Genomic DNA, 136411 nt, shown 5'->3' with positions numbered 1-136411 from the left:
CATTAGCTAATATAGGTAGATGTAAATGTAAATGTAAGCATGTGGTTTGAGATGGGAAGTGGTGTTCAAGCATTTTATGTACACGTAATATCAGCCATAAGTCCTATGATGGCTTCTAGAGGCCACCTAAGTTGACACTTCTGCTAGCTAAAAACTGGGTAACTTAATGTAGGAAATGCATAATGAAAGGATGAAAGCACTGGGAACATTTTTCTCAGACATATTATTACCATCCGCCTTGTCATGTTTAAAAACACCAGCAGACAACTCATGGACCCTAACTTTTCTGAGGTTATAACAGAGACTGCTCAGCACGCTGCAGCTCGAGAAAACACGCACAAATAGACAAAAAACAATCAAATCAATAAAACTTTTTCATCCATTTGACAACAGGTGCATTACTCACAACACAACCGAAAACAAAAACACTTTAAAGCTTTATGATTTTTGGAGTTGTTGACGTTTGCAACCGGTGAGTGGAAAAGAGCAGAAACACAAGTTGTTTTTCTGCTGCCAAAGCTAATTTAGACAAAAAAGTATTTATTTTTTTTTGTCGTGACAACAGCTCTGCTAGCCAACTGCTAGCTAACAAGTTGTTAAGCTAACGGGCTAACATTAGGGCTTCCTCTGTTACAAAACTACATTGCAATATATCAACCTGCAAATTAACCTCCATGATATCCAGCATTTCTAAAAAATATCAGCATAAACATCACAACTCATGAAGTCTCCAGAAAATTTCCACTTTTGAGTTTGTGATTACACATTTTTCTTGTATAAAGAGACATCAGTTTTAGGCACTAAACCAAAGTGCCTGATGTAAAAATAAGAATTTAGTTAATGTGTCTATAGCTTCACAAAGCTGCTAGCATGACTAAACGCTAAATACCAACTGTTTTCCTCAAACCTTTAATTTTAATTAATAATGTAATGGTCTGTATAGTAGAACTAAACTGAAATCCCACATCAATAATCAAAAACGCACAGGGCAATATAGATTGTCTATCATCTTGTTCAGTGTTCCCCAGGTGAAATAAGATAATAAAGAACTGAATAAATCCATTTACAGTATGGAGATGCGCTGCTTAACATTTAATGAATTGCAAATTGTCCAAAGTGAAAAGCTTCTCGCAGATGTTTAGAGATTAACAATGTTCTTAGCGCGGAGCAGCTAAAAGGCGTTGGCTCTTAGCAAATAGCTCTGGGAAACAAAGCGGCACGTACGCCTTCCTGATGAAAACCTCACATAGAATGACACGTAGACCTAATGGGAGAGCATGGATAGAGATATTGCTGAAGGTAGAACGTACTAATGGCTTTTGGAGATTAGTGGGTCCAGAAGGTGACTTTAATCTGTTGAGATGACAATCCATTTTCTCTTTACCCACAGGACACAGATTTAATATATAGTTAGTGTGGTGCACATTTATTATGACACTCACTAATCACTTGTAATATCAGTTCATTACTTCTGATACCATTGCAGAGTTGGTAGGAAATACAATATTTATCTTATTTTTACGCTTTAAATTCGATTATTTTTAAATTTTCCTAATTGGTATGTCAAATTTATTTTACAATATGTTCCTTTTCTTAAAATCACATCACCGAATTCGTCACATATTCATCTTCGTCCTCCCACCTACAGCCCAACTCTGTCAGCCTGTCTGCTCCAGGTCTGTACCCCCAGACTGTCAGAGGGCTGACAAGCTGAAAAACATAACCTGCTGTCGTCTTTCACACAGAAACATATAGAATTTATTTGACAGAACTGCTGTATCCAAAAAAAAAATAAAAAGTTCAACATTTATGGAAACAGCAGAGGAATAATGACGTGAAGGTAAATTTATAATATCAGGGACACCTGAGTTTGCATTGCTAATGTATACTGCCCGTCACTTTATTTAAAAGAAAATTATATGTAAAAATGTAACACACTTCTCTATTAAATCAACTGGAATTGCCAAAGTGTATTGCCATCCAGTGTATTATCATAAATGGAGGCAACAATCTTGATTTTTGAAGCAGCTTATTGTGTCAAATAATGCGACAAATAAAAATGGCATGGAGGAAAACATTAACCTAATATTCTGTTGCACCTTACACCTTTCTGAGTAAATCTGCAAGCTCTGCAGTCAAGTGCTTGTCTTTGCTCTCAGTGAGATTTCTACCCAGCTGGCAGTCGAAACCTGCTCTTCTGCTTCAGCTCTACCAGATCTGATTGATGCTCGTTTGGGTTGCTAGTTTCAGCTGCTCAATTGGATTGAATAGTGGACCGGGGATCATTGCACCACACTCGAAAGTAGTCAGATTCTTTCTTCTCAGATTCTACCACAGTTCAGTCATAAATGTAAACTATTACAAGAATCACGCTCCGGTCTGGAAGATTTTTAGGCACATCACTAACCACATAATTTACATATCCCTAATATGATATGGATGCGATGTAAGTATACAGATATTGAAACATACCCTCAAAAGACCTCTTCGAAGAAGGACTTTTCCTCCTATCCCTTGTTACCCATCAGTCTTTCAGGTCATAGCGTTCAAGCAGCATAGCAGGTATCTCTTTGTAATTGTCACTTTCAACTTCTGTGACAGCGCTGTGGCTGAACTACCCAGATAATGGGCTGCTAAACAATGTTTTTCTTTCGGGCCTGCTTCAAACAGGGAGTGCACCTGAATGCAGAGGTTTTTTTTTTGTTTTTTTTATATATCTGAAGCATTAAAAGTTTACTTTCTTCTCAGAGCTTTCCATCATAGGCACAAAATAGTTTCTTTCTAGGGCGTTAAAGAAAATATAACATATCAATTGCACCAAAACGGCTTTTTATGTAATGTCAACAACGATCCAAATTGTTCTCAAGATGCTTTACAGAACCCATAGCCTGAACTAGTGCAGAAAATTAATAAATTCACATTATTAAATTGTCAGTATAATGCAATTATTCAAGGAAATTCTAGTCATAACCTACATGGTTTATAGAATTATTGACAGGAATTAAATTTGTATTGGATACTCGCTGCTGTGCAAATGTTAAATGCAAATCTCGAAGCGAATCAAGTGTGAATGCAAGGTGGCGTCATTTGTGCTGCCAGCCCAACGCAAGGCACAGACGGAGGAGCGGCGTCGCTCATCTAATTCAGGCTGTCCATCATGGCTGTCATCTGCACCGCATTGTTGTGTTAATTAATGGGCGTCTTGAGGTGCTCGCTGTAAAGACCACGGCTCGTTTCGAAGATGATCTCTTCTTGTTCTGATTCATGTTCCTCAAATGAGTTTGAAACCTGTATTTTACGACCAATATTTCCATTTATCAAGACATCACTATTGTATAGTGATGTCTTGACGAACTACAGATAAAATATGGATAGTCAAAGGGAATTCTGTGGGGCTTTCCAAAGTGTACAACTAAAAACAATTCATTTCTAATTTGCCTTAAATGAAAGCGGCACAGGACACAGATGTACATTTCAAATTCAAGCAAAAAATAGCAGTTATTGTGTTTATTAAGTATTGTGTGTGTGGAATAATGATTACAGACTGGCATTCAGGTCTTAGAGTGTCTGATTTTTATTTTTCAGTAACAAAAGCTCACACTAGCAATGCAACATACGAACGGGCCAAAACAACAAGTTGGAATATAGTTTACATTTTAAAGACGTACATTTAAATCTGTGAAGACTAATCACAGAAAATGCTACCATATCTTGACATATCATGACTGCATCTTCCAACTTTTATCCTCAAAGGGACATTTTTTTTGTGTACGTTGCTTTACATCCATCTTTGCGATAAGAAACAACCTTGTGAAATCTTCTATGTGTGTGTATCAGCTAACAACACTGACAACAATTTTTTTTAAATAAAAAAAAAAATAGACCAAGGATGTAACGTCCAATGCTGCATACACTTCACTGAGGTATTCTTCTTCTTCAGTCCCTGAGGCTGGTTATTTGGCTGATATCTGTAGCGCCTTTGAAAGCATTTTTATGACCATCGCACGTGCACAATCTAGCAAAATGGTTAGAGAAAGCATGCACAGCAATCAAGACACCAGTAACATGGCTCACACCTTCACTTATGATGCATTTCATACCACAATACTTAATTAGCAGCAGGTCGTTAAAGAGAGAAATTATAACATAATGTGTCAAATTATTCAAATGCCTTGAGGGCATGCATTTCCATCCAAGAACATGTGTAAATCCTACATTTTTAAATATTTTAAACCACGATTATTATTATTTTACATCCATGTTTACCATGATTACATGTGTATCCTCGTGCGTGACACAAACTGAACATATGTTCACTCTTAAAACATTGCTCAATAGCACCCCCAGTGGTCAAAAACTCAACAGGATACCTTTAATATTTTGACATAAACAAACCATGTTCTGCAGCTTACAATCATTTATATGATAATATTAGCACAAAATAGCAACAAATAAAATTATCCCGTAATTATCGCACAAGAGTTTTAACCGAATATGTTTTTCTATACAGACAAAATGAATATCTGTCAAATGTAAACACAGTTATTCTATAGTCTAATAGTACAGAATGTATGTTGTCAACATGTAGTATATTCTCAAGAAGTAAAGGTTAGAGGAAGATGTGGCCATGGTCTAGAGGTTAGAGAAGCAGTTGAAATCCCTGGAGTGACGGGCAGAAATGCACATCTAGGATTGAAGCGCCCTTGAGCAAGGTGCCCAGCCCCCAACATGCTTCCTGGACTCTGCAGGTGGCTGCCCCCTGCAGCTGCTCCTAGCCTGTGCGGATGCGTGGGCTATGGATGGGTTGAATGCAGAATAATTCATAATCGTGTGAAAGTGGTTCCGAAAAAGCTACCTTCATGCTAAGTGTCCCCACTTATAAATCAACACATCATGTGCATGTGCGTTCACTTATGGCCCCGTACAATTTTGTAACCTGATTTCATTTTTTTCTTGCTAAATCCTGCTACTGACAATAAATATAACTTTCAGAGTTCAAATCTCAGAGCACCCCGTGTGGGGCAGAGAACAGGAGGCACGTGGATGCTTTCCAAATGAGCCCGCGATCCGTGTCCCCTGCCACCGAGCTCTGTCTCCGCTATCAGTCCAGTGCCAACTGCCTCGGGGCAATGGAGCGCGCACTTTGACTGGAGGTAGCTGGCAAATTCCCATCACCCTGCCTTTGCACTTCAACCTTGAATAATATGCTACTCTAATGTCTCATTCTAAATGTCACTTCAAGTGCCAAGGGTACACTGCAGGTCTTCGATCTGCCAGGAACATTAAAAAAGTTCCAGGAGTGAGAGTGGAGTTTAGTGCACTTCTGAATGAAAGCCTGACAGAACTGCACCACTGTACAATTCACTGATTCTCACAGGTATTGCATCACTTGCAAAGAGAATTTCTAATAGGAATGCAGACAGCTGGAGTTTATGCTATGATAACAAGGACACTACTGAGGCATTTAACACAAAAAATCTCATGTAATCCACATAAATATGAATATCTTTCTTATCTTGATGGCCATTTTAGTGTTTGCATGCTACACACAGCTTTTTGAAGAGATTTCTTTTTCTGTTTGTTTTCAACTCTTAACTGTGCTGGTTTTTTTTTTTTTTTTTTTTGGTTAGCAGAGTCTGGAGGTCAGTTATAAAAAGGTAATTTAACACTGTCCATCTGCCAAGATCTGAGCAGCATTTGAACCAAAATCTCTCTCTATATATGCTAGTGAGTGTGTTTATGTGTTTTTTACACATAAGCAACATCATGGTTGCACGTGTCTCCGTCAGAAGTAAGTGGCAATCATTTTGCCGGCCTCTTTTGAAATGAAATCAGCCGCCATTTAAGAAAAGAATAAATGTTTCAGCTGTTCTCCGTTTGCTGTTTTGAGACTGGTGGCACTGTCTCCCTCTCCAGTGATCGTTTTGTGAACCCGTTAGCCTGTCATTGGTTTAGAGACTCCAAATGACCCCGTGTTTCTGCAGAAGACTAATTCATCCAATCTATATAATCACCTTTTCAACACGTTAAGTCTTTAATTGCCTATCTTTGTGCTCTATCGATCATTTATCAAAAATTCATCAACAAAACAACAGGATTTTGTCTTTTTCTTCTTCTTTTTTCAGCATTTTATTATTTTTTTTATTTTTTTTTTAAGGAAGTAATGAAACAATAATGAGCACCAACATCACCAGAGAACCACCTACTGCCGTTTGGAAACTACAGACACGGCGTGAAATATGAAATCAGACTGAAATCAGAAGGATTTTTATTTATTTTTTTTATCTTTGGGCCGTGCTGTAAACACTCTCATCATTTGTTCTGCTTTCGCATTCATCTGCTCGGGGAGCGCCTGCTGTTACCATGGTTACGGATGTCAACCACCAAATCACTGCACTGTGTGATATTAAGGACGTTTTATATATTTCATTTAAACTCTCCCTCTGTTTATATCCTTTTTTTTTTTTTGCTATTTACACCATGAAAAAACATTCACAAGCGATTTTCAAAATGACATCTTGAAAGTACATTCATCTGCAACAAATACACATGCAGTTCAGTCCTGTTTTTCTGTTTTTCATAGTCCAACGAATGCAACACACGATTCTCCAGAAGCCTCTGCGTTCGTGAAAGTGTCCCTGAGCGCTGCACATTCTCGGCCAGTCTAAATGTGGGACACTTTTTCCAAGTCCTCCATGATCAGGTCTTGTTCTTTAACGTCGTTTTTACCAGCCGTGCAATCCCCTTCCTGACATGAGCACTTGCCATTTCCCACTACCACTGACCCGACCCTGGAGGGTGACCTGCTGAGGGCGGCAGGCTGCACCGGGAGCACGGCGTTCCCCCTGATCCGGTGCGAGTAGGTCCTCTGCCGCACGATGTCGAGGGAGCACAGCTGGAATTTGAACGCCGCCTGGAAGCCTCTGCGGAAGTTCTCGTTGAAGAACCCGTAGATGATGGGGTTGACGCTGCTGTTGAAGAAGGCCAACCAGTGCGCCAAGGGGTAGACGTAGATGTTGATGACGCGATACTGGTGCTCCGTCAGGCTGGCGTAGTCGCTCAGCATCATCAGCGCCCACAGCGGCAGCCAGGACAAGATGAAGAGCAGAGCCACGATCAGCAGCATCATTATCACTCGCTTCTTCTTCCTCGAAATCGTGTGACGGCCCTCCATGCTAAGTTTGTTGTTGCCACTGCCTTCTCCGGGCGCACCTCCGCTGCACCCCAATGGAGGAATACTGGTCTTAAAGAGGGTGAAACCGATGCGGGCGTACATGACGACGATAAGGCTGAGAGGAGCGAGGTAGATGTTAGCAAAGAGGACGGTGGTGTAGATTTTCCTCATCTCTTGATTGGGCCAATTTTCCCGGCACCAGTAAAAGGGACGGGTGTCGTTGTCGCGGCCAAGGACTATCCGCACACTCTGCTCCTTTGTGACCTGGAGCATGACCCCCGAAGGGCACATGATGGACACCGCCAGCACCCATATGATGACAATAATTAGCTTTGAAGTGGTGATGGTCAGCTTTTGCTTGAAAGGGTAGACGATGCAGCGGAACCTGGCACAAAGGAAACGAAGAAGTCCTTTAGAATAAAAAAATACACATCTGAACAAGCACACAATTAGCAGTGATTGCATGATGGCTCTTACCGGTCAACAGCTATGGCCACTAGAGTGAACACAGAGGCTGATACGGATATCCCTTGAACCATCCCGCTTAGCTTACACACCACACTACCAAATGGCCATCCTGCACAAAAGGGAAAACATTAAAACATTGGAACCACCTTTTTTTGTACTTTCGGGCTGAATCTTTCAGAGTAAATTCTAATTTCACAAGCTAATTCTCCTCCAACGAGGAAGTCCCCACCTGTTATGATGTTGTCCACGAGCGTTGTCGGCATGCAAAAGATGCCAACCAGCAGGTCGCTGATGGCGAGGTTGAGAATGAACAGGTTGGTGACCGAGCGCATGTTCTTGCTGCGCAGCACGATGAAGCACACCACCCCGTTCCCCACCATGCACACCAGGAAGATGAGCAGGTAGGAGACGGTGAAGACCGCGGCCACGGAGGGCTTGTGCAGGTAGAAGTCGACGTAAGTGATGTTCGGATCCGTCGCAGGGCTTTCCTGCAAACTCGAGGAATTCGAAGGTTTCCCGTCCTCCCAGGTGGCGTTCAGACCTAGATTCTGGGTCATGTTGAAACCTGGGCGAGAGAGAGAGAGAAAGATAGGGTTAGCTGTAATGTATGGAGCACTGTTATGTGCTTGGCATGTCAGTGCATGTGTTAAATATCCTATATCTTCAGTTAAAACATAATTACACGATCTTCAACGTGGGAGTTCAACCCTGCAGACCAGAAGAAGGAATTGAATGGTGATTACATAAAACAACAGAACCTCCCCAGAAATCAATAATCCAATTCTTGTGTCTTTCCATCAGTGCAGGTGGCTTGATTCAGTCAAGCGCATGCTCGCTCACACTCGCTAATGAGATTAAGATGACCGAATTGTGAGAGCAGGGGTGCACCTGATGGACGAATCAGTCATCGAAAATACAGCATTCTGGGAACGAATGATTTTACCGCTGCTGTTTTTTATCAGCACAAAGAATTGAAGTTAAAGTTGACAACTACTGTGCAGCTGTTTAAATTGGAAAATAAATAAATAAATAGTCTTTTCTTGTGCAATAATAGACAGCATTCCAAAGTAGGCCACTTTTAGTGATGAATATTTTATCAATCATATGGCATTTATCAATTGTTAGCATATTAATAAGTAATTACATGCAAAATAATGTAATTTACCATCTAATTGAATATTTTACAAAAACAATAACCCCCGAATAAACTAAACTTAAATGAGCTTGACAGTTTAAAATGAAACTCAATTCATTTCTTTGGAAAAAAAGAAAAAGCAAAGATTGATTCAGTAGATTTAAACTCTTCTATTGTTCTATTGTTCTTGTAACAATAACACGGACGGCCGAAAAGAAGCTGAAGCCCATTTCAGAAATGTGATAAATTGGAAAATTGGAGGAAAAAAAATCAATGCCCGCAGTTCCACTGTCAAAGAGTCAGCCAGTGTTATCTCTCTGGGGTTTAAGAAATTAAACCTTTGTACCAATTATTCTTTCAAAACTCAACTCAACTAATAAAAAAAAGTCCTTCTCCATTTTTTCTCATTCACAGACTTCTGTTTCACCCCTAAAAAATATCAGTTTACGCATGCAGAACAGATATCAGGCGTCAAAGTTTTCCAAATATTCCTAATCCAGCCGCTTGTTTTCTTACCGTAGTTTAGTTTCACTCCTTTCTTCCGTCCTTTCAGATGCTATATATGTATAAATATATATCCAGGTGACAGAAATCCCACTCATTCAGAGGAAACAGCTCTCATCCTTACGTGAGACCCTGTGCATCTGACAGGCGGAGGCTGCTGTAGCCCTTATACATGAGAGAGAGGGAGGAGAGGAGATTCACTTGGGAGGGATGAGCCGGGAGGCGCAGCGGCTGCGAGCGATGCACGTTTCGGAGGGCGTCGTGTGAGCTGAATGTCATATGTATAGCCGAGACAACATGCATGAACTGACACCTGTTTTCTTTGGCATCAACCGAATGGCACTGCTTGTCTTGGATCAACCATATAGTTATCAGTCCTCCTCCTCCTCCTCCTCCTCCTACTCCCCAGTGATCTCTGTACTTCTCAGGTCTGCCTGCGTAAGTCAGATCTCACCTTTTGCTACCCCCTCTTCACACCATTAAATGGAGAAAATGGGATGTGGGCCACGGGAGCTAGTGCAAACTTAAAGCAGCGTTTTCAAATGGGTTTACTGCACATGCACATGTCGTGCAGGAAGCCCTAACAAAGCACACCATACTGCAAGACGTCCAAGAGGGAAGACGCGAGGTGCAAGGTGAGACCTCGCCAGTGTGTGGCAAGTTGAAGAGGAAGATGAGACGCTTCACGTGATTGAATGCCGACTTTGAATTGAGGAGAGGTTGAGAGAGAAGGGAGAAGGCAACAAGCAGTCATTACTGTGAGCGTTGGAGAAACCCTTCAAGCTGCTTTCAGTGTGCTTAATTAACACATGGAGTAAAACGCCGTTAGCGCTAATCCTGTCAAAACTGTGGCTATTCTCAGGTTTGAGACGGGTGAGAGACAGGAAACATACGGTTCATCGGGGCAGCACTTTCAGGGTTGTTTGATGTCAAGATTGAGTGAGCGGTTTGAAACCATTGAAATTTAAGGACAAATTATCCGTTAAGTGATCCAATAATGATATATTGCTTCTCTTCCTGCCCGAGGCTTTCTGCCATTGACGAGCGCTCCCTTTTTCTTCCACGGCCGCCTTCACTCGTCCTTCCAGGCTACATTTCTGCTTCATTTACTACGTTAACGTCTCCTTCGGTTAAAACTACTGCAGACAAAATCGGAATTCCCATAAAGTCATCAATTCCCTTTCACGTGACTGACCTCTGCAGGAGCGGTGATCGATGCTGGACCTCTAAATTTTTAAGGAAGTAAATATATTGGTATGGTGTGATAATCTTGGAGGTATATTATGTGACTGTTTTCTCCTTATCCTTGTATTTGTTGTTTATATAGTCCCTTATGTCAGTTCGTCTGTCGTGCATATACCTGTGGTGAGATGTTTACTCATCTGTGTTCCCTGTGTCTGAGTTTTTGGTTTATCTTTCATTGGATTAATTAGATTTAAACACTTCGGCTTCTACTTTGTTGGATCGTCTTTTGTTTCACTTAATTTGGATTCATTCTGCTCTATCCGGACCCCGTCCTTGTGTGTGTCCTGCATTTAGGTCCCACTCTTCGCCCCTGTCCATTAGACCTTCCCGGGTTTCTCTCATCCATTCATCCTCCTACCTTTACACTCACCCTCCTCCTCTCATCCATTTATTTATTTATCCTCTTACCCTACCTTTATCCACTCTCTTTCCGCATCCATTCATCCTATCTCCCCTCTTTCCCCTTTCTTCTTAATTCAAGCACCATCTGGGGACCATAGTCTGCTCGGCCAGCTACCACCTGGGACAGAACCCCCGCCAACCTCAAGGATTCTGGACGAGCCTGAGACCTTCATGTCCAGCCTCTCCCTCATTCCCATTCTTCATCCATCTACTCGTTCTCTTTCCATGAAGCTTGCTAATGGTCATTGTTATGGCGCTGTCGTGTCTTTCTCTTTGCAGGAACACGTGGGCGATTCCAGGTTTCACCAGTCCTCCCTGCTGGTGAAAGGAAAACACATGCATTAGCCTATCAGTGTTTCTGGGGTGAAGGACAGCTGTTTTGTTTGTGCTTCTAAAAGGCCTTTTCAAATTTAACCTCAGAGTCAAAACCCTGAAACCAATCCCACAGTCATTATCCGTCCATTTGTGCACCTCTTAAAAGGCACAGCCTTGTATCACAGCGAGAACAGCTGCAGCCTAGAACCAATGAGAACTTCTTGGAACACAAAATATTGTGCTTACATTTTGTGTGAACTGCTGAATATATACAGTATATACCTATATCTTGCATGCAGGTAAGTTATATATACATACATATATACCTAATTAACTGTCTCAGAGATTACCTCTGTTGGGGGTCGACACGCAATTCTATATATGCCTTAATACCACCCATCATCTATTGTCTATATGGTTCCCCACTGCTTTTTTTTTCAAATATTACAGACAGTAAGAGAAAGATGGTAAACAGCGATTGAAAAAAAAATGAAAATATGGATATTCAGGAAGAAGAGACATACCGTCTCACAGTATGCATTGCAGATTGATTTTTAAAAACATCCGCAGCCTTGATCAATGACTGTGGACACAAAAGTTGTCCAACTTTTGCTTTCACTCAGTGAAGATGACCTTTCATAGATTGCCAATATGTGAGAGTGCTTCCACGCAAAGTGAAGTACTGTATGCACAAGAGCGTTACTTAAACTAACTCAAACCGAAGCAACACAAATGGAAAGTGGAAGTTGGCGACGTCAGCAATGCAAGCAAAAAGCTAGGGTGTGTCATGTGTGCTGTGAATGTGCAAAAACAAATATTTGATATGTGACAGAGATATTGAACACATGCCAGCTTTTATAGCCTGGACAACCCAGGTAAGCTGCGTAAGCTGACAACTCCCCATTTCAGATAATTACAAGTAAGTCCTGGACATACTGTGAGATAAAGTTGGACCAACCTCCAAGACAGTGGGACAAGAAACAGTTATCTCTTATTGTCAGACAGTATTTGGGGAATAATAATTACAGTTGTGCTCATAAGTTTACATACTCTCAAAGAATGTGTTTTTAATTTCATTTATTTTAAATGTGATTCAGACTAAACTACATGGTATCTAAAAAAAATAAGCACTATCAGTGAATAAAGAATAACAACAGAGAAAATACTGACATGGTCCCATGCATACCCTTAAGTGTGGTTTATACCTCTGTGGGACTAGACACCGTAACCTACGTACGCACAGGTGTGAGGCATTTATACTTGCGCAGTCAAAACGCCACCCTAACGCTAGTCGACACTGTGTCTGTTTTGTCAGTCGGGTTAATTTTGTTTCCACTTCCTGGTTCACTTTCTACTTCCTGGAAGTCCTTTAGAATGAAAACACACATCTGAACAAGCTCACAGTTAGCAGTAATTGCATAATGGCCCTTAAGCCGGGCATACACGGGCGATTGTCGGCTCATTTTGAGACGATTTGCCACTCGTGCGACTATTTTTTGAATCGGGCCGAATTTCGGCTCAATGGCGTGTCGTGCTTCGTGCAGTGACATGGGGTAACAAGGAGAGATTAACACCTCACAACGAGCTCCCGATCACAAATCGTGTGCTCGCAAGAAAATCAAACTTGTTTGAAATCCTGGTCGCTCCTCGTGAAGGTATCGCACAGTAGAAGCGGTGCCACGAGCCGATTTGCCTCAACCTCTTGCACAGAGCATGTGCGATCGCTGAAGTTACGTCAAAACAACTTCATTGTTCGTCTCCCACTTCGGGGTTCCTCTTCTTCGTCTACTTCTTTTTGACGTTGCAGTTCCGGATACGAAAGTCCAACATGTGGTATATGGACGTACAGTGTGAGCAGTCAAGTCGCATCAGAGCATCAGGCCGTGCAGTGTGAGAACATGATTCGTAAGCTGTGAACTTTTGAACTCAGCGATCTAGTCGTGCAGTTTGAGATGGAGCTGAATCAAAGGATTTAAAATATCTTACAGTGTATGCCCGGCCTTACCAGTCAACAGCTATGGCCACTAGAGTGAACACAGAGGCTGATACAGATATCCCTTGAACCATCCCGCTTAGCTTACACACAACACTACCAAATGGCCTCTGCGGGACTAGACGCCGTAACCTACGTACGCAGCCTATGCCGGTGCGAGGCATTTATACTTGCGCAGTCCTGCTCACTCTGTAAAAACGCCACCCAAACAATGGCGACTGAAACATTCACTGAAATTTCGCAGAAGACAAGTCGTGCAAATGTTTGTACCTTCGAGGCTCCTCAGTTAACCTTCCATCGATGTGTTTTCCATCTTTATTGATCCAAAACGATCAATTCGAAAACTGCAGAGATGGAGAAGCAGCCGGATAATACGCTATTACCAAGTGGTCCAATCACAGCTTTTGTGTCGCCGTGAAGCATGGTTACATTTATGAGGAGGTGCACGTCAGGCTACAGAGTTAGGGTCTGCAAAGGGTCTTGTGCTGTCGCCGTAGCTGCAGCGCCAAATTGGCGCAGAAGCATAACCTACAGATTAGTTCTTAATTTTGTGTATTGCCTCCTTTAGCATCAATGACGGCTTGCAGTCTTTTGCGATACTGTTGTGGATGAGGCACTTTATTTTCTCAGATGGTAAAGCTACCCATTCTTCTCACCAAAAAGCTTCACATTGCTGCACATTTGAGATCTCCCCAGAGTGGCTCAATGATCTTAAAGTCAGTTGACTTGGCCTTGTGTTTTGGATCCTCGTCATGTTGGAAAGCCCAAGTGCGTCCCATGTGCAGCTTTTGGGCTGATGAGTGCAAATCGTCCTCCAGTATTTCATCTTGCCATTAATTTTGACCGAATTCCCCAACCCTCAAAACATCAGTGACCCACTTTCATGCTTCGCAGTGGAGATAGTGTACGTTTCATGATTACGTAAACTTATGTAACGAGACCATAAAGTTCAATATTAGTCTCATCACTCCAAATGATTTTGTTCCAGAAGCTCTGAGTCTTGTCCAGCATATTGTGGACAGGCTGTTTTGTGGCACTGGTGTGGTAATGACTTTCTTCTGGAAACTTGGCCATGAAGTTCTTAATGTGTATCTTGAAACAGCCACACCATTTTTCTTTAAAGAAGCCTAATCTGTGTATACTGTTCGTGGCAGTTGTGGCTGAACTTTTTGTTCATCTACCTGACCGTGGCTTGGTAGCAAAAGAACCTCTTATTTTCCACTTCTTCATCAGAGTTGGAACACTACTGATTGGCATTCTCAAACATTTGGCTATCTTTTTATATCCCCTTTTCTGCTTTTTAAAGTTCATCTACCTCTTCTCACAAGTCTTTTGACAGTTCTTGTGCTTTTCCCCCCACAGCTCAGGATCCAGCAAAGTCACTGCAGCACTAGATGAAATGTGCAGGCGTCTGTCAAGACTCACTGACATTTTATACACACAGACACTAATTACATGCAAACAGGTGACAGGTGTGGACATTCAGTCATTCATTTGCTGTAAGCGCTTGTCCTCTGGAGGGTTGCGGGGAGGCTGGAGCCTATCCCAGCTGTCATTGGATGAGAGGCGGGATACACCCAGGTCAACCATTCACACTCACACCTACGGCCAATTTAGAATCACCAATGAACCTAACCAGCATGTCTTTGGACGGTGGGAGGAAGCTGGAGTACCTGGAGAGAACCCACGCAAACACAGGGAGAACATGCAACACAGAAAGACCCCAACTGGCCAATGGATTCAAACCCAGAACCTTCTTGCCGTGAGGCATCAGTGCTAACCACCCCACCACTGTGCCACCCCAGGCCAAAACACCAAGGGTGCTTTTGATCAGGGCCGCTTAGGTGGTTCAACTTGTCATTAGAATTTAAAAAGACCACTAACCCTGAATGAAAGAAAGGTTTTGCAACATATTTCACAAAGTACGCAAACTTATGAGCATGTAGGCATGCGTGGCGAGCAAGCTTTCTATGCAGGTAAATGTTTTGACCTTGACATATTTAGATTTTTGTTTTTTGACTTTCAAATGGATTAAAATTTCAAATGGAGTGTGGTTGTGACTGACAATGAACGTCTGGCTGTTGTGGACCGGTGTTGCATTTTATTATTACTGAATAACGTAATTTATGAGCTGACCATCTGTTTGAAAATGTTTAACTTCTAACTAGTAGCTGTGGATGTTAAATGAATATGAATATTTCTATCTGAAATGTTGAGGAAGAAATTTGAACGAAAATACTAGGCAAGTACTGCAAATTCATACTTTCTACAGCTGTATTTGAATCTAAAATCAACCTCTAGTCTACACCTATCAGGCATATCATTATGACCACCTTCCTAATATTGTGTAGGTCTCCCTTGTGCCTCCAAAACAGTTGTGACTCATCAGAGAATGGACATGGGCCTTCTGAGGGTGTCCTGTGGTGTCTGGTAACTGAATGTTGTTAGTGAGGGCCTTTGGGTCCTATGGGTTGAGGGGAGGGGCCTCTGTGGATCAGGCCAGGTCAACACCTTGTGCTGTTCTTCATGTTTTTTTGTTCCTAAAGCATTTTTGAGTGTGTGCGTCTGTGTCAGGCTGCATCCTGCTGGGGATGGCTGCTGCCATCAAGGAGTGTCATTGCTATGGGGTGGGGGTGCCTGGTTTGGTCTAGGTGAGTGCTACATGTCTAAGTAACATCCACACCAATGAATCCCAGGTCCAAAAGTTTCCCAGCAGAACACTGAATTGTCACAAGATGGTCAGTGTTATTCACTTGTCCTGTCAGTGGTTTTAATGCTGTGGCTGATCGGTGTATAATGACCTCAGTTTGTTTTCTCAAGATCCTACAACTGGAAATTACTATCAACATCTGGGTTAACAACTTGCTCCATTGTGAGTTTAAATAGAACAATAATTACAGGCTTCACGTGTCAGAAATAAAGAAAATCTGCTGCAGCGGTGTTTCCTGCTCTGTTTGCCGTATTATTAAACTGTCGCCCCAAAAGTCCCTCTCCTCGTTTTATGAGGACTAATTGTAACATGCTTCTTTCACACGTTACATTTGGCTTTAACTTGTCCCGGCAATGCGTTTGTTTTCCTTTACACGTTGTAATGGTGGCATAATTGCATGGCGCTCTTGTTGTCAACAGATCACACAGTGAGACGGAGAAGAGTTAAGCTACTTGAGCCCGTTCTGCACACTTTGTTCTGTGGACCAGCGTCGCGCCGCCTGCTGCTGCTGCTGCAACACTTGAGAGTTAGAACAGAGGATTATTAATTAGCAGGCGCAACGTGACGTGAATAAATCCATCAGTTTAATCATATAGCGAGTATAGATTTTATTAAGTGAGAGGCTGCTAATAAAATAAATATAATTCTTGACCCTATTGGACCTGATACATTATATTCAAGGGTGGGGAGAAAACGGCTCCTCTTGACTGAGAAATGACACGGAGATCAAAGTCTGGACAAGCAATCACAGGACATTGTTAGGAACCTCTGAGGCCGTGTCATGGGAGGGATGTACAGCGTGTGCCGAGAGCCAGCGGGTGTACTGTCAGTTCATTAAGAGAGCTGAAACTGTCAGTGTGAGAAACCAGACGTAGAATCTCTCTTTAAATCCTCGTCTGAACTGCAGGTTTTAACATCGTCAACTTTGTACTTTTCATGAGGCCGCAACTGCTGATCTGACCAGACTACCCTGCAGGTGTGGTTGCACGTCACGCTTATATGCCTGAAACCTGACCTCCTATTCCATTAGCAGCTAATTAGCATTTAAAACTGCAGACCTGCTCAATTACAAATGAACACTATCCCTATACTGTGTAACTTTAGATTAAGGGCCTCATTAGAAAGTTGCAAACCAATTAGTGTGCTTAAAAAGGGCAGCACATTTTCCATCAGTTACATTTTTTAGTTTCATTTATTCATATGGCGTTAAAAAAAAAACTGAAAATTAAAAACGGAGGGAGACGTTGCTAAATAAACGTCCCTGTCAACCCTCGCCCGCCCCGGGACGACCGGGTAGAGAGACAGAACGAAAGCAGATGAAACACAGTTAGAGACGAGAGAATAAAAAGCTAATTTATTAGACATACAAATGTGATGACATGATACTAATGCTGGCAGCTGATCAATAAGCGTTTTATAAGTTTAGATCACTAGAGGTGCAGATGGTGGCCCCCATGCACACGTATTTTTGCTGAGAATGCAAACCCCAAACATGAATCACAAACACTCTAATGCAGACATATTTTAGCCTTGACAGTCTCTGTATAATCGACTCAGTTTTGAGCTGATCCTCATATTTTCCTGTTTGGGTTTGTCTTTTCCACCTCCAAGGCACTACTGCCCCCTTGAGCCACAGCATGGCTCCGATTTAACACCATAAATATTTATGTGTATTTGCTGAAGCCGTTTAATAAAATGCTGCGTATCCTGTAATCACAATGAGACAGCTGAGAGAACAATTGTGCCGCAGCGTTAAGTTCCAGGTTGTTTTTCCCCGGACGCTGTGCCACGTTCTTCGTCTGATAATCCAGCTTTGATGATGAGGATCACTCACATTCAGCTCATCCAGTAACCAGAGCAGAAAAAACAAAAAAAAAATAGATGTTCTCTCCAGCACCAGAGCAGGACTTAATTATTACACATCTTTCCTCTTGGCAATGAAAAGAGCACAGTGAACTCATGGTAATGAGCCAATTTGTGTCATTACAGTCGAACCAAGTCCTATGATCGCGGAAAATATGCAGCTTTCCCGTTTTATCTGTGCTGTCAGGCTGAGCACTGATGCGATGTGGTATCTGCAGCTTAGCTCTGACCCTAAACTCAGTGCATCCCTTTCAAAATGCTCCATGCCATGCATTAAATTTACTGTATAACGCCGTATAGGCTCTCTGTGAACACTTTGAAATCCCTTAATTGTCCTTTCTGTTGTACAGTATGCATATCCAGTCGGTCAACACTCATAGGTCTTAGCGTTATTACATTAAAGTTCATGTTTTCTTCATTTTTATTCCAACTCCTGCAGCAAGAAGACATCATTAGTCTTGCTGCAGGTAAATGGTATAAAAATGACACAAGGAAATTAGTATTTCTTTCAATTTTGTGATGTTTAAAAGCTTGTCATGGATTTTATTAACTTGTTTGACCTTAACTGGCTCGTCAGGAGGAACTTTCAGCTGGTGACGGAGGATATAAAGTGATCAAACTTTGTGGTAATCCTCATTATCTGAAGACTGTGGATAATACAGCGGAGTCACGATGGAAATGTTGCGGACAAAGAAAAAGCAGAGCTCTTTGGTTGGAAAAGACATATTTTAAGTAAAACACAACATTTCTGCAGACTTTTATAGTAATAAAAAAAAAAAACGACACCACAGCAATCATATTTAAGAATCATTTTTGGTTTTATTGCTCATTTAAAACACTACTTCATAAAAAAAAAAAGAAAAAAAAACACTGACATTTTCTTCCTTCTGAGTAACCGACGGTTATTTGAGCACATAAGATGATTGTATAAAATTGGTGTCAGAGTTTTGAACATCAAAAATATTACACTGATTGCGGAATCACAAACCCGAGAGTCAAACAAAAAAAAAAAAAAAAAAAGGTCAAGATATACAGACATCACAGAAGAGAGTGGAAGACAACGAGGCTTCTGAATCAACCTTAACAGTCTTGTGCTTCACATTATGACAGCGTATCGGCTCGATTGAGAAAGCGTGAACTAAAGCCCCCTATTTGCTCTACGAGACGGCCCGTGCGTGTCCTTTTCCGGATTTTTCAAATGATTGAGATTCACTACACTCAGATATGCACAATATATTAGATTGTATAATTCAATCGGCAAAAAGAAACACCATGATCATGTCATTCGACTACAGATTCTTGCATTTACTTCACCATCAAACCGTGTTTGAATGCAGTTTATAATAATGCATTTCGTCTCAGAAAAAGCAGTAGTTCCTCCCAGACAGGAAGTCACGATATCGTTTCTCTCACAGTGATTAAATTGTTGATTTGCATTGACAAAAAACAAAACAAAACACAAAATGTATTCGAAGACTGAGAATTTATCACATTAATAGCTTTTGAATATGATCACATTTTAAATACATAGTTTTTCGGGGTCGAGTGACACTGAACTGCGTTCGTGAGGTTAAAATACTTCTCGGCCCTCAGGCGTCGGCATTTGAAAACACCAAGATGTTTTTAAAAGACAACACCAAATTCTGGTCGTTGAAATAAAAAGCTTTTCGCATTGGAGTAGCCCTTTGAAACATTGCAAAACGATTTCGCTGCGGCGACGAACAAACAAAACACGAGAAAGGAAAGCAAGGCGCCAGAGATCTCACGCAGTGCCAGTTTAAAAAATAAAATCAGTGTTTGATCACGAATCATTGCACGATAGATGTTATTCATATATATGTGTATATACATTTATAATGCCTGGCACCTACAGAAAATAAGAGGTAGAGCTACATACAGGTATAAAACATCTATAACTCCTTAAAACAGGGAAAAGACAGCCGAGTGGAAACAGAACCACAGAAAGCATACCTCAGATTTTCCACAGACACGGGGCGGCGTTAAAATGGTGAAGCCGTACTTAAAATTCAACCAGCAAGTTATTTTGCCGTGCGTTTAAATATAATAAATACAGAAAAAAGGGGGCGGATGGGGTTACAAAGAAACCCGGAACAAACATGATCTTCTGGATGTGTTTGTGAACACGCAGTCCTTACACGGATGCATGATAAATAATTAATACGTCCATAAATACGAGATTAAGGTCCGCTCGTGACTGTGCATAGATGACCTTTTGTAGCCCTTTTGTTCACTACAAGTAAAGGAGGGCGCCCCTTTGTTCGCCCCCAAATGCAAGTACCTCCACTCCGGCTGAATCTCAAGATTCCAGTAGTTATGACTTAAAACCTTAGAAATAAAAACTGTACTAAAAGAAATCTATGAAAACAGCGGGAAAGTCCTCCAAATATGTGCTATAGTATAAAGCTATGTTTATTCTACAATCTTTTTTTTTTTTTTTTTTTTTTAAATCTTTCTATTAGCATACACATGATGTCCCATAAAAACTGCATTCAGATGAGCTTGTGTAGCCCTTTTTTGGTTTTCTGCTAGGTGAACATTCAAATCTTAAAATTCAGTACCATCAAAAGTGTTTCACTGTTAAGTACTTCCAGCAATTGGGATTTAAATCCTCACATGAGGAACATTTAAAAAAAAAAAAAAAAGAAAAAGAAAAAAGCATACAGTCATGAAGTGGCGCTATAGCACAAAAGAGGATGGCTATGTTTGCATGTGTCGTGCTTCATCTTTGGACAAGTCTTTCACAGATCAGTTTCAGAGCCCTTCTTCCAGTAGAAACCGTTATCCTCAGAGCCCAGGCCTATTCGAATCTGAGGCAAACCTTTAAAGTACGAGCCTTTGTCAAGACTGAATGGGCGAGAGACACAAAGGAAACGCGAGTCAAAAAATAAAGAAAAAAGAAAAAAAAAAAATCATACGGCATTAATTACTTGTGCAGAAGATGATGAAGAAGAAGCAGTAGGTGATGAGAATGCCAGCTGGCACGCGTGCTACTTACTCGGCCACAGTGGGCGGCTCAAAGTAGTGCTCAGCACGGTGAATGCGGGTTAAGGAAAGTTTGCGAATGTCCTGGAAGAAAAAGCAAAAACAAAACAAACATTAGAAACGTACTTCAAACACTACTCATACATTTTAAATAGGAGCAGCAGGAAAAACGTAAAAGAAAGCAAGCACATCAGAGCTGCCTTTAGTACTAAGAACTGATAAAAAAAAAAAGAAAACAGATATTTGGAGGTATGAATGTTCTAAAAGGTACATGTAAAAGGGATAGTGTAGGAGGAAAAGTGTGAGTATCAAGTTTCGAAGGAAAGTTCAAGCAGCTGTTGCAGCTACAGCAAAGCAGACCCTGGCTAGTACTCACTATCCAAAGATTTATCCCCCAACATGGGCTCCTGTTCCATCATATCCATAGAGATTTTTATAGTGGGGACATTTTCATGGTAGGGGTAGTCAGACTGTGGGAGGACGGAGGGAGAACATTAACATGGAGAGTTTTTTTTATTTTTTTAAGGTGAGGATCTACTCCAGGAACAATGGACACGTGACAAAGTACCACGGCAACCGTTGTTTACTCACAAAGTCGATTTCACTGTCGATGCTTCCCTTCTTCTTGTTTTTCTTCTTCTTCTCATCCTCCTTCTTCTTCTTGTCTTTCTCCGGGATGACGTCGTCCAGGTAGCTGAGGTCGTGCTGGGAGAACACGTAGTCCATGGCCTTGCGGACAGCGACCAAAGCCAAAATCTATAAAAAGCAGAAAAGCTATTTATTTTTCTTGCCCCAAATATCGACGTCTGCGCTTTTTCTGTTAAGAAACATTGGCTGTTTCTCTCACCATGACAGGGAAAATGATGGCAGCCACGGTGGACTTAAGGATCCAGAGGAGGGCCAAGCACAGGACCTGGATGAAGGTGAAGAGGTGGATGCGTCTCTGGGGGACGTGCCGCAGGTAGATCAGGTCGGGCTGGTGCTTGGCGGGCATTAAGAGTAGCTGCAGGCGATCCATAAACTGACAAAACAGACAGGAAGGTCAAGAGACGATGCAGCCATGTTCAGTTTCATACGAGTTATTATCTTTATGGTCAATATAGTGAGAGGCACGTACAGATCAGTTATGAATCACAGCAGTGTGGTTACTTTTTGGTACCAGTACTTAATGCTAATATGCTACCAATTGCAAAATAAACTTCAACAAGTCTGCTTGTTTGCAATCTTAGCAGCTCGTTAGTGGTTTTATTTCAGTTTTGTGTTTCTGCTTTTGAAGCATAAATTCACAAGACACACAGGATAGAAGTGTGGGGAGACGTTTAACCTCCAACAGTAGCTACAAATATCTTTTTGTTTAAGCTGCTAGCTAGCCACCAGTAGCTTTGTTTACATGTTATATACAAACTACCAGTGGCTAACTAATGATTAACACAGCCTCTACATTTTGTGTCCTAGCTGCTAGCTAGCCACCAGTAGCTTTGTTTACATGTTGTACTACCAGTGACGAGCTAATGTTTAACACAGCCTCTACATTTTGTGTCCTGCTAGCTACCTATAGGTAGTTTTGCTGACATACTTTGTATTAGCTTCTTGCTAGCCATTGATTGCTGTGCTGCTAGCAAGCCGTTGGTTTCCCTCACACTGTTTGTCTCAGCCACTGGCTAACCACACTTTGTGTTTGACCTGCTAGCTAGCCACAATTAGCTTCACTCATATGTTGCGGAGGATGTGTCACCACAGCTAGTTTTGGATAGATTTAGCATCTGAGCAAAACTGGCAATAGTTCGCAGTTTACATTGTTTGTCATGGTCACTGGCTAGCCATCGGTAGCTTTGTAGCTATGCATTTTGTATAAATTGCTAGCTACCTGCTGCTTGTTTTGCCCACATAATTTGTCTTAGTTTCTAACAAGCCAGTGGAAGCTTTCCGTGCATTTTTGTGCATTAGCTGCTAGCTAGACACCAGCAGCTTTGTTTACATGTTGTGAAAGGTCACCAGACATGGTTAAGCCAACATTAGCATCCCCATTCATGTGCTGTTCATCAGGTGTTCGGAATTTTAATTTTTAATCGCATTTGATTTGTTGGCAGTTTAATGCACCTTGAAAAATAGTTTCTACACATACTCATCAGTTGTCCAGTTCGGCACTGCAATAATAAATGTATTTCATGCTCCAGTTAGCAGACAATTAGCAGACAGGCCAGACTGACTCACCTGGACACCATTGAGTGACGCTACACCCATGTAGAGGAACACACCATAGAGCACTGGCATGGGAATGAACTGAAAGACAGAGAGTACAATAAAAAGGTATTAATATATCACGTTATTTCCTCAGTTAAGTTCAAAAGAAAACTTATAACAAGGACAATTAAAGGTACTTAAATGTGTTGGAACTCCTTAGGAGTAACGAGAATGGATATCTACTGAGATTAGTTTAAAATAGCCCACAAGCTGCTTTTCTAAGAAGGTATTTTTAGCGGACACATCAATGTGACCAAGTGACCTGGCTGCTGTTGATGACGGTGTTAGTATTAACCAGTGTCCTACATTAGCTTTAAAGCAGTGGTGAACTACACCGTGGTAAGGCAGGACAGAATCTAAATGAATATTCAATATTTGAGCCATGAATACATGTGAAATATGAGAAGGCAACTGAGGCAGGATCGGCGTTTATTCATGTCATTATAGTATAAGTTGGTTGAAAAGGAAAATGTATTGAGGCAAAGATGAACAATATAGAAAGTGTCCACAAGAGGGAGTAGCAGCTCAAACCATCTCCACTTGTCCACTCAGTGATTTTACTTTTTTCTTTTTTTTCTTTTTCTTGTTTGGCAGCTTAATGAGGGAATGGAAACTGAAGAAGGGGCTCCGCGGCAATTGGAGCTTAAGCCCCGATCGAACATGCTTATTTCACATCGTATTACTTCGGCAAGGGGAGTTCCTAATCGGATGAGTAAAAGATTTGAAATTATTTCAAATTTGAGAGGGCTGACAGCAGTTTGTCCTAAAAGAAGCGGACAGTAATCCACATTTCCACGGAAGAATTAGCAGGTTGGAGCACTACCTTCAGGATAGGGGCCATGAAGACGGAGAGTCCCGTCAGGAGGAACACAAAGATACCGGTGACTCTTTGTTCCCTGGATTGGAGGACAAAAGGAAGTACGCATGATTAATTTTCCATTAGACAGCACGGCATCTTCAACAAAACTTCTTAAAAACACTGAATCTTGAGTAACCACAGCCACATTTGTAATGTTTGCATATGCACAAAAGAGGGTGTGAAAGGCGCAAATGTTTATAAAAACAATGAGCATAATACATGAATGATTCACAACCGAAACATCAAGGAAATCATTGTCATCAGCTATACAAATCCATGATGCACAATCTTTACAGACTTGCTAACCATAATAGCTTTTTTCCACAGCGCTGACATATCTATTTCCTTTTCATTCTCAGTTCAGTTATTCTATTTACACATCCACACATAGTCGTTTCAAAGGAGAGAAAGGGGACAAGCCTGTTTTCTCTCTTTTTTTTTACGTTCTTTCCTTCCTGATCGCCAAATTTTGGATTATTTAAGTGAGACTTAAGCCTGTCCGCTTGCACATATTTTCAAACTGTGACTTATAATAGGGGAAAAGTGCATACGGGGTGCAGGTAATCTTATTTTTTGGCATGTGTAATTTTGCCTTTTGTTTGCATATGAAACTTTTGGCACGCCTTCTACGCACAGGGTCACGATTCTAAAAAGTGTTAATCTGCCTCATAACCCCCTGCAAGGAGATGTATTTATACCTGGGTATATAAAATGAAATGAACACAACCAAATATTAACACTGAACAAAAAAAAACCTCTCTGGACCAATAATGTTAAAAATGGTTTAACGTTTGAATGATGGCAACAGCAGCTGCGTCAACTCACCGGACACCCAGGAATTTGGGCTGCTCCCCGGGGGCTGACGTCTTGGTCTCCATTTTCAGAGAATCAATGTGGGCGATGGAGATGACGGTGGCGGCCACGTACCACGGCAGGCCCATGAAAGAGCAGATTATCATCAAGACGGCCACCCAGAACAGGTCCAAGTGGTAGCCTGCCCCTTTCTACGAGGAGAGTACAGAAGGCGGAAGAGCGCACGGGGAAATTAGTTTAAAACACGAGAGAAGAGATCATCACAGAGAACCAGTATATTCGGCTGATGAATGCATCAAAAGGACATTGTTGGAAGATGATTTTTCCAGGCATGGAAGTGATTTTATGATCTCGTGGTACTGTAGTAGTGAGCTGTAGAGAACTGGTGAGCATGGCTGTGGATACAACGGAGAACAGTGAGGTTACACCGATCAGGCATAACATTATAACCACCTTCCTATTACTGGGTAGGTCTCCCTTGTGCCTCCAAAACATTTGTGACTCCTGAGAGAATGGACATGGGCCTTCTGAGGGTGTCCTGTGGTGTCTGGTAACAGGATGTTATTAGTGGGGGGCCTTTGGGTCCTATGGGTTGAGGGGAGGGGCCTCTGCGGATCATCCCACAGATCAATGTGGGATCGAGGGAACACATTGTGGTGTTCTTTGTGCTTTTTTTGAGTTGTTCCTAAAGTGTTTTTGTGCGTGTGTCTTTGTCAGGCTGCATCCTGCTGCTGCCATCAAGGAGTGTTATTGCTAAGGGGTGGGGGTGCCTGGTCTGGTCTAGGTGGGTGCTACATGTCTAAGTAACGTCCACATGAATGAATGCCAGGTCCAAAAGTTTCCCAGCAGAACATTGAATCGTCACAAGATGGTCAATGTTATTTACTTCTCCTGTCAGTGGTTATAATGTTGTGGCTGATAGGTATACATTGTGAATGAAGATTTAGGTTTTCCATTTGCAGATTTCCAGCCATTCCTGGTCTGGTCTGGTTTTTAGATAAAGAAAAAGACAAATTTAGACTTCAAATTTCTTTTGAATCCTAGTTACGACCCATTATTTTCTTATTTCTTATCTTAAAGAATCCTTGAGCTGCAGCACCAACCTTGAGTTTGTGTTCTTTCCTGTTGACGATCACAGCGGTGATCTGCTGGTCCATAAATATCAGGATGGTGACCAGCAGAGCAGGAAGTGCAGCCGCCAGGTACACCCACCAAGGGTTTCCTCCAAAAGGAGGAATAAACCAGCCCCTCAGTGGACTCGTGGGCTAGACAAAATTAGAAGGAAGAAGACCGTTAAATATACACAGATACGCCGTTTCTGAATGCGCGCAGTCCAGATTCCTGCACGTGGACGACATCTTAAATATAGAACAGCAAAAAGTACCCGCTAAAATAAGCCAAAATACCCAATTTGAAGCGGTTGCCTCAGTCTCGAGCAGAAATGACTGGTGCAGTATTACACGACAGAATCTTGTGAATTAAGACTTTGTGGTCAGACAATGCTGGCTCTGTACTTGAAGCCATAAGGCCGTGTTCTCACATCACCTATAATCAAGTTGTACCAGCTCCTACTCCACTACCGAGGGTTGGATGTCGGGGGTTTGCCAGCTGAGGAACACTTAAGCCTAGCAATCTCCAAGAATGACTGCATCTTAGTTTCAAGTAATATGTATCAGAGCGGGGCAGGTTACAAAGGAAGCTTTATGCTCGGATGTTAAAGAATTAAGAGGCTTTCTTGCAGAAACATGCATCATTATCTGTGTAATCAGAGGAAACTGCACCTGGCTGACCAGTGCCACTCAGTGCAGAGAGGTTTTTTAAAAATATGTACCTTGAATTCACTTGGCACTATGAGCTTCGGAGTGTCCACACCGATAAAGGCGTCCACGCCGCAGAACAGGAAGATGGTCAGGATGATTGCAAAGTCGCTGATAAGCTTCCTCACCTACAAGGAAGACACAGGCGGAGCAGGTTTGACGGTGTCTTTGACAACTTACTTTGTGTGTTTGACAAAAAAGAAATCCTGTTAAACAGCATATTGATAGGGGGGGGGGAACAAAACAACGGAAGGCATTATCTTGCCAAGTTTGCGCTTTCACTTATACATTTGTTATATGTAAACAGTCACTGGTGGCACCTAACCAGTTTAAGCAGAGTTAAAAATCACTGGATATTCATGACAATAGAAAATGTCGGTAGCTAACCACAACATTCAGATGAATTCTAATAACTCTGAGGAGCCCTTAGCTTTCCATCCAGTGTCTAGATTCGCCATGCCATGATTTTCCGTGCATGACTCCCATTTTATGTTGGGAGTGTTGCTCTGTATATATCCGCACCACTTATCTACACACACTCCCCAATGTCTGCTAGCTAGTGTGATGTCTTTATCTCAACCAACATCTGTTGCGTGGCCCCCCGTCTGCACATTCTTCTCAATCTAGCTCGCAAAACCATCAGCTTAAGTGTGTTTATGTTTGCTTCCTATTTGTGTTACAGAACAACCGGAGAGGGAACATTTGCTCGCAAGAGTTCGTCCTCGGGACCCTCGCCCCAGCAGAGCAGAGCAGAGCAGAGCAGGAAGCGCTGCAACGCTCTGCAGTGGCTTTAAAAGCCACAGATTACATAAAAGAGCACGATCGGCTGCAGGCTTACTCTGCAAGTCGATCGTGCATTGATAGGCATCTGTGGCAATATGCAAATAAGGTGTATATCACACCACATCCCTGCCCATATTGCAAGCAAAGCAACACTTCTGTAGAAAAGGGGAAAAGGAGTAGTTTCAGAATCTGAGATTGAGCCCCGTGACTTCTTTGCTCTACATGGCGCTGGCTCTAATTTTGAAACTGTCGATAAAGCCGCAAACATGTGCCGTGCCGTCACTCACTGTGGTGGGGAAGAAGCGACTGGTCTTGAACTTCTTCAGACCCATGGAGCAGGTGTAGGTCCCGAAGAACAAGATGAAGGACATCAGGGTGATGTCAGGCACGTAGCCGCAGTTCTCTCCGACGAGCTGCCCCTCGAACTTTGCGCACTGCTTCTTGGTCAGGGACGCCCAGGTAGCATTCTCTGGCTGGAGAGCAAACAAACAAGTGGCTTTCACATTTAGCAACAACGTTTGGAGAAAATAAAATTAATTAATGAAGACAAGGACGCTACGTACCATGTCCGTACTGTTTGTCCAAGCAGTGATATCAAGGACTTCTGACGAGTTAACTCCTAAAGAGAAACAATGGAATCTAATCAACCAGATGAGAATACTGCTGATACTTGCAGTATCAAAGAAGCCATTTGAAATCTGTGTCAAGTCACACCACACACACACAAACAGAAAGCCCTGCTGAGAAAGTAAACAGCAGTATCTACAGGCTTAAACGTAACTGTATCATTTATTATTTCCAGTGCAAACACGACCCAAGCATGTAGCCTTGTCAGCAGCCTTGTACGTCAGCTCTCGGCATCACCAAAATCTCAATTCCCCGTAATCTGGCGCGGCAAAAGCGGAAAAAGGCCGCGGCACGTACCGGGCACGCAGCGGCAGTCGTACTGAGTGACGAAGTTGGGGTCGTAGTCGGAGTTGATGGGGTTGTAGTGGGCCAGCTTGATCATCTTCTTGAAGGCGTCGTAGATGAAGATGAAGCTGATGAGCGCGGAGAAGCCCTCCTCGGTGAAGCGCGTGAAGTACTGCACCAGGAAGCTGGCGTCGGTGGCGACCAGCAGCAGGCAGAACACGCCCGACCACAGGCCGATCCACAGCCGGAACTCGAGGTAGTCGAAGCCGTTGTCTCTGAGGGAAGAGGGTAAACGTTGGGACGCCGTGAACAAGTATGTTCCTTCCAACGTGAAGGCTCACTACATGTTCAGTGACTCCTGTCTAACCTGATCCTATTTTTTTTTCGTTTAAATGTCAATATTAGTTATGTTCTGGGATCTTTTTTTTTTTTGAGTCGATATTGATTTTGAAGGCGTTTTCTCCAGACGGCTGGTTGTTATAGTATAGACAGTTTATTCAGCAGCAGCTGCATGTAGACTCTCTTTGACAACCGTTTACTTGACGCGTGGAAACATTTGCAGGGGACAGACGCCACAAAATACTTCACTCACAGTGTAAAATTAAATGAGAATTAATTATTAATAACGGAACACAGTCAGCGTGGTGTTTGGTAACGCTAGAAGACTCTGGGTGACGGAGGGGAGCGCAGTAGGAGGAGGAGGGTGGAGTAAGCATTTAATACCCTTCAGCTGTTGTTTAAAGACATGTTTAATATGCACACATCTATCCACCCCCCCCCCCACTTATAGTACTAATGTACACCGATCAGGCATAACATTATGACCACCTTCCTAACATTGCGTAGGTCTCCCTTGTGCCTCCAAAACAGTTGCGACCCATCAGAGAATGGGCATGGGCCTTCTGAGGGTGTCCTGTGGTGTCTGGCAACAGAATGTTGTTAGTGGGGGGCGGGATTTGGGTCTTATGGGTGGAGGGGAGGGGCCTCTATTGTGGATCATCACACAGATGCTTGATCAGTTTGGGATCTAGTGAATTTGGAGGCCAGGTCAACATCTTGAGATGTTGTTCCATAACTGTTTTTGTGTGTGTGCCTGCATCCTGCTTTGGATGGCAGCTGCTACCAAGGAGTGGGGCTTGCCTGATCTGGTCTCGGTGGGTGCTACATGTCTAAGTAACATCCACATGAATGAATGAATGAATGCCAGCAGAACACTGAATTGTGACAAGATTGTCAATGTTATTCACTTCTCCCGTCAGTGTTCATAATGCTGTGGCTGATCTGTGTTTATTTTCTCCTGCATCTGGTTCTCGAGCAGCATGTATGTGCTGCCGCTGCCGCTCCTGTCCCCAAGTCAATCAGGACAGGAAGCCGGTGGCAGAAACACGAGGGAAATTAAGCTGGCGACAGCACCCTGAACAAAGTGTTACTGCCAAGGGATTTACAGTACAGCACAAAAAGTTCCTGTCAGGTATTGTTCAAATAAACAACTTCTCATTCAAAATTGCCATCCTACTACTAAATCCCAATTATCTATTTTAATTTTTTGCAGTTTCATTTTCTTTTTTCCTTTTAGGGCGGGGGGGGGGGGGGGGGGGGGGGGGGGGCGCAAGAATGGTGTCTCTGTAAACACAAAAACAGCATCTGTCCTTTGGGGATAAATATCTCCCAGGCTACTGCTTCATGAACTCAGTTTCACCCTCGCTTTTTTTATTCATTCACTTGAGCACGGCTCATCAGCGGCAGCTACTCACTTGCTGAAGGTGAAGAGGAGCCTTTCGAAGACCAGCACCGGGCCCGTGCTGCTGAGGATGGTCAGGGGCTGACCGGACAGCAGGCAGAACACTGCTCCCGTCAGGGCCGTACCCAGGAAACTTTCCAGCACTCCCTGCAACGCACAGAACAAACGACTTACTGCACCGCTTACAAAGCAATTAAGTCCTAGAAGGCGTGCAAATACACAATAAGAAAGCACGTTCGTATGGTGACTCATCTCAGATATGAATCAGTTCTCGCTTCTCCACGACCCAATTCCCGTAACTCTTCTCACTCGGATTAAAATACAGTTTTGCTCATGCAGCTACAGTTCTGGCCCATCAGGACAAGCAGGCTGGACAGACCGGTTTCCAGTCATGCCTACATTTGCATAAACCGAATGCATTGTGATCGGCTGACAATAGAGCTGCAGTCCTGACACATGCCCCGAGAAAGGTTAAGAGAGGGCAGGGATTCCCTCTGCTGTGCTCAAGAGTGGAAAATGGGACAGATACGGGATTGAGAAGCACCAGTGGCGGGGGGTGGGGTAATTGGTAACGCAGCCATGACAAGGCTGCAGTGGCTGAGTAATCTGGATCTGCGGTTATTTACAGCCTGGGCAAATCCCTGAGTCGGGTGCTCTGCAGGTCTCTCTGTCACTACAGACGCCAAAGCAGGTACCTTCATCACCGGACAAGCCTTCTGCACTCAGCTGACATCCAGGATGGATGCTGCGAGCGGTTCGCAATATTACATCACTGTTGTACGACTCAATCACGTAAAACCCCGCCAACAGCAGGTAGAACAGATGGATGTATCATGAGCCTCCGAGCTCAAAATTAACATAGATTATCAGCTGAAGTGTATTAGTTTACCACGAGGAGCTGTGAAGGAGGTGAAAACGACAAACGTCTTGAAACTAATACAATCTCTCTGAGCGCCGAGCTCGAGGGAGGGAGGGAGGCATAATTCTGTTTCGGTTGACAATGTGCCATGTGAGAAACAGGGATGGCAGGTAAACATACGGTCAGTCTAGCAATGATTATCCCCTCTGTAATCTAGTTAGTTTCAGGGACTTGAATAAATCGAAGAGAAACGACGGTAGAACTCAGGGCTATGTTTAATAGTGAAAGTAAGAGCATTTCATGAAGGGAACTCAAGGGATTGGGACTGAACAGCTGTGTAGCCTTAAGAAAACCGCTAATCAGTGAGGCTAACTGGAAAAAAAAAGGCTTCAGTTTGCTAGGGAGCATAAAGATTGGACTCTGGAGCAATGGAAGAAGGTCATGTGGTCTGATGAGTCCAGATTTACCCTGTTCCAGAGTGATGGGGGCATCAGGGTAAGAAGAGAGGCAGATGAAGTGATGCACCCATCATGCCTAGTGTCTACTGTACAAGCCTGTGGGGGGCAGTGCTATGATCTAGGGTTGCTGCAGTTGCTCAGGTCTAGGTTCAGCAACATTATGTTGCCCAAAGAATGAGGTCAGCTGACTACCTGAATATACTGAATGACCAGGTTATTCCATCCATGGATTTTTTCTTCCCTGATGTTCATGAGCATATTCCAAGATGACAATGTCAGGATTCATGGGGCTCAGATTGTGAAAGAGTGGTTCAGGGAGACATGAGGCATCATTGTCACACATGGATTGGCCACCACAGAGTCCAGACCTTAACCCCATTGAGAATCTTTGGGATGTGCTGGAGAAGGCTTTGCTCAGCGGTCAGACTCTCCCATCATCAATACAAGATCTTGGTGAAAAATGAATGCAACACTGGATGGAAACAAATCTGGTGACATTGGAGAAGATTATGGAAACAATGATGCAGTGAATGCGTGCTGTAATCAAAGCTAAAGGCGGACCAATGAAATGTTAGAGTGTGTGACCTTGTTTTTTGGTGGCGGCCAAAAAAATTCCAAGTAGGAAATTTCCAAATGGAAGAATTTAACATGAGTACACCAGTGTGATCCTGTGTTAATTATTGATGTGGTTGTTTTGATAAGGAGCTGTGTGTTGTTAAGTTATGAATTTCCTCAATCACCCGTGTCTTTATTTACCTTTATTACCGGAGATTATGGTACATATGGAAACTTCCACGGCTGGAGTTATAATCTGAACACTGTCCTAACATGTGAAGCCAAAGTTGTGACTCACACACATAAAACGGCGTCGTTCTCGGCTCTGGACCAGCGGTAGAGATCCACTGAAGCCGTTGAAATATTCTACTGCGCCTCAGAGTCGGGGTTTATTTGCATGCAAAAACAGATCGGATCTGGAAACCCCGGTCACTTGAGATCGGACAGCCCAGATCGGATTGGAACGCAAGGTCTGAACAGGACCTTTGGCAAATCAGTTGTCGCTTTCATTGCGCACCAATATTTCCACTGCAGTTTAAGTCAAATACCACAATGAACCAGGCCGAGGGATGCGCTCACCTGCATGTTTTCCGTGGCGTCTCCAAGCAGGCCTCCGAACGTGATCGCATTGGTGACCGTACCCAGGTAGATGAACAAGATGGCGGACAGAGACTGGATATGCAGCGCGTCGTAGAAGTCACTGGCGAAAAATGGCAGCTTCCGCTTGATATCCAGGATGAGACCCCCGCAAAACCTTAAAGACGGGCAGAAACATTCAAGTTAGGGATTTCAGTCATATCTACACAAACGAGACATGACGTGCATATGGACCGCCAATTTAAAATATCTGTGTCAAGGTTTTAGAGAAGGGTTTCAAATGAAGGAAAAAAGATATTTAATACATAAACGCGCTCATTGTTCTTTGTTTCTGCACGGAACATTTCCTCATTGGAAACTTACTGGACGTTTAAAAGCTAGGATTTTTAGACTGACAAGAGTCAAATGTGATTAAGATCAGAATCAGGACGATAAGGCCCTCACCTCTTCACCCGACAGCATTTTTACATGACAAGATGGCATGAAATCATTGTCAAGCCCCCATTTTCGAAGATTTGTTTTACTGATTTTGTCTTTTATTTTACCGTCTCTACAACCATTTTTAAAGATGAAAAGTGAAATTCCAATTTACTTTCTCGTGCGCTGGAGCTCCTCTCCAACTTCGTGACCTCCGCCTCCTCCGTGCCCCGTGTCGTGGGGAGTGTCGCCGTTCATCTGAGGCGCCTCTAATCCGGCGTACATGTTCTTCCTATTTTAAAAAAATAAATAAATAAATAAAATAAAATGAGACCACAAACGCATAACACAAACCTTCAATAAACTTAAAGCACAAAGAGAAGATTGAATTTTCAGTTGAAATGATTATTGCATGTCGGCCGCAGCTTGAAATAGTAAAAACTCTCGTGAAAATTTATGTTGCATAAAATCCATTTAGGCTGAAAACAACAAACCATTATGTGTCTATTCAGGAAGGATCAGCCATATCCAATTATATTCTGTACACAGGCATCTAACATGAATTCCAGTGCAGCGTGGAAGGTTTTTGTCTTGTGCTTGGTCTGCAAATACAGCCAATAATGCATGTAGTAGCTGCGGTAATTCCACATTTTATTTTTAGTCGTTCCTCATATTAGCTTTAGATATTGGTGAAATTAAATAGAAAATAAAGCCATAACAAATGGGGCACTCGTTCCTCCTCTGTGTAGCTTATGTTAGCAACCTTTAGGTAAATATTACACTATAATACTGAGTCAATTTGCTCTTCTTCACTTAAAAGGGGAACGACTGTTTTTTACAACCTGGACCTTATTTCTGGCATAAAATACGTCATTTATTCACCCATATAACTTTTGTGTCATTTGTAGTCGTTCGGGAGATAATTAAATCAGCGTATATCCATATAGTGGGAGTGAATGGGGCACCGAAATGCAGCCTCTAAAGAACGCATTATCTGCAGCGAAACTCGTTCATTTCACCTGTAATTTGCTACTGCTATAGTTCGTCCGCAACCTCAGAATGGAAGAATATTCAGCCATGTTGCAAAAAACTAGCAGTAGCAAATTACAGGTAAACAAGCCGACCGTCACGGGTGCGCGATGACATCCAGGTCAGAAGACATAATCTGGGGTCTGTAGGTCAATCTACAGACCCCGGATGATGATAACAGGTAACTCCGGACTCAATGGGGAACAGCACTAGCGTATCATAACAAAATATTGGTGAAATGAACGAGTTTCGTGTCAGATAATGCGTTATTTAGAGGCTGCGTTTCGGTGCCCCAGTCACTCCCATTATATGGATATACACTGATCTAATTATCTCCCGAACAACTTTAAATTACACAAAAGTTATATGGGTGAGTAAACGATCGTATTCTATGCCAGAAATACATCCAGGTCCAGGTTGTAAAAAACAGTAGGTCCCCTGTAATAGATTAACATTTTAACTCTGCACAATTCAATATTTGTCAGAGAAGTTGCCGTCTTTCAGCGAAAAACAATGACACGCCATGTGCACGTGTCACATGACATAAGATTTAATAGATTTATATGGCTTCATTAATGTGGATTAGGTTGCGCGGATTAGAGCGGACCTCTTGTCCGAGGAGGGCAGCGACTTGGGCGGCTCTATCCTGATGTCAGGGTCCCACTCGCCGGGCGGCAGGACGATGACCTCATCCAGGAATTCCTCGATGCCGGCCAGCAGGTCCTGCCTGCTCTTTGCCTTGTAGGCGATATCATGGAAAACCTGTCGGCAAACAAGAAGAGCCGCGTCATTAGGGGTCGATGATGTGGGTCGGCTTTAAAGTTACACATTCGGACGAGTAAACACAACAACTAAGAAGTCTCTTGCACAATGTGCACAAATAATGAGGCAATATCTGGACCCCTGGAACAGGTGGAGCATTGTTCGGCAGCATGTGACTCAAAAACATCTGATGAGCCTGTGACACGGCTGTCACTGGGAGGGAGGGAGGGAGGGAGGGATAGGGTGGAGGGAGCTGAGGGGGTAAAGTTTAACTCGCGGAAATCCTGGAAAAACACTTCCTACGTGTCCTATGTTGACACACGAGATACGCAGGGAAGAGCCGAGGCCTGTGGGAAACAGCGGGCCAGGTGCTCTCAGGATTAAGAGTGTTATGAGCTATCTGTTAACATTCCTGACAACACCGAGAGGGAGTAGAGGTGAAGATATAGAGCAGAGACGCTGAGCTGAGCGAGCCGAAAACATGTGAAGGAAAAAGAAAAAGTCAGTATGAAGAAAAATTAAGGACATTTCTTTTTTGTATAGATTCTGCTAATGCCAACGAAACTAATTTGTCACCCAGGACTTCAACACACAGCTTAAAAACTAAGCCATAAATTGGCCAACAGGACTGGACAAGCCAACCACTGAGATGATTAATGCAGGAATATCCAGGGAGCTGTGATTTGGCTGCAGGCTCCAGGTGGCAAGGAGAAGGAGGGGGTTTAAGAGAGCAGCCGCCGACTTAACGAACCGGACAATTTAAAACCTTAATGGGAGGCGAGTGGACGGCTGGAGATGCCCATTACCTTCAGTTCACCACTAATCATGGCTTGATTAGAACTTAAGAATTAGACTGATTGCATTAGAACATCCACTGAAAATCCACCTATTGCACAAAGAGCTCTCGCCAATTGTTGTAACGACAAATTTTGGGCTGTAACTTGCTGTCAAGATCCTGTAATGCACAGGCGTCAAACATACGGCCCGCGGGCCAAAAGCGGCCCGTCAGAGGGTCTAATCTGGCCAGGATTGCAGCATGAATTTGCAAAAAGAAAAGTGCAAAAATTACCTGCTATTCCTAATTTGTCCACTGTTTTCGACCCAGGACTAAACAGCAGACAGCAATGTGCCCAAATTGCACTAAAGGATAATTCTAATTTACTTGTTTTTCTTGGCACTAAAACAAATGGAAAAGGTCTGGAGTTGTTAGCATTCTGTTGTGTTGGGCTGTATGTGGCCCCCAAACTAAAATGAGTTCGCCACCCCTGCTGTGATAAGTAATCAGGATCAGTGGTACCTCATCTGACATCAAGGTGGCAATGGCTCTTCCGATCTCGTGATAGGACTTCGCTTTGCCTTTGGGGCCCAACAGGACGAAGAGAAACCTGAGCAACGGTGAGAAAATGAGAAGATGTTTTTAAGTCAGAATCCGACGGTTTTTACGTCTTCAACGTTGACGACAATGCCGCGCGCTGTACCTCGTGGGCACGGGGACCTCGGTGAGCGCGCCCAGCATGACGGCCTGCTGCAGGCGCACAAACGCCACGAAGGGGGTCTCCAGGAAGTCCACCTCGCCGACCAGCACGTTCGACGCCTCGGCGTCGCGGGGCAGTTTTTTCATGAACTTATTCTTCAGCTGAGAGAGAGAGAGAGAGAGAGTGAGAAAGAGAGGGAAAGTGAATGCAATGAAATAACAGGAAGCAGTATAACAATAAATGAGATAACAGCGCTGGCTCGCAGGCCACATTATGATCAATGGAAAAATGTGAGATTTAAAAAAAAAATAAACTAATAAACGCTGCGTTTTTACCGTCCTCATAAGCATTGAGGAACAGGTAGTAACTGGCCTTTCCTACAATTATGTCCCACACATCAGCTTGACTTTATGCCATCTAATAAAACACACTTTACAATGGTGTCTTTCCGAAGGCTATAATGATATTTAAACAGAAAAAGTAATCAACCAAACCATGGCCTTGGTGTTGAAGTTAAAGGCCAGAACATTTTCACATATTAACACATGTTGGAGCGTAATCCCACTTGTTACTCTTTAACCGCGCCTGTGATCTCTTTGTATCTGCGTGCAGCACACCCGCCACCAAACCACGCAGCCGATTCAGAGTCAGCTACTCCATCATGAGTCATGACAGCGAGGGAAACCACACAGCAGATGACAGAAACTTGCACAACAAAGACAAGGGGAGCTGTTGTTGCCGCGATCACACAGAGAGAGAGAGAGAGAGAGAGAGGGAGCGCCAGAGGTCTTATCTATCTCTGCGAGAGGCTCACAAGCTCGAGCACGCACACACGCCGAAACCCTGCACAGTGCCGCTTTGTGAGCGGAGGCCTCGAGTACAACCGTTATTATCTGACAAACGCATTACCTGATCCTTCTCTGGTTTGTCGGAGAAGTCGCTCAGGCTGTTGGAGGTGAGGTTTCTGTGGGATGTGGTCGGGCTACCTGCAGAGAGACACACGGATTAAAAAATTAGAGGCCTGTGCGGCGGGGGGGAAACACTGCAAAGCTACTTTTAGCCAAAGAGGATGGTGAGAAAAGCGTGGGGGAAAAAGCACAAGGGGAGAAACAGAAACATCAGGAGCTAGCTAAATGTGGCTAAGCTAAAGCCTCAGGACGACAAAGCCAGATGGTCATTCATTCATTCAAGCGCCCCGCAGGGAGAGGGGAGGCGGGATACGCGGCCGTCTTGGGCCCGCTGCTCGTACGTGTCGGCAGAAACGCGCTTAGGCAGCGGCCGGCAAATGAGCAAGAATGTAAACTTTGGGATCTCAATTTGATACGGCCCATTTCCACACTCACTCCTACTGACAGCGTTAAGTGAACACAGTGTAGAACAATCCGGCTCTCTGCTGCCAAATATATCTTTAGTTGAATGCTTGGAATACTGATTTACGGCGCACTGAACGAAAGTTCAACAGCATTTTTTTGACATTACTCATACTTGTGGATCTCCAGGCTAGTAGGCTAGCGCTAGTTTTTTTTTTCTCTCTCTCTACAGTACTGGTCTACGTCCCAACAACGCTGCTTTCAGCTGGAGGGCTGCGACCTCACTCACAGAGGTATCCCATGCTGGAGCTCCTCATGACCTCACATGGTTCCTCTGAGTCTTGTGGAGTTAAAAAAGGCACAGGGTGCTCAGGGGGGTTGCGCGCTGTGACGCCCCAGATGCAGGAAGTCAAAGAAAGACCCCAAGAGGAAAAGAGAAAAAGAGAGAGAGAGAGAGAGAGAGGAAAAAGAGAAAGAAAACAAGGTTGGAGAAAAGAAGTGAAAGGTTTTAATATGAAAAAGAAAAATCTACAAAAAGCAGTGTTAGGATAGGATATTCAGAGGAGAACTGTGTTTGTGTTAAGAAGGATATAAAAAGGTTTTTCCATTACCATTCTCCTGGCTAGTGAACAGCCTACTCGCACTAGAGACGCTCTTGCCAATGTCGGCGAGGGAGCGCAAGTTGGACTTCTTGGTCTGGTGGCGATGCTTCCGCAGCAGCGTGTACATGATCTTCTCCTTCAAGTCGGCCTTCAGTTGACCGGTCTCGATCTGGCTGTCGGTGATCATCTCTGTGTGAGGGGGTTACGTCGGGAGGTTAGAGTCGGGTTCGATTCAATTCAAGTCAATGAATAGACACAAAAAGACGTAAAACAGCACACACAGTACGGCACACAACTTAAAATGCATCCACGCCTAAAGCGGGACTCTCTGCACCGAGCAGTGACCCCGGAAGTTCTTCAAGACCTTCGAGGCTGCGCGCCGAAATTCTGAATTCGGCCTCACTTACCGACAACCTGCGGCAGCGTGGTGGCCTCCAGGTCCAGCATGATCGTGCCCTTTTCGATGCACGTCTTCAGCTCCATCAAGCTGTGCAGGGACAGCGTGGCCACGTGAGGCTTGCTCCAGCGCTCGCCCCCCTTCTCCACCTTCTCCTCAAACTTGATCCACCTGCGGACAACAAGGGAAAAAAAAAACCACAGGGATGCATTTGAAATGTTTTTTTGCCGCCCTAGCCCCGGGCGCCCATACATTTAAAAAGGTCACTGCAGAATATAAATACAAGCGCTCAACTGAGGCTTCGATCAAATACGGGCTTCGAGGCAAACGGCGACAAGATCGATTCTCTTCTCTTTACACAACAGGCGCGAGGTGTTTTGAATCGGTCACAGTTCACGACGCGAGAATAGGGGATGCAAAACGGCACGGGAATAAATAAATAAATAAATAATAAAGCACCAGACTTAAGAAAGTGCACAGAGCACGGGTGCGGCGGCCAGACCACACACGGCTCAGTCGGAGAAGCCAGACTTTGTTATAACCAAGGACAAACTCAGGACAAGGATTCTTTTTTTTTTTTTTTTTAATGATAACGCTTCGCATGTCACCGCTACAAAGAGCCATTCTCCTGAGCCCTGCAGGATGGGGTTTCCTCTGGGGGATAGAGTATCCCTCCGTCTGTGCTCCACCCGCCTGTGACCGGCCACGGAGACGCTGTAGACCTTAAGGAGTTCATTCACATTCCCTTTCGTGTAACCTCAAGCTTTCCCTTCCAGAAACAGGACAAAGAATCAAAAGTAGTCCTCTCTGCAACTTCTCTCCACTTTTACTAAAGTACTCCTAGGAATGGACTTTGACTTTTCAGTAATACTTTCAACTTTCAAGATGCTTCTCTGGAAAATTTGATAACTGCTTCCTCTATAAGGATGAAAAAAAGAGAAGACACGTCACAGTGGACTTGCATTCCACATACTGATGCAAAAAAATAAATAAATAATTGTTCCAGCACAAACATTAAGTCTTGTTCTGATCATGTGGGAGTTTCTGCCTTTTCCCGGTCTCACATAGCAGGTACTACAGATCATAATCAAACAAGAATAGACTGGGAGTTCACCGTAGTACGGCCTATTTCCCTACACATACAAAACGTGACTACTCATAAGGGATTGTTCTCCTGGCGGGATTGTGAAGCAGGAAATTACAATGCCCGTGGCTGTTAATGTAAAAGAAAAAAAAAAAAAGGGTGGTGACATTTGGCTCGGTGGCTCACCTGGCAGTCTCCTTCCACTCCATCTCCTGCCCGTCCACGGACAGCAGCTCGTCCAGCTCGGTGAAGAGCTGAGGAGGCGGCGGGCCATCGTCCTCCTCTCCCAGCATAAACCGGATCCTCTCGGCTGGAGAAACTGCAACGGGGAGAAAGAACTTTGCTGAATCTCAAACATAAATGAGGCTGCACCACGTTAAAAACTATGGTGCAGCAAGGGAGAGTCCAGAAAGGAGATGGTGCATGTAAGAGTCACTTCCTGTATCTGTGTCACATGGTTTTCACCACCGTCTTGCACTTTTAGGAAACTATTTGCAACCCATTCTCTCAACCCATAGCCCCCGAACTACATGCTGAATGAATTTATTCCCACAGGCCACAAATATTCTTGAAATTCAGACACAATAACGGTATTTTTCAGACACATTGGGAGAAAATTAACAAATGAAAACACAGCTCTCTGTTCTTAAAACCTGTGCGCCTCCATTTCTTTTTTTTTTTTTTTTTTTTTTTTTACTTAAATATATTCTGGATTAACACTATTTATTCAGCACACTCCTTGTTCTAAAACATGGATTTACCCAAGCAAAATTATGTTAAAAAATTAGCTGTGCAAATATCCAAAGTTGGCATAAGACAACCTAAATCTTTCACGAGGTTAAAGATTCCCAAGAAACGCTCGCTTCTTAGGAATTGAGCTGATGCAAGGAGCAGCAGCTGCAGAGTCGTGACTACACAACACAGAGTTCAAACAGCTGTCCGCGAGGTCACATCAAACTTTCCCTGATTAGTTTCGAATCTGTCTGGATCAATCAAACACAGGCGATGAGCATGGATGCAATAGTCTCAACAATGCAGAGGTCAGTAGGGGTGAACTATCCGGAGAGCAGAGGTGCGTGGACCCTGCGTTAACATACAAACGCCCAGTAAACATTTAAAGCCTCGCAAATCACTTAAGAGATAAGAGAAGTAAGAGATTCACTGATAAAAAGTGTTGCTTTAGAAAAACATTGACGCGGAAATATAAGAGGTAATGAAGGTATGTTGACAAGGAAAGTAAAACAGGCCTTCTATCGTTTCCTGGATGGGACGAGGAAAATAACTGTGGTATCTGAGCGGAAAGACAACCCTCACGAGGAAGAAGTCTTTCACTTCCTTCTGAGAAACGAAGGTTCCCGTGATCCGCCCTAACGATATCGATGACTTCGGTCAAACGTTTATGTCTTGCCCGATCTTCCTTTTTTTTTTTTTTTTTTTTTTTTTTTTTTAAATTATACACAAAAACCTCCATCTTTGGTAGAAACTCAACGAAGACAACCCAACATTGACCATCTTGTGACGATTCAATGTTCTGCTGGGAAACATTTGGACCTGGCATTCATTGGTGTGGATGTTACTTAGATGTGTAGCACCCACCTAGACCAAACCAGGCACCCCCACTCCATAGCAATGACACTCCTTGATGTGTCATGAAGAACAGCACAAGGTGTTGACCTGGCCTCAAAATTCACTAGATCCCAAACTGATCAAGTATCTGTGGGATGATCCACAGAGGCCCCCCACATTTTGTTGCCACAGGACACCCTCAGAAGGCCCATGTCCATTCTCTGATGAGTCCCAACTGTTTTAAAGGGTAGACCTACACAATATTAGAAAGGTGGTCATAATGTTATGCCTGATCAATGTATAATAGGTTATCCATCATGAAGGGAACTACTTATTCTTGCCATCACTTAACTTTCCAAGAACTGTTAAGACGCTAGACGCTATTTGCGGTACCTTGATATACTGGACAGGTTGATACCTTGACAACGTAACAGTGCCGGTTAACTTTTAATCCCGAAGCTCACCTAAGCCCAATTTAGAACGGTTGTCTTTAAAATAGTACAGTTGGAACTCTTCTACGGTTCTAATATTAAGCTGAAGGTCAAGATCGGTGCCTTGGAGACGGCTCTAGGATCCCATGTCGTACGCCGGCGTCTTTTTCCCCACCTTCCTGCTGCCCTTTTCCCCGGCGTGCCAACTTGACGCGGGGCGGTGTACACAACACCGCTCACCTCTCGCCGTCTCACAACCGGTGTTATCAATGGAAACGGCGGCTTTGTTGTGGTTACACACAATTTTTGGAGTGGTTTGGCCGCAATCAAGGGGATTACGGGGATTTAGACAGAGGGCAAAACAGAAAAGCCAACAAGTGGAGGAGTCTGTGTGCACCGTCTCCCAGTCTGTGTGTGTGTGTGTGTGTGTTTTGGGTATTTTTTGTCGTCGGCCACTCGTCCGCCACCCAACACATAATATCCTACGGTATAGCTCGCAGCCACGCCTCCACTTTGACATTCTCACACGCGGTGCCGACATAAAAGTCGTCGCATGGGGACTCTGGAGTGGTTTTCTACTCAACAGGAGAAGTGTGTTTATCCCAACAGTAGGCCCATCGTACAGTAGGCTCTGCCCTCTCGCTCAACCTTACAGGGCTGTTTACAGTTCAGATCTCCAGCAGAGATACAGAAGGATGAGAGAGAGAGAAGCCTGTGTGTGTTTGTTTGTTGGCATTTAAAGTGGACGACGGTTTAAAACCTGCGTCTGTGTTTAGTTTGGTTCCACTTGTTTCCTTCAGCCGCCCCTGCCGCCCCGCAACACGGCTTGCCTTTACATAGTGGCTATCAATTTTAAACCACAACAGGTTGGTTTGAGGGCAAAGATTTGGATATTTCTTTAGAGGACAGAGCGTGTCGGAAACACTGATGACTACTCAGAAATTTAAGCGGTAGCCCGTACGAAGAATTCGACTGATAATGCTTTATTGAGCAAAGAATACTTACAGTTCTTATCAATTCAACAAACACTAAACCCATTTGCTTTATACAGATAGATATACTCATTCCATTACCTCGTCTGCAAGCGTTGGGACAGCGCTTACCCAGGTTCTGCGGCCATGCAACCGAACTTTGTATGACGCGGTTATCGGGTGCAAGATCTAGATAGCACGATTAGCGTTATCATATCATGGCACCAATGGATGACTAAGCACACAAGCATGTGTACACCCCGAGCATGAGGTGCAACAGAGGATTACGGCGTCAGAGGAGAGGGGATTAGTCGAGTGCTCGCCTGCTGCGGGGCCTGTGAAGCGACAGCTTGACAGAGACTGGCGCCGTAGGTGCTAAGCAAATCTGAGGGGGATGTAGCACCTAAACGTAGCAGTCATGCTACCAGATGACAAACGGACGTGAATTCCTCCTGACGCAGTCCCAACCTGACTAATGCGTCTGTTTTCTAATCATTTTGGATCATCTAGTATTCAGGAAAGTATATCACCCTCCTAGTAGGACCCAAGTTTGCATCTTGTATCAGTATCTGAGCAAGAGGAAGGGAGAAACTTTCACCTAGCTAGTGATTGTGGTTTTAAGGAGGCGAGGCGACAAATCAGGGGAGACAATGCTTCATTTTCTTTTATCTTCCACTGTCCTTGCATTGCTGTGCAAACAATTTTAGAGAAAACTCTTGCAGTTTCCTGCTGCATCTTTCTGACCAGCTCAGCTTAGCTTATCTTAGGGTGTTACTCAAAGTCAAACTTCCACAGAAGCCTATTGTTTAGTGCACGCTCGTCACCCACGTTGCAAGCAAAGACAAACAATTCTGCACTTCATTACGAAGGAAGAGTTGCGCCTCATCTCCACTCCAGATCACAGTGGAATCCATCGGTGGAATTACCAGTCCACCTTGATCCGAGCGGCCGAGATAACATCCTCCCTTTTCTGTGCCAGTTTCCAGGCCGCACCGCTCTAAAAGGTGAATTCCACTACTTTGAATGGTAATTGCATGTTTTGGAAATACCAGTTGCAAAGTTTGGGGATCTTAAAAAGAAAAAAGAAAAAAAGAAAATTCCAGGAGGTTTGCGTGGTGGTGCAGAGCCTTCATTAAGGCTTAGAGCAACACCACAGGGCTCCCCGCACGATTATATGGCTCATTTGCAGTACAATGATGCTAAATCCTCATGTTGCCTCAGAGGGAATTCTTTCCCACCTGTGTTGCCACATTGAATTCATACATCTCCTCTTATTCATTGAACGTGGAGGTCAACACTGATCTCTATTTTAAGTGTTCCTCGACAAACACTCATGGGATTAATGGATCTAAGGCGCAACTTTTCTAAGCTTCTATACGAGGAAAGACATGTGGTGCGCTTCCATGCAGGGAGGAAAACTCCTGATACCGACAACAATGCGCCTTTAGCACTGACAATCGCTTCGTGGACGCACGTTTTATTTAGTGCTGTCGGACCAGATCTCTTTAGAGAACAGTTTGACGTTGGCATGTGTGCTAATGTTTCACCACTTCTTCCTCCCCGGCTTCTGAGAGTCCTTTCTCACAAATCCCACAGAGTACTGCGTTAATCACGGAATTGGAAGGTAATACCCCTCTTTGTGTTTACTTTACACACTTAAAGCCAAACCGGTGTCATTTTCAGATTAGTTTTCAGCATGTTCCCATTCCCTCGCTCCCTTAATTCAACTGAGTGAAGGTTTCGCCTTGATTTTTTTTTTCTTCCTTGGCTTTCCCGGCTGGCACCCCACCCAGTCCTCCCAGCCCTCCCAGCTCGGCCTCCTTCCACAGAAGCACTGATATCCTGTATGCTCTAATTTACAAAGTGCTGCTGGACGTCACCCAACAGACGTCACCAGCATCTCAGGAGTGATTTATGCATTAACAGCGTGTATTCAATGAGTTGTACCGTGCACAGTGCATGGTTAAACTTTGGGCAAAACTCACTGAGAGGTTTGAGGATGTTCGCAGCGGGGTCATCTACGTTCTCCCCGTCGGACTTGTACCCTTCCGTACTGTGCTCGCTTCGCTCCCGCTTCTCCTTGTGGCCAGACTTGCGTCTGTGGCGCCTCCTCCGGTGGTAGCTCTTGGGAACGTGCACGCCAATGTACACAGTGTGGTGACCTGTCACGGAACAACACGGAGAATGCAGATTACATTCACAGTGGGGAAAAAGGAAATGACATTAATCCCGAACGCCGCTAATCCATATCTTCCTCCGGCCCGAGCAGAAACAGGGGAGGCCGGCCGATCTGGTTTGGAGGCGCAGAAACTAGTCGGTGGTGATTTGTGGGTTTGTTGAGAGAAAAATATGCTGTCAGTTGGTCACAAAGCAAAATTAAATAAATACCAACTACTTCCTCCAGAGCAGCTCATGCAGGAAATGATGACTCAATGTCTCCAGGAAGTAATTGGAGGGAAGGAGCGGGTGAGAAAGAAAAACAAAGAAAAGCACTGACCAAGCTGAAGCAACTCTGTATTTTTTCCCATTCAACCCATGCGTTCTATAAACACGTCTTGTGTCTTTTAATCATAACGTTCACACTTCAGGGTGGTGAGATTTCCTCCGTCGTGGAAACCAAAGCACACCTGAGGTTCACACAGAGCGACACACTTCCACCAGACTCCCGTGCAGGGAAAGCAAAGCGTCTCGCCAGTGCCCCGCACGAGCGCATATACAGCTTGACCTAATGCCAAGAGCACTGACGTGGTTCTCTTTGTGTGCGAGCCTAAGTGGTTTGCGAAATATGTGTCCGTCTAGTAAACTCATGTGGGCGTCTCCAGATAAGTTCTTTTGTGACGTTAGCCGGCGGGATTAGCGCACTCGTAGAAAACGCCTTCCTGCACAGAAGTGGACGTTATATATCATGTGTGGCTCATTCTGGGGTGGTGCAGGGCTGCAAGCGGTGTGGACGGAAAGGCCGGGGTGGGTTACAGCTCGTGATCCGAGAGATATCGCGGTCCACAATTCATGAGCTTACCTTCCACCTCCTCTTCGTCGCAGACATGTTTGACAAAGGACGCTCCTCTGTCCAGGACTGCTTCATCCTCCATTCTACGAGGCAGAAGAGAAAAAGCATTAAAGACCAAAAAAAAAAAAAAAACATAAAGAACAGCACAAGGTGTTGACCTGGCCTCCAAATTCACTAGATCCCAAACTGATCAAGCATCTGTGGGATGATCCACAGAGGGCCCTCCCTTCAAAGTTTCCCACTAACAAGATTCTGTTGCTAGACACCACAGGACACCCTCAGAAGTTAGCCAATATTAGTCATAATGTTATGCCTGATCAGTGTAATGATTCTCATTCCTATTATGCAACTTCAGCAATATAATTTTGCTAAATATTAGCCACTCTATTACACAAGCAGACAGTTCTCAGGCCATCCTCCCATCCACCTACACAGCTATTGTGTAAAATGCAAAAACAGAACCCTTCTCGGAGTAAGATGGACCGGCATAAAAAAGTCATTTGATAAAGTCACAGTCACTGTGCATCTACTGCTCATGGAAGACGCTGGGTTAACTTCCAAGTCACGAGCATTAATTTCCTTCATGCAGTCTCAATCTTGTCCCGAGCTTGGAGGGAATGTGGTTCCCGGTCCAAAAAAGTGTGGAACAAATCAATTTATGAATCGGACAGTGGACTTAAGACTTTATTTCTAACAATACCAGCATTCGTCCAATCCACATTCGTTTGCTCCTATTTGTCTGTTTAATTCCTGCAGACTGTTTTGGGACTGTTTCTGAGAAGCGTGTCAGCATCAAATTAAGGGTCCTTCCACTGCTAAATCTGACCGACCGCTTTATCAGAATAATTCCGCTCAACGGCAAAACTAAATATTTGATTTAGGATGCGTATCAAGAATGTCAATAAACACATGTACAGTTTCCACTCGGCGCTGGAGCGCTCCTCAGCCGAGGATAACACGGCTCAGAAAATGAGGGGATGGGAGCAGCGGACGAAACCGCTAAATAAACAAAGTCAGGAAGGATACAAGTTGTTCCTCCGATAACACCGAGAGCTCGTCCGGATCTCCCCAGTGCACATATCTGGCCTCGAGTGCGATTGGAGGTATGCTGCAGATAGCGGGCGCAACGCTGGGGCCACCGGCTCCGAGATCAAACGAGCGATGAGGAGCGGCCCGGGTTCGGTGCCAAGTTTACATGCAATACTAATGCCGTGATTAGCCTCTCTACCCTTCTTTTGTTGCCCATTGTTGGGCCAAAAAACGGGGAGGTTGAGTTCCCACAGAGTGCAGGGTGGAGAGGGTCAGTGCAATCGTTTTAGCTCCAGATTTCTTTCCACATTCTGTTCTGACTGTACTCTATCTTTCTAATCTCCAGGACAGAGAGTACAGGAAATATCACCAGCTTCAAGGAGCTGTGAAGAAACTGCATGCATAGTAACTTAAGTGCCACTGAGAATATGGCCAGCGGTCATAAACACAAAAGGGGTGGGGGCGTTTTTTTAACTCATTCTTGCACAAACTCATTGCAGCATCACAGCTCGGCCTCGTCACATTTGCCTCCACAAAGCAAAGGGCATCAAAGCGCGTGCACGGTGGCAGGTCGTATGACACAGAGAAAGGGCCTTCAGAATAACCGCCGGCCGCGCAGGAGAGCGAGGGGAGCTCAAGTTTCAGGTTTACTGCTGGTCCACGGAGCCACGCTAATCACTCCACGCTGCAGCCTCAGACGGGGGGGCCTTAACGATGAGGAGCACACCACAGGTGGTGCACAGACATCCGGGATGCAGGAGAAGAGCCCGGCATTCCTGCTCTGGACGGGGTTTCTCTGAATGAGAGAGAGTGTGACTGGTGTGTAACGTGGAGTGTTGGTGGAGGGAACAGTGAGGCATTACTCAGGTAAAACTGAGACCCACTGGAGTTCAATCAGGCAGCTCATAGCAAAATTAAATGCATGTATGAAAACGAAAGCCACATAATCCGATCCTATATCTCTCTGTTAACGTCATTGTAAAGAAAGTCTTCTTGATCTCTTTTTTTTTTTTTTTTTCATTTCCTGCCGTGGCTTCCTCTGTCTGATTAATTTAAAAAGAAAAAAAAGAAATCACAAGCGGGCTGCAGGTTAGAGCAGCCAGCTGCGTGCATCTCAAGCTGGTGAACCTAGTTCTTTTGCAACGGTTCTCGGTGACCTTACGAAGCTGGATAAACCTGTCGGTGCGTGAGGAGCCGGGGAGGAGGAGGAGGTGGTGGGGGGGGGGATCAGCTGCTCGGGATCAGGGATCATCCCCATCTCTTTACAGAGTGACGCACCCGGTCCCACCAGCCACGTTTGCCGTGGCGATGGGTGCCCCCAGCACTGTCGGGCGCATAAAACAAGTTGAAAATTCATGAGGTTTAAAAGCGATACTCCTCTTAAGAACTCGAAACACACCAAACCTGAAAGTTTGACCAACACTCTCGGTTATCTCTGTGCAGATTCAGATTGTTGCATTCAATTTTTTTTATGCTGCAAAGTTAATTTTTTGTGTGAAAGGCACTTTTGAGGGCAGAGGAAATCTGCAGTCTGCACACTGAAGAGGCCGACACTAAAGTAGGTGCACTTGGTGCAATTTAAAAACATAAAATGGAAAGTTACAAGTGTACTCAGGTGATTATGCAACTTTTTACACAGCTTGTTCTTAACCTACACTTTACCCCGGGTCTGCCCCGACTTCTGGAATTTCCTCTAAAAGACATGAATGAACAAGGAAGAGAACAGATACACTCAGCATTGCACAAAAGAGGATTCCTGCTCCAAAGGAAGAGCCACATGAGAGACGCAAAAAAGAAGAGCTGGAAAAACATTTCCCGGTTGCAAACCAGATGTCACAACCCGAGGAGGAAGAATCAGGAATAAGTTGTGGGTTATTGTTGTTTTTGCAGTAACTGCTGCAGACGGAGGGCAGGGCACTGTCCCAAGTGTCACTCCTGGTTTCACTCCTTGTTTTTCACTGAGAGAGAAAAGGGGGTGGGGGGGTGGAGGGGTCAAGCTGATACTGCAAGAGCAGATACCCACACGCTCACACTGCCTGCAGATGAGCAACCAGATGCTAAATTTCAAAGCGCATGGAAACTGAAGCCTGGCTTGTTGCGGTTTTTTGGCATCTGCGTTATTGCGCAATGTAGACGCACACGCTGGCCCACGCTGAATGTGGATTTTTTTTTTTTTTTTTTTTTTTTTTAAAGGGGAGGAGAGTGGGGGTGTCAGCTCTTCGACCACATGGTGTATGATATGAGACATGCACACACGGGTTTATTCATAAAATAAACTGGAGACGATATCTCCGCCGCTTGCCGTGCGTACGCAGCCTCTCGCTCCCCGTCTCTCTCTAATTGATAGTGACAAGCTCCTGGAAAATAGATTACCTTCCGTTCACAGCTACAGCGGCGCGGCAACAGTGGCTTATCCAGTCAAGGTTGCATCATTAAGAAAACAATAATAGTTTAAAAAGAACATACCCAAGTTGCCTAATAAAAAGTCTGCACGTGTTTTCTTAAAGACAAACTTAACCCGAGTGGATTTACGCACAGAACAGCCTCGTAAACATGTGAATGTGTCCAATTTCTAATCAGTTGGACACATGAACGTGATGTCCAATTTATAACCCCTTCACCTGGCCAGGAAAAGCCCCAAAGCTACGGAGCGCACACCACAAATTTAAGTCCCAGCTTGCCTTGCAGTTTCACAGGCAAACAGGAGCGAGCTCAAACTTACTTGGTCTTCTCGGAACTCATGGTGACAAACCACGATCACAGTCAGGTGTCCAGCAAGCCGCCCCCGTCGCTTTCAAGCGGTGCTAACTCGCAGAGTGTTTGGAAATCTTCACCTACGCTAAAGCTGACGCGCTTTCCAGGTGAGCCACAAAAAAAAAAAGGTAAAGAAGAAGCCTCAGAGCCTTTGGGTTATCTCGCCAGGACGATGTCTTCGACTCTACAGATCAAACTCAAGTCGATCCTCATATCTAGCTGGACTTCTTCATCTGTCCGAGCCCTGGCAACATCTTGGGAGAGAAAGGCCACCGCTTTGTGTCTCGCTGGGAGCGTGTGGAGAGCGTCTGAGCGCAGCGTGTCTTTTTCCATATTTAAAGTGCCATCCCTCCTCCTGCGTGACGCCACCGGGGGCGGGAGGAGGTGGGGGTGGTGGAGGTCAGAAAGTTACTGCCTGGTGGCGCACCGCAGCCTCTAAACTTGACAAATGGGTTCTCCATTGTTCAGGAAAAGAGATCCGAGCAGGTTCAGTTTGAGATTGCGTTCATTTCTTATGCAGCCAATTAGAATTGCGCACTTTATCCATTAGAGGTCTTTGTAAAGCTTTGATTTTGGACATTAAGTGTTAATATTTAACTGATCTCCAAACTTAATTCACTGCAGATTTATAAGGACTTTCATTTAGCTCTGCAGCACACCAAGTGCTCTGGGAATTTGTATTTATTCTGATGTCTAATTATAAAGGCAAAATTAAAGCAGCTATTTAAGGTAGCTTTACACAAATCCTATTGGAGCTACCTGGTAAAGGCAAGCTCAGCAGTCAAAAATAGCTGAAAGGTTTGCTGATATGGGGAGTGGCGACATCTGCTGGTAGAGTTGCGGAAAATAAGGTATGGCAGATTTATTTGAAGCAATAAAAAAATGAATACAAGACACTCATTTCAGTCATTTCAGGTTCAAGTTTATTGTCTTTATTCAGTGGACACACAGAACAAGTGCACGCAGCAACATAGATAAATACACAACTATAAAAATTTAAAAAACAAAAAGACTGTAGTTTTAAGAGCTGATCATTTTCAATCACTGTACAAAAAGCATTTCATGGAAGCCGTAAAAGTCGCGGTCGCCCCAGGCGGGAGTTCACAACGTGCTCAGGAACTCTTTCACCTGAAAATGAAACACAAACAGACGAGCCGTTAGCAACACAAGTGAGCACATGGGTTGGCGCTTTCAGTCAGTTCCTTTTTTTTTTTTTATTTTAATTCGTCCCTTTTCAAGACACTAACTGGATGATATGCAAAGCATTGTGTGCGTTTGTGAGCGCAGGACCGGTTCCGTTCCCTCCTCGTTGAGAGTTTAAAATCCCACAAAAGTTCCGGTGTTTACCATCAACATGAAACTGGCTCGGTAAGCAGCTCTCGGGGGCCGCGTTTTGCATGCGTGAGCAGCGGGTGTGTGAATGTGAATGTGTGTCTCTGTATCGGCGCCTTCCAGCTTGATATTAAGAGTCCTGCAGCCACAGACCATTCTCCTAAAACGGGTGAAAACACCTGCAGAGAACTGTTTTTTTTTAAAGGACCTGGACCTTATTTCTGGCATAAAATACAGTCGTTTACTCACCCATATAACTTTTGTGCAATTTGTATTCCTTCGGGAGATAATTAGATCCGTGTATATCCATATAGTGGGAGTGAATGGGGCACCGAAACGCAGCCTCTAATCAACACATTATCTTCCTTGAAACTCGTTCATTTCACCAATATTTTGTTATCGTATGCTAGTACTATTCCCTGTTGAGTCCGGAGTTACCTGCTATCTTCTGACCTGGATGATATCATCTCTAGTTTACCTGTAATTTGCTACTGCTATGGTTCATCCACAACCTCAGAATCGGAAAAATTAGGTCTACTAGAAAAAAATCTAAGTCTACTAGGTCTGTAGATTGACCTACAGACCCCGGATGATGATAACAGGTAACTACAGACGGGGAATAGCACAACGGGGAATAGCACTAGCGTACGATAACAAAATATTGATGAAATTAACAAGTTTTGCGGCAGATAATGTGTTATTTAGAGGCTGCATTTGGGTGCCCCAGTCACTCCCACTATATGGATATACGCTGATCTAAATCGCCCGAACAACTACAAATTACACAAAAGTTATATGGGTGAGTAAACGACCGTACTTAATACCAGAAATAAGGTCCAGGTTGTAAAAAAACGTAGTTCCCTTTAAGAACGTCGTGCAGAATCACGTCTTAAACAACTGGCATCCGTTTATAGACGTTGAAGCTACTTCTCTGCATCGCACATATTTTATGTAGCCGTTTCTTGGCTCTTATTTGAAGACGACAAGACCATCGGGGCTCATTAATACACATTAGAATCGCTTTAATTGGGGATTTTCCATATTAAATGATGTCAACTTGTTTTTGCCAGTGGTTTAACACGGTTTAAACTTTAATGACTTTGTCGGTTTGAATTTACAGCAAGTTTTATGTTTGCAATGTTTTATTTGAAACACTAGTAACAAAAAGTAAATAAAGAGTTAAAATTAGAAAGAAATGTGGGCACTTCAGGGGCCTTCTTTGAAATCCTGGATACCGGGGTGTCCCTGAATGCATCAGTTGCAGGGATACAACGTTTTTCTGATCGAGAGTTGATAGAGTTGCGATTATTATTTTGTGAGGCAAACGCTCCAATCAAGAGGTCTTTGATGATTTGAGAACCTCTGAAGTCCCTTTATTTAAATAAAAAAGCGTTAATCCGGACGTTTCCCCCCCTCCATTCACCGGAATAAATTGCGTTTATGGACGTCGACGGGATGATTCACTGCAGTCGGTTTCAGCTCCTTTTTGAAATTTGGACACAAACAAAAAAAAAAAAAGGAAATTTTAAAATCTCCACTCACCTTTTCGATCATGTCAGCACTCTTGATAGCGCTTCGCTTAAAGTCGTCGTTCACGTCTATGGTCAGCACCGGCACGTCACTGAGATACTCAAATTCCATGCTGCGGGCACAGAGGACACGGCACCGGTGCATTAGTGATGCTCAACAGTTCACGTGCACGGACCGTTTTAATTTATTAACTTTCAAGGAGTTGAATTTTGTGCACAGGGTGGATCAGTCAGATTTCTGCTCTGGGGGCAACCGAGATGTAAACAGTCTGATCACATGCATCAAACCATTCAAGCCTTTGTTGCCCCCAGGCTGCAGCATGAATGGGGTCTTTTTTTTCCTCCTCCAAACAAATATATCTGTTGTTTTCACATAAATGAATTAAAGTTTATGGTGCAAACATGCCACATGTGATTGTGTGTGTGTGTGCGCGCTCACGTCATGGTCTTGTGCATCAGCCAGCTCTCGTGCTTAAAGTGAAGCTTCTCCAAGTACTCCAGGGGGATGTCTTGCTCCTCCTCTCGGCCTCTCAAGTGTAATCTCTCTAAGCATTTCTGCGCGCAGAGAAACAAAGAAAAACAAGGAAATCGTCAATCAACTGTCGACATTTCTCAGTTTTCCATGACACAGCCCTTCCATTCAGATGCATTTGGATAATACAGAACGTATAGCAACCGGGGGAAACTCGGGAATGTACCTCAGGCGATGCTCTGAGGTAGACGATACCGTCCAGCTTGATGTGCTTGCCAAACTGGTTGTGCAGCCAGCCATGCCAGTCCTGGTAGATGGCCCATTCGGTCTCATTCAGGCATTCGCTCTCGTACAGGTTGGCTGCGAAAATATACCTGAGGAATGAGGAATACACAAGAGGAAACGGACACAGGAGTTTAAAAACAAGGAGAGACTGAAGTTCAGTGATTTTGTGAATAAAATGAGGCTTATGCAACATATCAGTTTCAACCAAAATCCCCAAATATTCCATTTATAAAAACTGCAAGATGAACAACGTTTAAATCTTAATGTGGCTCCGTCTCCTCTACCTGTCGCTGTAGATGGAGCGCTTGAAGAACTGCACGGGATTCTCGGCCTCTCGCAGCTTCCCGTTGGCCGACCTGATCTGGGCGCGCACCCGGCTGAGGCAGGCGTAGCTCTGGAAGGTGTACGCCCACCTCTCCGGCTTCTGGTACATCATCTGCAGCACGTTGCCCCCGCTCCTCTGAGAAGTGGTCAGCTCCTGCGACGTCAGATTTAAAAAAAAAAAAAAAAAAAAAAAAAAAAGTTTCATTTCCCCATTTCTCTTTTTATGGATGAACAAATCTGATAAATCGCACGCGTGACGTTGTGTCAACATGCTCAACAAATACAACATTTTAGATTCCTGTTTTGAGTTCACACTTCACAAAATGACATGACCAGCACGTTAAAATTGGCTGCTTGATACAGACAAAGCTGCATGGACACTTAAGTACCCCGCCTTTCGCCCAATTACAGCTGGGATTGGCTCCAGCCCCTCGGTGACTCTCCAAAGGACAAGCAGTTACAGAAATTGAATGATTAAAGAATTAGAACAATTAGTGGGGGCTTTTGGATCCTATGAGTTGAGGGGAAGGGGCCTCTGTGGATCATCCCACAGATACTTGATCAGTCTGGGATCTAGTGAATTTGGAGGCCAGGTCAACATCTTGTGCTGTTCTTCATGTTTATTTTTTTTTAGTTGTTCCTAAAGCGTTTTTGTGTCTGTGTCAGGCTGCATCCTGCTGGGGATGGCTGCTGAACATCAAGGAGTGTCATTGCTATGGGGTGGGGGTGCCTGGTCTGGTCTAGGTGGGTGCTACATGTCTAAGTAACATCCACACCAGTGAATGCCAGGTCCAGAAGTTTCCCAGCAGAATACTGAATTGTCACAAGATGGTCAGTGGTATTTACTTCTCCTGTCAGTGGGCATAATGTTGTGGCTGATCAGTGTATATACCACTTTCATCAGCACTTCTAAGCTGTAGTTAAGAGGTTCTGGTGATAACATTAATAAATTAACATGAACTGGAGGCAGTCAACTGGAAGAAAATTGATGTCTAATAATGTAGTTACTGGAGTCGATGGTCTGGATTGAAACGACAGCTAAAAAAAAAATTAAATAAAACTCTTACAAGCACAAATAATTGTCTAATTTCTTGGTGAGGGATTTTTATTTTAAATAAATAGTTTTGGGTAATGAAATTCAAGACGTTTCACTTCATTTTTATGCTTTTTCTGAGATAGACGCCACTCATGCCATTTTTGTTGCTATGACAGTATATTTTTTTCTACGTACTATGCATAGTTCAACTTCTGCCTTTAGCCAAATTAATCTCTGAAGCAAATTTTCCTAAAATTGAGTTCCTTATTTCCAGTGTATGGTGGCTGAGAGAGCTCAATGCACTGAAACTCAAAAAACAATTTTTGTACATTTGATCCTGATGACATAAATCTTTAGGAGCCTTCTGCTTTTCATTAGCTTGTCAGTTTAACATAATTAGATGAAATACACAATACACAGATTCATGGTATTAATAATACTGAACCGTTCATCACTTTTTGAGGTCCCTTGAAAATATCACCGTTGTCACTGGTGATGCATGCAGTGCACGTCTGTATTTGCATCGCACTCGTCGTCAAACTGATGAGGAAATTCTCTCAATTTGCTTCCGTTCCACCCGTTTGCACGGATTTGAAGCTGTGGTGCCCTCAACAAAGTGGCTCCTCCCTTCTCCCACGGCCCCCCGTCCACCGACCGACAGAGGGAGGCCTCGCCGGCTACAGCTGTGAGCTGCGGAGCAGTTGTGGAGCCTGGCTGGAGGACTCAGCCGAATGGCTCGGCTGCAGCAGTGCATTCTGATGATGCCTCTGCGCTATCGCTTTACACCGCGCCAGCACCATTTGGCACAGTTTACAGTTTTACTGGCGAAGAGAAGGATGTTTGCGAGACGGTGTGGTGTGTTTATGTCTATAATGCCATAATACGTAGACGATTTAATGATTTTATTGCCATAAAGCAACCAGTCATCCCTAAGATGATTAAATATGGAGGCTGCAGCTCTCCACACATTCATTTAGTGGTTCTCTCAGGCACACAACGCCTCAAAATACCACCTTAAATTTCTCGCATGGCTGCACACATCTCTCTGTATGTAAACAAACTCACTTGCCAGTTCATTAGGTACACTTGTGAAAACAAATGCACTCCGATATAACGGTCCTGCATTAAATCCAGCTCAGATTGTGCTGAAATCATTTTTGTAGGATGTATTTTGGCCCATAAACAGTAGAACTGGGTTGCCAAAATAATGGAAACATGCCTCGATAGAACAAAACTCAGCAAATCAGCAGCTCCTGTTTGCACAAATGCCAAATACCACAGCCTTCACGGAGCTAGGACTTAGTCCAGGGCTGCTATTACATCAGAATGCGTTCGCTGTCGCCAGTGCACCTCATGAACTTGTGTGTTGCCGTGCCAATCGGGCCACAGGCAGCTGTGAGGGAGGTTAGAGATGTCTGCCCTGATGATGACATGTTCATCTGTCCACGGTGGCACCATCTGTTGCTCTGGGTGTGTGAGCTAGCTGATGGTATAAAACCGCAACCAGTGCAGATACATGAACAGATGGCAGCTGCACTCTAAATACAGATGGAGGCTCTGCCGGGTTATCTTAACATGTCCCTCTCTCTCCTCTGAGCAGAGAGCGCTCCCCCCTGAAGGAGAAGTTGATTTTATGTTTCTCTTTTGTGCATAGGTTCCCATCTTTAAACTGCAGTAATACTGTGTCTTAATACCTCAAAGTCGCTCCCTGTTGTTTGGACATTGCACCACCTGGCGATCGGTTCCGGCACCACCTCCCAGTCTGCGCTCTCCTGCTCCAAGAGGCGCACAAACGTAGATTTCCCCGCAGCTGAGCGCACAAAAGAAAAAGGAGAACACATTCCCGTCACGTCCCGATGTCGTGGCAGGTTATGTGTTTACACGATGTGCATGTTTCTTACCAAATGCATCGATTTTCCTTTTGTTTACATGAGTCAGCAGGGTGGAAATTGGCAGCAAAAACGGATCGATTAGGATTAGAGCCCCGAGTGAAGCCGTCTGACAAACACACGCGCCTCAAACGGACACAGGTGGCACACACGCACCTGAGGATAAAGCTTCTAAAGTGACTACTTGTGTGATATATTATCTCACCGATGTTGCCCTCGATCGAAACGCGCTTTATCCTCTTCTCCATGGAGTCGTTCATGGAGTCGTTCATGGAGTCGTCCATCGGGTGCGGGCAGGGTCTCTTCGGAGTGATAGGCATCTTTAGCTAATAAATAATAAAACGTGTTCCTAATAGGGAATTAATCAGAGCGCGCTCTGCTGCAGCCTGCAGCTGCTGCCGGCGGAGAGAGGATGAGGTTTGAAGTTTGGCGGTAACGCGCGCGTCAGGAAGCGGAACAGCTGTCTCCGCCCAGGAAGCAGATGCCGGTTCTCACGCGTCTCCATCCGTTCATCCGCCCATCTAAACAAACCACGCACCCACGCATGCACACATTGAGGAAATTAACGCTTATAAGTCTTGCGTAAAAGGTTTATTTACAGATATAGTAATGTTGAAAGCACAGCCGTTGTTGCACTGTTATAAGTCCATGAACATGTAAACACAACTTAAATTTAACTTTATTTGCATTCTTCTCAGCAGTATCCAACAAAGCAATATATTTCAGTCGATTACATTGTGTTTTCATTTATTTATTTTTATTTGAAGTTCCCTTAAATGCTTGTTAAAGGGTAAATTTCCTTCTAAATGTCGACGAGTACACTAGCAAAGAGTGGAAATATTTAAGTGCAAGTACCTCTTTTATTTGAGATAATGGACCAACTGTGCAAAATAAAAAAGTTTGAGGTTATTTTAGCTTTGTGACACGGTGCGTTGTCGTGCTGGAAGCAGCCATCAGGAGATGGGGTGCACCGTGGTCACGGATGCATGGACATGGACAGCAACAGCACTCTGCAGGGGTGGGGTGTGTGTAAACGACATTCGCTTCATTAAAAAAAAGAAATATATATAGTTTGCAAGTACGCCACTCAGGTATAAAATTATGACCACCTTCCTAATATTGTGTAGGTCTCCCTTGTGCCTCCAAGTGCCTCATCAGAGAATGGACATGGGCCTTCTGAGGGTGTCCTGTGGTGTCGGGCAACAGAATGTCGTTAGTGGGGGCCTTTTAGGAGAGGGGCCTCTGTGGATCATCCCACAGATACTTGATCAGTTTGGGATCTAGTGAATTTGGAGGCCAGGTCAACACCTTGTCTGGTCTAGGTGGGTGCTACATGTCTAAGTAACATCCACATGAATGAATGTCAGGTCCAAAAGTTTCTCAGCAGAACATTGAATTGTCACAAGATGGTCATAATGTTATTTACTTCTCCTGTCAGTGGTTTTAATGTTGTGGCTGATCGGTGTAGAATCTTAAAGTCAAATGCAAATACCTCTGAAAAGTAAAGGCAGCCATTACTTCCCTATGCAATATAAAAGAACATTTGAGGGAAGTTTCTCAAATAAATTAATGTACCAGGCAGCTCTGAGCTCACAATGACCAGACAACTCATTCAAAGAGTCAAGACCACCTTTATTCGTCTTGTAGACAGCATAAATCAATTCAGTAGCATTGAAAACCCCCTACCGAGCCATTATTTACAAATGTTTCATCAATTCTTACAGTCGAGGAGGAAAGAAAACTGTAGGCAAAAGGCTGAGTTACGGGCATTTCATGAGGATGAGACGCTTTCAGGGCGACCAGACTTTCTATTACATTTGCAGACACCTGGTGAGCAGTAACATTCATAACAGTTAGCTAAGGGGGAGGGGGGGGGGGGGGGGGGGGAGAAAAAAATAATAAAATAACGACCGATTCAAACGCTTTAATATCCAAAACAAGGGAGGGGGAGCAGCCTCTAAAAAGACTCGATGCGTTCGTTAAACCAAAAAGCCACCGCTCCACGCTCGCTGCGAGATTTACTTTCAAGGCTCAGTATTTACACAAAGTGTTACGCCTCTCGGACAAATTTCAGATATAAAACGTTTATTTTTCTTTTACACCCGAATTTGAGCACTATAAAGGAAGGTTCACGTTGGATATATAAAGTAGGAGTGGTAATTAGTGTCGTGTCAGTTATTGCATAGTAACACTACACTTTGAGATTAGGGGGAGGGGCACACATGCACCTGGCGTTTGAAGCGACGCACAACTCCGACCGTATAAAAGCATAAGAAATCTCACTTGTGCCTTACAGCTGATCTCAAAGGAGGTTAAGCCATTCAACATTCATTTGGAGAGGGGGAGGGAAATATGACGGGAGCAGGGCTGGGGTTTAAAAACCGATCTCGATGCGAAAGATCCGATAATCGAACGGTATCGGATCGAATCGATTCGACGGTGCGACACCCCGGGCCCCGCGAGGGAGGATTGGTCGCGCGGCGCCGGCTTCTCGCAAAAAAGCGCGGCGGCCCGTGCGGAATAAAACATTCAGGCAAGAGAGGTCAGGAAAATTGTTTCAAAGTGCTTCACGGCTAGCGGGATGGGTAACAAGGGATGTAGCGTCACCCGGTTCGAAGCGGTGGAGTTCAAGCTTCGTGTTCTACGTCTATTCGCGGATATTTATGTACAATTTAAGGTTTTAGATCCCTTGTGGACATTTCTACTATTTAAAGTTGTTTCAGGACAAAAAAAAAGAAAAACATTAGAGAACTAGAAAAAAGCTAAAGGTTTAATTTTAAGTCCCTGCTACGACATGACGATACTCTAGCCTCACTTCTTCTATGTCCTTCAACACATTCATTTTTTTATTTCTAGCTAAATAAAGTCGATATGACATTAAGAGAAAATCCTATTTTAACCAAGGTACAGTACAAAGAGGAGAGAGTAAGGGATTTAGAAGCACGTACAAGTAAAGAAAAGAAGAAAATTTTAGTGTTGAGCGTCAATTACGTGTTATATGGCCTTTTATCTTCTTACAGTCCTCGCTGCTGATATAGGGCAATTACGAGCCGTGCTAGGCACTTAGGATTCCTTTGTATTGACAGATATCCACTATTAGATATGTGAACATTAGCAAACCAAGACCCAAATCCTTCCAAGCGTGGATTAATTAATAAAATAACTACCTGGCTTAAATGCTGTCTTATATTCTTGCAACCGACCCTCTACGATAGAGCAACTCTTTATCACACACTATTCTCCCCCCGCCCGCTGTGAGTGAGCTGGAAATAGACATGAATGTGTTGCCATGAGTGAAAAATATCTAATAGAAAACTAATATCCCTAAATGTAAGCCGTGACTGAATGCCGGGCATTTTTTCTTCTTTCTCTCTCTCTCTCTCTCCTTCCATACAGCTAAAAACCATTTCCTCTAACGTTAATCTGTGGTTTGTTCAATTAAGTGTGTAATCCCTGATTGCATTAGTCCTGGTGCCTTAAACCTATCAAGACCCTTCCTTCTTCCTGGCCTTATTAAAAACATTTCCCCAAATGGAAATATAGTATATACTGCATACATACAGCCAGGGTGGGGTGGGTATCTGTGCAAAAACTAGAAGAACAATAAAATAAGGGTTACATCGCTGTTTATCTATCCTTGGTTGTCAGTTTTTCGATCAGCTCCTGTAGTGGGACGAGCTCTTTCCTGTCAATGAGGTTGAACTCCTGAGGAAGAAAAAGAGACATAGAGAAAGGAAAAATAGTCAGATTATATGTTTTTTTTTTTTTACAGTTAATAATTAAGTCAAATGTCAAGAGGTGGCTGCTTTACCTGAACAAAAAAGATGAAGTGTTTGAACGACGTGTTGAGGTGGGCCTCCTCTTGCAGCTGCATGACGGAGTCAAAGTGCTGGTGGTAGATGTGGGCGTAGACCCTGAACAGGCGCTTCAGGATGGTCTTGGCCACCGACATAAAGTTACGCTTGAAGGGGACGCCTTGGGGACGAGACGGAGTGAATAGTTGATTAGATTAATGAGATCAAATCAAGAATACGAGCAAAGACACAGAATAAAAAGGTCAGGGGATAGGGTTTTCTCTGCCTTCTCTTGCATCCTGGGTAATAAGAATAATTAGCATGTGCTTCCAGTGGCTGAGAGAGACTTTACAGCTCAATATGGTTCCCGTTTCATATCATATCACCGTGCACATGCAAAAACCACCGATTGTTTCGAGACAGCAGCTCTTTGTACCATCTTTTACTGCGCCCCAGTATTTGCAGACGAGCGTGCAGAACTGTGATCCAATCACAAGTGGCCGTCCAAGACCGTTGAAGCAAGTGTGACTGTAATCGTGACCTCAATTATGCTGTTTACTGCTTTAACACCATAATAAAATAAAATAAACTTCCCTGTATCATTGAACATTATTTTCTTTTCAGAGTGAAGCTGCAGCTGCACTGCGCTCTGCGTGTTCTCCTGGGCTGCAAATGTCTCCAACAGGCAGGCCACGGCACGATTCAAAGGGAAGTGCAAACAATCATGACAGCAACACAGAACCACCTCACGCCAACAAAGAATTCACGCGCAGGAAGGAACGCTCCGCTCTCCAAGCCTTGATTCACCGAACAGCTGTGAAGCACATAGCCGAGGTAGAGGGCGCTTGGCCGGAGCTCAAAGGGAGTAGAGGGAGGCACCGGCAGGACAACTCGGTGTTTATTATTTAAAAAGAAGGCAGCGACCGACAGGACAGGGAGTCCCAGGACAGGGAGATGTGTGTGTGTGGCCATCTAAATGTTTAAGCAGTCCGTTTTCACACCTTAAACTCGGAGCATTAAATATTTATACGTAAGATGCTCCTGACGGGGTAAAAAGTTTAATCACGTGCAACAGGTATTTTTGTTGCTTTGCTTGCAAATACTTGATTTCGAAGGTCGATTCTGTCACTCCGGGGCAGCACATTTAGTCCTTCCACTGACATGTACCAAATAAATGAGGGCTGCACCTCAGACAGCACAAGCCTCAGCTAGTTGTGCGGCTGAGACTGCGTCGGTATGTATGTCAGTTCTCCCTCTAGTCAATGATCCCACACAACGGTAACCGCAGCTAGAGCTTCAAGCGTTATTTTTTTTGATTTAAGAGAGAGATCTGGAAAACAATGGACTGTTATTATCTTCTGGAACATAAGCAATACTGTCATATGATCTCGCCAAAGGCATTTACCAATAATTCATTCATTAAAACTTCTTCCATGTCGTTACAGCCTCCAAGGAAAAAACCACTTGTCCAGAGTTTCAAGCAAAACTACAAGTTAAAAATAAAACCTCTGGCACATGACAAACCAGCAAGACAGGTCAAATCGCCGCCGAGTTATACACTGTGCGACTCATCCTGTGCGGCAGCTGAAAGCGGCGATAATCCCGATAGTGTAATCTCACTGAGCAAGTGCATTCTTTTTTTCTTTAGAGGTGAGCACTAGTAGACGAACAGAGACTAAATCCTACCGATCTTTGAAGGAAAAAGCGTCTCGTCGTCGAGCTGGTCCTGGACCCAAGTCATGAGGTAATCGATATACTTGGGAGCGGAGCACTTGATGGGCTTCTTGATGTTGGTTCCATCGGCCCAGTGGTACTCGTACCTGCAGGAAATACAGATGAGAATAAGAATGGTCGACGGCTCTGTTAAAAGCGGCACGTGAAACGTCCGCTGGAAATCTTCCGAGCTTGGCAGCAGGAGGCCAGGCAGCGAGATCTGCGTCCCAGGTTATGAAGCGGGACATCAAACGCGCCGACTTCTAAATAGCCGAGCTTCCGGCAAGAGAGACTGCAATTCTTTTCTCCACATGACAGCCTGCACAGCCATGCTGTGGTTGACTGACAAATACAGGCGTTCCTGTCTGGTTGCAGATGAAAGCATAGTGGGAGTCAGATGTCACTATGACAATCAGCTAAAAATCACTCTTATATAGATATAGAGCAGTGTTTCCCATACGACGTTAATGCTATCCTACATTCATTTGCCCATTAAATGCCACATCTCAACAGCTTCCATACATGTTTGGTATTCCTGTAGATCACAGGTGTCAAACATGCGGCCCGTGGGCCAAAAGCGGCCCGCCAGAAGGTCTAAAATGGCCCACAGCATGAATTTGCAAAGTTACATAGAAGACTGCAATTTTTTTTAATGAAAATAACTGTTTTAGTAAGAGAAGTGGACAGAACACAACACGGAGACCCAGGACTAAACAGCAGACCACAGTGTGCTCAATTTGCACTTATTTTTTCGCGCAAAATTGAATTTTTTTTGAAGGGTAGTTCATGAAATGTAAACATTCTCCTAATTTACTTGACCTTCTTTGCATTAAAACAAATGGACTCATAGGTTGTTATGCTATTATCTTACAGGACCGGCCCGCTTTAGATCAAACTGGGCTGTATGTGGCCCCCGAACTAAAATGAGTTCGACATCCCTGCTGTAGATGAACGGCACAGGCTGCTACTATTTGTCTCTAAATCCAGTATAATAGTAATTTAAAGGCTGCAGGACATAGAGGCCGTAACCTACGCTGGTGCGATCCATTTCTACTTGTGCGCTCGTCAGTCTGGCTCGCTCTGTAACAGCGCCACCCAAACGCTAGTCGACGCTTTGTCTTTTTTGCCAGTCGGGTTCATTTTTGTTTCTACTTCCTGCTTCACGTTTCGCCGAAGACGACTCGTGCAAATGTTTGTATCTCCGAACCTCCTCAGTTAACCTTTTCTCGACGCGTCCCATCTTCATCGATCCAAAACAATCAATTTGAAAATTGCAGAGATGGAGAAGCAGCTGAAAATACTGAAGACCGGCGCGGAGTTACATTTCTGGGGAGGTGCGCGTCAGCTACGGCGGCGCTAGGGTCTGCGCTGACGCTGGCTGCAGCTTCTGTGTCATAAACCGACTATAAGACGGACTGCAGACTGTGATAACAACAAGTGTGCTGCCTTTTGCAAACCTGACTCCAAGCCAATCCATAAATCCTGTTCAACCTTGTCAAATCACAAAGAATAAAGAAAGGAGTAGTTTTATTGCTCCTTCTACGTTCTGCTTACTTAGGACCGGCAGACATGACCGGGCAACTTTCCTCCGTGCAAAAGTCTGTGATGGTGCCATACAGCATGTTGATCTGGTTGAAGAAGTCCACGGCTGGAAAAAAAACAAGAAGCAGAATCATATTAATTCAAGTACATACAAGACAAATAAAGTGTGCCAGCAAAAAATAGTTGGCATCTACTCCCTCCACCACCACCACCACCACCACACACAGCCACTTCACTGCCTAATCCAAACTTGATACCAGTGTACACTCCAGCAAGCTATCTGGCACACGCTGTTTTACCACGCATTCCCAGAGGCACACCGCCAACTTTGCCTTTCCCTCAGTTGGAGAGATCCATTTTAAGAGCTGGCAGCATTCGAGTTGGTGCTCCATTTGCTACTCATGCTGAAAAAATACATATTGAACAGCTGATCGGCATATGTGTTGCGTGAGCTTCTCTTTGCAAAGGGACATAGATCTCTTTTAAAAGACTTGTCCAAAAATGTTTGTATTCATAACCGAGGCGCCATCTAATAGTTATTGATTCTAAACATTCACATGGTGACGACAAGTTATTAACCATCAACAAGCGACAGCCCGCACTATTGTTTCTGTTGTTGCAGCCTGAAATGAGATGGCATCTGCTGATTAACACACTGAGAAAAAGGAGAAGTCAAGGTACTTTCCAAAACATGGACCAATGTGTATTTTAAAACAACACCCAGCAAATGTTCTTAAACTAACATTATAACAATTAACAGAGCAAAACGTCAGATGATTCATAAAGTGACACACTACATCTGGCTGGGAAAATGGAAAGAAAAAACATACAGCAAGTACATCAGATAAATCGTTACTCAGCTGCTCCGTATGTTAAGTTTGCCATCACGGTGGCAGTGTCCCAGGCTTCAACAAAGACTCTCAGGTCACCCTACTTCCCCTGCTTAATTCTGGTTGTTTCTCCTCTATATTCACTATCTATCTTGAGCATAAACAAACTAAAATAATAAAGTGAAGTGCTTCTCGTGAACAGAGATCATGTGAAAAGTCATTTCTATTGCGTGGTAGGAGAAGTTACTGCTCGCAGCACTTTTATTCCGACTTCCCTTTATTGTGCAAGTTAAAACAGCTTGTGCAATTATGACCAAAGCTCCTGCTAACCTTCCACAAACCTGGAGAGTACAATTATTGTGCCACAGCAGCGGCAGCGCCGAGGCACCGCTCACAAAGTAGAAAAAACCTCCCTGCTAGAGGTGCGTAAAAACAGAGGACAAATAATGGTTTGTTAACGTGCTGGGCCGCTGAACAACTTAAACCCTAAAGGCAGAGGGAAATCAAGCTCCTGCTGACCGACCATTTGTCTCAATTTAGAGGAAAGCAAACAGGGCTCTCACAGTACGGACAATAAAGTCTATTTAACATTCACAGTGGTTTGTCTGGCATGAATGCACATGGCCTTTAGAGTGAATGCCAAGATCTTACACGGTGATAGCTCGCTCTCAAATGATTCATGATGTGGGCTAATTGAGATTTCGGGACTAATGAGAAGCACACAGATGTAAAGAGGAGATTGATAGGAATGTAAAGGCGTCGGGGATAAAGTAGTTCTTCCAGGGACCCTGAACCAAAAAGAAAAAAGGGTTGTAACAAGTGAGGGGAGGAAAAAAAAAAAAAAGATAAACGTAGCGCTTACTGTTGACTGCGACCCACTCGTTTAAGTCTTCGCCCTCGGGCAACATGACTGCCATGCGCAGGTTCCCACTTCCCAGCGTGGCCTCGGCGTGTTTCAACAGCTCGTACTGATGAGAACCCTCGGGGATATTCTTCTTGGGCTTGAACGTTTTGGACGAACGGTTTCCACTGTGAGTCACGTTTGAAAACAGGAAGACAAAAGGTGTGATGAATGAGGAGGCAGACAGGTGTGGATGAGCAATTGTGCGCTCATATAACCCCAAGACAACACAAATACAAGATTTGTTTTCATTGTTTTGGCTATAGTCGCCTGGGGTTTAGTAGAATCGGAGCGCGGACCAGAACAGTGTGCCTCTCTGTGTATAATGAGGCCATTTTGGAGACCCACCGTATTCAATTCACCTCGCTGCCCCATTAAACAAGAATTTCACAGCATGGTGGGCTGGACGCAAAACAAGATTTCCATTTAATTAGAGCGCCTGTTTTATCAAAATGTCCTATATCGTTTGTATAATGCGTCAATTAGACAGAAAGTGCTATTATTAAAGTAACCGGCCTTTACTTTTACAACTTCTACTTCAAACCTTTAAAGATCAGCTGTACCTTTGGTTATTACCATATGATGGAAAGAGGCTCTGATATTAAACAGAGGGGCTTTATGGTGACAATTATGTGAGGAAGGGGAATACCAAAAAAAACTAATCTGAGTCAGTTAACTACTAGTTGAAAACTGGTGACTTAAAGGGCGTTTGTTTGTTGGCTTGTCCGGTAGATTTGTAACACTCCTTCCAGTGACTAACATCCCCACAAGAGGAAGCATTTAATGTGCGTGCAGACACCTAAATACCGCCAGCAGACCTTAACAGATCAGAGATTGATCGGTGTCTTTTTTGTCAGATCGGCAAAAGGATTAGCCCGTGGCATTTATAGTATTCTCACCAGCAAATATCCGGCCCTCGTTGTGAAACCATCTCTGACTGTTTGGCTACGCAGATAAAAGCTGCATTAACGTATACAGCAGCGGTTACTCCAGAGTTTTAATCAATGTAAAAATCACTGCTGATGTCAATTTTAAACAAAAATGTACAAGAAAACAGAGGGAAACATCAAGCACTCAAAGGCGAGCCCAGGAAGTAGCCCAAGCCCATGCTAGGCTATCGCTAGCTAGCTTCTTGGTGGTGTAGCACCTCTGACGTTTTTTTTTTTTTTGTTTTTTTTCAAATACAGCGTTTAAATGTGGCAAAACAAAATAGACATTCATCTCATAATCATTACTTACAAAAGGAAGCTCATGTTTCCTCCGGCCGAAGAAATACCCTCTCTCTTGGCAAATGGCTAACAAGCAAAGTGGAAGCAAGATGACCAAAAGGATTCTTAAAAAAATAGTCTCGCACGTCCTGGGTTCTTCTCGGGCTTTCTCGGGAAATATCCGAAATAATTAGTAGTGTGGCAGAGAGAAATTCGAGCTAGTGATAAAGGAAAGTGATTTATTATGTACACACTCGTCAACTATCTGCTGCTCTGTACGCTGTGAGGCAGCAGCGTACTGAATGTAATGCTGACTTCTTCGTCTGACGTTCAAAGCAGCGCACAGGCCGTTCTGCCCTATGCTGCCACCTAGTGGAATAAAGTGGTCACAGCTTGTGGCAGCCAATGCTAATTGCTTTGGTTGCACCCGCAGACTGTATTTTAAATGCGTTTGTACAGACTATGGTTCTTCCTCTTTTGTTGTATTTTTCTCATAATTTCTTTATTTTGGCATAATTTTTGCAGCATTTCCAATACATATGTGTTATTCACGCACTGAATTACAGACCAAAACAAGAAGCCCTCATAGCGTTGTTCCCTTTTCTTGCTGTCTCCTATATTTTCTATCTCCTAAAATACATTTTTATTTTACTGTATATATATTGCATTTTATTGTGTATAGCTGGTACAGTTTTTTTTTTATCTTGATGCTGCTATAGTTTCTATTTTTATTGCTCCTGAACCAAAGAGCTGCCAAACTGTGTTTCGTTGTTTTTCACTGGACAATGACAATAAAACTTCTTATTCTTATATTCATATTATTATTCTTATATAGGCATGGTTTTCCTTGCTACTTACAAATTTTTAATACTAGTAGTAAATACTATGTTGCTGGGATTGTCACATCAAAATGGATAATAAGATAATTTATTGAACTTTATTTATTACAATGTGTTAACAAAAGTACATCTTGACATTGTCATACTATAACTGGGGAGAAAATTGAAAATGATAAATTACATGCAGTCGTTTTATATGTTTTGTATTGTCTAAATTATGTAATGTGCCTTAAATACGTTTGATTAAAACAAAGCCTCAAGATGGTGCTGTTTTCACAAATTTTAAACCAAGAGCATTGAAGGCAACATTGACGTCACCAAGGCCTGCGGGCCTGTTTTATATACGGCGAGCCCTGCTGCCTTCACGTATCGCCGGAAATATTGTTTTTTTAGATATTTTTAACGTTTGATTAATTTGAGTTTTCCTCATTTCTCCGAAGGCCACGCTTTATCTTAAATAATGACAAAAACATTTAGAGGTGTAGGTTTCAAATAATAAAAAAACAATAAATACAGATATCTTGGTGGTTTAAGTGAATATGTTTGGTGAGGAGCCGTTGCGCACTAGGACCTCTCGGCTCGTGCGTCAGATGACGAGGCATCCAGTTAAATGCGTCGCGAGACTGTATGGCCCGAAGCCTTTCCAGCTTGTTGCGAAAACGGATGTTCCTGCTGTAAGAGGCCCATGTCTGAAAACCCAGACAGACGGTCACATTTCCACAGAAAGTCAACCACACGCGAGTACGTCGGTCGAGCTAGAACAGGTAAAAAAAAAATATATATATATATATTTTCGGCGTCTAAAAAAACGCCATTGCCTCTTTGGGAGAAGCGCACGAGCGAGCCGTTTGAAGACAAAACGTGGGCTTATGTTATTTCTTTATCCGCAGCAGCAAGATGGAGTGTGAGTGGAAGCCAGACGAGCAAGGACTTCAGCAAATTTTACAGCTCCTCAAAGAGTCTCAGTCGCCAGATACGTCCACGCAGAGATCCGTCCAGCAAGTATCCTTTTCTAAAAATCGGACACGGGCCCTAAAATGTCTTGTTAACGTTTGTGAGTGCCCAACAGTCAGAGAGCAGACTCAACAGGCTAGCGGCAGCTAATGCTAACTGGGGTGGTTACCGTTACAAGTAGGTAACGCTCACGCTGCTGCTGCTGCTGCTGCTGATCGGTTGGTGCTTTTTGTCTCCAATAAGCTCAGCATGCTAACATCAAATCAGGCCACGGTTCGGGGGAATTACTTGATTTTGATCGTTTACATCAGCAGAAATCGTATTTTTTAACGCAAGGCTAATATAACGGCTAGCTAGCTTTTAAGCACACGCCTCACGAAGGGCTTGATCCAGCAATTAACCGCCGCCCTATGCACCTTTACTTTGCCTTGTGCTCCAGCAAAGACAAACAGGTCAACCTACTTTGAATTTTAGAGACAGCTGATTCCCGTACAGTTCCTTCAAATCATATCTTTATTTAATTTTTTTTGGTAATTAATTGAATTAACTTAGCAAAACGTGACATTCATTTAACTGATGTTTCCAAAACAAACACAGCTGAACTGAAATCCAGACAGAAAGGTGCCACCATGCATCGATTAGTGTCTTGTAGATGTAATTTTATACCATAAATATATAAGTAGCAATCTACCAAGAACTGCAATGGTGCTGCATTAAAATTTACACTAAGAAAATATGGCATTATGTTTAATAATGAGATTACATTTTAATAAGGACGACAGCGTTTCTTATGTGGAATTCTTTCCCGAAAGAGCCAAAAAGGATATTAATTAAAGCCTGAATTTAAATCTATTCTATATGTGCTGCTATGTATATCTTAGTTTTCAAAATTAAAACCATTAAAACCAAAAATCAAACACTCTGATGACCCCCGGCTGCATTAAATGGCACGTGGCTTGCAGTAGCAGACGTATACAAGCAGGCTTGAAAGATGGGTGGTTTACTGTTTGTAGCTGAGTGTCATTCAAGTGCTTTATTAGCCTGACATATGCCTTCATGCATTGTTATTGTCAGACGTTAATGTACTGCAGAATTTCGCCACCGCTTACGTTTGTCATCCGCTGCTCCACGCTGCCGGCACTTGTTTTATTTTTATTTTTTTCCCCTCTAACTGCACGCTGATCCTAAATGATGTGCTTATGTAACACTTCATATGTACAGCACCGCCATCTGGCTCGGTACGTACAGCTATTCGGTCAGGCAGACTGACACGTTTACGACCGACTCCCCTCGCACGCTCGCATCATTACGGTTAAATTACACCGCCGCGTGGGCACATGAACACTATTCTTTCCCACCGTTCCTCAGATGGTTTTTCGCATTACTCCCTTATTACAGAAAAGCCGTCTTTTTAACATGCTGCTGCTGCTGTACAGTTGTGCTCCTCAACCATTTTCCCCCAGAGACTCGAGCAGCTCAACCAGTACCCAGACTTCAACAACTATTTGATATTCGTCCTGACAAAGTTAAAATCCGAAGGTAAGCCGCCTCGCCTGTTTCCCGTGTGTAGCCTTCTCCGTGTCTGTGTTGTGTCCCGCCGTCATCCAACAGTCCTGGACAGTATTAAACGTCCGACCTGTCGCCTTTATTTCTTTTTTCTTTTTTTATGTAACTGCTCAGTGACAGGTCTGTCTGGCCGTGACTCGGGTGACCCGGTGGCATCTTTACCACAGTTGATGTGGCAGTCAGAATATGGGTCACTCTAATTTTAAACCTAATTCCTGGCACCGCTCAACTTTTGGCATGACTGTCTGCGCAGTAGATGACCCAAATGTTAAGCGGTGTTAAGACTTTTGAGGAGGATGCTGCTGCTGCTGCTGCTGCTGCACCACTGCTCTATGCAACAAGCCACAAATAATTCTTTATATCTGCAGAGCAATACATTGATATTATGTGTAATATTATTTTTGTGTATAGTTTTCGTATCTCGTTTGACACATCCCCAGATTGTCTTGATGTGATGCTGCTTGTGTGTGGTGCTCCGTTGAATTAAGAGGAATGCAACGGCAGTAAAGATAATTGAGCGACTTAGTCATCATCCTTCAGAACAGAGCAGCCGTCACCTTGAATTCCACGAATGTATCCGCCTCACAGCGAGCACGTCATCATGCGTTTCGTTCCCCTTTTTCTATCCCAAGACGAACCAACTCGGTCCCTGAGTGGCCTGATTCTGAAGAACAATGTGAAGGCTCACTATCAGAACTTCCCCAACGGCGTGTCTGATTTCATCAAGAGCGAGTGCCTCCAAAACATCGGAGACTCTTCCCCCCTCATTCGAGCCACTGTGGGTAAGTCCCCTGAACGTGAGGTCTCGCGTTTTTAAGACGCCGCGGGAAATTATCACTCGTTATAGATGCGATGGCCGCGCATATTGAGTTTCCTAGCCTTTTTATATCTTATTGTTGTGCTATTAAGCCGCACGGTTTTCAGGATGCGTCTTGAATGTTTCATGAAAATGACTTGTTAACGATGCATATTGATTACATAATGTGTTAGAAGGGAGATGGAAGAAGATGGGGATAGCTGTCAGACTGGTAGCTGCACGGTCATTAAAGACAACTTAAAGCTGTTTATTTGCTGAAGTAAATAACTGTTTGATTTTTATTTTTAAGCATTTTATTGAGTTCTGCTCGTCTGCTTCGAACAGGCATCCTCATCACTACAATCGCCTCCAAGGGAGAGCTGCAAAACTGGCCCGAGCTCCTGCCTAAACTCTGCCTGCTGCTGGACTCTGAGGACTACAACACATGTGAGGTGAGGATAAACAATTCAGATGTTGGAGCTCGCGCAGTGTTTGGGTTCTCTTGCATACTTTAGACATTACACAATCCTGGTAATGACAGAAAATGTTGCCTGGATTCGAAACAAGTAAAATGGTTTGCACTAATCCCAAATGTTAGTACTGAAACATTTGAATAAACCAGCCAAGGCCAACTTGATTAATCTGAAACGAGGGCAAAACACTGAATCTGAATGATTTTCAATAAAGTAAAGATTAACCCCCATTAATTTCTTAAAAAAAACAATATATATGGTCCCTGACTGCCTTAAATGACCAGATTTAAACATAACATGTGGCAGTAGATTTGAAGAATTCCACTTTGCTTTATTTGGACATGGTGCTAAATTTTATATTGCTGTGATTTGGCAGGGACTCTGTTTTAGTTGGCCCTTCCAAATCCCCCCCCTCTTGATTTATTGTGCACACTCGGCTCATCAGATGTTTGACAAAATGTGTTTTTTTGTGACAGCCTATTGCCGTTTGAGCAAGAAAAGGGAACGGCAGAGATTAAAACGCTCGCGCATTCGCGGCCGTACGCTATAGGCGAGCGCGTTTTCCCCCGTCTGAGCACGGCGGCGTGTGTGTCTGTTTTTAATTTATTTATTTATTTAGGAAAAGGGAAGAGCTGGGTCAGCTATAAAGCAGCATCTGGATCGCATCCTGCTGGCTGGATGAGCTCACAGCTGGAGCAGCAGCCACAGATTACGGATAATTCAACACAAAATCGTTTCTTCTCGTTCTATCCCTTTTTTTTCTTCTTTTTTTTTTTGCCAGAAAACCATATGACCCCATTTTCTGACATGTCGCGCATCATAACCCAGAATAGCTTTTATAATGTGCACATCAGCAAAAGCGCTGCAAGTTTCTTGTTTTTCCTCCCCTTTGGAAAAAATCTCCTCTTGATTGATCATCAGTTCTTGATGATATCAGCCCTTTTACCTCTTTTATATTGAAATGAGGACCACTGAAATTACATTATAGTACTGTGTGGGTGTTGTCTGCACCCATACTCATGCTAAAAACCCCCTGTGAACGTTAATATGCCGTCAGCTGCGCCGCTATCGGGAAGGTAGATGCATGACACTGGAGATCGCGCACAAACGAGCTCGTCGAACCGCTCAGCTGTATGAAAGGGCAAATGAAATGTATCCTGTCAGGATTACTCATCAGCGCTCGCAGCAGGAATGTCCATTTGGATTTCAGCGGGCTGCATGAAACCTAAGGAAGAGGTGTGACCGTGGAGAGGAGGAGGAGGAGGAGCAGGAAAAAAAAAAAAGCGAATCTCCTCGTAGGACCACTACCAGCCTCTCTTACAAAGCTCATTCAGAAGCTGAGATTTAGGTCAGCTATTTACTGCAGAGGATCTTATAGTTGTGTGTGCGTGTGTGTGTGTGAGGCTTAACTCGGCCGACCAAATGTAGCAACCCCTCATAAGACTCGGTGTGTTTTTGAAAAGCAGCTTGGAGCCTTGGAAAGCTTCTTAATGTGGGAGGTTGAAGATGGTTAAGTTTGGCTGGTAGATGAGGAATATTAATTCTGTAGCTGAAGGTACATAAGATTTATTTTTAAATGCTTTAAAATTGTAAGGCTATTATAAAATGTGTAAATAGTGTGCAGGATGTTTATGTGGAGCATCTTTGACATTGGACACTGGTAAAGTTCTTTTAATTCTTATAATAGTAGGTCAAGCGCTGTGGCTGTGTAAGAGGGCAGACAATTATCCCAGTAATGTTTATGCTGTAATTCGAGAGATATTGCTTGCTTAATGATACAGATTTATACTATTAGGCTTAAAAAGAGACAGAAAAATGTCATTATTGCTGTGGGTTGAACTGATCTGCAGCCGAAGTGTTGTAGTAAGCGTGAACAGGTGCTACGTTGCGTAACAATCTGCATTCTTTCTTGCACTTAATACGGCCAAAACCAATACAAACTAACGAGGTCTCTTAGTATTACATCATTGGATTTCATTATGGAACGTGTTTCAACTTGTGCAGAGGGAGACCTGGATAATATCACCGGGTCGCTGTTACTCTCCTTTCCATCACTGCAATGAAGCCTGCCCAAACGATTTGATTGGCCTGGACATAATGACCTCCAAACAGACCACGATCCCGCTATTGAAATTTTGTGGGTGGGGGAGATACAGGCTGAAATCAAAGGTTTAATGTAGGGATGCACCAAACATTTTCGGCCGAATATTGCTGCGGTTGTTGCTTGCACGTGTTGTTTCGGCGATAAAAGTGAAAAATTTTGTCCGAAAGGGGCCCAAAGGCGCATTTTCGGTTGTTCGGCCAAAAATTTTGAGACTTTTATCACTGCAACAACTGCAGCAAATTTCGGACAAATTTATTGCTGAAACAACACGGCCGAAACAGGGCGTTGTGATGATGCAAGCAACAACCGCAGCAATTTCAGATGAAAATTGCTGCGGTTGTTGCTTGCACGGGTTGTTTCGGCGATAAAAGTCAGAAAATTTTTGTCTGAAAAAACGAAAAAAAATGCGCTTTGGGGCCCTTTTCAGCCGGAACAGTTATCGCTGAAACAACACGGCTGAAACAGGGTGTTGTGATGATGCAAGCAGCAATTTTCAGCCGAATATTGCTGTGGTTGTTGCTTGCACATGTTGTTTACAGTAATAAAAGTCTGAAAATTTTTGGCCGAAAAACTGAAAATGCGCTTTCGGGCCATTTTCAGACGAAAATCTATTGCTGAAACTACACGGCCGAAACAGGGCGTTGTGATGATGCAAGCAACACCCGCAGCAATTTTCGGCCCAAAAGCGCATTTTTCTTTTTTCGGCAAAACATTTTTGGTTGCATCCCTAGTTTAATGCATGTTGGACTCCACAGACACATATAAATCATCGTGACTGCCGTCTGCTCTGCGTTGACCGCCGTTACTGAGCCGCCTCGATAATCCACCAGGACATTAATATCTATTTTGGGAGTATGTTTGTCGAAGGCCAGTGTACAGTTTCTGAACTGTATGCGCTCTGCAATCTAAGCAATGAGAAACGTGTGAATGCATGTTAGCGTTAAGCCATTTGATCACTATACATGTCCTCAGAGTCGTCTGGTCTATAATCGTCATCACTCCATTAGTGAGTCATCCTCGCCAGGAGGAGAACTCTGTGGTCACACACTGAGCCGTATTGTCTGCTGATGCTGGGTTGCTTCCTTTTTCTTTCTTGATGTGTATATATAATTTAGAAAGGCAAAACGATTTGTCACCTCGGTAACATGTTTGCGCCTCAATATGTTTCCTAGAAGAGCCCATGTACTGCTAAACAGTACCCTTCTCTGCGTACTCTATAAAAAGAAACAAGCAGGTGTTTTGGATGCCAAGTGTTGGCGGATGGCTTTATATAGGTTTCTCCCGGGAGCAGTTTTACTATTTCGATTCCTGATGGTTGCAGTAACGCAGTGCAGAGGGCAAGCGATCGCGTACGGTAATGCTTCGTCACCTCGGCGCTCATTTGTCCCAAGCGCGTGACTCAAATTTCCAGGGCATCAGTCTGTGGGAGCTTTTCAGTTGACTAAACGCATATTTCCTTTTTGCGCTGGCTTGCAGTCATCGGCGTGACTTACATTCTTGCGCTGAATGACCTTCAGTGGCAGGACTTGAAAAGGAGGATTCACTTTGGACACTTCAGCATCGTTGGAATGCTCGGGGGGCCACTCCCAGTCCTCTGGTCTTATCTGTTGACACACAGATATGCAAATGCCTAACTCGGTTTGATGTCAGTGGGAGCGACCTCGTGTCTTGCTGGTCACGTTTTTTTTATGAGTTACTAGTCATAATGGAATAAGAGTTCAGCATATACTCTACCTAGAGGCCAAGTTTGTCATAATTCATCCATTGTTTTGACAAAATGAAGCGAATAATATCTCTTTCAGCTCAATATGAAAGGCTGGAGCTTTTGATGATTTGGCTAATTTAAGGATGACGTTTACTTCCAGCTATGGATTAATCAGTATCAAATGTCATATCCCGTTCTGTCCAACTGATGCCCAAGAAATGAGTACACAAATATATGTTTAAAAAAAAAACAAAATTAATTATCCTTTAGAGAAATAGTTAAAGACGTGCAGATTAACTTTCACCAATATTGACCAAAATAAAAGCAGCTTGGAGGCTGGAAAGCTCCTTAATGTCTGAGCTTGAAGATGGTTAAGTTGGTGCTGGATGAAAAAGCATCTTGTGCTTTTTTTTTTTTTGTTGTTGTTTAGTTTTAGCTAGTTGATTAAAATCTGACATTTTAAATAATACGCTACTCAGCCATTTTACAGATGCTTACAGATTTCTCACTCCACCCTGAAATTCCCTGCGCCGTCTCCAAAACCCGTCTTCTCGCAACCTGCCAGTCAGCATCCCAATGAGAGAAATGCATTATTCTCCATAATTGCCCTTCGTCTCCTCCCGTCTGCGACCTTCACGCCGTCTCTACCTCCACCAGCTTTTCTTTTTTCCCCCCCTCGCTCGCTTGCTCTCTCTCTTCCCATCCCCTTTTTTTTTTTTTTCTTTTGAGACGGCTGTATATCTGCTGTCATCTGAAAGGAATGCCGACATGGGAGCGGTTTCCATGGCAACACATTTCAGTCGGTGTCGGCGCTTTGCTGTGCCGCGCCGTTTCTTGTATCTGCTTCTCGGCCTGCATTTATTTATTTATTTTTTTTTTTTTTGAGGGAGAGATGCTGAAGTCTGCAGCAAATCGTGAGCATGCATACTAACCACCTGTCAAGCAGCTAATATCAGGAACGGTGTGTGTGTGTGACTTCTTGCACACACACACACACACACACGTTGAAGGTTATTAGAGCAGAAGTGGATGAATCCTATTGAAGATCACGGATGAGCAGGCTGAACGCTGTGCAAAAATTGGGTCTTCCATATCCTGTTCGGACCCTAACCTAGAGATATATATTAACAATTTGTAGTATGCCAACACAAATCTAAATAGCAAAGCGAAATCTTAAAATCTATTCCACGTTAAGATGCATTTTGCTGTAATCTGCAGTCAAACCCCGTCTCGAGGTTGCATGCGCGTCTGTCTGGGGGAAAAAAAAGAAAAAGACAAATGCCAAACATTATTATTGCGAGTGTTATTTTCTGCGGCGTCTCTGAACCCGAGCGCCGCTGTATAATTGGCACACCGAGGAATACTCAATGCTTCTGTTTTTCCGTTCGCCCCTTTCCTTTGTTCTCAGGGAGCGTTCGGAGCCCTGCAGAAGATCTGCGAGGACTCCGCCGAGATCCTGGACAGTGACATGCTGGACCGTCCCCTCAACATCATGATCCCCAAGTTCTTGCAGTTTTTCAAGCACAACAGTCCCAAGATTAGGTATTTGAGATCTTCTTCGTCATTTTTGTGAACTGTGATGGAGATTTCGGTCTGGATTTAATCAAGTTATTGTCACGTTCTTTAGAAAATCTATGGTGTTGCTTTTGAAATGTCCATGAATCCTGTTTATTGTGCTTAAATATTAATGGGGCATGAACGCCTTTAGTCCAAATTGAATATTTGGCAATCATTAGGTGCTTTTGGACCATATTTATTAAGTGATGTTGCTATATCCAACACAAGCCAGCTATTGTGTTGCTTCAGACTTTCTACTTTTGGTGCAAATGCGAACAGGAACACAAGCCAGTGAGGTATGTAGTTCTTTGGGGGAGGTCACCAGTGCGTACATACCCCCAGGGAGTCTTCATAACCGGTCCAAAAGTGCCTTTTTATGTTTCCAGTGTCTTTGCTAGAGACAAGACAAACAAAGCAATTCCTTTGTGCTACCGCCTCCTTCGTGCTTGCTCTGGGGGGATTCAGGCCTGGTGTTGTAAAGCACCTTGAGACGATTTGTGTTGTTACTGACGCTATACAAGTGAAATTAAATTAATTAAACTGCTAAGTCTCAATCTGTCGTATTACAACATGTTGACGGAAGAAAGGAGTTGCTCATATTCTGAGCTTAAATTAGCAAAGGCTGGTCAAAGGAAAGCACAGAGGCTGCATTCATAGCGTGCAGCATGTGAGGGGAAACAAGCTGTTGTGACTCTTAAGTGGTGTTTTTGTGTTGCAGGTCTCATGCCATCGCCTGCGTCAATCAGTTCATCATCAGCAGGACTCAGGCCCTCATGCTCCACATCGACCCTTTCATCGAGGCAAGTCTCGACCGTAACGCATTGACACACGCATTGCCTACGTGCAGATCGACGCAAATCGTCCCCCCCGGTCGGCGCGAGGGGGGCCGCGCTAACTGGTGCAGGCGCCGCGTCGCATCACGGTCTCTCACTTCTGTAAATGGTAGCGAGGGCACTGACAGGTTGTGGTTTACCTCTGCTTGTGACCGCACGGTGTTTTCTCTCCCTTGAGCAGATTCATGCATGCTAATGTTGTGGCTTCTAGAGAAATCCGCTTTTAAAACGCTATTTATAAACACCCATGAGAAAAGGAAACGTAGGTTTTTTTTTACTGTTAGCTTAACATAGCCCTTAACTTTTCAACTTGTTGTATGTACTACTGATTTTTAGAGCTTGGAAGTAGAGATAACTAAAAATAACATGATGAAAAGAATACATTTAAGATAAGATATATGCACAGTGTGAAGTATTTTTGTACCTGCAGCCAGTAGTAAAAAGTAAAACAGTAAGAATTGCACATAACACACAAGGTAAACAGTATATACATTTGCTATCACAATACTATAACTAATTTATTAAACAAAAGAAGGAAAAATGCATTCCTAAAATATCAAAATGTGCTTTTCTAAAGTCTGGAATCGCTGTCGGATGGTAAACTTGGCTTGAAACATTAAATAGAAGACGCATTAAGTTCTTTCTGCTTTCATAGCAGCATGTAAACGCATGCATTATAAAATGGCAAGAGGCTAAAGTGCAAAGTAGAAGAACAGATACAGTCCTATCTGGCAGCTTGGGTCGACATTAAACAGATGACTTCAGATGACGACAAAACATGCGGCGCAGTCACAAACCAAACATTTAATAAAACACCCGTGCAACATTTTTATTGTTTTATGCATACTGCAATATATTCCTCCTTTGACTTATGACCTACCCTGTTCATATTTGTCACAGGTGTCACCCTGTCGTAACTAATTTTAGACGTTGTACCTTTCTTTATGCCTTTAGAACCTGTTTGCGCTGGCGACAGACGAGGAGCCCGAAGTGAGGAAGAACGTTTGCAGAGCCCTCGTCATGCTGCTGGAGGTTCGCCTGGATCGTCTCCTGCCGCACATGCATAACATCATAGAGGTGAGCGTCTCTGGGAGCTTACAGGCTGAGAAACCTGAAGCAGGACTAATGTTGTTCAAAAGGAAAAGGAAGGAATAAACTGTTTTATTCCTCTCTTGAGCCAGAAGTGGATTATAACTGAACATGGTCCCAGCAAATTTAGATCTGTGTAGGAAATGGTTAAATATTTCTGAACAATGAAACAATAGCAACCAATTTTATGAGCAATGGTTTTAGGAAGTCAGGAAGTCAAAGTGAGTCCGCTGAGGATGCACAGGTGCCAAAAAAAAGCCTTTTATGGGATATTCTGGCAAGAACAAGAAAAAGGATATTGTCCTTTTTAAATATCATCTCTTGATGATTATCTGTGGACCTGCAGTTGAACTTGTGCCCCAGTCAGGTTGTTATGGAATGAAATGTTCAGGATTGTAAATGAAAAGCGTGACTGCGCTTACATTTCCCTCGCTTTTCATCTCAGTACATGCTGCAGAGGACTCAAGACCACGACGAGAATGTCGCCTTGGAGGCCTGCGAGTTCTGGCTGACACTGGCGGAGCAGCCAGTGTGTAAGGAAGTGCTGTGTGGTCACCTCTCCCAGTAAGAACACATACACACTCTAGCGCTAATTTAAAAAAGCGGTTGATTCATAGCAACCTTGGCAGGAAGTTGGTGAAGACCTTGTGCCGAGATGATTTTTCCTGGCCTCACGGTGGCTGATTAAGAGCCCCACAGGCTGTTGACCTCAGTTGTAACATCTGTCACCAAACTGTCACATTAAACTGTGCCCTCAGCGGGAACCAGGTGTGAGTGATCGCTCCTGAGCTCCGACCTACCCTTGCCCTGTGTTCTCATCATTTTTCCTCTGGCTTTTGCTGCAGGCTCACTCCGGTGCTCGTCAACGGGATGAAGTACTCCGAGATTGACATTATCCTGCTCAAGGTCAGTTTATATAGCCTTATCTGTGAACTTGAACGTAGAGTGATGAATTGACTCCTCCACTCAAGATGCCACGCGGTTCAGTTTGAGTCGTCTAAGATGCAGACACCAGTTTGGCATTTTACCAAAACAATTCAGTTTCTTCTCGGATAACGTTGTTTTAAAGTCCGCTTATCTCGTACGTTTACCGTCAGGGGGACATCGAGGAGGACGAAGCCATTCCAGACAACGAGCAAGACATCCGACCGCGCTTCCACCGCTCCCGCACGGTTGCCCAGCAGCACGAAGGGGACGGGATCGAGGATGAAGACGATGACGACGACGAGCTGGACGACGACGACACCATCTCTGATTGGAACCTGCGTGAGTCCAGTGCTGGTGTAAACGATGCTGTCTAGAAGTTGTCCTCTTTCGTCAACCCCCCCGTCACTTGACTTTGAGCCTGCAAGCGAGCTGTGTATTGATTATTTGTCTTCTCTTTGTGTGTATCGTGCTTGTGTGTCTGTTTGTCTGCACACTATGCATGTGTATACTTTTTTTTTTTTTTTTTTCTCCGAATATCAGGCAAGTGTTCAGCAGCCGCATTGGACGTGTTGGCCAACGTGTTCAGAGACGATCTGTTGCTGCACATCCTTCCCCTCCTTAAAGAGCTGCTCTTCCACCCGGAGTGGGTTGTTAAGGAGTCGGGCATCTTGGTGTTGGGCGCGATAGCAGAAGGTAAGCAGTGTGGTCGGAAATAGGGATGCGCCGAAAATTTGTGGCCGAAAATGGCCCGAACGTGCATTTTCGGCCGCAAATTTTACGTGTTGTTTCGGCGATAAAAGTCTGAAAAATTTTTGGCCAGAAAACCGAAAATTTATCGCCGAAACAGGATGTTGTGATGTTGCAAGCAACAACCGCAGCAATTTTCGGCCGAAAATGGCCCGAAAGTGCATTTTCTGATTTTGGACGAAAATTGCTGCGGTTGTTGCTTGCACGTGTTGTTTCGGCGATAAAAGTCCGAAAATTTTTTGGCCGAAAAACCGAATGTTTATCGCCGAAACAACACGGCCGAAACACAATGTTGTGATGATGCAAGCAACAACCTCAGTAATTTTTGGCCGAAATTGGCCCAAAAGACCATTTTCGTTTTTTCGGCCGAAAATTGCTGCGGTTGTTGCTTGCACGTGTTGCTTCGGCGATAAAAGTCCGAAAATGTTTTGGCCGAAAAAACGAATATTTATCGCTGAAACACGATGTTGTGATGATGCAAGCAACAACCTCAGCAATTTTTTGCCCGAAAATGGCCCAAAAGTGCATTTTCGTTTTTTCAGCCAAAAATTTTCGGTGCATCCCTAGTCGGAAAGAAATGAAACAAACCATAGGGAGTAAGGTCCCCCTCAGAATATAGAGTCAGAAGACATGTCCGCTTGAAATTACACTCCTTATCCCTGTCTCCAGGCTGTATGCAGGGCATGATCCCATACCTGCCTGAGCTCATCCCCCATCTCATCCAGTGTTTATCTGACAAGAAGGCCCTGGTGCGATCCATCACCTGCTGGACGCTGAGCCGCTACGCACACTGGGTCGTCAGCCAGCCCCCAGACGTTTACCTGAAGCCTTTAATGACCGAGCTGCTCAAACGTATTCTGGACAGCAACAAGCGTGTGCAGGAGGCTGCTTGCAGGTGAGAAGGAAGCGATACAATCAAGTCATTTTACAGCACATTAACCCCACGTTGTTACTTCAGGGATCCAGCTTTCTTAATGCTGTTGAGAAGTTACCGTCACACGTTGGCTGAAGTTTTCTACCTCTTTACTTTTTAATCTCTTCTCCCCCCCGCCAGTGCCTTTGCCACTTTGGAGGAGGAGGCTTGTACTGAGCTGGTACCCTACTTGGCATTCATCCTGGACACACTGGTGTTCGCTTTCAGCAAGTACCAGCACAAAAATCTCCTCATTCTTTATGACGCCATAGGAACACTTGCAGACTCAGTGGGCCACCATCTCAATAAACCGGTATGCAGAACAGAAATATGCACTTGGTTTCACTTCTCATTTCTTTTTGAATGCAACATGGTCACATATCATTTACTCCCCCTTCCTCATTTCACTTTTATTAGTAAGCGCACTCGTAGATATTAAAGTAAACTGAGTAAAAAAAAAAAAGCATCAACAACCCCCCTCCCCATACTTTCAAGGTTTGAACGTACGTCAGAATGACAAATCTTATCTTAACAGGAGTACATCCAGATGTTGATGCCACCTTTGATCCAGAAATGGAATCAGCTGAAAGATGAAGACAAAGATCTCTTCCCTTTGTTAGAAGTAAGTACGTTACGCACAAAAATCAGTGGTAGTGTTACCTGGATTGGCCAGTGTTTGTATGTGACTTTATGCTTGTGCTCCTCAGTGTTTGTCTTCTGTAGCCACTGCCCTTCAGAGTGGCTTCCTGCCATACTGTGAGCCTGTGTACCAGCGCTGTGTCAACCTGGTCCAGAAGACCCTCGCTCAGGCCATGGTGAGTGTGAGTGTTTCTGCACGCGTTCTGGTTCTTACTGTCTGCTGGCTTTCTAGAATTCATGTGAGATGACAATATTTGAACCCCATGTCCTGTGTATTCTCTGAAGCTAGGTTAAACTTAATGGAAAGATTCTTATTAGAAACCGTAGATCAGATGTTTTATGTGAAACGAGAAGCTTAAATCTGGACAATGGCTGCACAGAGATTGTTTAATTGGATAATAATAGGTCTGTGTTATGTTGACAATCTGCTGCACTGCCCCCAAGTGGTAAAAAACGGGAATTAAAGCAGGTTCAATGTGCATGTACGCTGATCAGCCACAACATTATGACCAATGAGAGGTAAATAACATTCACCATCTTGTGACAAATCAATGTTCTGCTGGGAAGGAGAGCCTTTTGGACCTGGCATTCATTCATGTGGATGTTACTTAGACATGTAGCACCCACCTAGACCAGACCAGGCACCCCCACCCCATAGCAGTGACACTCCTTGATGGCAGCAGATATCCCCAGCAGGATGCAGCCTGACACAGACACACACACAAAAACGCTTTAGGAACAACAGAAAAATGAAGAACAGGGTTGACCTGGCCTCCAAATTCACTAGATCCCAAACTGATCAAGCATCTATGGGATGATCCACAGAGGCCCCTCCCCTCAAAGGCCCCCCCACTAATAACATCCTGTTCCCAGACACCACAGGACACCCTCAGAAGGCCCATGTCCATTCTCTGATGAGTCACAACTATTTTGGAGACACAAGGGAGACCTACACAATATTAGGAATCTGGTCATAATGTTATGCCTGATCAGCGTATAAATCTAAACCACAGGTTTAAACGTCACTAACGTGGGGATTCATATCTAGAGATTTTACGCAATTGCTGCCACAAAAATTTCAAACCATTCATTAGCTGTTCATCTTCAGTTGATTCTGATCTGGCGTTATTTCCCGTCGTCCTTCTCTCTTCAGCTTCACCAGTCACAGCCGGACCAGTACGAGTCCCCCGACAAAGACTTCATGATCGTGGCCCTGGATCTTCTCAGCGGGCTTGCCGAGGGTTTGGGGGGCACCATCGAGCAGCTGGTTGCCCGTAGCAACATCCTCACCCTCATGTACCAGTGCATGCAGGTGATGAGCCGTCGAAGCGCGTAAGCACCGTGAAGCGGTAAACTGACTCGCGTTCCTCACCGTCTGTCGTTCTCTCCGCCCGTTCAGGACAAAATGCCAGAAGTGCGTCAGAGTTCTTTTGCTCTTCTCGGGGATCTGACCAAGGCTTGTTTCCAGCACGTCAAACCATGCATCGGTACGTTCTGTGCAGTTGAAGCCTTGTTTTCCAGTAGGTTGTTAGCAAGTTGCTAAGCTGTTCCTTTTCCTTCTTTACAGCTGATTTTATGCCCATACTGGGTACTAATTTAAACCCAGAGTTAATATCAGTGTGCAACAATGCAACATGGGCAATCGGAGAGATAGCTATACAAATGGGTGAGTGCTTCTTTTTCTAACACATTTTCACAACATGTCTCCATTTACACTGTATATTAGTTAATATAATTCTCCTTACTTCACTATTAGGGCCTGAAATGCAGCCATACATTGCCATGGTGCTGCACCAGCTGGTGGAAATCATTAACAGGCCCAACACCCCAAAGACTCTACTGGAGAACACAGGTACCACTCGGTGGTAGTGCTGAGCCAGCCAGCCAGGTCGCCACTCACACACACACACACACACACGTGCACCTGCACAGAGGGAGGAGCTCATACACTCAGGTCCATTCAGACAGAATTAACCACACTCTGCAGGGTGCTTGTCTTGCCCTTTTAATCTATTCATACAGCGCCTCCCAAGGAATGAGCCTTACAGGTTTTGCTCGTTTCACTAAAGTATTTCCAGATTTTCAGGTGTTTGATTTGAATCGTGGCACAGTGGCCTGCAAGTTGAGATAAAAAAAAAAATGACGCCTTGGCGTGACATTCTTGACGCTGTTGAACTGAGCGAACCGTGTAAGAGCCCATTCTCGGAGTTAACTAATGTGGACTGAGTGTGTGCACAATCAGGTGAAGTAGGAATATTTGTGACAAAGCACAGGCAGTGTTTGAGACAGACAGAAGACTTCATAGCCTCCACATAATCAAGGCATATTTACTGAACGGCTAAACAATAACACCCTAAACAGACTAAATGTCTTTTAAATTCTCCCAAGAGGTTACACTCCGCTCTTGCTTCTACCAACCGTAATTTATAATCCGACGAGTCGGGAGTGACCCGTCCAATCAGAACACGCACGCAAGGGCGAAGTGTGACCTGGTTAAAAGTAGAAGAGAAGCTAGGGACTCTGTAGACGTGTTCCTGTTTGTTTGCCGTCAGTTTATTTGTTGCTTTTATTTACTGTTCTTTAAATGTGGATGCATATCTGCCAATAGATGTTAAATGTTGTTAAGAATGGCCGACGTTTGATGCAGGATACGTGATAATTAAAACGCTGGTCGAGTCTAAAAAGAATCTGTTGACATTTGAAATCTCCGACCAGGCAACTTTTAAGTTTTCAGTGTGTAAATTGAAAGCACAACAATTATCCAAATGGTTCAGAATGAATAAAAGGTTTGTTTAAATCGTATGAGATTTCCAAGAACACTAAATTTTAATTGCGGCCATGTAACGCCACAGTCGGAGGTGGGCGTGGCCGCGAGTTCCTGGAGTGCGTCGCGGCGCTCTCCAGTTTCCGATCATCTGATCCTGCACTGAACTTTCTTTATTCTAATGAGCATACCATCTGCTTTCTGCATGTGTCATTGGACTGTTCATAAATGCCTGTTTGTTAATGAGAATGTTGCATAGTTTTGTGTCTCTTAAACTTAGGTCCTCCCTCCTCTCTGCCTCATAAGAACCTGCTGTGCTGGATACTAGTCTCCCTCCATGTAGTTGGCTTGGAGTAATCTTGTCATTTCTTTTCGAAAAGAAAAAAAACAACAACATTTCTGTTTCTTATGAAAATTAACATTTGTGAGTTTAAGGGAGAAATCTCATTTATTTAAAAAAAGAAAAAAAAAAAAAATCCAAGTGATCGGCTCTTGTTTAGAACGGTCACTTGCACATGCTACACCTTTGCTAGCCTGTGTCCCAAAACCTGCCGGACTAATCCGTACGACTACCCAAAGCAGATGCCATTGTTTCTGTGAATTCTTTCTTATGAATGTCGTGTCAGAGCTGTCGATGTGTTCTCCCTTAAACGTTGTCGTATGTCTTTTTTTAGAGTGTCATATTTTACATTCCTTCCCCCGGCGTCTGAGCGGGGCGGTAATAATCGACGCTAGTGAAATCTTCTGTTTATTATCATACACAGATTCTGTTTGATTTTATGTCTCTGAGTTGTTTGTTTTTTCTTTATTTTTTTCTCCTCCCCCTCCTCATTGCTCATGTCTTGGTTGGCGTTTGGTGGTGTGTAACCGTGATTGCGTTACCTTAGCAATAACAATTGGTCGTCTTGGTTACGTTTGTCCTCAAGAGGTGGCACCCATGCTACAGCAGTTTATAAGACCCTGGTGTGTATTATTCAATATTTTATTTAATTCATCTTCTCTGCTTTCTTCTTATCTTCTGTCGCCTGTTCCTCCCTTCTCTCTCCTCCTCCTCCTTCCTCCTCCTCCTCCTCACTCTCTCTCCTTCTCAAAAGAAGTCTTTTCAGTTGTTTTTTTTCCTTTATCAGTTTGTAATCATTGCCAACCGTGTGACTAACCCTGTCCTCTTTTAGGTCCTACCTGTGATTTGTTTTTGCCTCAGTAGCACCTTCATGTATTATACATTAAGTTGTTTAATTTCTAGTTTTTTGTCATTGTTAACTGTCGCTAACAACCTTTTTAAAAAAAAAAAAAAAAATAAAAAAAAAAGATGCATGGGATCAGATTTGTCACATGCCTGCTGGTTCAACGACCGAGAAAGGAAGCAGTCTTTTATCCCTTTCTCGTTTAGTAGTCACCCAGCTGCATGTGCCTGTCCCAAAAAATAAAAAAAAAAGACCCCAGACCTTCCCTAGCCAATCTGTCATAAAGTAATGTTATATCCAAGGTGCTATAGATGAGGTTTTTGCTGAACACGCTGCTCATAGGCGACAGTTATTAGACGTCGACGTAGCCGTGTTAAATGTTAAAACCTGTTTTACTTTAAGCTGTTTTTTTTGTGTGCATGCTTCTTGTGTCGTGTTAATCTCAAGTCACGTTAGACGCCGTTGTCACACGGATGTATGCATAGAGATGTTTTTACAGTTAAGGAAGACGAGAGTTGAAAAGAAAACACATTTGAATTTGAGGGAGACAGCAGTAGGAAGTAGTGATTTTTCTCAAAAATGTGTTAGCTAAGTGTTTGTACACGTTTCTAAAAAGAATTGCTGCTGGACGATTCTTTTTTTTTCTACGTGCTGTGTTAAATTGGGCCTGTTCCTTGTTGTCAGGTGCACGTCTCTACGAAATATAAGAGACAACGAGGAGAAAGACTCCGCGTTCAGAGGCATTTGCACTATGATCAGTGTAAATCCGGGAGGTGTAGTGCAGGTGAGGTCCGGGCACTGAGGTTTGAAGAGGTGGGCTCATGATGTTCATTAACTGCTCTGGAAGTTGAAACCTCACCTCTCTTCTCCGGAACAGGATTTTATATTCTTCTGCGACGCGGTGGCCTCCTGGGTAAATCCAAAGGACGATCTCAGAGACATGTTCTACAAGGTAAAAGAAGTGATTCAGACTCAAAACCCAGACATCATGTTTTTCCCCCTAGTGGTCAAGTGCAGGAGTGGCAGCTTTAACTAAAAATATAACCATGTCGTGCTGGAGATCTATTTCGGGAGGCGGCACCGCTTGGTTATAAACTTTTTTTCCCCGGTGTTTAATTTCAGATCCTTCACGGCTTTAAGAACCAGGTGGGAGAGGAAAACTGGAGGCGCTTCTCAGATCAGTTCCCGCTGCCGCTGAAGGAACGGCTGGCAACCTTTTACGGGGTGTAACTGTTTCCACAGCACTGTGCCTCATCACTGGGGTAAGTTAAATGAAAATGAGTGTTTATTGTGGGAAATGCACTTTATTCTAATGAGGCCTCTCTTTCTCTCTCTGCGCAGGTCATTCACTACGGGAGACAATATAAGAAACCATCCCAGGGAACATGTTAACCCTTAACTGGGGGGAAGGGTCAGCCTGCTGAGGGAAGGGAAGGGGTGGCGACCCCTGCCCGACCTGGTGGACGGGGTGGGAGGGAAGCTGGTAGCTGCAGTTCTCAGTTGCCCCTATGGCTACAGGCTAGCGGGGAAAAGGGGACGGGCAGATCCACCTTTTTATCACGGGAGGAAAATTCATGTAATCACATCTCAATCACAAGTTATGAAGATTATTCCCCCCTTTTTCTTTTTTTTTTTGGTCTCGATTTATTCCACAAATAGTTTATTTTCTGGACTCTACTGAAAAGAAATGTAAGAAAAGATGGAAAACTCATTGGAAAAAAATTTTGGTTAAAGAATGAGACATGTTTTAGGAGGAAAACCGGTGAAGATTGTTCTTAAATTAAAATTATTAGTTGAAGGTTCATCAAGATTTTTTTATTTTCTCTAAAGAGAGAGATAGCTTAAAGCTAAGGAATAGCAGCTGATGATAAGAACGCATTTTATTGGATCCCAGATTTTTTTTTGTTTTGTTTTGTTTTAACGCTGCATATCACAGAATAAGTTATCACCAGTTTAGTTACCTTTAGCAGGGCAGAGGCTGTTAATTATTTCCTCGGCGAGCACAAGGATTTGTTTTAAGAGCAGCTTTTTCTGGGAATAGGTAGCATGCTTATATCATTGTGGAAAAGCTGTTGAACATTAGTGATGTGTGTTGACGGCCGTCATTGCCCCGTTTTTTTTGGTAAGGTTCTTCTTCTTTGGTCTTGTAATTTGTATTTACAGTACTTTTTTTTCCGTTTCTTCTTCTACTGGAGGGTTGCGGCGGTCGCCTGTTAATTAACGTAGCATGACGGGGTTTTACGCGCCGACTTTTCAGGAGACGTGGCGCGGCTTTTTAAGTGGATCTCCTTTTGGGGTTTCTTTCGGTCTTGTGGCGTGAACGTGACGCGGACGTTTCGTCGGCGAGCATATCAAAGCTTTAGATGCTTACGGTCCTTTATATTGTCTGAGCCCTCGTGAAGGAAAAATGAAGGAGAAGCATGCGGGTTAACATCCTGTGTGTTTTTTTTGTGTGTGTGTCATTACGTTATTGTTTTTTTTGGACTTTACACCACTATGACACGAATCCCCTCTCGGTGATCGTCGTGACTCTGGCTGTCAGAAACATACAAACCATCAAACCAATACGTTTTATTTCTCAGTGTACTGAAGTTTTCCTTATTGGTCGTTTAGCTTCTTGTGCGAACAGCATGATCTAGAGGATGTCATGTTTTGGGTGGTCGTCACTGTGGGGTACTTGGATGCTTTCATCTCTTGCATGTTGGTGGCCCCTCACACCCCAACATATAGCGGGACGGGGGGGAGGGGGAGGGAGGGAGGGAGGGAAGGGGAGCTTCAATTTAAGATATTAAAAGAAAAAAACAACAAGTACATAGTTAACCATTTATGTATTGCAACACTGGGACTTTTATAGCTTCACACGACTCTTTGCTGGAGTGTTCTCCCTAAACTACGACCCCATAGCTGGATGTATAGTTTTTAAATACTGTGAAAGAATGTTAATGTCTCTGCTCGTTTTGCGCTGTTATATTTTTTAAAAAAAAGTGTCTAAGTGTAAGTTACAGCTAGCCTGAATGTATTCCATGATGGGTAGGAGCGATAGGAAGATTTTTTTTTTATTATTATTATTATTATTATTATTTTACGCCCAGCCAGTCGTTTTTCCTCTGCTGGTCGGAGTAATAACTGCAGTATTTGATGATTATTATTATTATTTTTTTTTTTTTTTTTGCGATGCACAGGACATGCACTCGAAATTTTAATTCCAAGTGCTTGAAATGAACGATGTAGCCAAACCCTTCAGAATATGACCTTAGTGTTAACACAGAATATTGAGTGAGGATTGCTGCTAAAATAAATGTAAAAATAAAAAACTAAAACATGTATTTACCCTTAATGCAATAACCCTCTGGATGCAGTTGGGTTATTAGACCGTATAAGATTAGTTTACCGTGTTAGACGTGTAACGTATAACTTAGGTTCATCGTTTAATACAGGTTAGGAGCTAACTACAGGATAATAATTCATCATGGAATACAAAGGCAAACCCCTGTATGTGTCACACCATTTTGTGTTTTGAAGTGATTTTTGTCTGTCACATTCCAGCTGTTAGGCATGCAAATAATGGAGTAACCATGGCTTGATGGGGCGTGTGTGTATGTGTGTGCGTGTGTTCTTTCATTGAGAGGTCTGTAAAACAAACGAAACAACCCCCCAACCCCCCCCACCCCCGTTATTACTGTGCTGTATTTCTGACTGGACTGCTGCTATACATTGTAGTTGTTTTTCACCACTTGAATATGTGTTTTCTATGTGTTAACCTCAGGTTGTTTGTGTCCAGTGTAATTATTATGATTTTGTTGTCGTTTATATCATTTCCCCAATGTGTACGCCTTTATGCATCTTCTCCTCAGCAATTCAAGATTAGTTAAAGAAAAAAAAAAGCTCACCCTTCATATTAGACATGGATAACCGTGGGTGTTAATTGACGTTAGTGTTAACGCGTGCTAGCTGTCAAATCGGTGCAAAGCAGAGGGTAAGAACAATTCAGAAATGGTAACTTGCACATACTTTATGTACTTTTTTTTTTTTGTCAAACGCGATTGTGGCGAGACTACGGTAAATAGTTAATGTAAACTCTACGCAATGCCTTGAGAGGTCTTGTTGGTGTTTTGCCATAGATGTGTAACTATATATACATACAGTACGCTGTATTGAAGAGAAAGCAAGAGACGCCTCGTTCAGAAGCGAAAGGAATAGCCCGACGACTCGATGATGTGAACGTACCGTTTGCGAATATAAGTTTGACTTTCTACGAAGCTTTATTGGAAAAATTTGTATTTTATAAATAAAGCGCCCACCAATATTGAGGAATGTCTGGTCAACGAGCTCCTGGATTCTAGAATTCAATTAGCCTTTAAACTTGATTAGATTACCTGCCTTCATCTTTTTTGCTAATAAAAGCGAAAACATCATTTTTGATAGACATGGTTTGATTTTTTTTTTTTTTTTTTTTTTAATTTTTATTTTATTTTAATAAGCTGCTGAATTTAAAAATAAAAAAATAATTAAAAAAAAATACTTTTTTGGGGCCACCAAATATTTTGGATCATGCAAAGACTCTATATTGTACTGTAGTAATTTTGTAATATTTGTAAGACGATATAGTGGGTGTGACTGGTTACCATTGCTTGAATCTGTACATTGTTCCAATAAATTGTTTACATTACTTCTGGGTCTTTGTCTTGTGTTTTCTCAAGTCACTGTTAACGTGCAGGAAGTTGTCGAAGGGGTAGAAAATCCTGATTTATGTCCCATCTTCAGAGAATAAAGTCACCTGATCGGGGTTTCTTGCATTTTTGCGTTTGGCTTACTCGCCGCATTTTACGTGTCGTTGCAATCGAATGTTTCACACAGGTATTTAAAAGCTTGTAGCAAGGTGACAGTGTTGCACTAACTTGAAAATGGACTAAAGCCTTAACCCGAAGATGGAGACGGACTATTAATACTACAGGAATTTAGCCTAGCCCACCTCAAAGCGGGATTAATCTTTGATGACATAATTTGCATTTAGCAGAATGGCTGTTATATAGTTTTAAATACATTATTTCCCACTGCAGGTCACACAGTTTAACCTCTGTTTAACCAGGGGGATTCCAGAACCCCGTTTTCAAGGGGGTTGATACTAAAAACATGCTAATTTATGTGGGTGTAAGATCTCAAGAAGAGTCACGTACACACATTTGTTTTCTTCCACTGTACGTGTGCAGACAGCGCTGTAATGGAGGCCATGCAAATATGACAGCGCCACACATTGCATGTTTACAACCTTTATCCATTTAACAGTTGATGACAGTGCACCGAGACCCTAAATGTCTAGGTGGACATGCCCGAGTGTACACACACAGGGTTACAATATCGTCACGCTTGATTTAGCGCTATTTGTGGAGCCTTTGAGGACAAAAGTCCGGATGGAAAATTACAACAGAAAGTCAAAGTACATTTAAAAACAACAAAAGTGAGCCGCGGTGCTGCGCAATCAAAGCTGCAAAAACCATAAAACCACACAACAAACACAAAGGAAATAATATTCTAAAGCAACCCTCATGCTTATTTAAAATGAGAATAAAAAGGAGCCTTGAGATGGGATTTAAAAGCAGACAGCTTGACATGCAGAGGCATATTATTTTCAGAGTTTGGGGGCTGTAACAGTAAAAGCATGATCTCCCCCACCAGTGTCTCACCCTTGAGCTTGGTGTATATATTTGCTCTTATCCTATATTTTATGTGTACAGATTGAGATTTATTTTATTTTATTTTATGTAAGTTGTTTCTGTACAAGAGAGAGAAGTTGCCAGAGTCAAATTCCTTGTATGTGTTCATACTTGGCTATTAAAGCTGATTCTGATTCTGATTCTGATTCACTTTATGGAGACATGGAGGCCATGTAGTGATTTCAACAAGTATGATGTCTAAAAACTTTAAAATAGCCAATTAATGCATAAAAAATGTGCAAAAAATATATAAAATATACAGCATAAACATTTTTTTTGTTTTAACTTTTAGTTTCATGCGCTGCTGCAACGTGTTCAGTGTGCATGGATTTTACGCGGAGCACTTGAAGGCAGCATTCTGGCCAACGGCTGAGCGGCGGCCATGTTGTGCCGCCGCTAGTGGCGCTGTTTCCCCCGCTACACTTGCGCTGGAAGAAACCGGGTGAAGGGAGGGGGGAGGAGGGGAGGGTGAGAGACGCAGTACAGCCGACTGGAGGTGGAGTCTTTAGGTGGGGAGGGAGAAGAAAGGGGAGAGGAGGAAAACGGGGAAAGGCAGAAACATCAGAAACGGGGGGAGGACGGTGGATAATTTACGCTTTAAAAGTTGCATCAACAACAAAATCTAAGAGCTGCGGCGAAGAGGAATAAAACAAGATGATAACGCCCTACTTCCTAGAGAATTTCTGGGTAGGTGGTGCCTTCTTTATTCTCGGTGTTTACACCGGTGCTATTCCTCATTATTGTCTTGCCGTGTTCCCTCCCTATCATGTTCATGTCAGCCAAAGAAGCTAGTGTTATTTCGCGTTGCAGGAGGTGGTCGTGCGCTCTGTGTTTCTCAGTCTCGGCCCCCGTTTTTTTTTTTTTTTTTTTTTACTGTCCGCTGCGGCCACACTTCAAACTGGTCAGCTCGCCCCAGCGGCCATCGTTCATTTTTTCTCCGGGCGTTTATTTTGCCACCCCGAGGTTTGGGGCCCTCTGTTGAACCCAATCTAACTTGAATCCCTAAATGGCTCCGCCCCCCTCGTTTCCGTTAATTGGCTGCGTCGGGATCGCTTGGAATGTTTATGGTCACTTCCTTGAATTCTATTGGCCGCCTCGCCTGTCAATCACGTGCATTCGCCGTGCGCGTCATATTCTTCCGTAACAAAGTTTCAGTGAGAGGCCAGATGTTTTAGTAAGTTAGAACAGCTTTAAAAACGCACAAAAAACAAACCGTCTCGCGCTATATTAGGACATGTAGCTTAATATTTACACAGCCACCGCTGTAGCGGCTTGTATTAGAGTTCCTCAGTGTGCAGTGTTGTTTATGTGTTGCCTAAAGGTCACTGCTCTACCGATACTGTTTTGACGTGGCCGTGTAAAAGCAGGTTTAAAATATCTGTCTTCAGTACTGATTATGTCTTGGCTTTGAGTTTTGCTTTACTTTATTTTTATTTTTTTAAAAATAAAACAACATACTTCATATATTGGGAGTTTATTGCATTGTAACCACTGTAGCAAGTTTTTATTTTAGTGTTAGAAATTAGTTTAGACCAATGGTGACACATGCTTGTAAACATGCTTCAATCCACACCTGAGCTAACAGTTGATGAGAATATATAAAAATAAAATAAAATAAGCTTTATTTCACGTGTGTATATATATGCAAAACACATTTGAGGGGGTCTAGTATCCATTATCCAAATATTTAACGTTGCCAAAACATGCGGAATAAATGTATGTTTTGGGTCAGTCGTGTCCTCTGAGTGTCCATTCATACGTGTCTTCCCTAAGATGGGAATAAAGGGACGGCATGTTTCGCCTCACATGACCTCAGCTTCCAGGTGGCGAAGGCTGGAAGGGATCTACTCCTACAAAGCTGATGTAATAATAATAATAATGATGATAATAATAATGGAAGTTATTTTAAGCTATTGAGTCACTAGAAAGTCCCTTTTTTTCCCCCCAAAAAGGAGACTTCATTTATTATTAACTAAACGGGAGGAAAAAGAGGAGAGCGGAGACACTCCTGATTCTTCAATCTGGCCTTTGTGCCCCGCGCCGAGCAACAAGAGAATCCAGTGATGGCAAAGATCAGCTGTGCGTTTAACATGCAGCGCACACACGCGCGCATACTTGGCATCGGGGGGGATGCGTCCGTTCCCCTTTGACTTGACTACAAATCATCACCACGAAGAGATGCTCGTGCAGAGAAGACTGTCACATTTGGAACGTCTTTTAGATGTGTTTTCGTTTTCGGGAACTCGTCACAGATTTGCTCCGTCCCGCTTAAATACCTGATGTAGACAACATCTCCCCTCAGCTGAATAAACAAGTTCTGTAGGAATTAGGAGTCACGACATGGTACGGCGGCGTGCTTCTTCTTCTTCTGTCAAAACTGCTGCACAAAATCGAGTGGTCACTGGCTGCGGCCCGTCCGCTCGCTAGATTCGTTTGCAGGCCTCGTCTTATTTCCCCTTTGTTCTGCATGTGAAGCGTGCATGAGTAGGTGTGCTAATTGTGTGGTCTCTTGATGACAGTTTTGCAACAGAGGTGTTTTTATTTTGCGACGTGCTTGCTGCAGTGTCAGCTGAGCGGTGCAGCAACAAGTAATCCAGCTAATTCCTAATGGAGATCTGTGTCAAGTTTACGTTTAATGTCCGGCCCGTTGGCCTCCTGCATGTCATGGGAAAATAAGATAGCAATGTGATAAGCAAACAGTGTTGATACAGGCAACAGACCCTGGATGGCCTTCTCCTCCCGGGTGTCTGTGTTTTTTGATGCGTGTGGTCTAATGGGTTCTCACACTATTGACGGTGCAAGTCTTACAGTTGGGGTCAGACGGGAGGAGTGTCGCAATAACCCACCCCAGACTGAAGCAAGAAAATGAGATGGATAGCGGTGACTCATTTCCTTCAGTTTGTCTCATTTCTGCAGACTTAGATCAGACTTTATTGATCCACAATATTGAAAACCGCTAGTAAAAGGGATAATAGATCTAAAATAGTAAAAAATAAATAAAATAAAATGTAAAATAAAATAAAATGTAAAATAAAATAAAGCGTAAAATGAAAGTAAACGTAAAAAAAATAAATGCTAAAATAAAATAAAATAAAATAAAACTTAAATAAAAGTAAACGTAAAATAAAATGTAAAATAAAATAAAATAAAACTTAAATAAAAGTAAATGTAAAAAAATAAAATCTGAAATAAAATAAAATAAAACTTAAATAAAAGTAAATGTAAAATAAAATAAAATCTAAAATAAAATAAAACGTAAATGCTAAAATAAAATAAAATAAAACTTAAAAGTAAATGTAAAATAAAATAAAACTTAAAAGTAAATGTAAAATAAAATAAAATTTAAAATAAAATAAAATAATCAAAAAAAATAGTTTTAAGAAAAAAGTACAAGATTTTCATATGTACAAGAAATAGAAGTAAATACACCATTTTATACATAAATGGTGGATAAATGGTGCAGCAAATGTTGGTTTTACATATTTATCTTTCCAGAAAGATGGACGAATAATCACATAATCACAGGAATTGGTGACATTTGGACGCTCGACTTTTGGTTTTTGCTTAAAACAAACATGCACATGCACATAAAATAGGGGTTAAGGTGGTTTAAATGCCCGACCTGTTCTGGGATTTATCCTGCAGCCTTGCACTTGACGCCACATCCCTAGCTGTAAGTGGCGGTCATCTATACTTCTGTTTCTACCACAAACAGCGACCAGCCTGAGTGTGTGCCTCTGTGTGTGCCTCTGTGTGTGTGTATATGTGTGTGTGCGTTCTTGCCACATACCACAGCTGCCTGTGTTGCTGTCGGTCTGACGGGTTGCGATAGCTTAGTGTGCCGCTCCCAAAACCTCCGCGGTCACATGACCAGGGGCAGACACTCAGATGTCTACCTGCTCTGGGGTCTGCAGACGTTAGTTTAGAGAGAGAGTGTGTCTCGTTTAGTTATGTCTGAATTCCTCAGCAGAAGTCTTTCCACTCCTTTCACCTGAATACACCCAGACGCCGTGAATTTTTTTGTGTGTTTCCTCTGGAATACACAGTTGCTGTCGGAAATTACACGACCGAAGCTTCCTGCACATGTTGTCCACTCACTTGCGTGTTCATTAGGCACGGGAGTGAAACAAGTGCGTTCTGAAATAACAGTCCTGCTCTGAATGAGAGCTTTGTGAAGGTTATGGTTTTTAGCTTAAAATAGTGTTATGGCTTAATATAACTGAGAGAGCTGTTCATTCAACTCTGTTTTCATCTCGGAGGCTGCGGCTTGTGGTTGTAGCGACACGTGTTCCTATTATTTTGACAACTCCGTTTCAGTCAGTGGGCTAAATAACAGAACGTTCTTTTTGGTTTACCAACTCTGTTATTGACTGTTTGCACTGCCAACGTCACACCTTTCTGAAAAAAAACAAAACAAAATGAGAAAACACCAAGAATGTCCTCTTTACTGAAGGGTATTTTGTCAAGTGTCTTGCATATCCCGTAATATCCTGGAAAACGCCGCAAATCCGTGTTCTTTACCGAAATCCAGTCTGACGGATAAAACAACATGACACCGGTGTGACATTAGAGGAAGCTTTAATTGGGTTTTCTTTTGTCGTTAGACGGAGCAGCATAATGCCGAGCTGACCATGTCATGGCTTACGTTACTGCCTGTCAGGCTGTAAACACTCCCCACACACAGGATATTGAAACTGGTATTGTACTCTAACAGAAAGAAAGTGAATTCCTGTCTCCCCTTGTCTCTCTCTCTCTCTCTCTCATTCTCTCTCTCTCTCCCCCCGACAGATGTTATATGATAAACTGCAGCGCTGTGGTTTTCTTTTTCTTTTTTTTTTAAATCTGGTATTTCAGATTACGTGTGGCGGTTTCTTTTTTGTGTTGATTTTACACTGAGGATGTTGTCCAGTATAAATACACAGTAGAAAAGACATGGATGCGTGCCACACAGACTCATGGGAAGGCTTGAGTTGAGTTTCTTCCCCATGCCGCTAACGAATATTCACTATTTACTGATCTGGTGTGCATCTCCATATCTCCAACGACAGAAAAGCCCCCTATAATCCAAGGTGATGCGTTCAAATGACTAGTTTTGTTCCAGCACATTAGCCAAAGACACACTGGCCGATTTGAAAAAGGTGAAAACGAGGGCGCTTTGGATATTCTTTAACTGAAAATGACTTTAATGATTAAGCAGTGAGCAATTTCTTTATTTTTCTTAATGGCTGACGTTAAAATAACCTTAAAGGACGAACGGTTAACAGAGATTAAGGCATTTGCCGCTTAATCCGTTGCTCTGATTGTTATTCTTTTCTCTGTGTCAACTGAAACCCGTCCCATAATGAACGTGTGACGAGTCGCCGGACTCTCCGACCCAGATATTGCACATGTTCCCAGTGTTTCCTATACAAATGCATTTATTTTATTTTCCAATTTTGCAGATTCCTGCGTTTTATTTCGCTGTCTCTTGATTCTGTTGTGTCACTTTTTTTTTAAATTTCCCCTCAATAAATAAATAAAGATGCATTCTCATCTTAAATATCCCAAAAGTCGTGAAGCTCAAAGCGGATATATTTTACGTCCAGCCGTTAATCCACTTAATAACCTCTCCAGTAGCCGTACCCAAACAACTACCTTGTCTTTTCAGCTTTTACGGGAAGGATTAGAAAGTTAAAGGGTTAACTTGTGTTTGGGAAAGGCGTCTTAACATCATCAAGAGCTATTTAACTAATGTCAGTCTTTTGTTTGCATAATAATTCAAACCACAGGCCCAGGTTCCACGAACTCTCTCGAGCTCTCAGTCACCGGTCGAGGCCCTGAGTCGTGTGGTAACGGCTCATTTCTAGGAACAGTTCTGCTTTCAGCCTGAATAACATATAGTTTATAGCCGCTTTATATTATGTGAGTGTATTTCTTTCCATCAGGGCTCCTTCTCCTAGCTTATGAGTGAAGCCAGTCTTCCCAGCGAGAGCAGTAGTGACGTAAGCCGTCTAGTTGCACGGCTATTACCTACTCCTTTTTTTTTTTTTTTTTTTTCTGTGTGTGTGTGTAAAGCATACAAAGACAGGGAGTGCCCCGGCTGTGTTCTGCGCTGTGCTGTGCTCTACTGTGCAGTGCAGGCGCACTTTAAATCTGTTTTGGAATCCGTTTCTATCAGTCGCAATAATGGCGCAGAGTCAACACTGGACGCCGTTATCTTGCTTCCTTTTTCACGAACTCCCTCCATTTATAGGAAGAAGTCCTAATGCGAAGGGCTGCCTGCAAACCGCTCCCGCCGCTCAAACGCGCCTTGATTGACGTGAGCTGACCTCTCTGCGTGGCGTCCTCCCGTTTCGGTGGGGCAGGGGGGGCGGGGCTAAGAGTTAAGAACTTCTTCATCTCAGTCCAAGCATAATGAGCACTTTTGAATTACACAACGTGTGGCTGGAATATTAAACACTCGGTACGAGGGCCTTTCATCAATGAGTCTCCAGACGAGGGGCGTTGAGAAACTGTGCGGCGCTGTGGTATCACTTCCCTCTGCTGCCTCTCGTGATATAGCTCAGCTCAGTCCTCACAAATGTCAGGTCTTTTTTGCCACTTTGAAAAAAAAAAACGCCCTTAGCTGTTTCCTGCGTTTGTTTTTATTTTTCTTTTGTACTCATTGATATCACATTCCACATGAACACAGCCGTTTGCACAGAATGGACTCTCTTCCTGTTGCAGTCCTGCTCTGTCTGGAGTTGTGCGTTTTCACTTACTTTCGTCACTTCCCCGTTTTGTGGGCCGATTGGCCAATTGTGTCAGCGTTGTCTCTCGCACAGCTCAACACACTTTGTCTCACTTGGCAATCTGATGCGTGCACCAGTTCGCGCTTTTGGCCTTTTTGGTGTTGGGAGACGCAGCAGTTTAACGTCCCTTTACCGGTTTGTCTTGTAGCACATCTCAGCGGCCTGCTCACTCACTGGGGTGAAATGTAGGCCACTGAGCTGGAGCTCAGAGATGGATGCCCCTTTTTTCTCCCACTGTCTATTTGCTGTGTAAACATAGGAGCTAGCATTTGGCTTTTGACACAATCTTCCTGAACTTTCATCTGTGCCAGTGTGTGGGGGGGAAAAACAAGCCGCAGTGTTAACATCGTAGCCTGCAGGTAAAACTGCTGACGCTGGATCGCTCCAGGAACTGGGAAATATCTGTGACAGACTCGGGTCGGGGTGAAAGAAAGTTGGCCTCTCAGATTTATACATGAATGAGCGTGAACTTGCATCCTCATCATATTGATATGTTATTTAATCATTTGACTTTTGGGTCATTTTAAAGTGTGTCAGCCAGCCATCGTCCTGTTCTCTTGAGATCTTTTCTATTTTGACATTAGTGCACTTCCTAGCTTGAAGCCTTCTGCCTGCACTGAAGAAACCCTAACGATGGGGCAGATGGGGAAGTGTGTCTTCTTCTTTTCTTCTCGGAACTGACAAGAATGCTTGAAATTGAAGCTCTGTCAATAATACGCTGAAGAGGAGTCGAAGCCTCCTACTACTTAACTGCAGCTATTGAAGCAGGGCCAGGTCTGAATGATTAACGATTGATGATAAGCAGTTAAAAATGCAATATAGCAAAATCTTTATTAAAGGTAAAGCTTGTCACAACATGCCATTATACACAGATCATGCATAACATTATGACCACCTTCCTAATACTGTGTAGGTCTCCCTTGTGCCTCCAAAACAGTTGTGACTCATCAGAGAATGGACATGGGTCTTCTGAGGGTGTCCTGTGGTGTCTGGTGACAGGATGTTGTTAGTGGGAGGGGGGGACTTTGAGGATCATCCCACAGATACTTGATCAATTTGGGATCTAGTGAATTTGGAGGCCAGGTCAACACCTTGTGTTGTTCTTCACATTTTTTGTTTTAGTGCGTGTGTCTGTGACAGGCTGCATCCTGCTGGGGATGGCTGCTGCCATCAAGGAGTGTCATTGCTATGGGGTGGGGGTGCCTGGTCTGGTCTGGGTGGGTGCTACATGTCTAAGTAACATCCACATGAAGGAATGCCAGGTCCAGAAGGTTCCCAGCAGAACATTGAATTGTCAGTGTTATTCACTGCTCCTGTCAGAGGTCATAATGTTGTGGCTGATCTGTGTGCCTGTCTACCTCTAGTATGAGAATTATCTTAATAATCAAGCAATCAAGAGTTCCTCAAAGCCAGTTTTACACAGTGATGTTGTGATTAATTCCGTTGTGGTCATGCTATATTGTTAAAATAACTGAAAGAGCTCTTGATTCAAATGAAAACACACATTTTAGAGTCAGAGGTTTGTGGTACGTTTGAGTTTTCTTGACTTAGCTGGAAGCCAAAGCAACGTCCCTGCCTGCAAATTGTTTGTGGCAGAAAAGTGATCTGGAACGGCTCCGTTTGAAACTGACCGCGCTCCTGGAAAAATATCTGGCGGGGCCGATTAAAACCGTTTGCACGGGCTTCATGCGATGATGGACAGAAGGGTAAACAGTGGTGTAGTCGCGCACGTCATCTGAGCGCCGTGGCGTTGAATTTGTTTACAACAAAATGGCTCTGATTAGTTATAGGACTACTCAGTTGCATGCAGAGGATACTTATACCAAGCCAGGGTAGTATTATCATGTACTCCTCACATAAAGTCAACATTATAACAGTCATGAATGAGGATTTAATGCAGGACTGTCATATTAGAATACATTCGTTTTCACTAACGTACCTAATGTTTTGGCAAGTATATAGTGCATTTATAGTTATCAGACAGTTTTGTTAACCCTAAGCCCCACATTTTACATTTATATGAATTATTCAGGGGTACGTTTGCATTTTTAAAGCATCGGTGACACTGGACACCGCAGCTCAGTGGCATGGTTACTGCAACACACACGGTCTCGAGCCTCCGACCCGCTCTACTGCCGCTTTACACGTCTTCGCCGAGACCTCAAACATGTCCAAGACCGGTATGATCGACCAGACGCTGCTGAAAATGCAGCTAGAAGCCATGCAGACTATGAGAAAGCTGCTCGTGGAAAGAGCCTTCACGGTAGCGTGTGATCAATAACGGAGCCATTGTTGTGGTTTTTGTTGAACGGGGGAGGGAGGTTCACTTTCCTTCCCGGTGACTAATCTTTGAGTCTCAATTGCAGGGGGAAAAAAACAATGGCTTCGACGTGCTCTACCATAACATGAAGCATGGCCAAATATCCACCAAGGAGCTGACGGACTTCATCAGAGAGAGGTGAGACGCAGCGGCCTGGTACACATGATGGTTAATCTGACTCAGTTAGCACATTTCCTTATTAACCGGTTATGCTGTGGCTTTCTCTTCAATACACGTCTCTTCCGCCTGAGTGGTTTTCTTGGTATTTAAATGTATTTCCAGGTCAACACCTGTAGTTCCAGTTCCTTCTATTGTGCTTGTAATAACACCCAAACTGTGAGTTGCCTTGTCACTGATATGCACTTTGAGCTTTCTGTTTGCCACAGGTACACATTTTAACCCACAATGGGGTCAACAGCTGCAGCTAGCAATTTATTAATTTATTTATTTATCGTGTTAAAATAGTTAGAATATGTCTGCTACAACTTTTGTCCAAAACCCCAAAATTTATATAAACTAAGAAAGCATGTTAAACTTAAGAATTGTCAATATAAACCAATCAGCCACAACATTATGGCAGGAGAAGTGAATAACATTGACCATCTTGTGACGATTCATCGTTCTGCTGGGAACCTTTTGGACCTGGCGTTCATTCATTGGTGTGGATGTTACTTAGACATGTAGCACCCACCTAGACCAGACCAGGCACCCCCCACCCCATAGCAATGACACTCCTTGATAGCAGCAGACATCCCCAGCAGGATGCAACCACAAAAAAACGCTTTAGCACAAGGTGTTGACGTTGGCGTCCAAATTCACTATATCCCAAACTGATCACGTATCTGTGGGATGATCCACAATAGAGGCCCCTCCCCTCAACCCATAGCATCCAAAGCCCCCCCCTCCCCTCACTTTTCTGCCACAAACAATTTGCAGGCAGGGACGTTGCTTTGGCTTCCAACTAAGCCAACAAAACTCAAACGTACCACAAACCTCTGACTCTAAAATGTGTGTTTTCATTTGAATCAAGAGCTCTTTCAGTAATTTTAACAATATATCATGACCAAAACTGAATTAATCACAGCGTCACTGTGTAAAACTGGCTTTGAGGAACTCTTGATTACTTGATTATTAAGATAATTCTCACACCAGAGGTAGACAGACACACAGAACAGCCACAACATTATGACCTCCGACAGGAGCAGTGAATAACATTGACCATGTTGTGACAATTCAGCGTTCTGCTGGGAACCTTCTGGACTTGGCATTCCTTCATGTGGATGTTACTTAGACATGTAGCACCCACCTAGACCAGACCAGACCAGACACCCCCCACCCCATAGCAATGACACTCCTTGATGGCAGCAGCCATCCCCAGCAGGATGCAGCCTGACACAAAAACGCTTTAGCAACAACTCAAAAAAACATGAAGAACAGCACAAGGTGTTGACCTGGCCTCCAGATTCACTAGATCCCAAACTGATCAAGTATCTGTGGGATGATCCACAGAGGTCCCCCACCCCCAACACCCCCCTCCACCACCACCACTAACAGCATCCTGTTACCAGACACCACAGGACACCCTCAGAAGGCCCATGTCCATTCTCTGATGAGTCACTTGGAGGCACAAGGGAGACCTGCACAATATTAGGAAGGTGGTCATAATGTTATGCCTGATCGGTGTACACTAGTGTTGCTTCAAAAACAAATGATTAAATATCTTTTGCAAGACTTGCCCCATCATCAAACTAAGCCTTTCCACCTGAAGCGTTCTTTATTTACTTATTAGAAATGAATCAGCGAGCCAGTAACTCTGTGACAAATCGAATACAACCGTGAATATTATGCAAACTTATCTCCTCTGTCGCTGGAGCTTAACTCTGAGCCTACCTGTAACCGTAACCCGGTTATTATTACGTTGCACGCCGCCATCAGCGTCTTTACCCGGATAACGCCGTAATAACAGCAAATCCTTTCCCACCTACGTATAGATTAGCTTCAGTGTGTGTTTATAACCCGCCACATGATACGTGCTCTACCGCTGGCATTCAGCAGTGGATTCCTCAGCATACCTAACTTTGAGGAATGTGCTCAGTCACTCAGGCAGCTTTAACACGTATGCGCGTGGATCGGTTCGCTCTGTTAAACGTGTTTTACCTGTGTCGTTTAAATCATTCATTTAGTCGTAACAAATGATCTTTTAGCTTTTTCGCTTTGCTTAAATATTAACCGATTCCTGGTCCGTACCCATGCGAGTGTTTGCATTATATAGTGAAAAGAAACAGTAGTGCATGTTGTATTCACAGAGGAGACAAAAGGTCAGCTAGAGATAAGCCACCATAATAGTTTATATTGCTCAGTGCCTCGGTGTCATAACTCTGTTCTCTGTGTGCCAGCCTCCCTAGCTGGCTTGAGTTTTTATTTTACAGACTCTTTAGTGGTGATGTTTCATGGTTCCCGTCTCAAAAGCTGCACTGTGGCTTCCTCTGGTGGAGGAAAGACGTCTGTGCACTCTGTTAACATCCTTCCTTTATCTTTGAGAATCTGTCAGCTGATACCACGATCAGTAAAAGCATTTTTCAGGCTAAGATAATATTATCAGTACTAGTTAGAGGCCCGCACACATTCATGAAATTCTAAATTTAATTAATCACGTTTATTATCTCTTCCACAAGAACATAGAGCTGTGTTAAATACTGTTTCTACATACAGAATATACAGACTACTTCTGCCATAATATATTATGACACAGAACATACAAAAGAATATATAAACTGCATGCAAGTGGAATCTATAAGTTGAATATTTAACTGTGAAAGCCAGTGCAATGTCTGATATAACAGTTCTGCACCAAATATTAGCTTCCTGAAAGTTGGGATGTTCGAGGGCGGCACAGTGGTGTGGTGGTTAGCACTGATGCCTCACAGCAAGAAGAAGAAGGTTCCGAATCCAGGCCGACTGGGGCCTTTCAGTGTGGAGTTTGCATGTTCTCCCTGTGCAGTGTACTCCGGCTTCCTCCCACCGTCCAAAGACATGCTCGTTAGGTTCATTGGTGATTCTAAATTGGCTGTAGGTGTGCATGTGAGTGTGAATGGTTGTCTGTCTTTCTGTGTTAGCCCCGTGATAGACTGGAGACCTGGGTGTACCAGGGTGTACCCCACCTCTGGCCCGATGACAGCTGGAACAACAGTTGCCAAAATAATAGACAGTTAGTAGTACACAGTTGAATCAACAGCCCTCTCAGTTATTTCAAACAAATGCTGAACACCTTAACTTTGATGGTACAGGACTGTTCTATTCATTTGTTATCATTCAGGGAACCTAATGAACTGGCTACATTTGATAGAAAGATTAGAAAGATGACATAAAGAAGACAAAAATAATCTTAACTCATGATTCACACGTCTTTCAACTGAATGTCAAACAGTGTTTCATAGATCCTTACCACACACTAACTCAACAGAGTATATACTACGTTAATAACCTCATAGCATTCTCATGTGCATCAACACACATCATGTCAACAGTAAATAATACCAGTTAATCTTCCAGTCCCAACTAAACTTACAGCTTCACCATTTCAAACATCTGCTGTATTCTGCATCCAACTTTTTAAAATGTGAACCCGGGTGAGAAATTAGAACCAGTAGCCAGTCAAAATCTGGTGAAAGATGGACATGGCTGGTAGATTACTAACAAAAAACAAAATAAAAAATAATGACTCACTATTGAGAGACGGGTGAGTTTGAACTTCTGTCGGTAGCTGGAAGATGTTCACATCTACGCACCAATCTGCAGTAAACCTGTTCAGAATTAGTAAGTAGAATAGATTTGGCTTTCTCAGCAGACAGAGAATCATTTACTGAGGAAATAACTTGGCTTGTTTTTATTTATTTAAGACCTTTCGGTCAAACTGAACTGTTCCCATGAACTTTCACCATCCAGGTCATTAGTTTTTAACATTTGGGTCGACCTCAGACGGCCTCGTTCAGGCTGTGTTTTTTATCTGAAGTCAGCCACTTGTTGGAATAACGTTGTCAATCATACCTGCACAGAAGGAAAGATTTACAGCCTAAAGTCCTATTCATAGGGGACTAGTTTTACCTGGGTAGTAATAGCAGAGGTCATCTGTGATCTTTCACAAGGTTAAATCATTAAATCAAGCATGAACGTGTTCATTGGTAAAGGTGAGGCTGATTAAATGCTGCCAGGACGTTCGTAATTTCTTCCCCGGGATCAGTAATATCATAAATATATTTTTTTATTATCAATTAGAATTTGCAAAGTAACTAAAGCTGTCAAAAAGTGTAAAATTTCCTCTGGCGTGCGGTGGAGTGAAGTGGAAATTAGCAGAGACACAAATATGGATAGTAAATTTGGAGTAAAACACAGAGTTTGGTTATAAATGACCCCCATACGTCTGTGTTTCATGTGGCGCATTCGCATGGAATAAGCAAACTCTGTGTTTTACTCTAATTTATTTAATAGTTATGTCTCTTATACTTCTATGATTCATCCCACTGCATGCCAGAGGACATTTATACCGCCACACTTTAAAAATAAAACATGACGTGATGAGACTTTACTGATCCAGGGGGAGAATTTACTAAACTACCCGTCAGTATTTAAATTAGCTCCACCTTTACCGATGTCAGGAACACATTATTGCTTGAAACAATAAAATCTAACACACATCTAAATCTACTGTCACGCATCCATCTCATCATCCTCCATCCTTCGTCTGATGGTTCGACTTTGCACCCTAACAGTTGTCCAAACTTTGATTTATAACACAACATTAAATAAAAACAGGCAGGAAAAAAAGCAGCAAATCAAACAAAAGGAAGGAAATTGTTATTTTTACTTTACAGTTTACCGTCATGGCCGATTTGCACGGGATTAAGATCACACACAGACGACTTCTGCATTTATTAGAAATTGCTAATTAACTTTATTTAACAGATTTCAGACCCACACACTTGTACATAGAGCTACAAAACATTTAACAGGAAACCAGTGTTTTAAACCCAAAGTTAACCTGAAGTGCACACCAGTGGCAGAATGCTAATATTGCACAGCACACAATTTAAAGATTAACTTCTATTTCCCACATCCTACTCTCCTGTAGGCTTTTGTTAAAGTGCAAAAATAGACGAGCCGATCCGGGCTCGCACGAACACGTGGAAGCCTGTAATGCGTCGAGCTCGTTGCATCCCCTCTGTGCCGTTCCGTGTTGCGTGTGAGTTTGTTTGTTTCGTGGGATGTTTGTGTGCGTCTAAGGTGCACGTTTGTCCCGTTTCCCCCTGGCTGACCTCGTTCCTGTGACACGACAGCAGAGAGGGTGAAAGAGAGAGAGAGAGGCCGGCTAACTGAGACATGTATAATTCAGACTTTCACTACAACGCTGCAGCAGTTTTTTTTTTCCCTCCTCTTGTCACTCTGCTCCAGAATAAAGCAATAAAAGGAGGAAAGTGAGAGATGCATGAAATTCAAACACCGGATCTCAAACACTGTCATCGTCAACGTGAGGTTTATGACAAAACAACCAATCATTCAAGTCCTAAGTGAGTGTTTTTGGCTGGGATCTTCTGGTGTTCAGGCTCCATCTGAACCATAACGTAGTAGCAAGAACTTTGCAAAAAACTTGATCTTGACACGAGGATATAAATTAAACTAATGCGTGTATTTGCTCTCTTCTAGGAGTACTATCGAAGAGGCCTACGCCAGGTCGATGACCAAACTTGCCAAGTCAGCTGGCAACTTTTCTCAGCTTGGGTGAGTGCAAACATCCCTCTAGCTTTCCAAAAAAACAACAAAAAAAAACAACACTTGAATCGAATTAATTGACACCTGAAATCAATTTATCGCAGGACGTTTGCGCCCGTGTGGGATGTGTTCAAGAGCTCGACGGAGAAGCTGGCCGGCTGTCACATGGAGCTGGTCAGGAAACTGCAGGAACTTATAAAAGATGTGCAGAAGTACGTGGAGGAGCAGGCCAAAGCACATAAAAAGGTAAAGAGATGCAGAACTGGCATCACATTTTGTTGAAGTTTAGAAATCCTTCTGTAAGCAATGGCATCAGTATGTTTTGCAACAACAAGGTTGCGAAGGTTTTACCCATCATGAGATGTTTCGTGTGTGACGCTATGGCAATGAGACGCGTTTTTATAGGCCATCAGTTGAAACTGAACCAGCTGATATTAATTTGCGCTGACGAGGGGCAGTATTGCTTTCTAATTCCTGATCGATATCAGCTGGTGTCTTGGCTTTCCGTGCCTTTTTGCACCGTCGTTTCTTCTCGTGTTCAGTACTTTTTCCCTGTGCCATTCCATTTTTTTAACACGTAACTTAATTTATCGACACCTAAAGTTTGATTTCTTTGCATGTTTGGGGTTGCACGGGTTGTTACTAGGGATGCACCCAAACGAAACTTCTTGGCCGAAACCGAAAACCGAAAATGAGGAAACCAGGGCCGAAAACCGAAACGCAGAAAGAAATTATTACGCCAACGAAATCTCACATCTTCTACGGCAGAGAACGGCTGACCATCTAAGCCAGGGATTTCCAAAGTGTGGTGGGGGTGCGCAAGCTGCCTCTAGGGCATACGTGTCAAACATAAGGCCCGGGGGCCAAAACCGGCCCGCCAGAGGGTCTAATCTGGCCCGCGGGATGAGAAAAATTACACTGAAGACATTAACTGCAATTTTTCAGATGGATCCTTTTTTTTTTTTTATCCGTTCCTGAGCCTATACTCTTTGTTATTTACGTTGTGGGTCGTGTGTAACTTTATTGCAATTTAATTCAAATGACAAATTTTATTTCCACAACCACTGTGTTATGATGACGGGGTTGTGTTAGCTCCACGGCCATTTAAAGTTGCGCCTTTCCAACACAGATGAGGGGGGCGTGCTCGGACGGATTTTCCTTTTCTGTGCCACATCCCGCTTACATTCAGCATAGCGATCGGGATGTGATCAGGTGATATATTAAACCCGACGTGGAGAAATTCTTTGCAGATGCACCCACCTCTTGAAATGTCAGCATTACACACTTTCTTTAGATATATTGAAATACGTCCACACCGCAGACATGTTGGCGCTTCCAGGCAAGCCCGTGCTGGCCGCGGTTTTTGCTCGCGTCATTACAACATCCTGTTTCGGTCGTGTTGTTTCGTGGTGTTTTTGCCCAAAAGTGCATTTTTGGTTTTCGGCTGAAAATTTTCAGTGGCCGGATATTCGGTGCATCCCTAGTTGTTACAGACATCTGTCAGTAGCACCTTTAGAAATATATTTACTGAGAAAATGGTGACGTGTTCAATCGTACATGTATTTAAAAGAAAATCTTTGAGACGCACCAAAAAAGTGTTGACATGGGTGCCATTTAATTCCTTTACCAGTTTTTCTTCCAATTATGAACTAATCGTTTGTTGCGCCAGAAAATTTAACTGGTAAACTGCATGTCTTTTTTTTTATTATGAGTTGTTTCTTATTATTGTCCCTGGCGTCAGTTAAATTGAGACTAGACCCTGCACAAGAAACATAAAATAGCGTACTAGATGCTTTTTCTTTCTACTCCTGTCTTCTCTCTATGCTGAGATACACGATCAGCTCATATCTCATGCACGAAGCTACGAAACAGATAGTAAAACAGGAGCTTAGAGTTCGTCGAGTTGTGTTTGTGCATTCCCTGCTAACCTACTGTTAGAATGTGATGCGAATAACAAAAAAAAATAGACACCCACTTTAATGTATGTATGATTTTACCTTTTATTTCCAGTGATGTTTACATTATAACCCGAGTAGGTCATCGTCTGGAAGAGAGCTCAGTGATGATGATGATGAGTAAAACAAATGATCAGCGAACCTGGCTGTGTGGCCACTGTAATTGTGAGCCATCACTCCTTGATTGTAATTGTCCTTAACCCTTCAGCCTGATATGAACGGCTGTAGAATAGCACAAATGCGCTGTGTTTAGATCAAATGCAGACGCGAATACATTTTTAATAGCTGCTATATGGTCGCTTTAATTGCTTCCTGCTGTAACGTGCAAACTTTGGGTGTCACATGCTGGAGAGTGAAACAAAAAGAGCTGGGGTTAGTGTTTTAGTGCAGCCATAAAGGGCCTCTGTCTGTTTTTTTTTTTTGCAAACTCACACAATAAACGAGGCTATTCCAGGACAAGTGTCGGCTGTTTATTATGTGCGAGATTAGCGCAGCGGGTCGACCGGCACACACATTATTTAACTCGCTGTGAGCTGGGTTACTTTATAAAGCGTGTGTTTGCAGACAAAAGAGGAAGTGGCATCCACGCTGGAGGCCGTCCAGAACATCCAGACCATCTCTCAGTCTCTGCAGAAGTCCAAGGAGATCTACAATGCCAAAACTGTGGAGCAGGAACGCCTCCGCAAAGAAGGGGCCACCCAGAGAGATGTGGACAAGGTGGGAGGTCACACTTGCACATGCACACGCCCGCATAATCATGGTATGGTAATAAGGCATGATGAAGTGCCTTAGCACTCCAGTCTATACAGAAACTTTAACCCCAAAAGCTTTCCTGCCTTCAGATGTGAGGCGGGGCTCGGATTTCTTGTCGGCCGATCCGGAAAAACAGAAAGTCATTGTCTACAGTACACAAACCAAAGACCGTCATTTATCTGTGTGTTTATGCTTTGCAGGCTGGAGTGAAAGCCAAAAAAGCCACAGAGACGTACAAATCATACGTGGAGAAATATGCCACGGCTAAGTCTGAGTTTGAACAGAAGATGGCAGAAACTGCGCAGGTAACATGTCAACTCATCTCCCCCTCTTTTTTTTGTGCTTTAATATGAATATGCGCTCCCCGAACCTGCTGTCTGTTGTCTACCTCTGTGTTATGCAAAGCTTCTATTGTGTAATCTGTCAGCCCCGTGTCTGCTCCGTTCCACGTTTCGCTGCCTGTATCATCTCCAGATTGTGTTTTTTCCTCCGTAACGGAATCGTTTTGGAACAGCCCTGATTGGATCCATCTGAGGGGCTGATTAGATAAACTCCAAATTAAAATCAGATCAACAGAATTTGGCCCCCATATCCTCCCGCACCGCCAGCGCTGGTTTTCGTTAGCCTAACGTTTTTTTTGTTTTCCTCTAGAGAAGGTAGCGTTGCAGCGCCGCTTCCCAAGGATCACAGTCTACGGCTCATCTCCAGTTGCGGCACATGTGGACGTATATTATAAACACCGAACACATGTGCTCTCTGACATCACTGGAGCGCCCACATGTGTGTCCTCTTTGTCTGAGCTTGTCTGCGTGTGAGCGCATGCTAGCTGTTAGCGTGGTTAAAAGACAAAAAGTAGACGCAGGAGTGAGCGGCTCTTTATCTTGAGTGTTTTTGTGGTTAGCAAGGCTCATCTTCTTCCTCTCCGTCCCCACTGTGATTTTCCAGTTTATGGTTATTTATACTCACTCGGCTCGGTTTACCTCAAAAGCCCAGAGTCAGACACGAATGGAAGTAAATACCAGCATTTAAGATTGTGATCTACAGCGCGCTAGAGCCTAGAGCCAGAAATGAATCCCCATCAGCGTATCTCAAGACCAGAATTGAGATTTTGCGGGGAGGACATGAGGCCCGAAAGACCACCCAAACAGACACACAGGAAATCACGGGAGCAGAAATGGGAAGCAAAGTGTCTTCTGCTATGTTTTGCACTTAACTTATTTATTTTTTTTGTTTTCAAGTCGTGTTTATGCGCTCGATGACATGCAGCTGATTTGATTTCAAGTGGCTGGTTTGCTGCATCGCCGTAACCGTCATCGCCCTGTTTTGCAGAAATTCCAGGACATCGAAGAAAGCCACATCGTCCACATGAAGGACATCATCCACTCGTACTCGCAGTCCGTCGACGAGACCCACGTCCAGATCGGAGAGGTGAGCGCACCGATACGCACGCGGACACGTTGCGCACATACTGTATGTCCTCTCCAACATTCCTGTGGGTGGAGTAGGTGTCTTGTTGACCTGGCTCTGCGCTCACTGGGTTCACTGCGTGTCACATCAATTAGTGTCGTCTTTGATCTCGCTAATCATTTAACTGAGAAGCAGGAAACGCTCCATTCATCCCTTTATGCCGAGCAATTAAAAACTGATCAAAACTCCCTCTAAGCCTATCGAAAGCACCTCCGGAAGTCCGGACACTTGCCAAATGCTGTGCCTGATAGTTAAAAGCGCCGCGCTGGGCCTCTTTGTTTGTGGAAGAGCGTGTTTAGGTTTGAGAAAAGTCCAATTGTGAAGGTTTTCAAACATCATCCAGAGCTATATTAATCAGTATTTAATGTTAACCAGAAGGTTCTTTTTTAATTTATTTATTTAGCAATCATACTTACCAGTGCCCCACAGACTATCTAAAGACTAACTACAGTCTGCTGCTCTGTTGTTTTATTAAATCTGTAGCTGCTCTTCTATGGTTGCACCAGCCGCTGTAGTTCCCTTAGTGCCTGTAGGGGGCGACACAGCTCCACCCAGAGACTCTCAGCCTTCAGCTCCCGTGGCAAGTTGGAAAGAATGTAGTGTGACAAGTCACCTCAGGTTATTCAGCGCCTCGGTTCCTGCCTCTGAGGATAAAGCTTAAGTTAAAACGCTCGACTCAAGCCAGGTGGGTCAGTCTTTCCAAACAAGAATCTATGAAATAGTCTAGGAATTCCAGGTTGTGAAGGACATATATACAGATGTATACGTATTTCACAGGATATGAGGCAGCAGGGTGAGTGCAAGGACGAATTTTAACTCAGGCTGCCAAACAAACACACAGACAAACTCATACATTTTTAGATGCATCTGCATTTAAAATATAAACTATTGTACTCAACTATTACACTGAACCCATACAGACAATAGCTTACATTTCAGCTTTTGTTGTCTTTGAGCAAGAAACTATTTTAATAATAGCGTCAAAAACACATTTAAGATCCTATTGTGTGTGTGCTCAAGATAATAAGATGTATTGGTACATCAGCTGACATCAGTACTCTACACAGGAGGAAAGTGAAGAATTAGTTTGCCGCAGCAGAGATAAATGAAAGTAAACAAAATCTTTTCAGTTCATATTTAACGTGTGATCTGCAGGAAGAGCACGATGTCAGTGGTAAACAAATGCATTACAGTTATTACAGCGTGCACTGCCTTGAAAATGTCCAACTTCCTGGCAAAGTCTGGAAAAATTGCAGTCATTTCTGCAGGTGGTGACACGTTGTTAGCTTCTTTGTTTGGAAAAACAAAGATAAAGACACAGTCGGCCTTTAAATTCTGTTAAGAATAACTTTTAAAACTCTGAATTTAATGTAATCTATCATATCTGTGATTTTACTTCTCTGTATTCTATGAAAAGAGTCTATAAATTATTTTAAAATTCAAGTAATTTAAATCTACAATAATTCTTTTTTCATATAAATGAGGAATGCAAGAAAACTAGTTTAAAAATGAGTTTAATTAACTAATAAAACACTGTTAATTGTGATAAAGAATGTGTGTTCTCTGTAACTGAATGAAAGGTCCCGTAGTTTTTTCTTTTTGGTGGTGGACAGCTTTTATCGTGAAGCAGCAGCAGCAGCAGTAACCTAACATCTATCACGCTGCTGGAATCTATATATTTATATCAGCACCTCAGTTAGCCAGACACCTGTTTATCGATTAAAACTACTTGCTGGATGATGAAATGGCAGCGATTTTAGTGTCAGAGTTTGTCAGAGGCCATTTACACGCACAGCAGGTCGTCACTGGAATTAGGAGTGACTTGCACACGAGGAAAACAGGAGGTTGTTTCACATGTGGATCCTCCGATAATAGAGTCCAGGGACGTTAAACCACCACAAACATGTGATTTAAGCGAAGCTCGGTGCACGAACCCAAAGCCAAATTGTACCTGAAATAAAAAAAAACAAAAAAAACAAGAAGTAATCACGTTAGCCGTGCCAGTGTCTTCAGGCGAGACTGAGCCTGAGCATCGGCTTAGTGTGCGTGAAAGATAAGAGGGTTAGAATGAAAGGAAAGCAGTGCAAAGAGTGGAGGATGCCTTATAAAGATAGGTTAATACGAGAGAAGAGAAGTGGTGTTCGCTTGCGAAGAGAGCTTCAACCTCACATGAGGGGCAGGTGTGTCTGTCGGTGTGCGTGCTGTGTTTGTTTTTGTAAGTGAGCGTTTGTGTGCGAGCGAGGATACCTTGAAGGCGGGAGCATGTTCAGAGCATGCAGGCAGAAAGTCTCGCTAGGTTTGTTTGTGTGTGTGTGAGGGAGAGAGATGAGTGGGGGCAGGCAGGTTGATGACATTAGCGGCCTCCATCGTGGCAGCAGCACCTGACAGATTGCGTGTGCTGCACCGAGCATACTTCCTCACCGCGGCAACCTCCCCCACCCTTCCCCTCCTCCTCCTCCTAGCCCAACATCCTCTCTTGCCAGGGCTCAGAAGGCTAATGCACTCCACCTCGCCACAGGAGCCCTGGGGGGGGGCAGACACATATGTGTGTATTTGTGTGTTTGTTTGATAGTGGAGCCACTCTGCGCTTACAGTATCACGCACATCTAAATGGTTTGTTGAGATGGCACAGTCAGCCGCTGTTTTCTTTTTTCTCTTTTTTCATTCTCATGCCCATACATCGCTTTCACTTCCCCCTCACTAAACACACAAGCACATCCAAAACAAACAAGCGGGCAAACACTTTCCATGCTCTGATATCGCCCGAAGGGTATCAGCCGCCTGGTGTCATCAATGGTGATGCAACCTGACACAATTGGATGACAGTAGATTATGTGTTCAGATAACCACAGTGAATGGTAGTAACACAAACTAAAGGCAACATAGCTGCAGTTACAGCTCGAGGAGAGTAAAGTATTTGGATTATATTTAGTTGATTTTACACCGATCAGCCACAACATTAAAACCACTGACAGGAGATGTGAATATCATCGACTATCTTGTCACAATTCAATGTTCTTCAGAGAAACATTTGAACCTGGCATTAATGTGGATGTTACTTAGACATGTAGCACCCACCTAGACCAGACCAGACACCCCCCTACCCCCCATAGCAATGACACTCCTTGATGGCAGCAGCCATCCCCAGCAGGATGCAGCCACACACACGAAAATGCTTTAGGAGTACAAGGTGTTGACCTGGCCTCCAAATTCGCTAGATCCCAAACTGATCAAGTATCTGTGGGATGATCCACAGAGGCCCCTCCCCTCAAAGCCCCCCCACACTAACAGCATTGTGTTGCCAGACACCACAGGACACCCTCAGAAGGCCCATGTCCATTCTCTGATGAGTCACTTGGAGGCACAAGGGAGACCTACACAATATTAGGAAGGTGGTCATAATGTTATGCCTGATCGCTGTTCATATTTTGTGTCATCTGTTAAGCTGTGATTATATTGTGTAGATTTAATAACATTAGAGAGTTAATATAGTATATTGTTATATATATTAATGACTGAGGACAGTGACGTACCAAGCAGACAGACATTTTTTTTTTTTTGGTGTTTTGCGGTCAGTGACCGTCTGCAACCCCGGTTTCCGCAGCGTGTCCTTCACATTGCCTCTCACCTCTGCCACTTTTCGAGCAAGTTCAGGGTCAGAGCACGTCAGAGAGAAAGACCGCTACGATTGGTCGTTCGGTTTAGCGAAGCAGAGAGCAAGAAGAGAAACTGATGTGGCGAAAGCAAGCAAATAAAAAAAGTCAAGAGGGCACACACACACACACTACAGGGTCATGTAGAATTTGAACTGTTCATGGCGGTTTCTATCTTAGCTCATGTGGCTGTCCCCCTTTTGAATGATGAATACAGACTGCTGTCACCTGCTGGTATGAAGAGTTATTTCCTCTCATGCAAGTGTAAAATGTACACACTTGCTGTTCAGTTAGTGTCTGTGAGATACTTCTAGTGAAATTGGAGGTTGCTCCTAAAGTGTTTTTGTGTGTGTGCGTCTGTGTCAGGCTGCATCCTGCTGATGGAGTGTCATTGCTATGGGGTGGGGGTGCCTGGTCTGGTCTAGGTGGGTGCTACATGTCTAAGTAACATCCACATGAATGAATACCAGGTCCAGAAGTTTCCCAGCAGAACATTTAATTGTCACAAGATGGTGAATGTTATTCGCTTTTGTAGTCTACACAAGTGGCCTACACTGTTTTAAGCATTTGTTCTTGGGTTCTGGTGTTGGCAAAGTTTAACTCGTGTTGAAATTGGAGCTAATAAGAGTAAAAACCGTTGCATTAGTTGTTAAAAGTTTTGAGTGCACGTATCTAAATCAAGCTAAACAACAAGCCGCCTGTATCGCGTGACGTCTGAAGGTCAACTGCGCCGCCGTAGTTTCGACTGAAAGTACAAATTAGAGTGAAACTCATGTTACTCGAGCGGCCGGGACAAAGGCCGATTCTTCCCTCGTTAGCAACGGCGTTGTTTGTTGGCAGGCGCGTACGTTGTCCGTTTAACTACACGATTGCCAGGTCCGAGAGTCTCCCCGGCAGAACATTGAACTGCCACAAGATGTCATTGACTTCACCTGTCAGCGGTCATAATGTTGTGGCTGATCGGTGTACGCGATGATCGTCGGTTGGCGGTGAAATCGCGACCGTTGCAGATGTTGTTCTCAATAAAACAAGTTTGTTAGTTTCAAGTAATATATGATTCATTTTTATTTTATTTATTTTTTTCATTTCGTAGGTCCACAAGGAATTTGTGAGGAACATCGACAACACATCAGTCGACAGTTTAATACAGAAACTGGCCGAGAGCAAAGGAACGGGCAAGGAGAGACCAGGTGAGAGCCTTGTGTTGTTTATTTTGCGTCTTGTGTCGTGTGCGTGTTAACAAATTGTGTCCGGGGCTAAGGATCCCACTGCCTGATCCAGCCTCGTGGGGGTGGAGAGGGGAGGGGAAGGGAGGGGGGTGTATAGAGAGGGGCAATTAGAAGAAGTAGTAGAGGGCCATCAGAGTCAATCATAGTAATCTGCTGTAAAGGTAGGCAGGCTTGGCATTCCAGTAAGCATGTGACACGCAGGAGGCTTTGCTTTGCTCGCGGCGGACTAAGCAGGCATAACCAACTTTTTCAGGAGGTCAGAGCTCAACAATGACTCTTGTGTAAACTTTGCCATGCCACGATAATCAAGGGAATACTCCTCAGACTCCTTCAGCCCACCTCCCCCCCTCCACCTCCCTCTCTTTCACACGTCATTTATTGAAAGTTCCTCGCGTCGCAGCTCTGCGCCTCGACTGCGCCGTTTATTTGTAGTGATATTAAACCTGTGCAACCTGTTGTAAGTAGTATTACCTCACCGGCATTGCCTGCACTTGTGCTACATTACTTCAGGTCACGAGCACAAAGGGTTCACCTCTGCTGTGCTTGTGTGTAAACAAACGGTGACCCCCGTGCGCGGACGCTGCATCCAAGGAGTGGTGGCCTTCGTTTGTTTGGACAGCAGAATTAATTGAGGCTAAAAAAACGGTCAGAAAATTCCTCTTGTGTCAAGCTGTTCATTAGGGATTGCGCAGCAGCCCCGGCCCTGTCAGAAAAATAACCCGTCGGTCCCCTGATGAAATAGCTGAACGGATGGCCGGTCCGGGGCCTTTAGAGAGAGAGAGAGGTTGAATAAACTTTCTATTGCGGAAACAATCCCAAAGTGACACGCTGCGAGGCAGGGGGGTTCGGAGTGTTCAACGATATCCAGCTGAGCTGTCAACTGGCGGTGGGCCAGACACGCAAAGCCCCTCTCCACCACCCTCCGCCCCCCCACCTCTCTCCCACTCCCAGTGCCATGTGAAGCATATGCAATTTAAAAAACCATTCTCCGCTCATGCGTGACTGCATGCTTCCCTCACACAGAGTAGGAAGAAAAGAAACATCTTCCCCTGTATAAACAAAGTCGTCTGTCTGTTTAGGAGAGCTTTAAACAGTTCCTAATGTCTGTCCAGATTTAGGTAATATTCATGTGTCTGGTGTTTAGGCTTTTTTTCCCTTTTTTTTTTTTTGCAGTTGGTGCGCATAAATATTGTCAGATGCAATCGCAGGATGCCGGCGGCAGCAGAGTTCCTGCTCCGCCTGGCTTGATTCTTGCAGCATTTGTCAATTTCCCCCTTCTCCGGGACATTTTTTGACTTCTTTTGTTCGACAACTGACGCGTCAATCAGAGGCGATGTCATGCGATTACGGAAAAGACACCCCTGAGATGCTTGTACCTGTTTCATCTCTAGACAACCGCTGAAATAAAAGTGTTTCTCTCTCACTTCCTGCTGCGAGAGAAACTTCTCCTTTAACGACCAACTTCGACTCTGGCATGAGACTCTCTCTCTCTCTCGTCGTTCGTGCCGCCGTTGTGTATTCGCCAGCGGTGAGGAGGCCCGATCTTGCACAGTAGAGTAGATCGGTCATCGGTGTACTTCATCCACTTCACTTGGCGTGATGCATGCCTCTCGTGACTCGCCGCTTCCCTGCGCTTCACTCAGCGCTGCACACGCCAAACAATGCGTCAATTCTGCCCGCGACCGGCGTCCTCTGGGGAGACCGCATTCGACTGCTGCTACTGTATACATTTGGAGTTAAAATATCATTAGCTTTGTTGTTTTCAGGTCAAGGCATGTTAGTGTATCGGAAATATCGCCAGAGGGTCCTCTCTCTCTCCCTCTCGCTCTTATTCCGCCTCTCTCTCGCTCATCTTGCAAGCTGTTTAGCTTTCTAGTTACATGCAGCATGTCTGTGTCTATTTGCTGAGATGTCAAATACACGTCTTCCATGCATTTTAATAAAATAAAATGGTCACATGATTATATAACACGCCGCAGAGTGAGTTTAAACGTATTATGACATAAGGATTAACGCTGATGCAGACACAAACAGCCCGGCTTCCTGGTTTTTTGCCTGACCGGTTCACACACATATTGCATGTCTTGCTTCGTGCAAGCTTACTCTGTGTGTGTGCATGTGTGTGTGTTTGTCCGCCGACCCTTTAAAAAAAGCCTCACTAAATGTTTCTGGAGGGACTCTTGAAGCGTGACAGTCGAAGTGCAGGGCCTCGGAGGTAAATGTGCATAATTGATGAGCATTAAATTAAGTGTGAAGTTTGTTGTTTCTCGCCTTTTTTTTTTTTTCCTCATCGTATGACTGATGGAGCCGAATAACCAAAAGTAATGGGTTTTTCGGTCAACATGAATGCAAAGGCTGGTGGTGGTTTGTATTTCACTGTGTCCGTGGTCAGGTGATTTATTTTTTATTTTCTGGCTTTTTTTGTACACGCCAGAGAGAAGGAGAAAAGGTCATTTCTTAAGCTCGACAGCAGATTTGTCTTTAAACACTTGGTTGCATGTAATCTTGGGAGTTGTTTGTCTTATTGTAATAGGGTTAGTAACTTTGCGTGTCCTGTGAGAGCAGGTTTAGTCTGCGGCCCGGTTTAGCCGTCGTACCTGCAGCTTGCTCCCGTGTAAATCTGGAATTGGTTTATGATTGTGGTGGTTAAAGGAGGGGGTCATTTATGTGTGTGTGTTAGTGCTGGAGACTCTGTGGTGTATAGTGGTGCTTTGTGTCACCAGGAGGGACTGTCACAGCTCTGTTAGGGCCACCAGACACACAGTTGACTGTGCTATTGACCCCGTCTGCCCTCTGGGACCAGCCTTACCCTGTTTGTATACATACTCTGCATGGCCCGCCAGACTGCATGTTGTGTGTTTGACAAAATGTGTTTGTGCCGTGCGCATGTGTTTGTGTGTGTGTGAGATTATTGCGTGATGCACATTCACAGCATTCACAGCAGTGGGTCATTGACCCTTTCTGTGCCAAATGAACCTAACTGATTTTTTTTTTTTTTTGTCTCATTAGGACCTATTGAGTTTGAGGAGTGCAATGCAGCTATTGCTACTGAAGGCAAGTGTGCAAAACTAAACATTTTACCGATACGCGGTAAACGGCGTGTCACTCAATTGAAGCTGTTGCACTGTTAAACCCCACACGTATGACTGACGGCTTTTTAAAAACATTTTAAAGGTGCCAAACCCAGAAAGAGAAAACCATTCGGCATCCCAGGTCGAAGGAAAGACAAGGACACCGACTCCACGTGAGTGAAGACTTCTTATTTTCAGTTCGCAGCATAATCCAGCTAAAAAAATAAACTTTCTCATTGTTGCACGATCGTTTTTTCGTCTTCTAGGGAGTCTACAGAAGTTGAAGCTGCTGTGAGTATAATAATACTTCTCTATCTGTTTTATTTCAGCTTGGTATGTTATTTGGATTTCAAACAGCAGGAGGTGGAAAAGATCCTCGCTCATTTCCTCCTGCTCTGCATTTTAGTGCCTGAACATGTGACTCCAGCTCTCTTTCTGCGCTCCCTCCTGTTTGTTTTGTTCATTCATTCATTTGTTTCTCTCTGCTTGTGCTTGTAGAACACTGCCAACGGCGCTCCCCACGGATATTATGGCTCCATAGACATCCAGAATGCTGTAAGCAAGCTAATATACACACACACACTCACAGAGGAAATATACATATCCATACAAATAATAATAATAATAATCCTCATATATGTCTGTTAATGTAAAAGTGGTATCTGTTAATATTTAATGTGAAAAATTATAAAATGAGACCAAAGTTTTTACAAGTTCTCACTCCAAAGTTGGGATAGTAGATTTATATAATTAGTGCAGTATTGTTTTGTATTTTTATTTATTTCTTTAATAAACGTGTGTATTTTTGTTTTTTTATTTTTATTTATAACCTGAAAATTAAAAAATGAACTTACTACTTCTATAGCCAGTGAACTGGTTAGCTTAATTTCAATTAAAATATTAAAAATTGCATTAAAATATTAAAAATTTAAATATTACATTTTTAATTAAATTAAAATATTAAAAATTTAATTTAATTTAATTCAGACTGAGTTTGAAAGCTTTGCATGATTAAAAATTAAAAAATAAAATAAAAATTTAGTTTTATTATTATTTTTTTTAAATTTATCTTAAAATATATGTTGGCTAATTTTGTCAAAAATATGATTTTATGACAAAATAAAATATTTTAACACAAGATGTGCACATTAGTAGAGAATTTTTTTTAGGAACATCATTCAGCTGCTTTAAAATTAGTTTTAAAAATCACACACAGTGCGTTTATTTTAATTTAATTTGTTTGAAATTGATTATTTTTTCTTTTTCTGCTTGTGTTTCTGCAGAATGTGCCTCAAGTTGATGCCGAGGGCTTCTGTATCAGACCAGAAGCAAATGAAAACGATATCCTTTTTCTTTCACCTCTGTGCTGCTCACACTCCCAGGCCGAGTCCAGCTCGTAAACACCATGACTTTTTGTTTAATTTCTCTGTTCACACCCACCTGCTGTGTCTGAGGTCAGATAAAACTCCCGTTTTCTGTTCTCTGCTCGCCGTCGTTCTCTCCTTAACTTCCCCCCATCACATGCCAAAGAGAATTCCTTCTACTCGTCCAGCGACTCGGAGGACGAGGACGAACCCAGGAAGTTCCACGTGCAGATCAAGCCCGTTCAGCCGAACAACGGCACGCATCAGAACCGAGCCAACATCGACGAGCTTAAGGCCTCCATCGGAAACATCATCCTGTCGCCCTCGACCTCGGTACGGCTGAAAACGCACCAAACAGAGGCAAACCTGTTGCATGCTTGCACCGCTGCAGCAGAAGTCTGAGTGTGTAACACTAGAGGGCAACAGGAGAATATCTAACCTCTGCTTCGGGTAGATGGGAAAACATTTATCCATAGTTGTTCAGCATTAGTTAGTCTTTCCTGAAGCTTATTTTGTTTACATTGGAAAGCAATACGGTTTGTCTAATCTACTTTCTATGCCACATTGCTTTCTGATTCGTTACAGTTCCTGTCCGCGCACATTTTACGATTTGTTTTTACAACGAATTTCGTTTTATGTCAAACAACTTTTTTTTTTTTTTTTTTTTTTTGTAAAAGAAAAAATATTAGGAACAATTTTCTACATTAAGTATCTGATGTTGTTGGCCCCTTACTGCAAACTCACACATCCACTCGGCTTTCCTTGCAGGCACTTTAGGGAAATGTTCTGTGGCATTGGACGGCAGGCCGCACACACACACACACACACACACACACACACACACACACACACACACACACAAACACACACACACACACAGCCATGTCTGATCCGTGAACTCGGTCGTGGAGCCCTTCATTCAGCTCCTTGTCGCTCACCATCACTCAATCTCTGAATCACTCTCTGCCGCTCTGTGAAAATAGCCGCCGCCATTAAAATTTAAAACCACTACTGCTTGTGTGCAAACACGCACCGTGCGTGCGCCGAGCTGCTGTTGTTGTTGTTGGTGATGTCGTTGTGGAGCGGATCAGGGGGGGCATGCCCGGTGTCGCAAAGGGGGTCTTGGTGGGTTTCAGGCGTCTCGCTCGCTCCCTCCCCGGCTGCACATTAAACGAATGTCACGGCATCTTCCTCCCAGCTCTCTCAGCCTCTCCCTTCCTCTGCTCTCACCGCTGTTCCTCCTCACTATTTGTGTTGTACCTCACTCCTCCTCCTCCTCCTCTCTTTCTTTCTTTTTTTTTTTTTTTCTCTTTCTCGTTTCTTTGTTTGCTTTCACTCTTTGGGTTTTATTGGAGCCCACTTGTACTAGACAGACCTCTGTTGTGGTCATCTATGAATGCTTTATGAGTTCAGTTGCCTAGTTTTTTTCTGGTTTTTTTTACAAATGTTTTCTTTTTTTCCAATCTAGGAATTAATGATAAAGATAACTTGCGAGTTTATAGAGGATGTCTTTATTCAATAGAGCACCATTAAAGGAGAAAGAAGTCCTCTTTTAAACATTTTACTGTGTTCTTTGCAGATTGGTTTACGCTGTTCTTTTGACTCGAAGCCACAAGTCGTCGAGTTTGATTTTAATTGCGTTTAAACACACTCATCCAATTAGATTTACCTTTCCACGTCCGTCTGCTCGGACTCACTCGCTGCTCCCTGCGCCGCCGCACATTCACAGAAAAGTTTAGAACCGAAGTTAAAACATACATCGGAGGCGACGACGAGCGTCTCTTCATCTGGTGTGAATTATTGAAGATGTTTTTTTTTCCTTCTCCCTGCTCATTTTTCTGTCTTTTTCATTTCTCCTCCTGTTTGCTTCTCCCCTCCACGGCGTTCCCTTTTATTGAAACGGCAATGGAAGAACGGGTGTGTGTGTGTGTGTGTGTGTGGCCAGCGAGAGCCGTAATTGAACCCATTTGCCGCTTAGCGCCTGTGGGACTAAAAACCTTGGCCTCACAGCTCTACGGCGGTTAAGCGCTTTAGCTACGTATTCCCCTTTTCTCCCCTTTCGCCTTGAAACTTTTTCTTCTCGTAAAAGAAATAAGTTCTTTATTGAAATTGATGCTCTCGGCCTCGGCGGGCCCTCTATCTTGCTTATCTTGTGTTTTGCGCAGCGGGATGTGGCAGATTTATATCCGGAAAAGGGGAGAAGGAAGGGGGGGGCTGGGGGTTCTGGTGAAGGAAGTTGGTGAAGTGTTGAGGGCACGCTCTCTTGTTGTCCCTGACTGATCGGTGTATGGGTTTAAACACACGTTTTTTTTTGCACCACTGAATTTTTCACCCTAGGTTTAATGTCTGGTATGTGTGAGCCGAGAGTAGTCCTGTGATTTGCTGGTGTTTAACTTTGAAATGGAAAATCCCCTTTGCCACTGGGGATAATTAATAATACACTTTTTAGCATCTTTATATATATATATTTAAACTTTTATACATTAATGTCACACTTTAACTGGAATAAAATAAAGTTTGAGCTTTCGAGAGTTCACCAGAGACAATCAGTGACCCGTATAATAAGTTCGCATTTCCATCCTGCTCTCTTTTTGTTAACTAAGTCAACAAAGTCCCGCCGACTAACGGTTGAGATTTTGCGGTGGGTCGTTTGCATCTTTGATTGATTCACGTCTGTTTTTGCTTTCAGGGACAGATGCGGAGGAACCAGTCCAGTGAGTATTTCCTCTCTGACCTCTCGCCGTATATGTGCGTTGCTGGATGACTGTAAAACTTCTCAACCGCGTTTTTCTTGGCCAGGGTTGTTTTTAAAGAGGTTGTCTTTGTTTTTAAAAAAAAAATAAAAAAAAAAAGGAAAATCCAGAAACGTTGCCAAAACCAACACTTCCCTTGAGAAAAAAGTAAATAAGTGTTCTTTTCTACAAATGTGAGAGCTTGAGGGTTATTTCCCCTCCAGTGGTACAAATAAGATTAACTACTTAATTAGCTGTTTATATTTTCACATGTCAGAAATTATCATTTACTTGCCTGGTCTTGCTGTGTTGTTTGTACCTCCCATTAAGTGCGTTAAACTATAAATCCGGACAGTTTTATTTTTATTTTATGAGTTTGTTGTGTTTTCTCCTCCATCAAAACGTCTCCTTTCTGCAGCTTAAGCACAGATAAAAAGTCAATTTGCAAAAGCTCATTTCATTGATAGATGTATACTCTTACGTACGCTTAGGGTTCACAAGAGCACCTACACTGAGCTCTAGGGCTCAGGGTGAGTATGTTTTCACTGCAGTAGTCGGCCTACACCCCTGCCTCCTCCCCCCTCCTCCTCCTCCTCCTCCACTTAAAATATCTGCCACAGCCCCCTTCATCTCTGCAGCTTCTGCAGCCAGCTGACTCCACCTAACATCACTGACACTGTGTCCTCTCACGGCAAACTTTCAGTATCTTATTGTGAAGTTTTTTTACTCTCATGTATGGTATAAAATGTGGGCTCTGTTTGGTGCTTCAGGATATTTTAATGGATCTTACAGTAACACTTTAGACAGGGGTAGAAAATGACAAAATCACTCCACACCCCTGTTTTTAAAGTGCTATTAAAACACAGTATTAACCCCTTTTTGCAGTATTTGGGTAATCTGTTTTAACTTAAAATTTATTTATATTTCTATAACTTACTTAACGGTAAATTGCGGGTTTTATTTATTCAATCAAAATCTCCATTTATGTTTTAAGGTACTTACTAAAAACGTTGGGATTTTATTCTTCTTATTTCATTTTCACTTCCTGTCAATGTGTGGTCTATAGGTCTAAGTTTTCTCATTGTTTTGTTTTCCTCTCACTTCAGGTGATGAACTAGCAAAAACTAGAGTGCCAACGCCATATGAGTGAGTATTAGAGTTAAAGATCAAAATTTCTTTGTGCCTTTTCTCTCTCATGGATGAAGTGTTTATTTCTGCCATAATTTATTTTGTTCTTTTCGCATCTAAGAACTTTACAATGGGTTTTTACGTCACATCTCTTGACAGGCTGACTAACAACGACCTTCTGTCCCTGGACCCATTCGGCCCGACTACTCTGGCGGTTGGCTCTTCCTCCTCCGTGTCATCGTCAGCAGGTAATGTTAAAAAAAACAAAACAAAAAACACGTTTATTCCTTCTGTTTAAACCAGACATGTCAATCTCAAATCCCAGACTGCATTGCAATAGCTGAACTCTTGGCATCACGCAGGTATGTCAATCAGCTCCCTCCTCCCAACTTTATTGACAAACTCATCGGAGTCTCATGGTTGCCTTGGCAACCGTACGGCAGGTCGGCACTCTGACGCTCCATACGGTTGACCCGTAAAAGCTCAAGCCACAAGCATTAGAGCACTAAATACGCAAATAGGTTTAACGGAGATTCCTACACAAAGACGTAGTAAGTTAGCAGACAGCGGGCTAAATCGGTTAGCATACCTTTCCACGGTGGTGCACACCTCAAACCGAAAACTTACTAAAATATGAATGAGAACACCACTACAGCTAAACGCCAGTGGGTTAACATACACACTAACGTGCAGACACACTGAAAGTGTCCGTTAGCCAAATAACAGCACACGGTTAAGTTATTTCTAACTTAACCGCGTGGTTAGCTCCACTCTCCACCGTAAGAGCCGTATCATGTTAGCCCCGATAGTCTCGTTTTATTCTGGCGTCGATTCAAAGTGTCGATAACAGTGAATTCTTACAAAACATAGACTGTATTAGGATGGATGGCGGAACTGCTCCTCAAACGTGAAGCCAAAGCAAGTAGAGCTCCCCCTGGTGGCTGGCTTCAGTATAGGTCATAAGCTCCATCCCCTCCATGTTAGTGGATGGGACTTGCGCTGAACTAAAACACCAAAATACACGTCAAATTATTTTTTTTCCAAGGATGGTTTCAGTCATTTTAGGTAGTTAATATAATGGTGATGCATGTTCAAGTGTCGATTGTTTGGATAAGTTTCGTTTTAGTTGCCAAACTTGAAAGATGGCACCGCCGTACCCCCGGGCAAATGGCGTCAGTTTGGCCAGTGCAAGGAAGTGACGACACATTGTCCATATGTATATACAGTCTATGATACAGCATAGAGATGGCAGTAGGAAACCATACTGTGGACTGTTAATCTCACAATGTCTTATGAAAAATAGCTGAAACATCTGAAAAGACAAATTGCGTCTCATTTTAAATAAATATCCGTTCTGATTGGCCCGTGATGTGGAGTCTTAATTTTTGCCCCCCCTCTCTCTGATTGAGTTCGACACCCCTGCTTTAAACCCTGAGATTTCAGTCCTGGTCGTCCATTGAGAGTTGTCAGAGCTGTGTCCTGTCACTTGTACACAGCTTACACAGTCTCAGTTGCCTTGATAAAGACACAAAGTTCTTTAGTTATAGAAGTTAATTATAAAAAATGTTCATGCACTCTATGGCTGCTGCAGAAATAAATGAAAACCTGAAGGAATGTGAAACCATCCTACACACACAGTCTGGTATTTACTTACAGTTGACTTGTAGCTAGTAACTCAGACATTTCCCACTTTCTCTTTCTCCATACGCACTTTGTTTCCCAGTTAGCATTTTGTTCCTTTAAACATTTCTGTGTTGAGTCTTCTTAATAGCTTGTGGAAAATGTTTCTTACTTAATGCATATAACGCCGACAGTGTTTCTCGCGGCCTTTTACGTGCACGACACCAGTGTTTAAACAGAGTGACACTGGCACTGACCCATTGCCCAGGTTAAGCGTAATCCACAGTTAATTGGCACCTAGCTGAGGTCAAGAAGGTCGGCTATAAAGCCCACTGGCACGTATGTTGTCAAACAGTGTCTCGTTACTGTCAAAGGTCTCGGCTTAAAAGTCAAAAGAGCATCAGAAAGTGCCCTGATTAGGATACGGTGATGGGAATTAAGTCCCCGCTTTTAACCCTTTTAAATCTCTCTGTGTACAGTGGAGCAGTATTACCAGCTCCTAATGCACACATGACACGTTAAGCGAGGCTAGTCCGAGGGGTGTTTAAAAGATTAGGATGTAAGGCGTGTTTATTTACTTGTATCACGTTTTAATTGCCTGTTCATTTTGTTTTTGTTGGTTTTGTTTCTCGATTTACCTTTTGGGTTTTTATTGCAATGCCTCTCTTTGATTTTATATGACATGATGAATTGTTGGTTTTTATTTTTTATTTTTTTTCCCACCTGTTCTTGTCAGACCTTGCCTCTATCCTCCTTTCAATCCCTTCATCTCCATCTTTTCTGATGAATGACTCTGACTCAGAGGTCTTTCTGCCAGAGGCATCAGGTAAAAAAATGTGTGTGCGGCGTTTTACAGAAATAAAATTCACGTGAAAGCTTTTCTCTTTGAGGAACGTAAGGCATTCATAACTTTTTTTTTTTTACATGTTATACACCGATCAGCCACAACATTATGACCACAGACAGGAGAAGTAAATAACATTGACCATCTTGTGATGCTGGGAAACTTCTGGAGCAGGATGCGCACACAAAAACGCTTTAGGAACAACTAAAAAGAAACATGAAGAACAGCACAAGGTGTTGACCTGGCCTCCAAATTCACTAGATCCCAAACTGATCAAGTATCTGTGGGATGATCCACAGAGGCCCCTTCCCTCAAAGACCCCCCCACTAACAACATTGTGTTCCCAGACACCACAGGACACCCTCAGAAGGCCCATGTCCATTCTCTGATGAGTCACAACTGTTTTGGAGGCACAAGGGAGACCTACACATTAGGAAGGTGGTCATAATGTTATGCCTGATCGGTGTATATTTGTATTTGCAATCTTTGGAGTGTTCTTTGCTTCAGCTTCATGTAATTTAAGGGTAATATCTAAAACCAGGCTCATCAGCTTGCATAGTTATCAGTAATAAAGGTTAGAATAGACAAGGCGCCACAGGAAAGAAACTTCTGTGATTTAACTGATATGTGACTAAATGTCCAATAAGTTGACCTTCTATACTCTGCTCTGCGCATTTCCCGCCTCTTGTCGATCACGTTGCCTCCTTCAGTCGAGACGTTGCCACGACCGGAGCCCTCTCCTCCCTTGGCAGAGAGCCAGCAATCCAAAGATGTCTCCTCTTTCTCCTCGTCCACATCCTCTCCCTGGGATTCACCAGAAAACCCTTTCCAAGCACTCAAGCCCGCCCCGGCGAGGGCCCAGAGCGCCCCCATCACCCGGCCCACTGAGCCGCTCGACCCCATCAAAAGCCCGGCCGCCGCTGCTGCCGGCCCTCCAAAGAACGCCGACGCCTTCTCCTCCGTGTCCTGGTCCCAGAGCCAGTGGATCGCCTTCAGCGATAATTTCGCCCCGGCTCGGCGTCCGGGCTCGGGGTCGGCGGTGAAGGAGCTCCAGAGGACGCAGTCGGGCTCCGGCAGGTCAAGCCGCTTCCTGTCTGATGATTCTGCCGAGGCCTACTGCAAAGCGGCAGGCGGCAGAGAGGACGGCAACCTCTGTTTCACCGATGTCTTCTCCGGGATTACAGATAGGGCAATGTCTGCCGCGCCGTCAAGCAAAATATTCACTGGTAACAAGAACTCTGATGCTAGAAACGTAACTTATGCCTGAGGTTTGAATTATTATTTTAATATTTAATTTTGTCTCATTTATTTCTGTATATTTGTGAATGTATTCAGTTTTTTTTGTTTGTTTTTTATTATTATTTTATTTATTTAACTCACTGCCTGGTTTGCAACGTGTTTGTCTTTGGGTTTCCTTTTGTGAAAATGGTTTTGGAATGTGTTTTACTTGCTTTAATGTCATGATTTTCAATATTTAATGTATTGCTGTCATTGTTTTTTTGGTGCATGAGGGTTCTGCATCTAATTGAATGCTTTCCGACACATGCAGCATGCTTTCCGTTCTATTTACCTCTCACTAACCTGTAAAAAAATAAATGTGTTCCTGTGTGTAGTGCCAGTACCGAACCGACCTACAACCCCTCTGGCACCTGGAGCACTTGTACCCCCTCCACGACCCTCCTCCAGGCCCAAACTCCCAACAGGAAAACTCACGGGAATCAATGAAATTGTGAGTGATTAAAGGATTTATTTTAAGAAATACATCTGTGACGTTCTAATGACGTCCTATGTGAATGTTTTTACCTCAGGTGCGGCCGTTCAGCCCGCCCAAAACATCCAGCGCCAGCCCTCCTCCTACTGCACCACTCGCCCGGGCCGAGAGCTCCTCCTCTTTGTCCTCGAACGCCTCACTCAGCGCTGGCAACACCCCAACAGTCGGTAGGAGCACTTCCTCCGCTTAATCTCATTTCATTCTCCTTTTTTCTGCACAAACATACCTTTTGTCTCTGCGCCACAATGTGCCTCCTCTTCCTCCTCCTTCCTTTTCGCCCCTTCACTCCTCTCCCCGCAGGAGCTGAGCACACCTTTGCTCTCCCCCTCTCCTCCCTAGAGCCCGAGCTGCTCTCCCTCTCTTCTCTCTTTCTGCTAAGCCAAAGTGAGTCTGCCTCCCCGAACTCCCTCGTCACTTTTCTACCCGGCACACATTTCTCCGACGATGCGTAAAAATCAGTTGTTTATTTCCGTCCAATCACAACAGCCTTTGTCAGATTAGGGCCTCACCTGTTATCACTGTCACACACTTAAGAACTGGCTTACAACTGTGCTCGGCCTCATCCCTCCTCACATTTGTCCTCTCTGGGTTTGTGTCATCTCCTCCCTTTTCCTCTTTACGCCTCTAATTCGGCGTAAAGAGGACGATGTGTTCATAGCGAAGCTGCCTACCTTTGAGAAGCGGTGTGAGACGCCAGCAGGTATGCTCGAAGTTCATGCTCGGACGGTATTTTAGCTGAAACTAACACCAGTCTGTTGAATGGGCTGGATGGATTGAAGTGAATACCTCGCTTTGCAGTGGTTGCAGTTTGCTCGTGTGCATTTACGCCTAACATGATAAATATGTGTTAAATTAATCAAGCAAGGAATGAGTTTCTTTATTTTTATCCTTTTTAATAAAGCTCTTCAAGGTTGTTGTGTCTCCCTAATAGTACTTAACTTTAACCAAAGTTATTATAGCCTGTTGACAGATTAAACTGATTTGCGGAGTATGAATGACTGACTTTTGCAACAATTATACGATTCACCTTTGCATGATCCATTTTCCTGACGTGAGCTTTGGACAGTTTCTGAAAGTCTGATCTGCATGTGAGTCAACAAACCTCTAACCCTGCGCCTTTCTCATTCTCAGGGACGTCTCGCGGTCCCAGCCCTGTGACGCTGGCGTCCCAAGATGCTTTGCCCATTGCCGTGGCCTTCACAGAATCGGTTAATGCGTACTTCAAAGGAGCTGATCCCACCAAGTGAGTCTCACATGACCTCCTGCCGCTCAGAAGGCCTCTGACGCGGGCCTGCACGCATTATTGTCTACATTTGAAGTTTAACTGCATCACGCGTGAGCCTTGAGCTTGTTACGTACTCGGCGAGAAGCGAGAAATTTGTCATCGCTCCTGTGGCTGCTAGAAGAAGAAGAAAGTTTGTTCTGGCCAGGTCGTTTATTCTTCACGAGAAGCTCAAATGCCAAACTCTGGGGAAGTCCTCATAGGGAACTCAAACTGCAGCATATGTCACACACGCTAAGCATTGTGGGAGATGCGGGAGACGGGGTGCATGCATTCAGCATACACCCGCACACAGTATGCCGAGAAGAGATTAGCATCTAGGAGCTCTCAGAGCATTTCCGCTAGCCGCTAGCGTTTCCGCTTTTCCGCATTAACCACGCCCACTTCCAATTTCTGACCAATCACAGAACAGTAACCGGACACCACACCAGAAAAAAAAAGTTCTGCCCGGTTGAGAACAAGCTGCGAGAACTCCCAAACGAGGACTGCGAGAACAAATTTCTCTCTTCTCGCCGAGTACGTAACGGCCTTTACTGTACGTGGCGCGGTGCTGTCCCTAGGGCGGCGTGCACGACACCCAGTAGGCCCCCGGTGTGAGTGCTATCGCCCGGTCGCTCTCTGCATGCGGGGGAATTTCCCGTCAGTCTGACACCATTCTTTCAGAGTGGATAACCTACATGGGGCAGATTATAGTCTGGGGCAGAGAAAACATACAGCCTTTTATTGGTTAACTGCTGTTAAATTGCTGCTGTGCAAAAGGCTTATTTTTGCAGGGATTAGCAAATGGAACATTTCATAAGCAATGCAGCGGAGACGCGGTGCAGGTTTGAAACCAGCTGTGGGCCTTTGACACCACAACGTAGACCAGACTGGGTCTACTTTAGACTTATGGGTATCTATAGAGCTGACGGACAAAAGTGTTCATGAACATTTTACACCTGTGAGTTAAAAGACGTACGTGCTAGTTGAGCTTTGCCTGAGTTGTTTAAAATGAACGCTGGTCGTTCCCCCTGCACAGGTGCATCGTGAAGATCACAGGAGACATGACTCTGTCGTTCCCCGTGGGCATCATCAAGGTGTTCATCACCAACCCCTCTCCCGCCGTCCTCTCCTTCAAACTGAAGAACACCAGCAGGCTGGAGCAGATCCTACCCAACCAGCAGCTACTATACAGGTGAGCCGCAGAGAAACACAGAACGGATCAAACGGCGCTGGTTTGGATCGCAGGCGATGAGCCGATAACTTGTCACGGCCGCGGTTAAGAGGGATTTGGACTCGGTGATACGAGCGAGAATCGGGGAAATGCAGAGTGCGTCAGCGAGAGGAAATTCAATTAGTAATCTGACATAAACCTATCATTAAGCTGTCAGGGAAGTATTTTCCACCAGACTTTAACAGCCAGGTTCTCAACAGCCCGTGTCTCTGCGAAAAGGACGCCCCTGAAATAGCAAAGAACACAAAACTTCACATGACAGCGGCTTCATTCGACACGTTATTCACTTAACACGTTATTGTATCTCTCACCTCTTTAGTGTCAGGCAAGGGAGATGTATATTTCGCCTCACATGCAGTGCAACTTTCAATTCTACTATTCTAAATCTACATTTTTTTCCCTCCAAATAAGCAATGACAAATGACATCTTTTTTTTTTTTGTTTTTTTAATGCCTCTCGCTCTGGTTCCTCTCAGTCATCTCCAGACCACATGGCCGGACTAATTGAATCAAGTGGAATTCATGATTTAGTAGCTGGTTGGATATAACAGGGTCATTTTTTCCAAGCTATTGGAGCTTTACACACAAGGCCAAGAGAAGCGATGAATAATTGAGCCCCTGATTATTCCTTGTGTGTGTGCGTGAATGTGTGCGAGCGTTAACGTCCTCCTTTTCTGACTCTTCCGTCCAGCGATCCTTCCCAAAGTGACTCCAATTCCAAGGACTTCTGGTTCAACATGCAAGCGCTGACGTCCTACCTCAGAAAAGCCTCGGATCAGAATCCTTCAGCTTCCTACTATAACGTGGACATCCTGAAGTACCAGGTCAGTCAGCTGGCGCCCGAAGTGCTTGACACTCCACACGAGTCTGAGAAAGAAGGAGAAGAGAGCGAGAATATGAAGCGAGGAGAGGAAAAAGTGGTGCAGTCTGATGACTTCCCATGGAGAAGTGTTGTTTTTACATTGTGATAGTAGTTTATCTACATTGCGTGAGCTCCTGCATGAAGACAGATTTCATAATCAGTCAAATGTTTTAAATTTAGATTCATACTAAACTGGAAAATGTTATTTTCTCTTATCAGACTTTAAATCCTGCAGCTTTAGTCGTAGGCAGGAGTTAAATATCAAACCTAATAAAACACCAGTTTTAGATTAAGCCAGGAAAAAAAAATATGAAGCATAGCGAAACACTGAAATATTTGTGTAAGCTCATTGAGGCGTTAAATGAACAATGTATGCGTCTGCCAACAAACAACGTCGCTGCTAACGAGGGAAGAATCGGCCTTTGTCCCGGCCGCTTGAGTAACATGAGTTTCGCTCTAATTTGTACTTTCAGCCGAAACTATGGCGGCACATTTGACCTTCCAACTCGATCCAGGCGGCTTGTTGTTTCGCTTGATTTAGATACGTGCACTTAAAAAACTTAGCTCCGTTAGCTCCAACATGAGTTAAACTTTGCCAACACAACAAAACCTAAGTAGAAATGCTTACAACAGCGTAGGCCAAGTATCTGATCAAGTATCTGTGGGATGATCCACAGAGGCCCCTCCCCTCAAAGGCCCCCCCACTAACATTACCATGTTGCCAGACACCACAGGACACCCTCAGAAGGCCCATGTCCATTCTCTGATGAGTCACAACTGTTTTGGAGACCTTCACAATATTAGGAAGGTGGTCATAATGTTATGCCTGATCGGTGTACACTGTACTGGTGTGTTCAGGTGCAGTCTGACGGGATCCATTCCACTCCTCTCAACCTGGCCGTATACTGGAAGTGCACGCAGAGCACAACAGACCTGCGGGTAGACTACCGCTACAACCCAGAGTCCATGGACGCCCCCGGTCCTCTCTCCAACGTGCAGATCTTAGTGCCCGTCGACGGAGGAGTCACCAGCATGCATTCTCTGCCCAACTCCATATGGTGAGATGCGCTTGGTTCGTGTTCGTATCAGCAGTAGCACAGCAAACTAGAACAGAATAGCTCGAACTGTTATTTCATTCTTTCTTTTCAGGAATCCGGAGCAGAATAAGTGTCTCTGGAAGCTGAGCGACATCTCGGAAAAATCTGAAAATGAAGGTGAAGAGTCAGATCTGTCGTTTGTTTAGAAAAGTAAGAGAGCTGAATCAGTTCCTGGAAAGTATTTGTTTGTGTTTGACCCCCAGGTGCTGGATCACTGAGGGCCAAGTTTGAACTTTCCAGTGGTCCATCGAACCCCACCACTCTGGCAGTGCAGTTTATGAGTGAGGGGGTCACCCTGTCTGGAGTAGACATGGAGCTGCAGGGGACCGGATACAGACTCTCTCTCAACAAGAAGAGATTTGCCACAGGTACGTACAGAAGTACACTTGACCATATGTATATACACCAATCAGCCACAACATTATGACCGGAGAAGTTCAGTGTTCTGCTGGGAAACTTTTGGACCTGGCACCCCCACCACCCCATAGCAATGACACTCCTTGATGGCAGCAGGATGCAGCCTGACGTAGACACACACACAAAAACGCTTTAGGAGCAACTCACGGTGTTGACCTGGCCTCTAAATTCACTAGATCCCAAACTGATAAAGTATCTGTGGGATGATCCACAGAGGCCCCTCCCCTCAAAGACCCCCCCACTAACCACACACTGTTGCCAGACACCACAGGACACACTCAGAAGGCCCAGGTCCATTCTCTGATGAGTCACAACTGTTTTGGAGGCACAAGGGAGACCTACACAATATTAGGAAGGTGGTCATAAAGTTATGGCTGATCGGCGTAGTATATTTAATGCATCAACAACTCAACAAACCGCATTCCTTGTATCTCCAGGACGTTACATGGCAGATTGCTGAGGTGACCCACCACTCTGGTTCTCAAGAACAAAAAAAAAAATAATTATTTCGCTCCACTCAAAACTTGACGACTCCCAGGGGCCCCCCCTCGCCACCGAAGCTCCGGATCCACCCGGGGCCCAGCAGTTGTCACAGTTGTCATCCACGAGGCGAGAATCTCACTACAATAAAACAGCACTGAGTACTGAACACTGTTAAAAAAAAGAAAAGAAAAGAAAAAAGAAAAGACGAGCTTTCAGGAAATGTGTAGATATGAAGTCTAATGATGCTTTCTGATCAATTCAATTTTTTTTTTTGTATAGTCAGAAACAATTTATGGATTAGTTATAAATCTATATTGTATTTGAAATCATAAAAAAAAGGAAAAAAAAGTGCACTAACAATCTTTTCCGATGCTCCTTTTCTCTCTTCTTATACTCACGGGGAATTTAAAACAAAACCATTTCTGCGCGGATGAGAAGAAAATATTTCTTCCTCCACCTCTCTCTCTCTCTCTCTTTCTCTTTCTCTTTCTATTTCTCTCTCTCTGAACTGTAAATAATAACACTGAATACTCTGCTCGACCAGCTCTGACTCTCAGATCAACTCTGTTTACTGATTTCTTTTTTTATGTTTATTTCTCTGCTCCTCCTCACGATTCGTGCAATGAAGGTAGAATCTGTCTTAAACAGTACTCACTTGTGGAGTAAGCTTAATCTTTAAAAAGAAGTGCTTTCGAGGACAAACATGCAAAAAAATAGAAGGAATAATCTGACCTCAGTGCCTCCTCTTACTTGTACTGTGGAATAACAGGCAACAAAAGTTTTCTACGCAGATTTTCGGTTTCTGTGATCACTGTGGTCTTCTTTTAAGATTTTTTATATCCTTTTAAATTCCCCTTTCAGTCATTTTTAGGACCTTGACTTTTCAATATTGTGTCAAATTCTTTAAATAAATAAAATCAAAGCACATTACGACAAATTCAGCTTTTATAAGAACTGGCAGTCAGTGTTTTTTAATCATACTTCTGAGATTTATTAACGCAGAAACGTGCCTGAATCTTTTTTTTTTTTTATATATATATATATACACACGACAGCACAGTTTCTCAGTTATCTCCTTTATTTGGATATCGAAGGGAAAATTGCCTCCTCTTTTTAAACCCAGCTGTCTTCCCCGGACACGATTGAGTCCGACTCTTTTTGTAACTTTTCTACTCGAGGCCCTCGCGTCTCTCGGCGTCAGCGAACGGTAGCAGCCGCCAAATTTAATGATTGAAATGCCTTTACCGGGACGACCCACCCGACACTGAGTAATCCAGCGTCGTCGACCGCGGTTAGACGTCGCGACGCAGCCGCCGCCGTTTACCTGTGATAGATAACTCACCTGTCCTGCCTCTGACGCAATGCACGCCGGGATAAACTCCGGCCCCTTGCAACTTTCAAACAGCACAAGTAGCAAAAATGAATGACGGATGAGCGGGAAAAACGCTCGGTGCTTTATACTTTCGGAGGGCTCTTTGGCTTCTCGCTGGTGTGTTTTATCTTCGTCGCTGAGCTTGATCCTCGCAGCGGTTTCCTGAAATTGGTTGTTACAGTACAACGTCGGAGAAAGGGTGCCTGAAAGCTGTGACTGAACATTGCTGAAACCTTTTTTTTTTTTTTTTTAGGGCAGTAGTTTTGTACACTGTGCATCGCGTGGCCAAGTGACCTCTCAAAGATCGTGTTAGGAAATTAGTTTTGACATCAGACTAATTTTTACTGTCTCGTCTGTGCTATAAAAACTTTGCCTGTTGTAGTTTTTTAACTGGTTTACAATTGATTTAGACTCATATCCACACTTGCCTCTTACATAAAAAAAAACTGTTATGGATTATATCTTTAATTTAAAACATATCTGTCCCAGGTGATTATATGAAATCATATCTGTTTTTATTTTATTTTATTTTATTTTAAATGACCCTTCTTGTTCCTGGTTTAAGACTCAAGCCTTTTACTATTAAGTTAGGAGCAGGCACTTATCTTGAATGGATTATGAAAAACGTCTTTTAACTTTTTTTTTTAAACCTGGAAATTTAATAAGCCAAGTGTTTGAAGGCAGTTGAAATGAGTTTACATTAAATCCTAAAATTGTAGCACCAGATATTTGTACAGTGAGATATCAACATGTTGCTCTGTGTTCTCTCTCAATTATTAATCAATTATTATTATCATTGGTTTTGGTCAGATGAGGCAAATGCATTTAAAGAAGAAGAAGAAAAAAAGAGAGTACTCCGATTCTGTATTCAGTATTAGCAAGCTGGTTCTTGCTGTCCCTACTAAAGTTTCCAAATGAATTCATTCAAGGCTCCTTCTACGGTCACCTTTCCCCAAGCCTTTCTTGTATTTGTTGTATTAAACGGAGTTAAAAAAAGAAAAAGAAAAAAGAGAGCAACTTTGTGTAAATGATTCTCAGACCTTTTTACCAATATCTCAGCCACTTTTTGTCTCTATTTTATGATTTCTCATTGTGCCTGTATTAAATGTGTAATATATGAATATATACAAATATATGAAAATGACTACTTTAAGCGTGTTCTGTGTGATTTCTTTGACCTTTATGGTGAAGACTGTACAAAATGCCTTAGTCCAACGACCTCGGGTGCATTGCCATGACATTTTGAATGGACATTAATGGACGTTTATGGACTTTGATCAACTAGAACGGACCAAGCAGCAGCAGCATCAGTGGCTAATAAAATACAGCCAACACAGAAGTGTCAAAAACTGCAGTTCCTCAAATGGCCACTTGAGGCTTCCACGTTAAGATGTCCAAATTAACAGCAGAAATAAACATGTTTACAGCCTGGTATAGAAAATTTAAATTGGGATGTATCAATGCTTAATAGTTATGCAAGTTAATTAAGAGCATGGTTGGTTTTGAGTTGTCGCTGGCACTTTAACTCCACACACACCCCGCCTCTTTTATCATTTTTTGAGTAAGACAACCAGGCAATGCCAAGATGGCGACGGTCTGAGGCACCACACTGAGCTTCAAAACTGCTCTTCAGGAATCCTGTGGGTGGTGTTCAGTGGCAGTCCTAGGTTCTGGGGGTAGTCAGTCATCCAGGTATATCTAAGGTCAACTTGAGTTTCTTGGAAGACATTTCGCCACCCATCCATTCTTCAGTTCTAAAAGACTGGTGGGGTGTAGGGGTTTAAATAGGAACATATGTGAATGTTGCTCTCATGGTGACGCTAACTAAAGACTAGAATGGACCGAGCAGCAACCTCAGCGGCTTAAAAGTAAAGACAAACTGCAGTTTCTCAAATGGCCACTTGAGGCTTCCAGGTTAAACCGTCCAAATGTTATAGAAAATTCAAATTAGGATATATGAATGCTTAAAGTTTTACCAGCTAATTAAGGGAATGGTTGTTTTGAGTGGCTAGCACCTTGACTCCAATCACACCCAACCTCTTTTATCATCTTTGAGTTGGACAACCAGGCAATGCCAAGATGGCGACAGTCTGAGGCACCACACTGAGCTTCAAAACCGCTCTTCGGGAATCCGGTGGGTCATGTTCTGTGGCGATCCTAGCTTCTGGGGGTATTCAGTCATCCAGGTCATGGTATATCTAAGGTCAGCTTGAGTTTCTTGAAGACATTTCGCCACCCATCCAAGTAGCTTCCACCCATTGGCTTCCTGAAGAGCTGTTTTGGGAGGGCTTGAGGCA

General features: G+C 43.5%; 6 protein-coding genes across 13 annotated transcripts; 2 read left to right on the top strand and 4 right to left on the bottom strand.

The window, feature by feature from the left end:
- Nucleotides 1–6664: 6664 nt before the first annotated feature.
- On the bottom strand, nt 6665–8262 carry LOC311507372 (neuropeptide FF receptor 2-like; the record flags this gene model as incomplete). The annotated part of the gene is made up of 3 exons (XM_084571685.1): nt 7872–8262; nt 7652–7751; nt 6665–7559 (listed from the first exon to the last, which is right to left on the bottom strand). The coding sequence occupies exons 1-3, from the start codon at nt 8197–8199 to the stop codon at nt 6665–6667; spliced, it is 1323 nt and encodes a 440-aa protein (XP_084427811.1). The 5' UTR covers nt 8200–8262.
- A 10357-nt stretch (nt 8263–18619) lies between these two features.
- Nucleotides 18620–49569, bottom strand: LOC311507745 (electrogenic sodium bicarbonate cotransporter 1-like). Of its 2 annotated transcripts, XM_084572221.1 has the most exons (26): nt 49256–49569; nt 45514–45587; nt 44480–44656; nt 39713–39845; nt 38453–38613; nt 38055–38234; nt 37043–37119; nt 36137–36294; nt 35956–36043; nt 34504–34658; nt 33043–33159; nt 32433–32607; nt 29995–30128; nt 28253–28515; nt 27892–27947; nt 27616–27801; nt 26560–26673; nt 25832–25993; nt 24741–24919; nt 23880–23952; nt 23027–23095; nt 21660–21833; nt 21404–21568; nt 21189–21282; nt 20826–20896; nt 18620–20674 (listed from the first exon to the last, which is right to left on the bottom strand). In XM_084572221.1, the coding sequence occupies exons 1-25, from the start codon at nt 49273–49275 to the stop codon at nt 20856–20858; spliced, it is 3225 nt and encodes a 1074-aa protein (XP_084428347.1). In that variant the 5' UTR covers nt 49276–49569; the 3' UTR covers nt 18620–20674; nt 20826–20855. The 2 variants fall into 2 exon arrangements, with proteins under 2 accessions (XP_084428347.1, XP_084428348.1); XM_084572222.1 differs by lacking the exon at nt 21189–21282.
- Nucleotides 49570–50179: 610 nt separating this feature from the next.
- On the bottom strand, nt 50180–56580 carry dck (deoxycytidine kinase). The gene is made up of 7 exons (XM_084572865.1): nt 56360–56580; nt 55960–56075; nt 53190–53383; nt 52847–52994; nt 52588–52703; nt 52162–52261; nt 50180–50415 (listed from the first exon to the last, which is right to left on the bottom strand). Exons 1-7 carry the CDS (start codon nt 56472–56474, stop codon nt 50389–50391), a joined length of 816 nt encoding a protein of 271 aa, XP_084428991.1. The 5' UTR covers nt 56475–56580; the 3' UTR covers nt 50180–50388.
- A 1185-nt stretch (nt 56581–57765) lies between these two features.
- LOC311507634 (MOB kinase activator 1B) lies at nt 57766–66471 on the bottom strand. The gene is made up of 6 exons (XM_084572053.1): nt 66174–66471; nt 64896–65062; nt 63216–63309; nt 61635–61768; nt 59966–60129; nt 57766–59859 (listed from the first exon to the last, which is right to left on the bottom strand). Exons 1-6 carry the CDS (start codon nt 66185–66187, stop codon nt 59782–59784), a joined length of 651 nt encoding a protein of 216 aa, XP_084428179.1. The 5' UTR covers nt 66188–66471; the 3' UTR covers nt 57766–59781.
- Nucleotides 66472–67605: 1134 nt separating this feature from the next.
- On the top strand, nt 67606–87961 carry tnpo1 (transportin 1). 3 transcript variants are annotated; one of them, XM_084572540.1, is made up of 25 exons: nt 67606–67745; nt 67872–67983; nt 69399–69474; nt 70134–70283; nt 70643–70749; nt 75988–76121; nt 76855–76936; nt 77924–78046; nt 78504–78622; nt 78904–78964; nt 79156–79324; nt 79526–79678; nt 80402–80627; nt 80787–80958; nt 81181–81267; nt 81353–81460; nt 82438–82596; nt 82684–82771; nt 82852–82950; nt 83041–83136; nt 84936–85011; nt 85917–86016; nt 86110–86184; nt 86355–86494; nt 86574–87961. In XM_084572540.1, exons 2-24 carry the CDS (start codon nt 67879–67881, stop codon nt 86460–86462), a joined length of 2673 nt encoding a protein of 890 aa, XP_084428666.1. In that variant the 5' UTR covers nt 67606–67745; nt 67872–67878; the 3' UTR covers nt 86463–86494; nt 86574–87961. The 3 variants fall into 3 exon arrangements, 2 of the variants coding, with proteins under 2 accessions (XP_084428666.1, XP_084428665.1); XM_084572539.1 differs by having other exon boundaries at nt 81353–81466; XR_014699745.1 differs by lacking the exons at nt 84936–85011; nt 86355–86494; nt 86574–87961 and having other exon boundaries at nt 81353–81466.
- A 3527-nt stretch (nt 87962–91488) lies between these two features.
- Nucleotides 91489–135261, top strand: fcho2 (FCH and mu domain containing endocytic adaptor 2). 5 transcript variants are annotated; one of them, XM_084572704.1, is made up of 30 exons: nt 91590–91633; nt 100083–100174; nt 105485–105600; nt 105737–105811; nt 105907–106048; nt 108322–108474; nt 108711–108815; nt 109840–109938; nt 114724–114820; nt 117869–117913; nt 118034–118103; nt 118197–118221; nt 118429–118485; nt 119214–119273; nt 119454–119627; nt 121984–122008; nt 123133–123172; nt 123314–123402; nt 125511–125600; nt 126329–126844; nt 127232–127347; nt 127427–127556; nt 128030–128089; nt 128521–128632; nt 129690–129845; nt 130575–130707; nt 131604–131803; nt 131895–131959; nt 132046–132210; nt 132697–135261. In XM_084572704.1, exons 3-30 carry the CDS (start codon nt 105515–105517, stop codon nt 132717–132719), a joined length of 3108 nt encoding a protein of 1035 aa, XP_084428830.1. In that variant the 5' UTR covers nt 91590–91633; nt 100083–100174; nt 105485–105514; the 3' UTR covers nt 132720–135261. The 5 variants fall into 5 exon arrangements, with proteins under 5 accessions (XP_084428829.1, XP_084428832.1, XP_084428831.1 ...); XM_084572703.1 differs by lacking the exon at nt 105485–105600 and having other exon boundaries at nt 91489–91633; XM_084572706.1 differs by lacking the exons at nt 105485–105600; nt 126329–126844 and having other exon boundaries at nt 91489–91633.
- Nucleotides 135262–136411: the final 1150 nt, after the last annotated feature.

Source organism: Chelon labrosus (assembly GCF_963514085.1).
Source record: "Chelon labrosus genome assembly, chromosome: 22".
Lineage (NCBI taxonomy): Eukaryota > Metazoa > Chordata > Actinopteri > Mugiliformes > Mugilidae > Chelon > Chelon labrosus.
This window is presented reverse-complemented; position numbering and strand designations above follow the sequence as displayed.

What these genes read in the sequence shown, in the direction of transcription:
- fcho2 (XM_084572703.1), top strand. Translation starts at nt 91,601, where the DNA reads ATGATAACGCCCTACTTCCTAGAGAATTTCTGG. An exon ending in CTCCGTGTCATCGTCAGCAG is followed by an intron (nt 123,403 to 125,510) that starts GTAATGTTAAAA and finishes TGTTCTTGTCAG; the next exon opens with ACCTTGCCTCTATCCTCCTT. An exon ending in TCTCTGCCCAACTCCATATG is followed by an intron (nt 131,804 to 131,894) that starts GTGAGATGCGCT and finishes CTTTCTTTTCAG; the next exon opens with GAATCCGGAGCAGAATAAGT.
- tnpo1 (XM_084572539.1), top strand. Translation starts at nt 67,879, where the DNA reads ATGGAGTGTGAGTGGAAGCCAGACGAGCAAGGACTTCAGCAAATTTTA. An exon ending in ATCCGGGAGGTGTAGTGCAG is followed by an intron (nt 86,017 to 86,109) that starts GTGAGGTCCGGG and finishes TCTCCGGAACAG; the next exon opens with GATTTTATATTCTTCTGCGA. An exon ending in TCAGAGACATGTTCTACAAG is followed by an intron (nt 86,185 to 86,354) that starts GTAAAAGAAGTG and finishes GTTTAATTTCAG; the next exon opens with ATCCTTCACGGCTTTAAGAA.
- dck (XM_084572865.1), bottom strand. Translation starts at nt 56,474, where the DNA reads ATGCCTATCACTCCGAAGAGACCCTGCCCGCACCCGATGGACGACTCC. An exon ending in CAACAGGGAGCGACTTTGAG is followed by an intron (nt 53,384 to 55,959) that starts GTATTAAGACAC and finishes CTGACGTCGCAG; the next exon opens with GAGCTGACCACTTCTCAGAG. An exon ending in CGCTCCATCTACAGCGACAG is followed by an intron (nt 52,995 to 53,189) that starts GTAGAGGAGACG and finishes CTCATTCCTCAG; the next exon opens with GTATATTTTCGCAGCCAACC.
- LOC311507634 (XM_084572053.1), bottom strand. An exon ending in GTCATGTCTGCCGGTCCTAA is followed by an intron (nt 61,769 to 63,215) that starts GTAAGCAGAACG and finishes TATTTCCTGCAG; the next exon opens with GTACGAGTACCACTGGGCCG. An exon ending in ACTTCATCTTTTTTGTTCAG is followed by an intron (nt 59,860 to 59,965) that starts GTAAAGCAGCCA and finishes TTTCTTCCTCAG; the next exon opens with GAGTTCAACCTCATTGACAG.
- LOC311507745 (XM_084572222.1), bottom strand. Translation starts at nt 49,275, where the DNA reads ATGAGTTCCGAGAAGACCAA. An exon ending in CACGCTGCCGCAGGTTGTCG is followed by an intron (nt 38,235 to 38,452) that starts GTAAGTGAGGCC and finishes CCCCTCACACAG; the next exon opens with AGATGATCACCGACAGCCAG. An exon ending in GAGGTCCCCGTGCCCACGAG is followed by an intron (nt 36,044 to 36,136) that starts GTACAGCGCGCG and finishes ACCGTTGCTCAG; the next exon opens with GTTTCTCTTCGTCCTGTTGG.